This window comes from Colossoma macropomum, unplaced genomic scaffold (assembly GCF_904425465.1).
Source record: "Colossoma macropomum unplaced genomic scaffold, Colossoma_macropomum, whole genome shotgun sequence".
NCBI classification, from domain to species: Eukaryota; Metazoa; Chordata; class Actinopteri; order Characiformes; family Serrasalmidae; genus Colossoma; species Colossoma macropomum.
In genome coordinates this window covers 30966472-31097069 of record NW_023494798.1, presented here as the reverse complement: position 1 = coordinate 31097069, position 130598 = coordinate 30966472, and the positions used below count along the sequence as shown (strand labels likewise).

The 130598-nt window shown below is 39.2% G+C and overlaps 2 protein-coding genes across 3 annotated transcripts; one reads left to right on the top strand and one right to left on the bottom strand.

The window, feature by feature from the left end:
• Positions 1 to 26497: 26497 nt before the first annotated feature.
• Positions 26498 to 55144, top strand: wt1b (WT1 transcription factor b). 2 transcript variants are annotated; one of them, XM_036585335.1, is made up of 9 exons: positions 26498 to 27477; positions 30716 to 30826; positions 34490 to 34580; positions 38860 to 38940; positions 44432 to 44540; positions 48980 to 49124; positions 51471 to 51560; positions 51754 to 51837; positions 54515 to 55144. In XM_036585335.1, the coding sequence occupies exons 1-9, from the start codon at positions 27102 to 27104 to the stop codon at positions 54634 to 54636; spliced, it is 1209 nt and encodes a 402-aa protein (XP_036441228.1). In that variant the 5' UTR covers positions 26498 to 27101; the 3' UTR covers positions 54637 to 55144. The 2 variants fall into 2 exon arrangements, with proteins under 2 accessions (XP_036441228.1, XP_036441227.1); XM_036585334.1 differs by having other exon boundaries at positions 51754 to 51846.
• A 1411-nt stretch (positions 55145 to 56555) lies between these two features.
• kifc3 (kinesin family member C3) lies at positions 56556 to 114675 on the bottom strand. Its single transcript, XM_036584904.1, is given in 23 exon segments — positions 56556 to 57572; positions 60275 to 60321; positions 60938 to 61064; positions 62854 to 63006; positions 64158 to 64387; positions 64867 to 64996; positions 65148 to 65271; positions 67245 to 67375; positions 68098 to 68202; positions 68298 to 68476; positions 69554 to 69665; positions 70515 to 70645; positions 71691 to 71838; positions 76353 to 76526; positions 78572 to 78853; positions 80498 to 80629; positions 81672 to 81737; positions 82919 to 83058; positions 85193 to 85409; positions 90345 to 90407; positions 90409 to 90488; positions 93951 to 94068; positions 114124 to 114675. Coding segments are annotated over 23 exon segments (3186 nt in total). The 5' UTR covers positions 114412 to 114675; the 3' UTR covers positions 56556 to 57563.
• Between the last annotated feature and the right edge of the window lie 15923 nt (positions 114676 to 130598).

Below are 130598 nucleotides of genomic sequence, written 5' to 3'. Positions count from 1 at the left end.
TAACATGCTTTATTTTTTAAGATCATATGTCTTCTTACTAAAGTCTGCACTGCAATTTTTAGTTGCAATCAATAATCAACAACTGATGAACATTTTTTATGTACCTGTTGCTTTTATACATGCAATTTTTAACTTTTCTAGATGATCCTATGCCAGTGCATTCATTGCAATGTGCTGTTCCATTATCGCATACTGTTGTCACATGGCAACAAAATACTAAGTAGCCCTCAAAAATGTTTTTTTCAATTTTTAAAAACATTTTTATGAATTACGTCATTTTCAGTAAGAATGATCATGAAAACAATGTTCCTGTATATTTCATTATTCACATAGTAAACAGTTAATTGAAAAGTAAAATTCTATGTTCAGAAAGGGCTTTTATGGAGGGTGGTCATACAGTTTTTGACCGTGTCCACTGTAGGTGTGTACCTTCCCCTAACCTCCACACTTACAGAGGGTTCCCACCATCCACAAACCCACCTCCCTCCCCTCCCAGCTCTTCAGGACTTGTCTCAAATGTCAGTCAGGTCAGTGAACTCATCAGAACGCTCCTCGCCTCAGTGAGCTGTGTGTAGACACTGTGAACCGGACCAAGAGGAGGATGCTAGATCAACACTTAGTACACTGGCGGTAATGTAAACATAATAATAACAATAACATTACACATCTAAAAGTATCCAGACAGCCCTTCTAATTAGTGAATTCACTTCTTTAAGGTCACCCATTGCTTATACAGGCATTCAACTGCACACACACAGCTATATTCATAGTACAGGACTGACCAATAGAATGCTGCAAATGAGCCTAAGGTCTCCATGCTTAATGCCAAGTGTGGGCTATCAAGCCTCCCAGCATTGTTCTGTGGGGCAGTGGAGCTGCGTTCTCTGGAGTGACGGAGCTCCATCCAATACCTATGGGATGAGTTGATCCAGAACTGATTATCCAACATCAGTACCTGACCTCACTAATGCTCAATCAAATCCTCACAGCAATGGTCCAACATCTAGTGTAAAGCCTTCCCAGAAGAGTAGAGGCTGTTACTGCAGCAACGTACTGCTATTGATGCCCTTCCTTTCAAAAGAAACACAGGATGAGCAGGTGTCTACCAACTTTTGGACTTTCAAGAAGAAGAACAAATTAATCGCCACGACCACCAACAACAACAGTAATAATGCTAACAACGCAGGGCTGAAATTATTAACCGCAGTTAATCACATGCTTTTGTGTATTTAATTGTGATTGCCTTTGTCTTATTTGCTCCAATTTGGCCCTATAATCAAGTGGCCAATAGTAACATACAGTGTGTGAGCAGACGGGCTTCAGGGTGAAACTACGGATGGTTTGCAAGGGTCAAACCAGGAAAATGTATTAAAAAATGAATGCCGTTAATCATTTATGGTGTTCATGCATCACTAACGCATTAACTTTGCCACCACTATAATGATAGTAATAATCATTCACAACCCAATTTCCAAATTGGGACGCTGTGAAAAATGTAAATAAAAACAAAATGCAATGATGTGCAAAACATTTAAACCCTTTATTTCACTGAAAATGCTTAAAGACAGGATATCAAATGTTGAAACTATATGAAAAATATAAGCGCATATTGAATTTGATGCCAACAACACATTCCAAAAAAAGCTGGGACAGGGGGCAACAAATGGCTAGTAAAGTTGTGTAATGTTTAAAAAAACAACAGGTGGTTAATTGGCAACAGGTCAGTAACATGATTGGGTATAAAAGAGCATCTCAGAGAGGCTGAGTCTTTCAGAAGTAAAGATGAGGTGGGGTTCACCACTCTGTGAAAGACTGCACAAGCAAATAGTGCAACAATTCAAGAATAACGTTTATCAACATAAAATAGCAAAAAACTTTTGCTTTTCATCATCTATGGTAGATAATGACATTAAAAGATTCAGAGAATCTGGAGAAATCTCTGTATGTAAGGGACAAGGCTGAAAACCAGTATTTGCTGGCTGTGATCTTTGGGCCCTCAGGCAGCACTGCATTAAAAACAGACATGATTCTGTAGTGGAAATCACTGCATGGAAAAACTTCTGAAAAACACTGTCTGTGAACACAGTTCATCACTGCATCCACAAATGCAAGTTAAAACTCTAAAACGCAAGCAAGGAACCAAATATAAACAGGATCCAGGAATTCTGCCACCTTCTCTGGGCCTGAGCTCATTTGAAATGGACTGAGGTGTAGTGTAAAAGTGTCCTGTGGTCCGACGAATCAACATTTGAAATTCTTTTGGAAATCATGGACACTGTGTCCTCCGAGCTGAAGACCACTCAGCTTGTTATCAGTGCACAGTTCAAAAGCCAGTATTCATGATGGTATAGGGGGGCATTAGTGCACATGGCATGGGTGACCTGCACATCTGTGAAGGCACCGTTAATGCTGAATAATATATACAAGTTTTGGCAACATATGCTGCCATCCAGACAACGTCTTTTTCAGGGAAGGCCTTGATTATTTCAGCAAGATTATTTCACCTTGATTATTTCAGCAATGTCAAACCACATTCTGCATGTATTACAACAGCATGGCTCCGTACTAAAAGAGTCCAGGTGCTAAACTGACCTGCCTGCAGTCCAGACCTGTCACCACTGAAAACATATGGCACATTATAAAATGAAAAATGCAGCAAAGGAGACCCCAAACTGATGAGCAGCTGAAATCCTATGTTACGCAAACATGGGAAAACATTTCACTTTCAAAACTACAGCAGTGTCTCATCAGTTCCCAGACGCTTACGGAGTGTTGTTAAAAGAAGAGGTGATGAAACACAGTGGTAAGCATGCCCCTGTCCCAACCTTTTTGGAATGTGTTGTTGGCATCAAATTCAAAATGGACATTTATAAAAAAAAAAAAAACAATAAAATTTCTCAGTTTCAACATTCGATATGTTGTCTTTGTACTATTTTCAATATAATATATGGTTTAAATGATTTGCACAGCATTGAATTCTGTTTTTGTTTACATTTTGCACAGCATTCCAACTTTTTTGGAAATGGGGTTGTATTTGATACTGCATCTCAAGGTACTTCACAAAAGTGTGCTGACCAAGCAGTGGAAGAACATCAAAAAGCCAAAAAAAAGGCAAAAACTACTGAAGTGAACGTCTAATTTTTGGAAATTTTGAACTCTTTGCTGCATAAAAGCAGAAAGCCTGTTAGACACTCTGTAATGAATGAAAGTGATAAACCGTATCTAATGCTTTAAAAATTAATCGTCACAAAATTGTTTCCACATTAGTAATTTCTGACCAACCCTGAGGCTTCCTTGGAAGTGAACTGGAGGTGTTGTAGAAGATCAATTGAATGGGTGTTGCGTGTATGTGAGGCACAGAGGGTGAGCAAACGTTACTGTAATAATTTTATGGGTGTGGTGTGTCAGCTGAACTGCTGAAGTTTTCCTGGAATGTTACCGGTTCCCAACAGTTTGTCTATTAAAAACTCTCTGACAACTCTACTATTGCTTCACTAGACAGTGAAGTGACAACAATGTCTTCTCATGAACTTCCCTTTTAAGTGCAGTCACAACTGGATTTTTACGTGATTTATTGTCCCACGCTTGCATCAGGAAGGGGAATGTCTTAGGACAGTAAGTGAACAAGAAACATGGGGTTTTGAAACTGGAGGTCAAAAAATGTTTAAAGGTTACAGAGAAAATGAGACTTAACAACCACCTGGAAGGCCTGGTAGACACCAAAACTGTCCCCATCAGATAAACAGCACTTAAAGCTTTCATCTTTGAAAGAGAGGAGAAAATCAAGCTCCACTCTGAATGCTTTAGGTCCACCATGGGTCCGAAATACTATGTGGTCAAGAAGCGAAAGACAAAAACGAAGAAAAATTGCAGGTCAAGCAAAGGAGCTGCGGGTGTTCTCAGGACAATGGACTGACCACCCCAGAGTCCAGACCTTAAACATCCCTGAATGTGTTCATTACTTGGATGGTGAGAAGCAGAAAATGCCAAACCAACTTCTAAGACTGAACTTTGGAGATGTGGAAAAATATCCCTGCAGATTACTTCGAACTGCAAGTGAGTCTCCTGAAAAGAAGGGAAGCTGTAATAAAGGCAAAGAGTGGAGATATTAAATACTGAAAATTTGACATTATATTTGACATGATATTTTTCAGCTGTAGGGCCTCACAGCAGTTCCCCGGCCAGGTGACCAGGGTCCTTTCTGTGTGGAGTTTGCATGTTCCCCTGTGTGTCGGATTCCCCCCACAATGTATGTGATTGTATATCATGTTTGCAATGGACTGGCAGCCTGTCCAGCATGTTTTCTGCCTTCCCCCAATGACCGCTGGGATAGGCTTCAGTACCCCCTGTGACCTTGAGGGATAAGTGGCTTAGATAATGTGACTGTGTGTTTGAAGTTTCTCTGTAAACCTCATATCTCCAAAATGGTAACTTTACAGGAGAAGGAAAAAACCTACATTACTTTTAATGTAAGTCAATGGAACCAGAATTCTTTCCAAGTCTTTCTGGGCCGTTTCTTTTGGTCCATTCATCATGAAATTTACACACAGTGTAAAGGACAACAGGCATTTTCAAATTATGTCAAAACCTGAAAAACAAAATCGAGATGCAAGGTTTTCTTCTGACAGCAGCGATATATAATATATATTTGTTTATTTTATTTTATGCTCATGCTGAAAATTGAATAACTTGTGCTTTCTGGGTCTCCAGTAACTGGAGTATGTGTGAATACGGCCAGTGTCATGTCAAAACCTTATAACTCCAGTTTTTGTTTTGCATTCACTGCCTTTCACATTCAACATTTCATGATGAATAAACCAAAAGAAATGATCCCAAAATACATGAAATAAAATGTCATGTTCAATGTCAAAATGTCATGTCAATGTTCCTTCTTTCTCTTGAAAAGTTCCTGTTTCTGAGTTTTTGTTATGACAGCAACATAAATTTGAAGTAAACATGTAGAGATATTTAAGGGATTCAAAAGATACTTCAGTGATTCAAAGGGGCTCAAGCAAAATTTTTTCTTGAATGTAAACCTGAGACAACCTCTATTCTAACAAAAAACATGCTCATTTCTCAGTGTCCAGTGGATATGGTGAAAATGTTTTACTGTAACTCAGCTGACCTTAAACCTTTTGACCGCTCAGTGGATTGACTCACTTTCACCTGCTCTTGCACACAGACACACTGTTTACCACAAGGAGACAGGACATTTATTTCACACAGAAGACAAACCACAAGGACAGAACACACCCCACCCACACTGTTCACACAACTACAGCAGTGGCTAGTTTTGTACTAAGGTTAATAGGCTAATGTATAAGTAAGCTTACTAACTAGCTAACAAGCTAAGCTTCTATCCCAAGACTCAGCATTGTGCAAACTACGTGCTATGGTGTCAGGTATTCTCTAAAATCCTTACTTAGGTGGTTTTTGACACTGTAAACATATTGTTATCTGTGATAAAAACTGGTTTCACATTGATTTATCAGTCTACTCAGGCTTTAGCAGGAACTTCAGTGTTTACAAAGAAGTATACATACTGTTATCTGTGAAAATGGACAACAGTGTGGACAAAATTCAGACATTTCACCAGTTGAAAAAAATGAATAGGAAAGCTTGTAGCTAAAATGAGCCAATTGGTGTTGTTGTGGTGTTGGTTGTGGAGATACACATGTAAAATAGCTGGAACAACCTGACAAATCACACTTTTTGTGCATTATTTTGAGCCAAGTGATAGGCTTTTTTTTTACCAGTGATTTCATAGGTTTTCAAAATGTTAATGATATTTTCACTTTCAGGTTTATAGCTCTTGCCCCATTCAAAGTAATACTGGCCTGGTCTTGTTAGACTGGACTTAATGCTGCATTCGACTGATGCTTGTAACTGGGAATTTCCAACCTTAGACTAGAAAAAAACAAAGAAAATGTCTCCTCAACTGGGAATTCTTACTCAGAAAGTCAGGATGGTTGCTGCATTCAACTTGGCTCAGAAGTGGGAAGTGTGGAATTGATCATGTTCAAGCTCCAAATTGAGAAAAACATGGCTGATTCCATAGTGGAAGTGCTGTTAGCAACAGGCTAGCCAACTAAAGTTAGTGATATGAGTGATAACTCATATATGTTCATGATGTATTTACCTTCTCAACACAGTGAACGTTACAGATTTGGCCATCTATCAGAGTTGGGTTTGAGTTACAGCACTTAGTAATGTATTCAAAATACATTATTAGTACATATTGATAGGGCGCATGGAGAACTCTACTGTTGTAATTTCTATTTATTTTTCTTCAGCTAACTGTTCTGTTAATATATTTCATGAAATATTTGCATATCATTTCAAAGTCAACTCAGGCTTTAGCAGAGCTCAGTAACACTGAGATTAATAACTGATCACCACATTGATTTATCAGTCTACTCAGGCTTTAGCAGAGCTCACTAACACTGAGATCAATAACTGATCATCACATTGATTTATCAGTCTACTCAGGCATTAGCAGAGCTCAGTAACACTGAGATTAATAACTGATCACATTGATTTATCAGTCTACTCAGGCTTTAGCAGAGCTCAGTAACACTGAGATCAATAACTGATCATCACATTGATTTATCAGTCTACTCAGGCTTTAGCAGAGCTCAGTAACACTGAGATTAATAACTGATCACATTGATTTATCAGTCTACTCAGGCTTTAGCAGAGCTCAGTAACACTGAGATTAATAACTGATCACCACATTGATTTATCAGTCTACTCAGGCTTTAGCAGAGCTCAGTAACACTGAGATTAATAACTGATCACATTGATTTATCAGTCTACTCAGGCTTTAGCAGAGCTCAGTAACACTGAGATTAATAACTGATCACTTTGATTTATCAGTCTACTCAGGCTTTAGCAGAGTTCAGTAACACTGAGATTAATAACTGATCACCACATTGATTTATCAGTCTACTTAGGCTTTAGCAGAGTTCAGTAACACTGAGATTAATAACTGATCACATTGATTTATCAGTCTACTCAGGCTTTAGCAGAGTTCAGTAACACTGAGATTAATAACTGATCACTTTGATTTATCAGTCTACTCAGGCTTTAGCAGAGCTCAGTAACACTGAGATTAATAACCGATCACACTGATTTATCAGTCTACTCAGGCTTTAGCAGAGCTCAGTAACACTGAGATTAATAACTGATCACATTGATTTATCAGTCTACTCAGGCTTTAGCAGAGCTCAGTAACACTGAGATCAATAATTAATCATCACATTAATTTATCAGTCTACTCAGGCTTTAGCAGAGCTCAGTAACACTGAGATTAATAACTGATCATCACATTGATTTATCAGTCTACTCAGGCTTTAGCAGAGCTCAGTAACACTGAGATTAATAACTGATCACATTGATTTATCAGTCTACTCAGGCTTTAGCAGAGCTCAGTAACACTGAGATCAATAACTGATCATCACATTGATTTATCAGTCTACTCAGGCTTTAGCAGAGCTCAGTAACACTGAGATTAATAACTGATCATCACATTGATTTATCAGTCTACTCAGGCTTTAGCAGAGCTCAGTAACACTGAGATCAATAATTAATCATCACATTAATTTATCAGTCTACTCAGGCTTTAGCAGAGCTCACTAACACTGAGATTAATAACTGATCACATTGATTTATCAGTCTACTCAGGCTTTAGCAGGAACCTCAGTGTTTGTAAAGAAACTATTAATTAAGGTTCTTTCTAGAGGTTGTCTATCGAGCATGTTTGCTACACACTGCACTGATTTTAAGTAGTTAATAAACAAGCACTGATGCATTGACTCTTTTGAAGATTGTATGTTTTCTTTTACATTTAGTGGGTAAGTGTGCTAGAAGTATTTTCCTTAAAAAAAGGTAACTGTATTCAACTGAACATGGCTGAACCACCACTTTAAGCTTTTTGATGTGGTGGATGTGTCTCCTATCTAAAGACACTGGGGTGTAAACAGGCACTTACGTCGTTTTTGAACTAAAACAGTGCACTGAAGCCTCCTGACTGCTGGCAGGTTTTTTGGCCCTCATCGTAGCGAGATGAGTGAGAACATAAGAGAAAAGTTCTCAAGAGCGTGTCACGGGAAGTGCTTGTGATTTGTGGTCCTGCTCCGAGTCTTCTCATCTGTTGCCATGGAGATTCTGCATAGTGATTTTATCTGGGAGGAGATGCAGTATCTTTTGTCAGACGGGCCCTGGCTAGTCTCAGTCTTCCTCATAATTGAACTCTCCCTATGAATCACATCAGGGCAAAGCAAACACACTTAGGGGCCAAAAGTGATGGTAGACAGTAGGAAACTGTAAGGTTGAAATTCCAAACATACAACACAAAGTGTCCGTCCAACATTCTGCTTTTACAAACGTCAAGTTTGGAGTGATTTTTGGAGTATGTTAAGTGTATACCATTGTCTTATAAACTTAAGTGTCTCTTTGATTTACAAAGCGCCAAGACATTAATTTCTCCATCCAGTATCTTAAAAGACACGTCTGGAATGTTTCTATGAACTTCTTCTGATCGTAATATCAGATGTTACCAGAACTGTACATGCACAATATGAATTAAACCCACCCTCACACTTCATAAAGGATGGTTCTTCAAGGGTTCTTTAGTAAAGAAAATGGTTCTACATAGAACCATAAATACTCAAAGCACCCTTTGCATGATTAAAGCGTCCTTTGCTACATAAAAGAGTGATTGCATCCTGAAAGAGTTCTTCAGATTGATGGAGAATGTGCTGTAGATGGTTCTATATATAGACATGGTAAGTTTGAACTTTGTATATATCTTAACGATTTAATTATCATCATCATCATCATCACTTTTATTCATATAGCCTTTCCCATGCTCAAAGACGCTTTACAATCAAAGAACATGAACACATTAAACAATTAACAGCAAAAGGACAATACAGGTGAGACATTCAAGTATAAACAAAACAACAACAACACAGCAAAAACAAGTAAGTCTTTGACAGAGGTTTAAATGAAGACAGAGAGGTTGCGTCCCGAATAGACTGGGGGAGAGTATTTCATAAATTGGGAGCTACTACACTAAATGATCGACCACCCATAGAGTCAATTTAAACCTTGGAACATGAAGAAGACCTAAATTATGCAATCTTAAAGTATGGGATTATGCAGAAATTTAAAAAACATTGAAATTCTGCAATGAAAGAATATAGCAATAGCAACAAAAACACAAAAAATAAGCTTTGCATAATTTTATGGAGCATCCCTGATATCTAGATTACAGTTACACCATTGCTTATGGTTAATCTCAATAAACAGCCTTGTTTAGCTTCTAACATTTACATCTTTCTACTTTAGACTTACTGCACGCTACTTGGACCATACTCAGTGTGGCCTAAGGATCTTAATTTGTAAGTTCTTCATCAGCTGTTTTTGGAAAAGTAATATTTTATCTATTAAGAAATCCAAATCCTCAAAATAATACACCAGAAATTTGATTTAATGCCACCAAGATGATTTCATATGCATTTTACCCAGTCTCCAATACGTAATTTGTGTTCCCTTAAAATGTTTTTTGGTCCTGTACCAAGGTACCTTATTTCTGCCACCGATCAGCTGAATTAGACCATGATATTCCATCATCAGCAAGTATATTTCTTTTAAATGATTTTTCCTCACTTAATCTCTCAGCTCAGCAGAAATGACTGTTGCTTTGTACTCTGCTGCATAAAATTGCTGGTCACTCAGTGAAATCCTACACACTCCCTTTTGAGATAGCAGTGGATTCTATCTGCGCTTGATATTATTTGATTGGAACTTTTGTTTGCTCGTATACATGACACTCAGTTGAGAAATACTGATGTCTGGAAGAGAGCGCTGTAATCTGTTGAATCTGTTCTAAGCTCTTGCTAGCCTTTTTTTAAATAAACAATAAACAAAAACACCCACCTATTTACCCACATGTACATTTGTGTGTTTTTAGCCTTTTGTTCTATGTATTTGTGTATTTTTCTTTTGTGTACTGTCCTTAGTGTAAGGGCTGGATCAAGGGTGAAAGATTCATAGTTTTTATATTGAAATCACAATTTAATAGAGTGCAATTTTCAAATCACAAGAACCGCATTTTTTTAAATTATAGCCACGTTATCATTAATATTACCTTAGGTTGTAAATGTGGAAGTTTAATCTAATAGCACAGAGTTTGTGAACTGCCGTAGATGAGTCACACGAGTCAGAGGCAACAAAAGCTCCATGTGTTGTGACATCACGACCACAACTTACTGTCAGCCTGGCGCAGCACATTCAAGAGTCAAGCCTCAAGTTTAAAAAAAAAGTGGATATTCTGGTCTTCTTGGCCAAAACAAACAAACAAACAAAACAAAACAAAACAAAACAAAACAAAACAAAACAAAACACAAAAACAGGCCTGAACCTTAATTTATAGAAAATAATTGCATATTAAAGTCGCAATATTAGTCCAAATAATCACAAGGAGATATTTTCCCCAAATTGTTCTTCAGAGGCATTGAATTCTTTAGACGTCTGGTTCCCATCACCACCACTGAACAATTCTGACTCGCTATGTTTCTCTATAACGGGAGACACTTATCCTTCTGGTCTACCTCAGCAGTCATTGTGTGAAAGGCAGGAAACACCCTGGACAGGTCGCCAGGCCTTCACAGGGCAGACAATAAAACAATTGTTTGCCAAAAAAACCCCAAATAGCACCCTTGATTCAAATGTAGCCAGTCATGTTTGGTGCCTGAAGTTTGCTTCTTTAGTTTTGCACTGGAGCTAAAGACTAATGTAACTAATAAGGAATGGAGTTTATGACCAATTAGCATTGTGCAAACTGCCTAAATCACCACACACTTGATTCAAATCAGGTTAAGCGATCTCTAACAGACTTGCTTATGTGGTTTCTGACACTGTATCAAATATTGTACCTGTAAAAATGAACAAAAGTAGGTTGCATAACTTCAGCTAGCCTGAATTCTGTCTGTCCTTTTGTACGTTTTGATAAATAACAGCATGTAGTGAAGGAAAAAATGTGTAAATTAGATTATTTGCCGAACTACCACTTTAAGTAAGAATGCAGGAAAGACGCTGTAGTGTGTGTTGTGACTTTGTGTACGTGTATGTGCATAAAGATGATAGAGCATTATCACACGAGGAAAGAGGAGTGATTTGTAGACTGAACTCCAGCCAAGGCGACTGCAGTGTCTCACAGCAACAAAAGAAGCGTTTTTGTTCCTCCTTGGATATTTCTGTCCAGCCTTTATCTGCGCTTTGATACCCGGTGCTTTTTGAAGTGTGGACAGAAATGATTGGGAGCTGGACTTTTATCAGTGCTTTGACTGGCCTTACCATTCTTCTGCATGGATGTGCGTGTTTGTGCTGAGATGGCAGAGAACGGATGAAGGAAAATCGCAGGAACTGTGAGACGTGATTTTTTTTTAACCACCATTTAATTTTAAAGCGTTTATCTCTGGACTGGAAGCGATGTGTAATAGCTCACATAGAGGTCATGGTCAGGAAAACAGTGACCGTGCTATGTTTCATACATACACACTGAGTCCTGAGTGTCTTTGTCAGTCAGAGTGGCCTGTTGTGCTGAGACATCATAAGTCATGAGAACGCCTTGTAACTCTATTTTTTCACTTATTTTAGTTTCTTTACACAGTTTAATATTAATATAATTAATATCTTATTAATATAATAATATCTGCCTTGTGCGAACATTTTGAAATGATAAGTGGGCCATTATAATTTTTTTTATATAAATCTGTATATAAAATGTTTAGAGATTTTACTGATAATGGTTAATGTGAGTTTGTGTGGCACTTGATGTGAGTGGGTTGTCATGAAATGGTTCAGAAACTTACAGATTTTCTTAACAACAGTAGTGAAAGGATCACAATGTGTACAACACAATCACCGCAATCTTTTGCTATCCAGAACGACCAGATGTAATGTAGTAAGTTGTGAAGTCATTAGTAGTGAATCAGAAGTTTTCTTTGGGTTTTATTTCTGTTTTGTCTTTGTGTTCTTTTCTGCCATGAATTGATAAAAAAAAGACATCTTAGACTAACAGCTCAGGCATCAGTCAGCATATTGGTAACCACTTTATGTAATAGCTTTCTGTGAGGAACCTCCCAGTAGGGCTGAAAGATTGTTTTTAGATTGAAATCACAATTTTAGAGAGTGCAATTTTCAAATCGCAAGAGCTTCTTTTTTTAAATTATAGCCTACGTAATCAAAAACATTGCCTGTAGTTGATTTATCAGAGGAAACCAAATCTCCATGTGTTGTGACATCACAACCACAACTTACTGGCAGTCTGGCGCACTACATTCAGGGATCAGGCCTCAAGCTAGAAAAAAAGGGATATTCTGGTCTTTTTGGCCAAAACAGCTTGAATGTTTATTTATTAGTATTATTAATAGAAAATAATCACATCCTAAAATAGCAGAATTAGTCCAAAATATCACAATTAGATATTGCATTAAATTCTTCTGACATCACCACCACTGTGAACATTTCTGACTCTGTAAGCTTCTTTAAAAGAAGCACTTCTACGGAGCTCTGCTGGTGACATCCTGTTTAAATAAAAATAATGCACGACTTAAGCGAGGGAATGAGATAATTAAGTCATGGCCATGACTTAGTAAGGCACGGGAAAGAGATCATGCCTTAATAAGCTGTGGTCAAGACTTAACTATCTCATTCACACGCCTTACTAAGTCATGGCCACGCATTAGGATCTTGCTCCCATGCCTTTTTAAGTCATGCCCGTGTAACGACCATTCGGTCATCAAACAGTCGGACACAAGGGCTCGCTCTGCACTCTGTTTATTCTGGAACAGATTTTATAGTGTATTAATCCTCTCTTGCCTTAGACGGCTGCAGACCTCACATGCTGAGCATATAAAAATGAAACAAGAAGAAACGATAAGTTCTTATAATGCAACCTTGCTGCCAAGGGAGAGTGTTAGCTAACTAGCTATTTCGCTACCATGGCTCAGTTAGCTGAAGCACATGTCTGAGCAATAACTCGACAATAATAGCATTTATAATCAAAACTACACTCTGAGAAAATTATCACATGCTCATATAATGTGTTAGAACAATGTTTTAATTTTTATAACTCGATATGAACTGAATTGAATTATATGTTCATGAGAAACCACAGCAGCTACACACCGGCCATCTCAGAGCTCTCGCTCGTCTGATGGAGGTACGGCAGCAACAGAGGGACACAGTCTGCAGTGACGTCACAGCAAGAAAATAAAAGCTCCCTAAAAATAATTATAACCTTTTTTAGAAAAATATAAATAACCTTTTACAATTGTTCTGAACCTTTTTACAAAAATGGAGTCATTTTGGTGAAACTCAATATTTTATCAACTGTTTAATTTCAACTCCGTTACACCCGCGACATTGAAAAAATTCAATTCAGTTCAGTGAAATTCCCAGAACAATTAAGTTACACTCTTGTTTTAAATTCAAAATTGAACAAAAAGTCGACTAAAAAGTCAGATCAGCACAAGCTCGTTCAAACAGTCACTTTAACTACTAGAGGTGAAGAAAACAAGCATTCTTTAAGTCGTTATTGTTAGAATTAATACTATAATCTTTTTATTTTAATGAAATCCTAAGCAGGTAACCGTTAACTTGGTGTGAACCGACTGTGGCCTAGTACTGCTAACCTCACTCAACTCGTTGTCAGTTAGCAAGTCGGTCCGAGCAGCTAACGTTAGCCAGTAGCTATCCTAGCATTATTCTGTAACGAGGCAGGTTAAGATTACCGGTAAATTGCTGTTGATTTGTTTGTGTGTTTAGGTGAGGTTGAATGACATGACGGCGAACGAATCTCAAATAACGAGGGGAAAGACAGCTGACAAGCCGTCTTCCCTAAGTAAGCGCTCATGTAGCTAATAGCTAACGGTAGCTAACTAGCGCTAGCTTGCGTCTGTTTTCATGTGACTGTATGTTTCTGCGATTATGGCCTCTCGGTATAGCGCCACCTTATTTTATATAAGACCTTATTTCATAGACGAATAGTAGCCAACAACCTAGATAGCAACCTACATATTTAACTCCAAGTGTTTGGCTAACATTCCCACAACAGCCTGCTGTAAGAGTGGGGCTGTAATCCAAATGGCTCCCCTACTCTGTGTGTAGTGAACCATGTAGGTTGTGAAATAATGGCTTTTTCGCTGATTAAGCGAATGGCTTATTTCATGATCTACATACTAATCCTTTATTCAGTTCAGAATAGCTTTATTAGCTGTTACTGGGTGAAGTACAGTAGTGCCAAAGCATTCTAACAGTAGTAATTAGGGTTTCCACCCATCCAAGATTTTCCTGGATTTCCAGGTTTTTGGTTGCCTGTCAGAAAAAAAATCCAATTTGTGTCCAGGAATCCAAGCATTTTCATGTGGTAGGATTTCTTAATATGTTTTAATGGGTCTTTTCATCCAGTCAAACCATTAGTATACAAAGAGTAGGTTATAGTTCAAATCAACGTAGGGACATTAGTTTGCAAAAGGTGCACTATTGGTGAAATGTTTAAGCAATAGATAGCACTTCAGCAGGTGAACTGACATCTGTCTACCAAAGACTGCATCGTGAGCATAGCCACTCATCCACTGAATTTAGTGAAAAATCAAGCCACTGATTGAGTGTCCAAGAATTTTAAAGGGCTTTTTATACATGCCCCTTTCAATTGCCAGGCTGCGAGTCTGTACTTGGTCAGGATTTGTCTCTGCTTTGTATCTCTGACAGTCAGGAGATACTCTTCCAATTCATACTCTGTTTTTAGGGCCCGATAAAATTCTAGCTTCAGCCTTTTTTCCCCAGTGTTCCAGATAATCACTGTTTTTGATGATGTGATTAAGGTTTAGTTTGGGCTTTGCATTGGTTGGTGTTTTCCTTTGGACTTCTAGGATCTTTCAGTTACATCAATCAGAGGAAACAAAAGCTCTATGTGTTGTGACATCACACCCACAACTTACTGGCAGTCTGGTACATTCAGGAAAAAAAAAGAAGTGGATATTCTGGTCTTTCTGGCAAAATAATAATAATAAAAAAAAATAAATAAAATAAAAGAGGCCTGAACCTTAATTTATAGAAAATAATCACATCTTAAAATGGCAGAATTAGTCCAAAAAAGCGCAATTAGATGTTTTCCCCAAATTGTTCTTTCAGAAGCATTAAATTCTTCAGACGTCTGGTTCCTATCACCACCACTGTGAACATTTCTGACTCTGTAGTTTTCTTTAGGACGATTCTAGTTTACTTTGAGTTTTAGCTTTTTTCCCCCCAGTGTTCAAGATAATCACTGTTTTTGACAATGTGATTAAGGTTTAGTTTCATGCATTGGTTGGTGTTTTCTTTTGGACTTTTAGGATCTTTCTGCAGGATTCAGCATGCAGGGCTTCTGTTGGATGCTTGTCCCATCTAGTGTAGCTGTGCTCCTGTGAGTGGACCCAACACCTCACTCCCATACAGCGCAGTGGACTGGATCACACTATCAGACACTTTACACCAGATTGAGATTTCCTCCTGAGTGTGCACAGCACTCTGAGAGTTTTTTCCTTTAGTACATTCACTGCTGTACTGAAACTCCCAGATGCAGTAACAGTGAAACCGAGGTAAGTGTACTGCATCGTGTGCTTCAGGGTGGTGCTGCCCAGAGTAAGCTGATACCTGTGCTCCTGACATCTGGGCTTTTTCTGGAAGATCTTAACTTTTGTCTTTTTTATGTTTACTGCCATGTTTATAGGCTATATAGGGGTAGTGAGCCATGTGAGATTCAGCCTGGGTGTCTTATTTAATTAAATGGAAATTCTACTGATTTTTCTAAATTCGAATAATTCCATCATTGCGATGTAAACAAAGTCATTCAGAGTGGTTTGATATGAAATCGTCTGTTGTAGCATAATTTCCAGACTCTGACAATGGTGGTGATAGGAAACAGTGGTCGCCATGTCTACAACACAAATATAGCCATTTTATTTACTATCCAAAGCTACTAGTGAACCTACACTTGTCTTTTGAGTTTGAGCAAAGGCCAAAAATTGATCACAAAAGTGTCGCAAAACAGTGTCTCAGACATCAGGCAGTGTATTCATAACCATTTTATATAATGTCTTTCTGTGAGGGAGCTTTTAGAGGTGGACGTCTGGTTCCAATCACCACCGCTGTGAACAATTCTGACTCTGTAAGTTTCTCTAGAACGGAGAGTTTCACACCAAACCATTCTGAATGACTCTGTTTACATCTTAACCATTTAATTATGTGAACTTTTCAAAAAGTGGTGGAGTTCTCCTTTAAGCCAGGCATACACTGTGCAGTTTTAGAAACCCTGTTCTTACAGGGACAGTGGCTGCAGATATATATAATATCACTATATAACACAATTGCAGACACAAGCTGTCTGCACACGTTTACCTCAAACAGAATGCTCTATCAAGACGCCCCCCAGTAGCTGATAATGATTCAAATCAGCTGGCTCCACTCACTGATAAGAGACAGCACTCCAAATGGCTCTTCACTCAGTAGCACTGCCATCAACTAATTAATAAAAATACATTGTGTTTGTTTTTAAACTAATTTAAATAAATGTGAAACTATCAAGATGCAGCACTTAGAGTAAAACAAAAACATTGCACTTGTTAGATTTTGCTGTGAATAATATATCAGATAAATATAAATAAATATAAATATAATTAATAAATTAGCTGTTGAATAGTTTCACTGGGTGCATTTTGACTGAAGATGCTCTGCATGTGACTGACTGTACTGAGTGAGAGTGAGGTGAGACATGATGCGAGTGTGAGCATGTTTTATTTAAGCGATAGAACATGAGAGAGAGTGTGTTATCGCAAAATAACATCACGACTGTGATTTGGTCGCAGGCACGTGCCGAAGGCGCTTCTCAACCAATCAGCTTGCGTGGCTGGAACTAACTGTTGTATAATACAATACAGTATTCTTTTCTGAACGTAACGTGTATTTCATCAGTACTTGTACACTGACCAACTGCATGTTTCATCACAAAGAGAAAAATTGATGCAAAATTAGTCCTGTTTAAATAGATTTAGTGCAACACATTCATTCATTTATTCATCATCTTTAACCGCTTAATCCAGCTAGTTTCGCGGTTAGTGCAACACAGTATACGCTATTTAAATATGAAAAAACACCACTGTATTCACAGTTTTTTGATATAGTTTTTTAAATGCGGCAATGCTGGTTCTTTTTCCTTTGTTCCAACTGATTAGAAAAAAAATGTGACATATCTTGCATGCTGAAAATTTCTTAAAGTATTGCAATAGTATAGTTTTGCTATAGTACCCACTTCTGCTGTAGACAGCCACGTCCTGCAACATATTGTAAAAAATAATAGCCAGGTCAGTTTAAAATTATGAGCTATTATACAACAGTTAGTTCCGGCCATGCAAGCTGATGGGTTGAGAAGCATTTTCACGAACACTGTATCACTCCGCTGAGACGCCATTGCTAAGCAACGACTTTGACTGCTGTAGGAGACGCTCAAGCCATTTGAACGTTTTTACTTCTTACTTTGCCACAAACAGAAAATGGATACTTTTAAGATCACATTTGACCGACAGCTGATTTGGTCAGACTCTGAGGATGAGACTACACTAAATTCCCAAACTGCCATCACCACTGAGCAGCTTTTCAGTCGGCAGCTGTGACAGAAGAACAGCTAAACAACCTGGAATCAGCCAGAAATTAACTGAATACCATTCGCCAGACTAAATGGGCTGTAAGATGCTTTACAGACTGGCTGGAACAAAACAACATTAATACTGATCTGGCAAAAGTTGACAAAACTGAGCTAAACTTGATATTGTGGCAGTTTTATGGCTCAGTCTGATTTGGTCAGACTCTGAAGATCAGACTACACTTTGGCGAATGGTATTGGGTTAATTTCTGGCTGATTCCAGGTTGTTTAGCTGTTCTTCTGTCACAGCTGCCAACTGAAAAGCAACTTAGTGGTGATGACAGTTTGGGAATTTAGTGTAAGGAGCTGGAGAACGAACTGCCGGCTGTGTAGCGAGTGAGCAGAGTTCGTTACTCTGACGTAGCAACAAGCTGCTTGTTAAGGAACTATAATTTGGCGAAAGGAACTGCGAACATTAAAACATATTAAACGCCGCGTTCACAGCCCAGTTTATTGATTTCTTACTTTATTTATTTAACTGTTGTATAAAAACAATAGAACACTTGAGGTTGTGTGTTATCGTGAATAACATCACAGCTGTGATGACACAGATAACACACGATAACACACAATAACACACAACGTCGAGCGTTCTATTGCTTAAATAATTACGACTTTGCAGCTTTTTTTTTAGGTATCTTAGCTTGAGAACACTGGTCTATTCTGTCTGAGTTGAGCTGACTCATAAAATCTTGAATTTAATTGCCTTATCATTTTAAGTTGACCTGACTTTTAATTTTCTAAGGTGTAGTGGAATTAAATATGTAGACTCTTGGACGAAGTGTCTTCTTATGTACAGTACAGTCAGTGTTTGTTTACCTATTTTAACAAACATTGATTATACTGAGTGTGTTAAGTATATCTGTATGTGATTGTCTACAATAGAAAACTTAATTCATACTCTATAAACAAATGCATCTGACATTGGTCAGCATTTAGTTACATAGTATTTTTGTTGCCTTGTCAAGTCACGGAAAACATGTCTGGTACAGTTTATTAACTTTGATGATACCACTGGGAGCCATTATGTTTGAGTGCGTGTTATTTAGAGACATGCGAGTGGACGTTCTCCGGGTTTCTTCTTGCTCCTTCGGGATGGCCAGTGCCTCTCTGCTGCTGTGATTGACTTACAAAAAGGGAACTAAGGGCCTCTGAGTCCTTGAAAATGTACTCTGTGTGACCCTGCTTGAGTTGTGGGGGAGAAGTTTACTCAGCAGGGACTGGCCTTCCACTTACCTTCATGGCTGTGTTTTCATTTGCATTTATTTGTATTCTGTATTCTGCATTTACGTGAGCATCAGTTTCAATCAGTTTTCATAAACTACTAATATTAATATAGTAGTAGTAGTAAGTAGTAGTAGCTAAACAACCCGGAATCAGCCAGAAATGAACCCAATACCATTCACCAAACAAAATGGGCTGTAAGATGCTTTACAGACTGGCTGGAACAAAACAACATTAATATTGGCAAAACTGAGCTAAACTTGATATTGTGGCAGTTTTATGGCTCAGTCCGAACTTCAAAAGGTGAGGCTTACAGCAGACTGAGCAGCGAGTGAGCGGAGTTCGTTACTCTGACGTAGCAACAAGCTGCTTGTTAAGGAACTATAATTTGGCGGAAGGAACTGCTAATATTAAAACATATTAAACGCCGCGTTCACAGCCCAGTTTATTGATTTATTACTTTATTTATTTAACTGTTGTATTAAAGCAGTAGAACACTCGAGGTCGTGTGTTATCGCCAATAACATCACGGCTGTGATGATCTACGGCGACCAAATCACAGCCGTGATGTTATTTCGCGATAACACACTCCCTCTCGTGTTCTATTGCTTAAATATGACAGATTCTTCACCTGGCTGCAAAAGTTATTTTGATGCTTTGATCATTTTGATAAATCTGATTTTGCTTAGGTTTTATTGGAAATGTTTTTACCTCTCTTTTCATTCAGATTTATGATATGAAAATGTCTGCAACAGTTAGTTCCAGTGACACAATCTGATTGAGAAGCTTTCCACCCATGTTGTTATTTTGGTAGCAGCATCTTTTTTGCGCTAACTGTATTATTTCACTGAACACTGGTTGCTAAGTATTTACGCTAATCGTTACTAATTTTCAATTTCAGATCACACGAAAACAGAAAATGGATACATTGGATAACTTCTAGAAGATGATTCTTGACCTGTAGCCTGTCTGGTCAGATTCTGAAGAAGCGTATGACAGCAGGCTTTCGTCAGATATGACTAAACAAACTGAAATTAGCCAGAAGTGGAAACAAGATAAGCTTTGAAATGCTGTACAGACTGACTGGGTCAAAATGCATTCAGGTTAATCTGGCAGATTTTTTAAAATCTTGAGCTTAAACTGATTGTGACAGTTTATGGCATTCATAATGTAAAAGGCTGCTACTTTTTGGTCTAAGGAATTGAAGGAATTTGATACACTCTCCTTTGCTTCTTTTTCTTCTTATTATTACAATTATTTGCATTATTTTATTTTGCAGAGCTGTTGTGTGAAAACAATAGAACACTCAAAATTATGATGTTATGCATTATACAACAGTAGGTCCGGCCACGCAAGCTGATTGATTGAGAAGCGTTTTAACCATGCTGTTATTTCGCCATAACATCGCGTTTTTTTCACAAACACTGTATCACTCCACTGAGACACTGTTGCTAAGCAATGACTTTGACAGCTGTAGGAGACGCTCAAGCCATTTGAACGTTTTTACTTCTTACTTTGCCACAAACAGAAAATGGATACTTTTAAGATCAGATTTGACCGACAGCCAATCTGGTCAGACTCTGAAGATGAGACGTCACTAAATTCCCAAACTGTTATCACCACTGAGCAGCTTTTCAGTCGGCAGCTGTGACAGAAGAACAGCTAGTCAAGTCAAGTCAAGTCAAATTTATTTGTATAGCGCTTTTTACAACTGATGTTGTCACAAAGCAGCTTCACAGAAATACATTAAGGACAAAGTTTTAACATGAAATGTAAATCCTCCAGGTGAGCAAGCCAGGGGCGACAGTGGCAAGGAAAAACTCCCTCAGAGCTGGGGAAGAAACCTTGGGAGGAACCAAGGCTCACAAGGGGGGACCCATCCTCCTCTGGTCAAACTACCTACAAAATTATTATACTACTAATATTAATAGTAGTAGTAGTAAGTAGTAGTACCTAAACAACCTGGAATCAGCCAGAAATGAACCCAATACCATTCACCAAACTAAATGGGCTGTAAGATGCTTTACAGACTGGCTGGAACAAAACAACATTAATATTGATCTGGCAAACATTGACATTGGCAAAACTGAGCTAAACTTGATATTGTGGCAGTTTTATGGCTCAGTCCGAACTTCAAAAGGTGAGGCTTACAGCAGACTGAGCAGCGAGTGAGTGGAGTTCGTTACTCTGAAGTAGCAACAAGCTGCTTGTTAAGGAACTATAATTTGGCGGAAGGAACTGCTAATATTAAAACATATTAAACGCCGCGTTCACAGCCCAGTTTATTGATTTATTACTTTATTTATTTAACTGTTGTATTAAAGCAGTAGAACACTCGAGGTCGTGTGTTATCGCGAATAACATCACGGCTGTGATGATCTATGGCGACCAAATCACAGCCGTGATGTTATTTCGTGATAACACACTCCCTCTCGTGTTCTATTGCTTAAATATGACAGATTCTTCACCTGGCTGCAAAAGTTATTTTGATGCTTTGATCATTTTGATAAATCTGATTTTGCTTAGGTTTTTCATTGGAAATGTTTTTACCTCTCTTTTTATTCAGATTTATGATATGAAAATGTCTACAACAGTTAGTTCCAGTGACACAATCTGATTGAGAAGCTTTCCACCCATGTTGTTATTTTGGTAGCAGCATCTTTTTTGCGCTAACTGTATTATTTCACTGAACACTGGTTGCTAAGTATTTACGCTAATCGTTACTAATTTTCTATTTCAGATCACACGAAAACAGAAAATGGATACATTGGATAACTTCTAGAAGATGATTCTTGACCTGTAGCCTGTCTGGTCAGATTCTGAAGAAGCGTATGACAGCAGGCTTTCGTCAGATATGACTAAACAAACTGAAATTAGCCAGAAGTGGAAACAAGATAAGCTTTGAAATGCTGTACAGACTGACTGGGTCAAAATGCATTCAGGTTAATCTGGCAGATTTTTTAAAATCTTGAGCTTAAACTGATTGTGACAGTTTATGGCATTCATAATGTAAAAGGCTGCTACTTTTTGGTCTAAGGAATTGAAGGAATTTGATACACTCTCCTTTGCTTCTTTTTCTTCTTATTATTACAATTATTTGCATTATTTTATTTTGCAGAGCTGTTGTGTGAAAACAATAGAACACTCAAAATTATGATGTTATGCGTTATACAACAGTAGGTCCGGCCACGCAAGCTGATTGGTTGAGAAGCGTTCTAACCGTGAGGTTATTTCGCCATAACATCACAGTTTTTTCACAAACACTGTATCACTCCGCTGAGACGCCATTGCTAAGCAACGACTTTGACGGCTGTAGGAGACGCTCAAGCCATTTGAACGTTTTTACTTCTTACTTTGCCACAAACAGAAAATGGACACTTTTGAGATCACATTTGACCGACAGCCAATTTGGTCAGACTCTGAAGATGAGACTGGAATCAGCCAGAAATGAACCCAATACCATTCGCCAAACAAAATGGGCTGTAAGATGCTTTACAGACTGGCTGGAACAAAACAACATTAATACTGATCTGGTAAAAATTTACAAAACTGAGCTAAACTTGATATTGTGGCAGTTTTATGGCTCAATCCGATTTGGTTAGACTCTGAAGATCAGATTACACGTTTGGCGAATGGTATTGGGTTCATTTCTGGCTGATTCCAGGTTGTTTAGCTGTTCTTCTGTCACAGCTGCCGACTGAAAAGCTGCTCAGTGGTGATGACAGTTTGGGAATTTAGTGTAAGGAGCTGGAGAACGAACTGCCGGCTGTGCAGTGAGTGAGCGGAGTTTGTTACTCTGACGCAGCAACAAGCTGCTTGTTAAGGAACTATAATTTGGTGAAGGAACTGTGAACATTAAAACATATTAAACGCCGCGTTCACAGCCCAGTTTATTGATTTCTCACTTTATTTATTTAACTGTTGTATAAAAACAATAGAACACTCGAGGTCGTGTGTTATCATGAATAGCATCATGGCTGTGATGATCTACTGAGACCAAATCACAGCTGTGATGTTATTTCACGATAACACGCTCCCTCTCGTGTTCTATTGCTTGATGTACACATGACCTAGAGTGTTCTGTTGCTCAAATATTATACATTAACTAGGGTTGCGATTATTATCAATATGAAATAAATTTAAAGGCAAAATTGTGTTGATGTAATATGTTTTATTCATGTGGATATAAAGTAAATTCAAGGCATGGCTTTTTCACTGTAGTCTAACCACAAAGAGGGAAACAGTGTCAAGCTGACTGACTGGAAGTTGAAATCTAGTTACACTGTTGGCACATTCTGCCTGACATGCTATTAGTCAAAGCTTCTCCAGAGTAAGGAATTCCCCCGCTGTTCTTCTGTTATAATCCAGATGATGCAACGGGCGAAGACTCAGCCTCTTCTGGACTCTCTCTGACGTCCCCATCCCCCTCACCCTCTGGCCCTGAAGAGTTGAGCTAGGGGTCAGTGGCACTCTGCCTTGATGTTCCCAGACAGGCATTCCAGATGTGTACTGACGGAGAGGTGAGGGTGCGATCCATCTCACCAAAACCACAGACTAAACCTTAGACGTCCCGGGCCCACCTTTCTGTACGGGTCTGGACGTAGCGGTCAGAGAATCAGCACTGGACTAATTGAGCTATATCCCAAATAATTGGTTCCAGCAGCACAGACTACAGTTGAGCTGAAAGATTTAGAGGCAGCATAAGCGAGAGAGGATAGAAATTTGGGTGGACTGCTGTGTAAAGTTTAATTCAAAGAGAACGTGATTATTGGAGAACTGGGACAACATACATGAGTTTCTGTTGCATGCTGGGAGTGTAAAAGTTGTCATTGCATTGTTATGCATCAGTCCAAATCAGACAATTCAGCTGCATCAATTTTACATACATACATACATCATCTAAACCGCTTATCCTTCTGGGTCGCGGTGGGGCGCTGGAGCCTATCCCAGCTGTCATTGGGCGGAAGGCAGGATACACCCTGGACAGGTCGCCAGTCCATCGCAGGGCAGACATACACAGTCACACACACACTCACACCTAGGGGCAATTTTAGCACGTCCAATTGGCCTGGCTGCATGTCTTTGGACTGTGGGAGGAAACCGGAGTACCCGGAGGAAACCCATGCAGACACGGGGAGAACAGGCAAACTCCACACAGAAACGACCCTGGTCGCCCGGCCGGGAATCGAACCCAGGCCATTCTTGCTGTGAGGCGACAGCGCTACCCACTGCGCCACCGGCTGCATCGATTTTAGAATATTATAATCAGTTGTAGTTGGTTGTAATAATGTTCAATAATGTATGTGCTATTTTTCGGCATAGTTAAAGGCTCACGCTATTTCCAAATGTAAAAATATATTTTGAAAAAGCTTTTAAAGCTCTTTTAGCTGTTTTTATTGTCTGTATTCAGCTACTGTGTAAATAGCTCCCTCGGACACATTTACATATTCAGTGCATATTTAAAAATACTTTAGAATATTACCACAGTAATCACATCTAATTGAATCGTATTGAACGTTTGAGGTTTCATGATGCATTAAAACGTTTCCTAAAGAACTGTAATCAAACAGCGGTCAGGGATTTACACCCCAATGGCCTATAGAATAAATAAATGAATTCCAGCCTGCCCACTTAAACATTCTCGAAGTTGTCGCTGAATGCTTGGAATTATTTTTGTCTATCAGAATTAGATTTATGGAATTGTCATCTACATTTTATACCAATATGACATTGCTAGTGCTATCATTGGTTGTGGCTCACTGCACGGTCAGAATGCGGATACCCTGTGTGTACTTCAGTTTCTCATAGTGGTCACTGCGGTTGTGGCTAACTTAAAGCACACTGATCCTTGTGGTTATTTCCAGACGTTTCCCAGAACAAGCAGGTGAGGATGTGTTTGGCCATCAGTAAATTTCTTGCACTCTTAAGCAAAAACCCAGAGACTGATACACTTTTTCTTTTCTATCTTTGTGAATGTTTAAATACTTGCACTGGATTTATGGTATTTTTCCCCATTGTCAGTGATAGCGATGACTAACTTTTTAAACCCCCCCCCTCACACTTCATTGCCTCAGCTTGGTGAAGGCGGGTGGCTCATTTTACTGACAGATGACACCTGGAGGAAGCTGTGAAAATAAAGATACCAGAACAACACATTGTGAAGTGGAAAGGTATTACTGAATTTTTTTTACAAATACTTACCATATGGAAAGAGGAAGAACGTCTTCTGTCTCTAGGAAAGCCATAAACTAATGGCATGAAAAATTTAACCATTGTAAGCAATAAAAAACTGGCCATTTGTAAGCAGTGATTAGCAGTAATTGATGATAACTGATAAGCACATCAACTAAAAGCAGCAATTGATAATAATACAGTAACTGTACGTGCTCTCCTGTAAGTCTTTAATCATTTATTCACGATTTGTAAACATTTTGGTAGCACAGTTAAAACTTCTGGATTGTTTCCATCAGAGGTCTCCAATCCTCTGGATCTTGCATATTGTAGCTTTGAATGACAGTAGTTTACTTTTAAACTGTGGATATGTTAATGTTTACTTCTTAATCCACAAGTTTGTTACCACACTGAGTTTGGGTGACATTTCTGCACTCCTCATCATTTCTTCTCACTGCACTAACGTGTCCATGTCAAAGACCAGCTTAGTAAACTGCAGCTTCTGAATGGTTCAATAGAATTTAGGGTGTGAGTTCTGATTTCGGATCTACCCGCAAGTTCAAAGACCCACAACCATGTAGCTGATGATCAAAAATACTTTCTCTTGATAGTTAATGATGCTTTTGATTGTTCTTTTTGAAATTGGACTTTTTATATAACTTGGGAGTGTCCTTCCAGTCATTTCTAATCCATTCAAAATCCATGACTTGCGAGTTTAAGAAAAACAAATCAGGAGAAATCGCCCACATAGTGGTTTTCAGAAGAAAGGAGAAGTGAAAGAAGAGAGATCAGAATGTTACTGTTATAATTATTGGGTCATCATGCAGAATCTGATAGATTTCAGAGATGTGATCAATAGAATCAGTGCATTCTTTTATTAAAAGGCCTCCCTTTTCTTTTACTTTCATTCTTATCTCTCAGTCAGGTAAGAGATGCAGCACTGTGAAGGGAGCGTAACCCAAAATTTTATCTGTCAAAATTTTATCTGAGCCAAAATAAATTGTACTAAACATTAAAAATAATTAACTGAAGTTAAACAGCGATGCTTGGGGTATTTTTACTTTAGGCTGTAATATAATTAACATCAATAAAGACATATTACTTAAGATGATTATGCAATTAATACTAGAGCTTCTAGAGAGGCTTCCACTAACATACTAGAAATTACAGCATGAATAAATAATATTTGGATGTAGCATTCGTTTTTTACTTTGTTTTTAAGTGTAGTAGTGAAAAAAAAAAACATGACCATGCAAAATCATACAAGCACACACCCACACACACAAACACACACACTTACACATTCATCAAGATATTAGTCAGAACACAGAAAGTGCTGTCCTGGGAGATGACTAAAGCTAATGAAGCGCTCATCATTTCTTCCCAACTTTAGCCTAACTCCTCCTCCAGCCATGCTGAGGATGTTTTAGATCGGATGGACACAGACGAGCTCCAGATGCACTCAGAAAGGAGAGGGTTTACTCCTGCCTTGCATGCCTTCACTCCTAGTTCATTCTATGGACCAGTGGACCAGTCCATCCTCACTGCATGCGCATGTCAAGCCGGATCAAGAAGAACTGTCTCTGCCTATAACTCTAAACTACTGACTATGTAGGAATTTCTCCTGCTTTTGGTTCACCAAGGTTCCTAACTTTTTTCGTAGAGACACTTTTCAGCGGCTGTATTTTTAGCCGTTAGTTAGTCTTTTTCGTCCTTTATTTTTACTGTCGTTGATTTCTGGCCATAACAGTCTGTTTGCTGTTTTTTCCATAGGAGCATTTCTCCTGTATTTCTGTTTATAGAAGTCTTTTTTCTTATAATTTTGGCCGCTGGAGTCTTTATACCGTATTTCTAACCGTAGGAACCTTTCGCCTTTTTTGTGTAAGAAGCCGTTGTTGCTTGTTAGCTGTAGTTTTGGTGTTCGTGGCTGTTGCTCCTGAGCCACTCTTCTTCCTCAATGCTGACAGAGTCGTGTGGGCTGATGGGATCGGACGTGCGAGATTTGAGCGCCATGCTGCCCGCTGTGCCCACTATCCCAGGGGCCAACAGCACTGGGGCTCCACAGTGGGGGCCGATTATGGACTTTCACTCTGGAGCCTTGCCCTCACACTCCTTCATCAAGCAGGAGCCGGGCTGGGGGGCGCCAGAAGTCCACAACGACCCGCACTGCGGCCTGGGGGCCTTCACCGTCCACTTCTCCGGCCAGTTGACAGGGGCAGGCGGCTGCAGGCACGGAGCCTTCCCAGAGGCACCGAACACCCAGGGCAGAGCGTTCCCCAGCGGACCTTACCTGTCCGGCTGTGCTGACAACACTCCGGCTCCACGGAACCAGGGTGAGTGACTCTTCTCTGCTTTCTGTGAACTCAGTTAAGGTCAGCACATTTTCACAGATCAGTTTCAATAAGTGCATGAAGACTTAGTGTACTTGTGGTCAGGTGTTTACAGTGGGATGCCGTAATTCTAAATTCTCCATGTGTTTCAGATATGAGTGGGAAGGTGTGCCAGCCAACCTTAACAATATATGCAATATTGTCCTGGAACTATTAATGCATCACTCAAATTATTTACCTCTCACACAACCTCAGGGAATAAGAATATAAATTAGGGACCTGATTATATCAGTGGCTTAAAGGTTTCCCCTGTATTCTGTAAAGTAAGATGCTTTAAAAGGTCACATAGGCCTGATTTCCTGGGTATAGATTAAGTGGGCAATGTTTCAGTGCCAGTGGTGATTCACCATTAGAAATACTAGTCTAAAACTAGGCTGAATACACATGAAACCAACCTATGGCGTCTTTATCGTTAGCGTAGTGCATAATAGAGCATTAATACTATTCAGGAACCTCCGCCTTATATGATGTACTATTATCTCTGAAGTTAAATGCTTCATTTGATGTATTTACCTCTGGCACAGAGGACATAAGCTAGATTACATCAATAGTGTTTGTTCTGGAAAAGCTATTCTGCTGTATATTAAAGTAGGTGCTGAAAAGATTACGTAGTGCCTTTAAGGTCAGATGTTTACAGTGGGATGTTGCAATGCTAAAATCTCCCTGTGCTTCAGATATACTGGAAAAGGGTTTCAGCATAGTGCTTTGTGGAACACAGGGACAACTAACTATTTAAGAACATTAACCTTGTATGATATAATTACGATTATGAACCTTATATGATGCCGCATATTATCCTTTACCACTTAATGCATTTACTTCTTTTTAAGAAGATACCATTGAGAAAAGACCCCTCTTCCATAGTATATTTAATTAGAGGCTAAAAATATCACACAAATATCACGTAATAGTATTATAATATTAATAATAATATTAGTGTTTTGCTAATTTTGGTGTTTAAAAGTGAATAAATTACCATGTTTTGCTAAGTTTAAATAAATATATATTTGAAAAGAATATTGGTTTAATATTGGTTTCACAGCAGCCACATTTAGTGTAACTAACGCGGTGGCTTGTTGATATGCGTTGTGGATATTTTTGGGGGTTGAGACGTCTTTTATGCTGATTGCATGTACAGTGTATTGCTCTTTATGATAAATATAAAATATAACAAAATATAAAATGTAGTATTTTTAAATAGTGTTTTATTCAGTTTTGTGTGTGTACTTATGTAACACTGAGCATGAGTGAATAACCCACAGCAAGTGGGAACAGACTGTCTCCTTTGAACCTGAGATTGCAGCATCAAACCAAAATTACTGTGCTCTGAATTTGACCTCACTTAAATCAGAATTTTCCTGACTTGCTCCAGCTCAGGAACTTGCACAAAGATCTGCGCGTTTTGTTATTGCGTTCTAGTTCCCAGATATTTCATTTGTGATTTTAAATGAAGAACAAAGTCAAAATGACAAAATTGCTGATTAATAGTTTGAGTTTATTGGTCTCGAGTGGCTGTCCCACAGGATGTTGGGTTCAATTTCCCATCACAAAGATAGACGATAAGCAGATTAAGAACCATATATCTGATGTTTATTGTTTTTTTGAGAACTGCAATGAAAATACTTTTTGCAAGGAGGGTGGCTTCGGCTGTCTTTAGGTGGGTTACCACAGGTTTGAGTTGTAAAAACGGACACTGCAGAGGATTGTGAACCGCAGTGGATGTGCATACAGTCAGGACGCAAGTTTTAAAGGACCTATATTATGGAAAATAAAATTTGCTCACTTAATTTTAAGTAAAAGTGTTTCAGCCTAGACTGATTTTTAGCAAAACACAAAGCAGCCAATCAGAACAGAGCTATTTACATATAGTCACTGTCCAATGAAAAACATCTTTTTTTGCAGTTTTTACTTTTCTGCATCATTTGAGCTCAGCTGTGAAATGTGAAAATTTCGTGATGATTGGACCAATAGAAATGCTCAGAAATTGCTTAGAATAAAATCTCTTTCCATTAACTTACATTGAAAGTGAAGAACGTTTTTGCCCTCTTCTGTAAAGCTACTATTTAGGAGATACTTGTTTTTCTTCGGACAGAGATGATATATCATATATGTCATAGTAACAAAGCAGCCTGTTTAATTCTAAGGGATAAAGAGAGGTTGGAAAACAGTCATGTTAAAAAAGATTATGACTGTTCTTGGTACATAAACCATATAAACATCATGATACAAAAACCCCAACTTTTAACACCATCATTCAGAAGTAATACAGTATGAAATAGGAAGATCAAGAGGCAGATCATGGGGGCAGCACGTTTTGGGTTGCAGATGCAGAAATCAGATATTTTCTGTTCTTACACAAACTGGAGTTGCCTCAAAGTCAACATGAATGGGAAATCGTAACGTGTTTTCCTCCTGTACTGTGGCGTATTTCTAAGCGAATCACAGTATTGGGGGGTGGGGGGTGGTCTCTAAACTAGCAGAGTATTTTCTTTTAATGATAAATGGGGAGGTGGGGGTGAAACATGATATTATTGCTTAACATTATTGGCGCCTGCTGGTGCGCAGTGATGTAGTCAAACATCAGACACTGTTTTAGAGGCCACAGTCACTACATATTAATGGAAGACTATGAGAAAGAATTTTAAATGATGTGATGAATCATGTTTGATATGACCAAGATCATGAATTCAAGTAAATTGATCAATTTTCAGGTTGACTTTAATGATGGATTGTTTCAATTTAACATCCAGTTTAGAGATGTTTAACTATACAGTCGCCCTGTTGTACTGCAAGTACATCTGTGTTATGAAGCACTCTGGTGCTGGCTGCTGTGGTGGAATTAGGATTTTGGTAACTTATTTTTTATTACCCTTAAATCTGTTTTTGCGAGTGCGTGTGAAAAAAGCCAACTTTCCACAGGAAATTCACTGTCAGGGTTCAGTGCTCTTAGAAATGTGTAATATCTATAACACGCACAGGATTCGAAAGTTTAAGAAATGTACTGGAATAAAACAACTAAGCAGATAACACATCTCTCTCTCTCTCTCTCTCTCTCTCTCTCTCTCTCTCTCTCTCTCTCTCTCTCCCTCTTCCATCGCTCCCTCTCTATTCCATTTCTCAACATGTCTCTCGAACCCTTTCCTCTCTGTTTCCTCACTATCTCGTTCTCTCTCTCCTGCAGGTTTCGATGGTGCCCCAAATTATGGACACACTCCCGCTCACCACTCTCCACCTTTCCCGTGTTCGCACCCTTTCAAACACGAGGACGCTGTGTCTCCACAAAGCACCATGGGTAAGCACACAGGGGCGTGGAAAACATTCAGATCATTCTAAACAGTCATCTGTTTTATTTTTACAAGACTATAATTGTCAGTAGTTTGGCATTTTGTGAGCACATGGTGAGGATGAGTGTGAATGAGTGTGTTTAGGGTTAATTTATTAGCAGAAAGAGTTTGACATCTCAGAGATCCACTGAGAAACCAAAGCCATTTACCTCCAAGTCAGACTAAGGGTGTCAAACTGTGAGTGCTGTAAATGAAGAAGTATTCGCTCTCCAGCCAGCTGCTTTTCTCTCTCCCTTTCATCCATTTCCACTACATTTACTATCCACCAAGAACGAGAGAGAGTGTAAGAGTGCGAGAATGTGCAGGCTTGTGTTTTGTAATTTACTAAATGAGCTCAACTTACTAACTTACCTGCTATAAAGGTATTGTTTCATTAATGACTATCGCCAAAGACAGCAATATTACAATATTTGTCGTTATCGTGATAAACGTCTTCACAATATGCCATAACGTGCTTTTCTGAGTGTATTGTGGATATCGTCAGTACATATTTCGTTACAAAGAGAGCATACAGTTGAAATTAAATAATGGATATGGGCTCAAATTGCAGACTTTCAGCTTTAATCTGAGGATATTTACACCCGAAACAGGTGAACAGTGTAGGAATTACAACCATTTTCATACATAGCCCACCATTTTTAGGGGCTTAAAAATAATTGAGCTGAGCTGATTCACGACCAGGTGCATGTTATTCCCTCATTATTTCCCTTCCAAGTAAGCAGATAAAAAAAGGTCTAGAGTTGATTTCAAATATGGCATTTGCAGTTTGAATCTGTTGCTGTTAACTCTCAATATGAAGTCCAAAGCCATCATTAGGCTGGAAAATCAAAACAAACCCATTAGAGAGACAGCAAAAACAGGTATGTCTGACCAGCTATCTTGTACATTCTTCAAAAGAACGAATGCACCGGTCAGCTCAGAAACATGAAGGCCCAGAGGACGAAGGAAAACAACTGAGAATTCTTTTCCTGGTGAAGAGAAACACTTCACAGCAGTTGGCCAAATCAAGAGCACCTTCCAGGGGGTCTCATTGACTCTGACAAAGTCAACAATCAGTGAAGTAAAAACCAGAGTAAATACAGAGGGTTTACCACAAGACATAAACCAAAATTAGGGTGACCAAATTACAGTTTGCCAAAAAAAATAAAAAAACTAAAAAAGTCTGCACAGTTCTGGAACAACGTCTTTTGGACAGAAGAGACAAAGATCAGCTTGTACCAGAATGATTGGAAGAGAAGAGAAGAGTCTGGAAAAGGGAAGGAGCTGCTCAGGATCCCGAGCATACCACCTCATCTGATGTAGTGTTATGGCATTGGCATGTATTGCTGCCAGTGGAACTGGTTCCCTCGTATTTGTTGATGATATGATTGCTAACAAAAACAGCAGGGTGAATTTTGAAGTGTATACAGCTATGCAGTTTGCTTCATCTGTGCTTTTCAGTGCAAATGCACAATGACCTGAATCATATTGCGAGACTTTTGTAAGGCAAAGAAGAGGAATGTTATGCAATGGCCAAGTCAATCACCTAACCTCAGTCTAATCAAGCATGTATTCAACTTACTGAAGGCAAAACTGAGATCAAAACAAGCAAGAACTGAAGACAGCTGCAGTAAAGGTCTGGGAGAGCATCACCAAGGAAACTCAGTGTCTTGTGATGTCTGTGGTTTCAGCACTTCAGACAAGTTCTCTGGCAGTACTGCTCTGGCTGTATTGACCTCCAAAGGGGCCTGGTGTTCGTATAGCAGCAGTGAATGTCTGAAAAGGAGGCAATGCTAATGTAACCAGTGTAGGAGCTCTGGCTATAAATAAACACATGAAAGAAAGGCATGATATGGAGTCAGTCAGGAGACTGTAATAATATATTTTGTGGTTTTACTGTTTGTGGTAGGTGAGTTAGCCAGTGTGCTAACTGCAATGTTAGCTTAATGGCTAATCGCTGCTGCACACAAGCCAGTGTGCAGCACTTTTATCGCAAATACATAGTTATGTGATATAATTATGTTCACGTTTTTGTTTCTACTATTTATGGTTAAGAGTTAGTTGGCTTGCTAAATGCACCAAAATGCCTCAGCCACACCCATTTCACAAGATGACATGAACTGCAAACGTCTGGGGTTTAGAGTTTTAAGCAAAGGACCAGTTACTCTTTCAGTCCGAAATGGAGCGACTTTAAGTGTAAATGACCATGGCTCCTCCACAGTGACGTGCAGTTTCGAATGTTCTGCTTATTCATGTCCATATCTGCGATTTTAAATATCCTTTGTTCCAAATGTTCCTTGACTTTACTGCACAAATTTGGACAAAATTTTTTTAAGTCTGTCAAACCATATGGCTAAAAAGTGAGTTTTTCTTGTCCTAAATTTAGTTGTTGGATATGAATGGGTAAACATTGCCAGGGGAGTCACACTGAGCCCCCACAGTCATGCTGGAGTCCTGTCAGAATTTTCGCCGCAGCAAGACGGGGCGAGTACTTCAGGGGCTGAGAGAGCATGGGGCTGTTTGGATAACTGCAGCGGAGGAGAAGGCCACGCTCCACTATCTGCTCCCTAAAGAACAATCCGTTAGTCCTCCCATGAAATGCTTTGTTTCACAAGTAATCAGGAAAATAGGAGTAGGAGATGAAGGAAGTGTGATAGCGTCCTCTTTACTATAATCTCAACGAATCTATGTGAAAGCACTAAATATCGAGGTACTGTTTGCATTCATGTTGTGCGTAGAAGCACAGAGAGATGGTTAGAGGTTTCGTGTGCGTGATGTCAGGCAGTCAACCTGTCAGTTTTCATCCAAAATGGTTGCATGTTTTTACAGGAGTATAAAAGCATCACTGCTGAGATAACGACTATAAGCAAAAATAAGCCGTGATTCGGTGATTTATGTAGAAGTGTCAGCAACTGTAGATGTTGGATCAGATTGAATAAACAGATTTAAGCAACTGTTTTGCAGTTTTCTAAATTTGTTCCTGAAAATAATGGGAGCAGTAAATGAAAAGTTTTTTATTGCATCCCTAAATTGCAGGCATGTGCTGCGTGGGAGGTTGGAGCTCAGAATTATGACATTTTTGACCTCCACGTTTGAGCTACGAAGTGGGGAAAAGACACAGATGCCTCGGTGAAAGCGAGTATTGTTAGCAACAAGCTAGTCAGCTCATTTTAGTGATATGAGTGATAACTTTGTTTATGATGTATTTACCTTCTCAAAACAGTGAGCTCTGTGCTCAGTATTACAGATGTAACCAGCCACTGTTTCTATGTTGAGTGGTCTAAAGCAAATCTCTTTTAAAGTGAGAGAAGTGGTTCTTTATTACTATTGACTCTGCAAGCAAACATGTTGATTTGATTACATACACTGAACTCTGAGTTGAGAACACTATGCTGAGTAGGGATTCCTAGCTGAGGGGGCATTTTCATTGTTTCTCCTAGTTGGAATTTTGAGTTATGACAATGTGTGGTTACAAACTCTGCAGGAATGCAGCAATATTATTAAGATATTAGTTTTCGGTAATTAATGTGACTCTAGGGTGTGTGCTGTGAGTCATAAGAGTGACAAGTTCAAGTGTGGCCCACATTTGAACCCTTAGAGTGTAAGTGGTCATTTTTGTTGTTTTTGTGCAGGTGAGCAGCAGTACCCGGCTCCGCCTCCTATCTACGGTTGCCACACCCCCACAGACGGACAGACTCTGCTTTTGCGAAACGCCTACAACAGGTACAGCAGTGTTTCTTTTCTGGGAAGAGGTGTGTCCAGAACAGTTGTAGGGGCAGGGGAGGAAGGAAGCAAGTGGTTCATAGAACCTGCACGTGGTGTGGAGTAGTATATTGTAGAAAAACTTACAAAATCAGTATTTCTCCCAGTGGTAGTGATAGTAACCAGATGTTAAAGCATTTTATTCCTTTAAAAGTTGCCTCGCATAAAGGTTTTTTTTGAATAAAACAGTTACAAAAACACTGCCTATTGCCCTTGATATTGTTTTATGTAGGTTTTTTTTGGATTTTTTGGATTTTTTCCCTAATTTTCTCCCCAATTTAGTCATTTCCAATACCACCCACTAGTTAGGACTCCCTCAATCACACGATACCACCAGCGCTAGGAGGGTGAAGGCAAGCACAGGCTTCCTCCGAGACATGTGAAGCGCCACCGCATCATTTCAAACTGCCGCTAACGGAACATTATTGGACAGCTGAATGCGCTTGGAGGAAAGCGCCAGCCGGCAGATCTGTTACGTCAGCTAACAGACGCCTGCACTGACTTGTATCCCATTTGAGTGATGGGGGGAGAGGGAGGGCCATCCTACCCACCCAGAGAGAGCGAGGCCAATTGTGCTGTCTTGGACTCCCGGCCACGGACGACTGTAGCATCACCAGGGATCGAACTCGCAATCTCCTGATGATGGGGCCAACGCTGAGATGGTTGTGCCACTCGGGAGCCCTTTTTTATGTGGTTTTGAGACAAATTTTTGGCCTAAAGTGTTTGTTCAAAATACGTTTATGGCGGAGAGGATTAACCACCATCAACAACATTATACAGAAAAACTTAGAAGTCACATGTAGGTTCATGTCGGCATGTTTCGCTGCAATGCGCCATTTCACGTCAAACCATTTGAACGAATTTGTTTAAATCTTAATGATTCAATTATGTAGCAATTTTGAAAAATTGGTGAAATTCTCCTTTAATCTGATTATTGGTTTACTAATTGTTATTTAAATTCACAGTGTGGTTTAGTGATTCTTTTGGTGACCGCTTTGCTTCTCTGTGTTTGAAAATGACATGCATAGTCTTAAACCTTTATTGACCGGCGCAGTTAAAGAACTAACAACATAAACACAGATCAAGAGTCGGCTTGTGACGGCCAGTCTAGTTTCTGTGTGGCTCATAGAAATCCAGCATAAAGTCTGCGGGGAGCCATGCTGTCTGTGCAAAGGTTAAGAGCAGCACAGCAGCCCTAAGCAGGCCAAAATACACTCAGCATGATCTACAGTCCGTTTCCTCCCAATTCCTCTTCCCTGCTTGGCCTTCCCCAGAGACGAGGAAAAGAGTTTCGGAGAAAGAAAGAAGGAGAGGACAGAAGTGGAGGCCTACGGAGGGAGATTACAGGGATTAGATGAGAGTAGGAAAGTCAGAACAAGAAGGAAAGAGGGCAGGTTAGTATGGTAGGGTAAAAAAACAGATGATGTTGGGAGGTCAGCGTGACTCTTAAAGAGAAGAAGAAAACGGAAAGTTACAGAAAGGACAGGCTGGAAAAGTAGTAAACAGAACGTCAAGCCAGTTGGCATTTTTCATCATTAGTAGTGCAGCAATGAGACTGCATTCCTCGAATAGTGTTCTCATGCTGTTTGGCGAAAGGGGAGATCATGGAGAACCCAAAATAAAGGAACTTGGGTTGATAAGGGTGGATGACGCCTCCTCACCATGTCCCCCTCCTCACCACACACACACTCATACAGCCTGTTACTGCACTTTGTTCAGCCAGTGGCCCACAGAGCTGCACTCCACTGCGATAAAGTCACGTTCCAAATGAGCTAAAAGGGAGATTCCAGCTCATTTTCATCCACATGTTAACCTTGAGCGTACTCAGTGATTAGGAAGCATGTGCTCTCCTGGGAAAAATGTCTACTGACTTTCAAAATACCAGCGTAATGGAAATGCACTTACTCCCTACTCATGAAATTCTTTGAAGATAAAAAATTACAGAGAAACATTAACAGTTCATGCATAGTCCTTTGTGAACTACTGCTAATTTGACTCTTCTGGTTGGGGAATATTCATCATTTCTTACTCCATGTGTGGATTTGCCTGTTAGGTTATTGTAGGAAATGTTGCTAAAAAATCAGTTTAACCCAGTTTTTCTTTTACCCATGTTCCCAATGTAGTCGATCAGGCAAGACCTGTTGGAGGTCTGAAGTTTGCTTTTTGAAGCACAACAAGGTTAATGTAGCTAACAAGTAATGGACGCGTATACCCAGTCAATGAAGTGCTATAACCTGTTCAGATCACTCCGCTCAGCAGAGCCGGTTACTGAAAAGTCCTTTGATCACTTACATCTCCTAAAGTGTGGAATAGCATTCCAGAGAATTTTAGGACTACAAGCTTAATAGATATATTTAAATTCAAAGATAAAAACATATACTGAATGGATATACTGGATGTACGGGGTTCTGTTTTTCTCTTATTGTTTGCAATTAGACTTTTGTTTAAGACCATAGTGTTTTATTTTTGCAGTGTTTTGTTTACACTTGGAAAATTTTTAACTAATATAAAACATTTCTATTTAAATACAAATTGTATTATTATTGTTATTATTATTATTATTATTATTATTATGATGTAAATGGGGAAGTGGTGTGTCCAGAACAGTTGTAGGGGCAGGGGTGACAGGAAGCAAGTGGTTCACAGAACCTGCACGATTACATCGTTATGATGTAAACATCAGTCATTCAGAGCGGTTTGGTGTGGAGTAGTATATTGTAGAAAAACCTACAAAATCAGAATTTCTCCCAGTGGCAGAGATATAAACCAGATGTTAAAGCATTTTATTCCTTTAAAAGCTGCCTTGCAGAAAGGTTATTAATGAAACGGTTACAAATACACTGCCTTTCGCCTTTAAAATCGTTTTACATAGTTTTGAGATAACAGTTCAGCCTAAGGTGTATTTTCAAAACACATTCATGAAGGAGAGGATCTACCACTTTTTTTAACCATCACCAACATTAGGCATAAAAACACAGAAGTTACGTCGAACCATTTGAACCACTTTGTTTAAATCTTAATGATTTAATTATACAGCAATTTTGAAAAATTGGTGAAATTCCCCTTTAATGTAATTATTTGTTTACTGATTGTCAATTAAATTAAAACCACTATGTTGTTTAGTGATTCTTTTGGTGACCGCTTCGCTTCTCTTTGAAAATGACACGCATAGTCTTCCCTGGAATGAAAATTCTCTGGAATTATTATTATTATTATTATGTAAATGAACAACAGTGTGTCACATAGAGCATTAGCACTTCACCTGTATCTAAGGGTAAGAGGAAAAACTGTAAAATTGCAGTCTGATGATTTAATGCCATATGACGCTGTTTTAAAGCATCTGTTCTTGGGCTCCTCTAGAACTCAGATAGAGATATGAGGGCGTAAGAGCTCCAGAGCTACAAAAGGGAAATGAGTCAACAAAATATCTGCCCATTTAGCAATCAGCTGGGGACTTGTGTGGCATTTGAAAGCACAGTACTCACTGTTTCACGTTTGTGCAGCCTGGCTTATTAGCAAGTTCAGCACAGATTAAGCACTTCACACTCAGTATTTATACACTGTCTTCCCCTCCACCCCTCGCTGTGTTGTGATATCACAGGATTACAGCACTGTACCAGGCACTATGGAGCTCCACAGCTATAGAGCTCCTGGGCCTCGCTGAGGTGCCTCACTGTTTCATAATGACTCTTTTGTGGTCAGTAATCGTTTAGCAGAATAGAAACAAACACCAACTTCAGCTTTTTTGTTGCTAAACTTCTGGCTGACATTTTAAAGCTGCTGGATGACTCACAGTCCCATTTGCTGGCACTCAGTACTCTAACTGAGGAAACCAAATATGTTGTCAGTGCAGTTTAGTAGCTGATAAAAATAGTCATGACTGAAATGTAGAGACTGAACAACATCCCTTCCACTTATACTGGTGCAATTTGGCTGATGCCAAGTTTTTAATCTTGTTTTTAATATGATTTTAAAGGTTCAGGAATGACTCTGTATGTTGTTTGAAATTCTTTTTATATATATTTTCTATCTGCAGTTGTCTGATTGTGTTCTTGAACGTCTTGAAAGGCGTTTATAAATAAAATACTATTATGAATGTCACAAAGTATTACAGGGATTAGTTCATAATGTTCTTTTTCTCCTCCTTTCTTCCTCCTTCACTTGAAGCACTGCTGTTACTTTCCCCCCTGCTGTCTCTTTCTCTTACGCAGTGTTTTTGTTTTCTCTTCTCCTCTGGCAGTGATAATTTGTACCAAATGACATCCCAGTTGGAATGTGTGACCTGGAACCCAGTCAACTCTCTGGCCTCCACCATCAAGAGGTATGAATCAGTCCGGGTGAGGCTTAAGAAGTGGTCATTTTCTCCACAGTCCATCCAGTAAAGCTCCATGTAAAGGTTTTCTTTAGTGCTGTTGTTTCGTTGTGCTTCTTTTTTTAATCCGTCATCTCTGTCTGTTTGGATTATAGAAACATACAACCTTTTAAATGTCCAAAACGTATACAATGTAGATTTAAATATGTATATAATCTCTCAAATTAGACACTGAAAGGCATTTTTAGAACTTTTATTCAATATTTCAAGCATTTAGGGAACAAGAGGATTACTGTTACTGATTACTTATAAGTTACTGTATGAAAAATAATATACTGCAATTATTATATTATTAACTCATTACAATATTATTGTCAGTTGCAAGAGACAACCTGGATATTAATATTATTAAATGGTAATTATTTATGTTAGACAACTTTCTCATTTTAAAATCCTCTACAAATCACTTCACCAATCTGGACACATCAAAAATTTCTACTTCTGCTTCTACTTCTGCTTCTACATCTTATTAGCTTCCCACAAATCATTCGAAATCTGTTAAGACACAGACAAACATATCAGAAAGATTTTCTGCATTTACGTACAAACAAATTAATGTTATTAAATATAACGATTCCAAACTTTTAAATGAAAGTGTACATGCAGGCACTGTCCACTCAGGATGTAATGATCTGACCTGGCTTGAAAGGGGTTATTCTGTGGTGGCTGACGGAGTGCTACAGATAGCCTCTTGTCTGGGTTATCTTCAAAGAACCGTCCTCAGTTTCACATCAACACACAGCTGCACAGGAGTGTTAGAAAGGGCAGTGATAAAATGATCATCAAAAAAGGCCTCGTTACTTCCGTATCTCAGAAGCAGCAAAAGTCAACGGCAGATCAGTCTGAGACCTGACCTCTTAAACTCCAGGAGTCAGTATGTGGGTTTACACTTCAATCCCTCACTCTTATATCAGTATCATATTACTTTTGACATAGACTAAGTTGTGGTGGACTACTATAGTGAAGAGACATGGGCCGAACCCAGTTACCGTGCAAATACAAATAACCAGTTTTGTGAGAGGAGAAGTTTCCTGTCCTCTGTCTGAGAGTGGAGAGATGCGTTTTTCATCTGTTTGGTCCACTGCAGTTGGGGATGCTTCCTGTAACATGTTCCCTTTATAGAGCACTGGCCTTGACCGTAGAAAAACAGAGCGACACAGGGTAATAAGACAGAACAATTTACACTCTCGAAAATAAAGGTACTAAACTGTCACTGGGGCAGTTCTCCTCTTGTCATTGGGATGGAACCGTCAAGGGTACTTCTCAGTACCTTTAGTCAGGGAACATAACTGAACCATAATCCATTGAAATTATGTTTTCTAAGCTGTGTTGACTCCACACCCCCTCGTCTCATCTTATTTTACTGTTCTGTTTTGAAACTTTAGGTTATGAAAAGGTACAAATACGAACTTTTCACCTGGAAAAACTTATTTAAGGTGCACAATTGGACCTTAAAACCACTGTTGTACCTTTGAGGTACACTTACATTGTTTATAACTTGATGAATGAGAAATGTACCTGCACAGCACCTTTATTTCTAACAGTGTACTGGATGTATTTACTTAAAATTATGGTTAATTACAAAACATAATTGTTATCTGTTATTTGTTGTGAGCTTGTTACAGCTTGTTGTTTCGGCCAGATGCTTAAAAATAACGATTAAGACAGCATACATACCATTTTAGTTTAAATTTTGGTGCACACAGTGGATATGTATTAATTTTTAGGCATGTTATGATCAACAAGAAGAGAAAATAATCAGCTCACTTTAAATTGCATTTGTTTAAATGTGATTTTCTACATATTGTTGGCTTTAACTGAAGACAGAATTGGCTCTGGCTCAAATCAACAAACAGACACAGCCCTTTGATGATGTTCTTGCCCCTATTAGAGGTTCTGTTAGTTGTTTAAGTACGATCCATGACGTATCTCAATAAATACATTTTCTTTCGCTATTAATGTTTATGCCTTATACTGGGGAGGGGTGGGTGAAATCCTGCCCCCCTCACCCTTAAATTACAACAGAGAAACAGAAAGAGCCACAGAGGGAATCTGTCCGCAGAAGTACGTGTGTGCGTGTGTGTGTGTGTGTGTGTGTGTGTGTGTGTGTGTAGTGGAAGCCATGAGATGTGGATCAAAGCACATCAAGCTCAAAGCTAGATCAAGCTCTGACAGGGATCTTTTAGGTCATGGATTCTTGTAGATTCTCTGGGTACTTCTGTGGCTTCCACTGTTTGCACAAATCTAAACGTGATAGACGAATAGATAAAAACTGTAGAAAGAAACTTTATTAATTCTGATGCAAATTGCAGGAGAAATAAATCAGCAAAAAAACCCCATAAATGTACACATATACATACAACTTTAGACATTTACAGAATTTAGAGGACTTAGAGTAGATTTTAACAACACAGGGTGAGTTTACTCTTCAGTGCTTGAATGATATTTGAAGAGTTTCATTCCAAAATGCTGTATACCTGTTTGTAACAAAAAGTATGTCTGCATTTATATTTGTCTAACAAAGCTGGGATCACTAATAATATAGCATTGATATTTATTTTATGTGTGAAGCCCACCGCCAACAATGAAGAAAAAGAAAAAGATAACTCATCAAAGAATCGTAGCGGTGCTGGCAGATATGTCCTTAAAAACATTTTTGGCATTGGACAGATGTTTAGGTTTGACCAATATTTTAAATGTTTGATGGCGTGTTTAGGGTACTCCAGAAAAGCGAGACATTTAGTTGATGCTGGAGTACATCCCCTTAAATATCTATTTTTTGTTCATATTACTGCTTTTATAATCTACATATTATAGATGTTTAAATATCTGCATCCATATCAGCACATACAGCACTGTGCAAAAGTTTTAGGCACATAAACATGTTGCTTAAAACCATTTACATTGGCGGTTAGAGTGTTTTCGCTTGTAAAAACACAAAGTCATTAGAATAAATGCAAATAAACATTAATACAGTAACAACAAATTTCTACTTTTGAAAGAAAGTAGTGGATATCCTGTTTGGTTTGCTTCCAGATATCTGCTGGATGTCCCCAGCCATCACATGAATTTGTTAAAGTCCATCAGCAGCACACTTGATTTAACATTGGTTTAAGATTGATTAGCCAGATTAGGTTTTGGATGATTACAGGTTATACTGGGCAGCCATGCGGAGAGGTTCAAAAATGGTTTATTAAAAACATGCCATGCATAAAATCACTAAATATTGTAATCATATTATTTTTACAGGGTGATTTAAAAAGATTCATCTGATTTCAAAATGATTTATTTCTCTTGTAAATCGTTACAGAACAATGCAGTAAACTGTAAATGGTTTAAATGAGCATAAAGTTTATTATGTAATTTTTACACATGCTCAGTATGAACCTCCTCCAGCTGTACGGACAGCATCAACACCATAGTCAAATTCATCCCATACTGCATTGAGCATGTCGGGTGTCGCTGTACTCACGGCTCTTTCAGTGCGATTTCGGAGATCATCCAGTGTTGTGGAACCAACTACGAACGCTCTGAGCTGTTGGAGCTTCACTGCCCACGAAAATCACTCTGCACAGTTATGACGGATTCACTCTTATTGAAGTGGAGAACGCAGAACGCTTTCTGCTCAGGGGTCTCATCTCCCCACAGACTGAAGGAGGCCATCTTCCACTGACCGTCAGAAACTCCATGATCCCCTCTTTCAATTGGTATGTGATTGGTTCCTTGGCGCCTCACGGTTGTAAAAATATGGCGCTTTGAAATCGGATGAATCTTTTTGAATCCTGTATTTATTATATTCTTAGTGTTTTTCTGTGTTAATGAACTCTTACTGACCAGAAAAAAAGATTTTCAAATCTCATTGTATCAGGTGCCTAAATCTTGTGCCCTTTACTGTATGTACTGGAAAAATATCAGGTATCAGCACTGGCCCACAATTCCCATTTCGATGCATCCCCTAACAGATGAAGATAGTCACTCTAACTTACACTGTGGTGAAACGAACAGGGAGTAGGGGTGGAATTTTTGCTCAGTCATGCAGTTCAGTTTAGATAAAGTATCTAATTCTGGGTGTGGTGGAATGCACAGTGTGTGTATCAGAAGGAGAGAAGGCTGAGTTGGCTGATGAGCAGGGTGGATTGTGGGGTGTGGCTGTAGCAGTGTGAGAAAGAGGTGAGTGTGTGTGTGTGTGTGTGTTTCATTGCTGTGAAACGTGGCGTTGGGTGGGCGGTGTGGGATGGAAGACAGAATATTTATGCCAGTCCTGATAATCGCCATGGTTATAGCCTCTTCACCCCCGTTGCCATGAGCACGTGGTGTTTGTGTGCTGGCTGTGAGGACGGATGGATGGAGTGAGGGATGAGCGCTCCAGAGCTGTCTGATTGCACAGTCTGAGATGTTAAGCTAACAGGACAAAAGAGGCTTTATGGAGCCTTAACAGTTCATCAGGTGCTGCCCACACATCCACACTGACCCTGACCTTCAGCTTTCCCCACTGCCTCCCCATTCACACGCTCAGTGGTCTAAGTGCTACAGATGGATCCAGGCATTACCCAAGGGGACTGGCAATGGATTATGAGCTCAGTTACAGCAGTCAGTTCATTTTCAGAAAACGTCTCTGTTTTACATGATGTGCGCAATAAGAGACACTGTTAGAAATAAAGATTCTGTTCAGGTACAGCTGTGTTTTTAAGGTCCAGTTGTGCACATTAAATAAGTTTTTCCAGGTGAAAAGTAAATGTTTGTACATTTTCATAACCGAATGTTTTAAAACAGAACAATAAAATAAAAGCCTGGAGACGAGACGGGGTGTGGAGTCAGTACAGCTTAGAACATATCATTTCAATGGATTATGGTACAGTTGTGTTTCCTGACTCAAGGTATTGAGATGTACTATTGAGGGTCCCACCCCAGTGACAGTCTCATACCTTTTTTCTGAGAGTGTTGGTGACTGCTTTTAACCCCTTATTCGGTAATTTGGTAATCGGTCATATGCTACATGAAGCACCATTATTTTTGAGAGTGTGGTTTGAAAAATCTAATTTAATTTTCCTCAAATTTTATCCAACAGCCAAGACATTTCTTTAATTTTCCACTGCAGCTACAAGATCGGAGGCTTATGTACACCGGTTAGCTTTCTGTATAAGCTTCCATTACTTGTTAGCTACATCAGCCTTGTAGCTTCAGTGCAAAGTTAAAGAAGCAACTTCAGACAAAAAACATGTCTTGGCTAATGGACATTTGGACTACATTTGGGGCAAGGGGGACACTAAACTAATTGCTGAGCTACTTCTTTATGAGCACATTCAGCACAGAGTGATCTGAAGGGTAATGGTCAGACTCATGAGGTCTCATGTGGCGGTTTTTGAGAGTAAAGGGTTCAGAGTGACCCTGTGGAGTTAACAGACCCCTTCTCTCTGTTTTCTCTGTTGACGTTATCCAGTCCCAGCACGGGGTTTGAGAGCGAACCTTCTCCGGCCGCTGCGCCCGTAGTCTACAGCTGCAGTGCCCAGTACCACATACATACACACGGCATGTTCAGAGGAATTCAGGTGGGTGCCTGCAAACCACACACACACAAATAAGCATGTGTTTAGTAAGAAAGTAAGTATGTACATGTAAGAGTAATTTAGTTCTGATGACACAGTCTGATCGGTTGAAAAGCATCTACCCTTGTTGTTATTTGTGGTAACAGCATCGTTTTTTCACGATAAACTGTATAATTCTGCTGAGCACCACGTAATGACTTGCTCTTCACTGCAGCTAACCATTAAAGTTTCTACTTTATTGCATATAAAAAAACAGAAAATTGACACATTAGATGAATCTGTAAGATAATACTTGTCCCCCAGGCCATTTGGTCAGATTATCAAGAAGAGTCTTGACAGCAGGCCAAGCTGTGATGGCAGAACAACTGAACAAGCTAAAATTAGCCAGAAACAAACAGAACACAATTCAGTAAACAAGCTGCTTTACAGACTGACTGGAACAAAATGGTTTTCAGGTTAATCTGGCAAATATTAAAAAAGCTGAGCTGAACCTGATATTGCAACATTTTCATAGCTTTATTCGTAACTTAAAAGGCTGGTCCTTTTTTGGCTGAATTAATTGCCATTGTTAAAGCACATTTGGTACAATGTATGCTTCTTTCCTTTTTTCTTTATTTTGCAGAGGAGGAGAACACTCAAGGTTGTGTATTATTTTAAATAAAATCACAGCAGTGCTGATTTTCTACAACTACACACAGAGCAAAATGAAATACTGACCCTTGTTACTAAAACTCAAAGAAAAATGCTGTATGAGAAGCTCGGCTCTAGCTTTATATACCACACCTGAAGTACGAATCCTTGATGTGATCTTAGACTCTGTGCTTGTTTTGTCCTGCATGTAAATACAGTCACTAAAGTAGCTTTTTATCATTTGAGAATATTGCAATTGCTTTTCTCTCTCAGAGCGACGCAGAGAAACATGTTCATGCATTTGTTACAAGCAGAGTTGATCACTGTAATGATCTTCTTACTGGACTTCCTAAGAAAACAATACATCCTTAATAACAACATGCATCAGCACACATCCTAACAAAAAAACAAAACCGAGACATCACGTCAATCCCATTTTAAAAGAACTGCACTGGCTGCTTGTATCTTTTAGGATAGATTTTAAAGCTCCAAATGACCTTAAGGCTCCGCTTGCCTCAAAGAATGGCTGTCTGTTTATGCTCCAGCAGGTGATCTTAGATCTGCAGATACTGGCCTTCTACAGATACCTTCCGTAAAATAAAGAAAATGTGTAGAGGCATCTTTCTGTTATTATGCTTTTTAATTTTTTTTATTTGATCTGTGTTTTTGACTCATAAGATTTTAAATGAATACTCGGTTTCCTCTGTTACTGTTTAGCTTTACCACCTGCCTGCCCGAATCACAGCCACGTTATTCAAGGAAGTATAATCTATATATTTATTAGGTATCAATATGTAATACGTCCTATGTGTTATATAAACTTAAGTACTTAAATATGAATATAATTTTTTGACGATTTTTATTTTTCTACATAATTTCAACACACCAGCTGTTCTTTACATTGTGTGAAAATCTCATAATGAATGGACCAATAGAAATGCTCTAAAATCACTTCGAATAAAATTTCTTTACATTAATTTACATTGAAAGGTAAGAGTGTTTTTGCCTTCTCCTGTAAAGTTACTATTTTGGAGACACTTGTTTTATGCGAGTATCTATGGGTATGTATTTTGTTGGTGCTGTAGATTATTGGTGCTGTTTTTCTCAGGTTTTACTAAAAAGGACAGTTTAGACATAAAAAGGCACAAAAACAAACATGCTATCATCATGTCCAGGTTCAGCTAAAGGTCACTAACTCCCCTCCCACCCAGAGAGCCTGCCAAATATTGTTGAAGCCAAGGCCAGCAAGCTCTTCTGAAGCGTGTAACTGAGAGCAGCAGCAGCTAGTGTTTGACTGGTCAAGCCTGACTAGTACTACATCACCGCCTGGCCCAATCCTGCCGGAGAGAAAAGCATTAGCTGGATACAAACACGGCGGTTATTAAAGGTCGCGGCCTGCCAGAGCAGTGGAGGTGTGCTGAACAGCCTCTGTCACAGACAGCAGAGATATTGCCTGTCCCTGACTCCATTAGCCATACAGATTGGGTTTCCATACACCGCCTCAGTCCCTGCTGATAAATCATTAAGACTTAATGAACATCTTTCAGCGTCTGAAAAAACAAAGATCCCCCTGAGAACCAATGTGTGCATTTCCACCACTTTCTATCTTTCTTCTCTGCTCTGCTCTCCTCTCGGGGCTTTTAAAAGCTGAGCTGACGTTTAACAGGCTTCGGGCTTTGAGTGTTAGGATGAACGAAGAATTGACAAACACAAAGGATGTTAATAAAAAGTCATTTTAGTAGTTAAAAGAAATCTACAACGTACAATTCCAGTCAAAAGTTTAGGCCCAGCTGATGTGTGTTTTTCATAATCCTGAAGACATTTTGATCTAAATGTTAGTGATTAAATGTTTTTAAGACATTTAATCAATTCCAATTCCGATATAACATTCTCCCAAACGTGTAGTTTTACTTAGCCAGTGTGATGTGAGCACACGTGGACCTTCTTCAAGCCTGTTGGAAACGCATCCAAATGGAAAGTACGAGGGAAATCCAACATTCCTTTTAGAGCATTATTTAGGAAGAAGCGGTCAATCACAGCTAACATCATTTAAAAGGCCTGTCACTATCCCTGTCTTTGAACAAGACACGGGCAGTTTTGCTTGATTCAATTCATGAATTTGGCTAATGCTGTTTGAAAAACCAGAAACAAGCCAGTAGAAACAGTTCAAAAAAGGCGGCCCCAGATTAAAATCTTCATGAATAAAATGTAAAGCTTACAGAGCTGTTCCTCAACTAAAATCGAGTCCGGTCTGTCTGGGTGAGGGTGAGTCTCTCTCTTATTCAGCACAGTTAGCTTTATTGATCATATTAATGTAATCAGATCTTCCAACACACTGCTTTCTAGACTTGCACTGCTCATATTCACGGTCGAAGTCACAGTCAGCTTTCGCAGGTAGCACACTGGAAAGGGACAGACACAGATTATCTACATAGAGATCATTTTTGTTTGAAATTAATTTAGTTCTGTTAGATCAGGAATCAGACAAAGCACTTTTTGTAAGTCGCTCTAGATAAGAGCGTCTGCTAAATGCTGTAAATGTAAATGTAAATAAATCTGCAATATGCGGTTCTGGAGCCACATGTGGTTCTTTTACTGCCCTGTTGTGGCTCCACAGCAGAATTAGATTTCCAGGTAAAAATAAAATAATCCTCCTTTACAGTAAAATAAAGCTCTGCTGATCGTTCAACACAGTTTAACACTAAATGGTCTTAAACTCTGGAGTGAATGTAGAACTGCTAATTCACCCTTTAACCCTGAAGGGTTGGCGTGCAGACTGCTGGTCACCATAGCAACGCAGACAACAATCTTGCCTAGCGAGTAGCTAATGAAAAGGCAAAGAGAAAGATTTAAGATGAACATCGATCATGAGATGAATGGACTTATTTGTGTTTATAAGCACTACAGCTGCTTTCCTGATATGTTTAATCTGCAACGAGAAATGGTCAAACACTAAAAAGTCAAGAAGATGAAGTCGGCTAGTCATTCAAATTTTTTCGTTCCACTTTTAACAGTGCAGCAGTTCCATCCTGGCGCCTCCGGCACCATTTAAAGTGGAATGGGAAAATTCAAACAAGAAGCTGGTGAATGAGAAGCGACTTCAGCCTCATAAAAAGTCGAACATTAAGAGACGTTTTACAAGAAACTATTCTATTTTTGAGGAAAAGTTTCCTGCCGGAGATGCGAGAAAAGCAGCTATAGCTGAGCTAAAGCTTAAAGCAGAGCAAAGTAACTCTGCATTTTCATTTATATAATATTTTTCGCCTACACTAGGACATCAGCACATACTGAGACATATTTACATCCAAGTTTTAAAATGGACATAAAGTGTTGTGGCTCCCAAGGTGGATTGATTTTTGTTGAAAGGACAAAATGGATCTTCTTAACATTTGGGTTGCGACTCGTGTGTTAGAGACATGTGTAGCGCAAGTAACAACATGCATAGTAACACCTTAAAAACATTAATAGGCATTTAAAACACCTAAATAAAAAGGACAACGATTTCCCAAAAGTGCAAACAGGGCATTCATTCATACAGTTAAACCTCAGATTTTGATGTTCACTGATCTTACTTTGTCTTCATCATCATTAGCATTAAACCTGTCAGCTTCATCATATTCATATTCATCAGATATAACGGCTCTCTTTTACCCTTTTGTTAATGTGTTATAACTGCTTTTTAATGATTAATGGAGTGTTTATAACCTAACTAATAACCATAACAAACTATTTTAAACCGTTCATAAAAGTCTTATTTTTAAGTGGTACCAAAAAATTAACTGATCTCTCCCATACTGTGTCCTGCTCTCTAGGATGTTCGTCGAATGCCCAGCATCACTCCCTCTATAGTGCGGTCAGAGAGCAACGACAAGCGTCCGTTCATGTGTTCATACCCGGGCTGCAGCAAGAGATACTTCAAACTGTCCCACCTACAGATGCACGGGAGGAAACACACAGGTAACACACAGAGACACAAGCCTGCTTTCTCTCACCTTTCTTCCTCTGCTGTGTTTTTATGGGTGTACCTGCTGGTCCAGGCCGCTGGCACAAGCGGTAGCTATTTCTTTGGACATATTTATCCAAACAGTTCTTTGTTCTGTTGCAAAAGAAGCTGCCAGAGCTAAAATATTGCTTAGAAGAGAGATGAAGCTATTTTGAGGAATTCATCTGGCAGCACTGTTTCGCAACCGTGATGTTTATACAGATCAGACACGCACACACAGGGTCACTCAGGGGCCGAACACACTGTAGTAACCATGGTCTCTCACCCAATTACTTAGGGCCACTCCCAGCTTGCCTATCCACAAAAAGCAGCACTAAGCATTAATCAAAGCTGATTCGTTTGTTCAGTTGTAGAAAAAATAAATGGTTTTAGGCTCTTTTTCAGGGATCTTTTAAATCTGTATTGTGTTCCTGCGCTTTACTGTGCATACATACATGGAATTTCCCCGTTGTGGGACTAATAAAGGATTATCTTATCTTATACAGTACATCAATAAAAGGCCAACATCAAACACCTTGAGACCAAAGTTATAATCATAAATCACAAACTGGTTAAACCAAACAAATCACATTCAGCCTCACACTAGAAAAATGAAAAACACCTCCTGAGCAACTTCATTAACAAAACTTTGTTCATCCTTAATTGTCTTTGTTTTTCTTTTTGCAGACTTGCTAACTAATTACAATTATAGAATATAGAATAATTCTTAAAAGTGTAATGGTGTGGGATGGCCAGTATGTTGCATCGTGCCCTTACGCATGGTTATGTTAAGTGTTACATGAATCAGACGTGAATTATAGGAATGAATGTGAGGTACTTATAAATCCAGATTAAAACAATTTTTCAGGCTATGCATATTTATATTATATGCGTACTTTATTGGATCTCTTTGTACTTTGTATTCTATCATTTGTAATTGTGCTGCTGTTTGTTTATTTATTTACTTAAACTGAATTTGAACTGTAATGTTTTAGCTTTCCAGTTTTGCTGATCTTCATGTGTAAAACATTTTGTAAATAAAGTGAAAAGTGTTATGTAAATAAAATTAATACCATGATATTATGTAACAAATAGCTGCGTAAGGTCAGGTTTGAGTGAGAGAAATATCCTCCTCTGGGTGAAATATATATGTCGCTGCCGTCGGAACAAAATCACGTAATTTAATTTTGCTGTTTTTCAGTTTTTTAAAAATCTGAAAATGCCTGTGACCCTTTATATTGTATGTAAATTTCATGATGAAACGACTAAAAGAAACGTCCCAAAATTACTCTGAAAAAAGTCTGGTTCCATTGACTTGCATTAAAAGTAAAGCATGTTTTTTCCTTCTCCTGTACATACATACATACATACTGATCAGGCATAACATTATGACCACCTCCTTGTTTCTACGCTCATTGTCCATTTTATCAGCTCCACTTACTATAGGAGCACTTTGTAGTTCTACAGTTACAGACTGTAGTCCATCTGTTTCTCTGCATACTTTGTTAGCCCCCTTTTACCCTGTTCTTCAGTGGTCAGGACCCCCATGGACCCTCACAGAGCAGGTACTATTTGGGTGGTGGATCATTCTCAGCACTGCAGTAACACTGACTGGTGGTGTGTTAGTGTGTGTTGTGCTGGTCTGAGTGGATCAGTCACAGCAGTGCTGCTGGACTCCATGGGGGTCCTGACCACTGAAGAACAGGGTAAAAGGGGGCTAACAAAGTATGCAGAGAAACAGATGGACTACAGTATATATACATATATATATATACATATATATATATATATATATATATATATACATATATATATACATATATATATATATATATATATATATATATATTAATATATACATACATACATACATACATACACACGCACACACAATGTATATAAGCAGAACACTGGAAAATCTGAAACACTGTGCTTTATATGAAGTATTAAAGTTAATGGAATAATAGTACAAAAACACATGATAGAAAACACAGAGACTCAGTAAATCTCAACATGTGTCCTGGGTAAATATGTTTTAGTCTGGACTTAAAAACATCTGTGATATTCTGTCCCTCACCATCAGAGTTTTCTGCTATACATTTCACTAAACATGAAACAGCGCCCCCGTGTGGAATTTCTGTGCTGAACTCTCGCCTTCTTCTCTAAACTACTGAGCTACTGTGGATTAAACCTAGTCTTGGACTAAACTGCAGGGCTAATGGCAAGCCCCCATTGTAAACTGTTTCTAGGCTTCGGCTTAATCTGAGTCTGGGAAACTGGCCTTTTTGTGTAGTTAATCTCTGTGTTTCGTGCCTGTGCAGGAGAGAAGCCCTACCAGTGTGATTTCACAGACTGCGGCCGCAGGTTCTCCAGATCAGACCAGCTGAAGAGACATCAGCGCAGACACACAGGTCAGACTGAACTGCCTCATTTACGCTCACTTCTCTGTTCTCTTACCACCTTTATCTTCACTCTCACTCTGTGCTCTGTGATGCAGCCGTCCTGACTTAGTCCATTATTCCGACTAAGCAGGCCAGTGTTTCCCATCCCTCACTGTCTGTCTCTCGAGCTCTGTCCATATCCTCCCCTTTTTTCCTCCTGTAGGAGTGAAACCCTTTCAGTGTGAGACGTGTCAGAGAAAGTTTTCACGCTCAGACCACCTTAAGACCCACACCCGGACTCATACAGGTAAAACAAGTGCGTAAACCCATTTTTCTTTCACGCTTCTCCAATTTGAGTCCAGTTTCAATAGTTTGTTCATATAGTTTAATACAAATCATCACAGTCATATTAAAACCTTGTATTACAGTGTCTGAACAGACAATGATGACTGGATCAATAGAAACGGTCCATTACTTAGAATACAGCCTTTTACATTAAAGGGGAATTCTGCTGATTTGTCAAAACCTCTGCACAATTCAGTCGTTTAGGTGTAAATAAAGTTATTACACGGTTTGATGTGAAATGGAGTTTTTAACTATAATCTGATAACTGCAGAAAATCAGATTTGGTCAGTAATTTGTTTGTGTTTTCATACACCTGAGTAACCAGATAATGGGGAATCTCCAGGTCTACATGAGTCAGACAGTAACTGGATTTCTGCTTTGCAACCAGCCAATAAACTCACAGAAGTAGACGTGACAAACGTAACGGAAAAGTCAAATATAATTTCAAAAAAAAGAAAAAAAAACAATGACATTGAGTCACTTTAGCAGAAAATATGAATATTCTTCATCTTCTAGATGGTGTATATTCAAATTCTTCATTTCATAAAGCATGTATTTGGTTTCAGCATCACTCCAAAAGTGTTTAGTTGCATCTCGCGGGTGCTGTGTCAGACGCTGCTTGCAGTTTCCGGGACAGCGCTCTGTTTTTTGCACATACGCAGACTGAGAGAAACGAAAGGCGTCAGAGTGAGGGTTTACATACACTGAAACACCCCAATACTGAGCTAAAATCCAGCTCTATTTCTAGACCCAAGATAAAATCGGAGTACGCTGTTTACATCACCACTCGAATATTCGGATAACTGCCGAAATCTGATAATGATGTCTACAATGCAAATATAACCATTTTATTTACAGTCCAAAACTAAATCTATTCAAATTCCTGTGTGGTACCTATAAGTCACATGTAATACTGGTAACGGTAAAAGAGTGGTAAATCTAAAAACCAAGTTTTCTTCAAGGTTGCACCGATACTGAATCAGTATCAATGCTGATACTAGCACTTAAACACAGTATCGGTATATAGGTAATGATATCGTTACCTGTGGCCAATACCACGAAGCGATTTCTGATGCTCGTTTGCTGATGCATGTATGTAGCCAGTAGATGGAACTTGTTCGGCAGTTTGAGTTAACAAGCAGCAGTAAAAATGTTCATGACAAAATCGCCAGCATTTAATGGAAAGTCAGTATTAGTGGGTGAAATGCCATTAGAAATTCTACCCAAGGTATTCGTGTCACTGATAGTGTCCACCTCCATCGGTCAGCTTCACGCAGAAGCAGGGTCTCACAGCCTTTTGCTTCAACCAAATCTGTGGCTCAGCTGCTTGTATGCCATTCATTCAAGCTTGGTATGTTTTATTAGTGACACAGAACACAGCTTTTACCAAAATAAAATATTTAAAAAGTGGAACTGTATAAATATCAGGACTTATAAGCTAGTTAGGTTATACAGAGTTAGTATTGGTGCATCACTCTCAGCTCCGGATACGATGTTACATAGCGGTTGAGAGGCTACGTAGCTATCGGAACTTCTGTAATATTACATGAAGGGCACGGAAGGTAGTGCGTAAAGTTTTAGGAAACCCTCAGATACTACGGCTGAATCACAAATGGCTTCCTGTTCCCACAGTGCACGGCGTAGGATTAGGAAACTATGGCTTCTGTGTACAAATAGTGCTCCGAGTGTTAGATAAGGAGTCGTGTAGCATAAGGCTAAAAAAATAGCTTTCTGTTTGACATATAATGCAGTATTTGGGTGTAGAAGCCATTATTTTCTGACCAACATAGTGCACTACATAGGCAATAGAGAGCAATTTGAAATCTAGCCTGTGAGATCATGAAACAAAACACAAAGTCTGCAACTTTTTGCTGAGCATTAGCTGGAATACAGAGAGTTGAGGTGCGCAAACATTTATATTTACGGCCTTTCGCAGACGCTCTTATCCAGAGCAACTTACAATTTGATCATTTTACACAGGTAGGTGAAGGTAGTATTAGGAGTCTTGCCCAAGGACTCTTATTGGGTATAGTGTAGGGTTCTTACCCAGGCAGGGATTGAACCCCAGTCTACAGCGTAGAAGCCAGAGGTGTTACCCACTACACTACACCAAGCACACAAGCAGCTAATCAGTAATGATTCACACCAGTGCACGCGTGACGACAGTGTGCAGTACCAAAATATTCTTTGGTACTGAAAGAACAAAAAATGTTAATATAAATACATTTCTATAAATACAGTTTCTCTGCTAAAAATTATTTCTCTCATCTTATAAGAGTAGCGTACTAGATAATCAGGGAGCTGAAAGGGCACGTCTGAATGTGGGGGCGTCTAAACTTGTGGTGCTACGGCTCTGCAGATGGATGCCACTGGCTTTCTTTGGGTATTTTCCCTTTAACACCCTGTAGCTCTCTCTCTCTCTCTCTCCGCCATGAATCGATTCTAAAAATACTTCCTTTTTGCAGAAATTGGGAAGTTGGTGGAATTCCTTTTTAACGTACATTTGCTCCTTCATTAGTTACCATGATAGAAATGCAAGGTTTTGTTATGACAGTGATAAAATACTTAATTATGATGAGCAGTTTTGAAACAGGATTTCTGAGTCTTAACACTTCTTTAATTCTCTTTTTCTTTCTCAGGTGAGAAGCCGTTTACCTGCCGCTGGCCGAGCTGTCAGAAGAAGTTCGCCCGTTCAGATGAGCTGGTCAGACACCACAGCATGCATCAGAGAAATGTTACTAAACTGCAGTCAACTTTCTGAACACATTAAGCAATCGTTCTGGAGTGGAGAATCATTCTGAATATGACGACAGCGGTGCTCATGAGTGAACACCCTAAGATTACAATTGTTAAATAACCTTGGAATATATGACACACACACACACACACACACACACACCACCAGAACAAACACACAAAAAAAACAAAAAGCACAAAACAATGAACCAGAAGGACTAATTCATGTATTTCAGGTCATCTCGTGTTGTAAATAACATCTACGCGCCTAATCTTCTCTCTCTTTGTACTGGCTATATCTGTAGTACATGACATCTGTGTCTAAGATGTGCTGGTTCACTTAAATCTTGTAAATATTTGATTTTTTTTATTATTATTTTATACAACATATATCTAACAAAGCTTCCAAAGATTTATTTTTGGAAAAAAATAAGTGCACTGTTTTATTTGTTTGTACATACTGTATGTTAATCTCTGACATATCATGGACTTTACTATCCGTGTTTGTATTAAAATGATTCATTTAAAATCAAGCACCTCCAAATTACTTAATGCCTTTTCTAAAACAGCCACACAAATAAAATGTGATTGATGTGAAAATGTGAAAATGGACTATAACACAGGAAAGTGCAATTCACAAAATGCTCAGTAGAGGCCAGTACAGCGCTGACAGATTTAACCATTTTAAGGGCCTGGAACAAAACTGGACACTGAGCAGCACGAAAGGCCAGAAGTGTCAAACCGAGTTCCTTCCAGGCCACCGCACTGCAGAGTTTAGCGTTCCTCCTTATTAAACGCACCTGATTCATTTCTTTAGCTAATTAGCAACATAATAATCATCCTTTGCAGTAAAATAACGCTTTGGAGTAAAACAAAGCTTTGCTGAGGGCCCCAACACAAAGTTCTAACACAGTTTTAACAATAAATGGTCTTAAATGCTGGAATAATGTATAACTATATAATAAATACCAAATTAGAACTGGTTCCCCTTTTGAGTCTTGGTTCCTCTCAAGGTTTCTTCCTCTTGCTTTTAGGGAGTTTTTCTTGTTACTGTTGCCATTGGTGACGCTCATGGGGGCTTGGACCCAGATTTTTCTGTATAGCTGCTTTGCAACAATGCCTGTTGTAAAAAAGCGCTATATAAATAAACTTTGATGACTTTGACTAAATTAATGAATAACTGGTCACTATAGCAATGCAGACAAATCTAGCCTAGCTAGTAGCTAATGAAATGGCAAAGAAGAGAAAGATTAAAGACAAACATTGAGAATTAGAGACCAATGGACAGACTCATATGCACTCCAGCTGGTTTCCTGATGTGTTTAATCTGCAATGAGAAACTGTCGACCACCAAAAAGTCAGAACGCTGAGAGACATTTTACGAGAAACCGCTGTGCTTTTTTGACAAAATGTATCCTGTTGGAGATGCAAGAAAAGCAGCTATGGTTGAGCCAAAGCTAAAAGCAGAGCAAAGTAAGTCTACATTTTCGTTTGTGTTATATTTTAAGCCTATACTAGGATATCAGCACATACTGAGACATATTTACAGCCAAGATCTTAAAATGTTACACCACTAAAATGGACATAAAATGCTGTGGCTCCCAATGTGGTTGGAGTTTTGTGAAACGGGACAAAATGGATCTCAACACTGGGTTCCTGACCCCTGGCCTGGGTCATGGAGGAAAAAGAGTAAAGAACTGTACTGCATCGTTATCCTAATAAAACTCTGCTGAGACGTCACTCGAATTAGTCTAAGTAACATTATGGCTCAGCAGTAAAGCCCAGGCTACAGATTAGAAGCACATTAACATTCATGAAATCTGAAAAAGGCATCTGTACTTTCCATTATGGGAGCAGATATATTTTACTTCATAACTCCAGGATATGTATGGCTTTGTCAAACATAACCCTGGTAAAACTTGAGAATAGTGAAAAGTAGATGGATCATGTTTATGGCATTTATTAAAAAGTGTACAAAACCAAAAATGCATACAAACCTACATCATCACGATTAGAAGCAAGCAGAAACCCAAGTCCAACGACAGTTCTCTCTCAGCGATGCACTTCAGATGAAGAGTTCAGCTGAAAACTTGCGTCCACCGAGGAAATTACACTGCTTGACTGTGGGCTAAAATTCAGAGCATTCCTATTTACAGCAACTGCAGAATAAGTTATGCGCTTGATGGGCCAGTTTCACTGTTTGTACACTGCTACACTGATTGTCGAACAGATGGAGCATGAGCAGACAGATCTGACACTACATCCACATGCTTGTATCAGGAAGACTTCGCCGCTTGGCCTTCGAGATGCCAAATATACACAAAAAAACACAATCTGCTACTGGAGCGGCCAAACTCGGCCTGTAGTATTGCTTATCGTCACTAGCACACAGAAACGTATTAAAGCTTAGCGCCTTTTGGAAGTACGAGTTTGTTGTTCTTGTGCTTAAAATAAAAGGACCTTGGTTGATGGAAAAAAAATGACACCATGAGCTCTGTCAAAAAATAATAAACATACAGACACGTACATTAAAAAAAATCAATACCAGTCATGTGATATTTTAAATGAGACTGGATAGTTGAACACCACAAATGGTAAGATCAGCCTGTGCTAAAGTGCATTTAACGTCAACAAACACTGCGAATGAAATGAGAAAAAGTCTTCACGTCCCTGAGCCAGCAGGTGCGGCCGAGAGGTCAGAGGGAGTGCAGATTCGTCAGTCATCAGCTGTTACTTCAAGTCAAGTTTTTCCACTAACAATTTCGTAAAGATACCGTGCATGACCCCGATGAGCCGGTTTGGTTCGTCTCCAGCCCTCGGGTCTGAAATAAAAGTCCTCTATTGGCGTACTCCTCAGAAGAGAGGGTTTCATTGGTGGATGGAGTTTAGGGGATGGTACTTGAAGGCAGCCTCTCAGCACCATGACTTTGTAGTAGTGTTATACAGTTATCTTCATTCGTCCTGAGGAGAAAGAGGAGAGATCCCAGTGAGAACTCAGGGAGAAAATTTATAGCACTACTGGAGCTGGATTAGTTTTACCAGATGATGTTGTGTGATGTAATGTATGGTGGTTGACTAGCCAATTGGTGGGGGATAAAGTATTGGTGTTATTTCACCAAATTTCCAAAAGACTGAAACATCCTAGCTTGTAAATAAACTTGACAGGCTCCACAATCAATGACCATCATGTGCCAGGCGGCTGTGTCTAGGTACAACTAACCCAGCTCGAGTAAGGCTTATGGTGCTAGTGTTCAAAAGTGTGAGCAGGAAATGTACACAGTGAAGATCCCATAATTCACAGAAAACTGAATCACTCAAATTCAGGTCACTGAATTTGGACAAGTACTCTGGCTGTCATGATTACTCCATTAAATTCAATATTTAAAAAATATTTTTTTGCCCTGGCAATTTGCACAATATTGCATACAATGTGCATTTTATTTGCTTCTTCTGTACAAAATAGAACCATTTGTATACATTTTTGCCATACAATGTTTCCTGATCTTTTAGGGAAGACTTTTAAAAGACTTCCTAGTTTGTCTTTTTATGGTAAAATACTTCAAATTATTCCAAAGACCCTGTATGGTTTGTTATTGTTCAGTTAAGTCCATTTTATTGTTTGTCCCTTGTCCATCAAAATAATGGACGATACTGGACTACTACTAAAATTGACAGTGACAGCCCAACTACATCCAAGGCTTTGTTCACACAGCAGGTAAAAGTGGCCCAAATCCGATCTTTTTCTCCATATGTGACACAGATGTGTATCTGTGTGTCAGTGTGAACAGATAAACACACTGAATCTGACACTTTCAGTTCCAATTTGAGACGCTTTCATATGTGGTACTGAAATCTGATACATATCTGATATGCGGCAAAGTGACTCAGTCTAAACAGCAAGATTGGAATTTATGCAACTTTTACGTCAATCCAACTCGACATTTGTCATAATTTTGTGCTGCTGAGATCTCAAACGGCCAAACATGGCCATAGGAGAACGAGGCTGCAGCGTCAAAGAACAGTTAAAAAGTCTGAAAGCAAAGTTTAAAGAATCCGAGGACACGAACCAAAGAAGTGGCCGCGCCCTTTTTATGGTGAGCTTGAACACATTCTGGGTGATGAGCCCAGCTGTCAGTCAGTGAAGCTTCATGATGGCTCCTGTGATGCTGGCGAAGATGAAGCTGAAAGCTTCGGGAGCGACTGACGTTCATTCATAGTCAGAATTGTTTACCTCTGGACGAGCCACGTGAAGCAACGAACACGTTCTTTTGCACATGCGGGTCAGTTTAGGAGCTGATCTCCTCAGACTGATGTCTCATACAGATCACATTTAAAAGATAAGCCAAGAAAAAAAAAAACAAAACAACAACAAAAAAAAACACGGATTTGGTGTGAAAATCAGATTTGGGCCATTTTTCCCTGCTGTGTGAACAAAGCCCAAGTAATTCACTTTGTACAAAGACTCCAAGCAGACTATCAGCATAAAGTCCCCAGTTTAGTTTAGTTAGTCACTACCTATTATGTTAGGATACAGTTATGAGGATGAAAGCTTGTATTTATGGATAAGTCAGGAGCAACGTCTCTACATGTGAAGGAGGAATGTGCACTCTGGTGTTGGTATAGATCCACAGTATGGTGATCAGCCCATACTTGTCACAAAAACAAAAATGGTTATCTGCACTTCACCACAGGACAGCCCAGCCATACAGAAGCAGGTGTGAGTGAATACACTCCAGTGTGTCTCTCTCTTTCACACTCACTCCCTCACACACTCACACACACACACACACATAATACAGTGAACTGTGCACAAACACAAAGCCACAGAAGACAGCAGCAGCGCCAACACATGGACAAAAAAAGAAATCAAAATACACATAAGACAATAAAAGGGGGTGCACAGTCGGAATATGAACATGATTATTTTTTATTTTGACCTGTATAATTATTTTGGAATCTGAGCCAGCAAAGTGCACACACTGCATCTGAATTAGAGGTGCACACCAGCCTGAAACAGGGGCCTGAACCCAACTGGTACCCTCACTTTTGGACAGTACACTATCATCTTATCTGCAGATGTCCAAATTGTGAACAAACTATCTGGTGTTGATTCTCAACAGCAACAGGCTTAGGATCAGGATCTTTGATCCGAGTTAGCATTAGGTTTAGGGTTGAGGTTGAGGTTAGGGCCAGGTTTAAGGTTAGGGAAAGTTTAGGTGAATTCAATAGATATTTTGTTGAATTTAAGTTAGTAACTATCTAACTGATATCTATCTAATTTCTAAGCTAGTAAATATCTACAAAGCATTATACCCAAACAAAGATGTTTCAACTGGCTCATCGTAACAACAAACAAAACAAACTTGATTCAGATGAAAATCACAACTGATGATCTGTGCACCCTTGACAAAAAACTGGACATGTTTAAAAATAAAAAGCAACAATAATTTCTCCTAAAGATCATCTTTGCTCGCTCTCTCTCTTCCTTATTCTTCCTCTCACACACACACACACACACACACACACACACACACACACCTTCCTAGTGTTAGAGGCAGCGTGTTAGATGGGCAGAAAGCGATCAGGTGACACGGGGGGCACCATGCCATGCTGAGCTTGTCCATGCCAATAGACCAATCAGATAAAACTAAAACCCCACCTACCTGCCCACTGTTCCCAACCAATGGGCTGCCTCTGTCTACCTGTCTGTCTGCAAACCAACCAATCAGAGGTCACAATACAGACGAGGTGCCAAAGCGCAGCAAAATAAAGAAGACTCAGATCCTGCCAATGGACTGAGCTTCTTTTTGAACACAACGTTCATACATGTAGGTTTAATTTATTTACCCATGCCTGGCTCACAAATGTGTTCTTTCATAGCAACTGTTGCTAGGTACGTAGCAACTCTAATCAAACACTGCAGTAATCTGAGTAATTTATGCATTTTCTCATAAGGTTGAATAAGATTTGCTGACGCTCTGTAAAGCTTGTCCATCTTAGCAACAGCTGATATAAAAGATAGCATTTGGGGGGCAAAGCATGAAAAGGTCAATTTAATGCTTATATGCTTAAAGTATATGCATTTAGCAAGTGCATGCAAGACCTTTATGAAGGCAAGGCAAAAGACCATTTATGTCCATTAAGTGCAGAAATATCCAACTGTTGTAAAACTGTAAAATGATCAGGTTGAATCAGTAACTAAAGCAGGAAATGTTTGTCTAGTGAATTTTGCATCCTGTACATCTGAAGGAGACAGCTGTAAATCTGTGTTTTTGATCTGATAGGCTTGTCTTTTGCAACTGGGGGTTGGATGTGTTTCTCCTCACCTGTAGCGAGCTGGCTTTGGGACCTCCTACGCGTGGTAGTGCTTTTGGAGCTGGAGGACAGAGTGGAGCCTGCACTGCTGGCTCTGGAGATGGGGAGGGGCACTGGGGTCACTGGAGGAGAGTCCAGCTTTGTGTGCATGAGATGAAGAGAGAGAGAGAGAGAGAGAGAGAGAGAGAGAGAGAGAGAGAGAGTGAGAGAGAGAGAGTGAGAGAGAGTGAGAGTATAAACAAATGACAAGTGCAACATAGACGGTACAATGAGAAGAGTGGATGATCATATTTATTCTAGCAGTGAACCACAGTGGTCAGATAGCTGGTAGCTGGTCTATAGGGAGCGACAGGCTGATTTAAGCCTATGTAACCACACACTGGTAAGTAATTAGCAATTAGACTTGCTCATGTGCTTCCTAACATATTTTTATCTATAAAAATAGAAAAAAGTGCATTAGCATAAAAATAAATAATTTTTAATAGGTAACACTATAACATAAATCTGTTATAGGATCACTACATAACACAATCTGTTATATAGATCACTTCATTAATCCCAGAGGGAAAGTCGTCTATTACAGCAACACAAAATACAGCAAAGAGCAAAACAAGAGCAAAGTATTGTCGTACGCTATTATACATATGCATAACTAAAATGGAAGAAGTACAAATTTATAATAAAATGTGCAGTACAAAAATAAGTAAGTTAAATCACATATACACCGATCAGGCATAACATTATGACACCTCCTTGTTTCTACGCTCATTGTCCATTTTATCAGCTCCACTTACTATATAGGTGCACTTTGTAGTTCTACAGTTACAGACTGTAGTCCATCTGTTTCTCTGCATACTTTGTTAGCCCCCTTTTACCCTGTTCTTCAGTGTTCAAGACCCCTATGGACCCTCACAGAGCAGGTACTATTTGGGTCGTGGATCATTCTCAGCACTGCAGTGACACTGACTATTTGGTGGCGGGTTAGTGTGTGTTGTGCTGGTCTGAGTGGACCAGACACAGCAGTGCTGCTGGAGAATAATCCACCACCCAAATAGTACCTGCTCTGTGGGGGTCCTGATCACTGAAGAACAGGGTAAAAGGGGGCTAACAAAGTGTGCAGAGAAACAGATGGACTTGTACACCTATATAGTAAGCCGTGCTGATAAAATGGACAATGAGCGTAGAAACAAGGAGGTGGTCATAATGTTATGCCTGATCGGTGTATATTATGCAGGTGACAATGCAGTGGTGCATGTCACGTCCAGCGAATGAACAGAGTGACTAAACACTGTAAACATAACATATGTTAATAGTTGTATATGCATGGGTGTATAAACAAAGTGGCAGTGCACAGTAAAAAGTAGAGATACATAATGTCCAGTTTAAGATAGTTGAGATTAGTTAACTTGACCCGGTTTGCTTAACTACTTTCTAAAGGCCTAAATGATTTCCACATATTTGCAGTTTGAGACAAGTGTGTGATAATTTAGGTGTGTGATTTGAATGATGTGAACTGCTTGCTTGTTCTAAGACTTAGACTTCTGACTGACTGTCTATATTACTTTCCATTTTCATGTCTTCATTAGACTGTAATCTGTTGCGGTCAGTAAATATACCCACTTCCAGCACTTCATGTTCATTTCTGGTTTAAGCCAAACCCACTTTTGGTTTGTAATTAAAAAAATAAAAAAGGTATTTGTATTTGTATTGGAATCAGTATCAAAAATACCCAAGCCTAGGTATAAGCTTCCTTTATGTGTTATCACAACGCAATATTAGCAAAAACTAAAGAAGCAAACTTCAGGCTCCAAACAGGTCTTGGATGACTGACTACATTTGGAGTAAGAGGAAAATTTAGCAAATCCGATTTTCCAACAAACTACCACTTTACAGGTGTTTCTGTGGTTGTGTGTGCATGGGTGTGTACCTCCACACTATCATGAGTAGGTGAGGAGGACGTTGAGGAATTCTCTGCATGTCTTCGTGAGGAAGAGGATGGACCAAGCTCGACAGTGCGAACACGCTGAGCAAACTTCAGAGAGCAGACGGACTCACTGATGTTACTGTCTAAAGGAGAGACCTGAGGGAGATGGAAACAGTTGTACAGTATAAAGAAAATGAAAAAGAAGTTACTTAACACTTCCACGTTTAACAGAATCTGCTTACCTACTTTCCACAAGCTTAAGTGCTTTCCACATATTTTCACAGTATTGCAGGCTACAGTATGTAACACTTAAAGTGCTTAAAGCACTCAATGTCCTTAATCTGGGCTTTTATACACGGTGCATGTTCTTGGCCGAATGTTCTGTGCTGTGTTCTTTCCTAATCAGTGCCATGACACGGCAAAAGACAATTTACTGTGAAGAATCGACATCAGCACGAAATTTCTCACTGTCATTAGTTTCGATAGCTTCTACTGACTCTAGTCTGGGTTAACGGCTACTAATTCTGGTTATGCTGCATGATTTTAAGACAGTTGCAGTCCCAATACTAGTGGTCACAAAGGACTTAATCATTAGCCAGATCAGCTGTATTAGATTAGGGAAAACAATGTGCAGAGCAGGGGGTCCCTGTGACTGAGAGAACAGGCACCACTAGCTGAAGTAGATGATTAAGATGCATCAAAACGTTATGACACATTGATCTGAAGGTGGTGATCCAAATGCACTGAATGCCAGAATTGATCATAATCAATTATAGTAACACTCAGTACAGCCTATCGTCCTTTTTAGAACAAAACCATGCATCTCCAAAATGATAACTTTGCAGGAGGGTCTTAACATTAAATGTAAGTTAATGTAATTAGATTTTATGTTTTAATCCTATAATTTTTTTAAATTAGATTTTGTCATTTCTATCAGCCATTTCCTAAGGAAAATTTCACATAAAGTAAAGAGTAGCTGGTGTTTTTTTAAATAAAGCCCCCCCAAAAAAAACAAAACAAAAATGGAGATACACTATTGTATCCGAACAAAGACAATGTGCTTATATTTTGGTCAAAATACAGTTCTCAGGCATTTTGGAGCATTGTCTATATTCCACTATTGGATAAACAGTTTCTCAGGTCACATTTGTGAATTCTGTATATATTAAAATCATACCAAAATAACAAATCATATCGTGATGAAATTTGAAATTTCATGACACACTGAATTGATTCCTGAGGAACCGTAATTGAACCCAATTGAGTTCAGAGACTTCGACTGTGAGGACACCTGCGTATTTACACACCTGCACAACCATGAGTGTTTTGCTGTCTCCGCTGAGCGAGTCCTGGAGCAGGTATGTGAGGCGAGAGTTGCGGAAGGGGACGTGCGAGTGCCGGGAGCGCAGAGCATTGATGACATCACCGAGAGCCGACAGGGACTTGTTGATGCACTGTGCCTCGCGCAGGCGGCTTCCTTCAGCACCCGATTTAGCAATTCTCTCAGAACCCGCCAAGTCCACCAGGTTCAGCTTACCTACAGAGACACACCCAAAAGAATGACTCATGAGCTGCGATTAAAGGTGCTTAATGAACAGTTTGTAAATGTTGAGCCACTCTGGGTGGATCAGAAGTGGTTAACAGAAAACGAAACAAAACAAGAAAATTAACCATCAGCTGTCAATGAACCAAAACGAAAAATGTTAAACCCTGATTTTGAAATCAGGTATCCAGAACTTAATTATGTTATTTCATACAGGTACTCGCATATTGTTGCTGTTGTGACAAAACCTCCTATCTCCGAAAAAGGGAACTTCACAGGAGAAGGAAAGAGCCTTCTTAACTTTAAATGAAAGTTAATAAAAAGTAAAAATATATTTTTTAAAAGTAATTTTAGACCAAAACAGACAACAAAAAAAACAGAGAAATAAGATTCTGGTTTTGACAGCGACAATTTATCACATAGGGAACATATGTGTGACGTCTTGACACCATATATTGTGTCTGTATCCCAACCTGAAGTTCGGTGTCCTGTGGAGGAGTTGAAGCCGGCGACAGTGACGATGAGGAGAGCGTGAGAACGTGAACTGTGTTCGTTCAGGTTGGTGCACGCTGTCGCCCGGTTCATGTGACCCAGTTCAAACACCTGCAAAGTAAAAAACAAAACAAAACAAAAAAAACAAATATTGGCAATTTATTCCATGATAAAGTACGTCCAGCAGTTTTGAGTAGAGTGACCATACTTAGCAGCAATGCTTTCCAACCAATTACACAGAATTAACTGTTGCTGGTTGTACCTTATTAATATCCTCCACGCTCTCCACTGTGAATTCAGTCAAACCCGGAACATACAGCTGACCACTTCCATCCGGACACATCTTAATGTCCAGCTTCTCGCTCGGGTTGTCTCCTAAAAGATTCCTGAGGGAAATCAAAGCAACACAGACATGTGTTGAGTGAGGTATGAACTAGACTTAACACAAGAAAGCAGCAGACCAGAGGATTAGGCGACAGTACAAAAAGTCAACAGAATAAATACATAAAATAGACTATAAGCTACACAAAACAGTGTACAATAAACTACATAGACAATAAGAGGACCAGGAAAATCTGAAAATGAAGTGGGAGGAACGTCGGAACAACTGCTTTGAGTGGATTTTCTGGGTGGCCTGTCTGAAATGTGTTTTCTAAACTCCTAGCAGTTAATTAAGTGGCTTCCTTCTGAATTATCCAGCACGGCATATTTCAGACAGAATTCAGTGGGGATTGTGTGCAAATGCACAAAACCCTCCAGCACTTCCAAAGGTTCCTCCCACCCTTTTTCTTTCTAGTTTAGGCTGAAGCGTCTCTTTAAGCACATGACAGTAGACAGTAAACAAAGTGGAGTTAAAGGAAAACAGCTATTTGTCCACAACAGCATTTTTTTGTGTATGTCATATTATAGGTACACACAGGTCATTAGCAGCAGATATATGAAAATATCTCTGTCTGCCTCCTCAAACCACAACAACTAGAAACAGGCCACATAATTCAGAGCATCATCCACCAGAAGACCATCCATAATTCCTCTCAAACAAAACAGTGAGCCAAACAGCTGTGCAAAGGTTATACAACACAGAGAGAGAGCGGGAGCGAGAGAGGGAGGGAGGGAGAGAGAGCGAGAGCGAGAGAGAGAGAGAGATATGATTTGGGACTATGAGTCCTGATTTGAGTGCGTACTGTGCGTGCTGTGTCACGTATGGTTTTAGTTGCAGTTACGTAAAAAGATTTGATTTAATATCATTCTGGCCATCTGCTGGGAATAAATGGAATATTTCTTAAACATCTCACATTCTAGCTCTTTCCCTGTTTCCTCCATATTTTCTTCCCCCTATCTATCTCTGATTCCCTCCCTTTCTCCATCATGCACCCTCCCACAGCTGTGGTAAGGGCACAATTACATAAGCAGACTAAGAGGGTATTTCACAAAACAGGATCTCTCTTTACAGGGTATTTACTGGTATATTTCTAATATATGAGCATTTACTGTGTTAAAGTACAACTTTGTAAACTCTGAATCACATTGTAATTAAGAATCTTGTAATTAAAACAAAACTCATGTCAATGTGCAGCTTAAAAACTTTCCAGTTTCTGAAATTTGAGTGAAGTAGGGAATATATTGGCTGATTTCACACTGATTAGAAAAACTCATCACATCAACTCCATTTAAAGTGTCACAGGATAAGAATCAGAAGAAAACATCAAGTGTTATGCAGACTACTTCAGTCAAAAGTCTGAGGTCTAAAGTCTGATTAAAGCTGCGCTATGTAAGTTTTGGGGATTTGGACCTCTCTGGTGGAAATGTGTAATTACACAAAGCGTGGAAGAAGGCTTTGTAACATGGGCTGAGCTTAGGACCCCTTCCCAAGCGGCTGAATTGCAAATGATTGTGTGCGTGTTAAAAGAGAATTCAAAACTTGGTGAAGGATGTGTCTTCTGAGGATGTGAGTGAAATATCTGTTATTGTCATCATATCTTCGTCAGTATAATTTTTATTTTTTGGGACCTAAACATCAAATTTTTCAAGTTCAAGTCATAATGGATAAAAAGTGAGCTTTACTACTTAATTTATCACGTTACATTCACTCTTTTGATCACTTGAGACTACAGATTTTTCACTTTGTAAATAAAAGAATTAAAATTCCATATAATCAAAAAGATAATTAAAATGGGTGCTCTTAGATGTTCACTCCAGGTAGAACTACACAACATTTCATCACTGTACACCATTCAGAACAAGTTCTGCAGCATTTTCTCCTGTAGGCACTTTTTCCCAGTAGTGCCAAGTCATGGAGTTTGTATCAAATGTACAGAAGAAGCACCGGTGTGTCAATGTTGCCTGTGTTTGCTCTTACCGCAGCGTCTCGTTGTAAATCTCCACCATGCTGACTGTGATGTTGTAGTCCCAGTCAGGCTTTTTCTCAGACACCTCAGAGAAGAGCAGGCGCAGGGCTCGCTGGTTAATGCCAGGGTCCTCAGGAATGCCCTGCAACAAGAATGAATGTTTTCAATAACATAAAACCAGTATAGTGGCAGACAAAGGCATTCATTCTATTATGCTATTCTAACTTGTGCTGCCTCACAAATTTACAATTAATTAACGAGAAGCTGAAAATAAAAAATGCTGTAGTCTATTTATTTTAGTGTATGTAGTGTATTTATTTTAGTGTATGTATTATTCCTGTTGAGATTTTTACTAATGGATATACCTTAATTTCCACCACATAATTCAAGTTCAACTTGAAATATGTGGTGGAAATTCTCTATATTTGTTATATTTAAGTATAAATTCTGCATTTTTATGCTGTAATAGTGCTTAAAAATAATTTCAGCACAATAAAACAAACAAACAAACAAACAAACAAACAGTCTCTTTCAGTTACTATGCTTCTAAACTCTGGAACTCAATTCCACCTTTTATTAGACAGGCAAGCTCAGTGCTCACTTTTAAGAAGCATTTAATAGCGTCTCTCTTTAACTCAGCATTTAATTAAAACTCTGCGTGTCGAGGTGTTTATCTTCTAATTTGATCTTTTTCATTTTCTTCTGATTCTAAATAGATACTAATGATTTCTTGTATAACTATGTTTTATCACCTGTCTGTAAAGCACTCTGAGCTGCCACCGGCATGAAAAGTGCTATATAAATAAAAATATTATTATTATTATTATTATTATTATTCAATTAGAAAGTATAAGGACATTATACCTCCATGGTGTAGGTCTTTCCTGAGCCTGTCTGACCATAAGCAAAGATGCACACGTTATAGCCATCTATGCAGGATGTGACCAGGGACTGCACTTCCTGAAACACCTGACCAATCAGAAGAGAGGAGACAGTTAGGCCACTTCACCTACTAGAAATACAAACACCAGCATGACCCGACATGATCTCGTGCTTTAACTGACCTCCTCCTGTGTGGCCTGAGGGGGGAAAACTTTGTCCAGTTCAAATGTCATGAGCTTGCCCTTATTGGAAAGGTAGAGCACAGCATCATCGTCTGGGTCAAAGGTCACCATGTTCTTGCTGTCAGACTCCGTTTCTTCCTGGCACATAGGACGAACCCGGCAGAACACCCGAATGTTTCCTGTGAAAATACAAGAATTGTGATTATCTATGCATTACGATGAGCCTGACCGCTGTTTGTAATGGCACTACATGTGTATCATATTTAAACAGTATCATGTTCAGCATTACAATTACAGAATGAATACAGAATAATAACCCCGTATTTATTCAGTTGTTTGACTAATTTATTTTCCATCTATTGTCTATTATGTCTCAATCTGCAGTGGATATGGGAAGCAGGCACTGTATGTTGAAGTTTGTCGACATCTGCTCATCCAGCATTTTTTCCAGAATCAAGGTATTAATAGTGAGTGTCTCCAACAGCCTCTACTCTCCTGGGAAGGTTTTACACCAGATGTTAGAAGATTGCTGTAAATGCAATCAAATCCTCACAACAGCAAAATGTTCCAACATCTGGTGTAAAGCCTCGGTTGTACTCTATTTGGTGGCAAATTTTCACCACCACATTGTTTGTGTGCCTCACCACCACAATATGCAATACCACTGCCATAAACCCGAAGGGGTATCTGTACCTTAGACTAGCTTAGTGAAACCAGCCTCAATGAACATAAAATATCAACCGCAGAATTTAGGCAATGCTTGTGTACCAGGAGTCATGAGGCATGGTGGTAAAGTGAACCATTTCTGCAATGCTTTTGTTTTTACACAGCAGTCTCAAGTCCGGAATGTGAAGTAGTGTTTTAAACATGCTCCTATCGCATTCACAACAAGTGGCAAAAAAAATCGATTCGCAATTTTGGGTCTTACACAAGACCACTACTCCTGCTTACACGTTGCCAGGATTAAAAGACTACACTGATTAACAGACCAGCAGAAAAGCCATGGTTTCTGCTTCTGGTTCCGAAAACGCTTTACTTACACTCTGTGTTCTTATGGGCAAATCAACCAACCAACCAACCAAAATAAATAAATAAAAGCGGTTATGATGGTGATGTGCCCATCAGTGCAGCCGGCATGTTACCATCACAGTGTCTCAGCTGCATCCCTGTTATACTCGAATGTTTTGGGCACCAACTGCCCTTACAAAACTAAAAGAATGAAAATCTTAGGTAGAGGAATTTGGTAGAGTGCATACCTTTCAGGCGCACCAGTTCATTGTGGCACTTTTTCCTCAGGTTCATCTCCCTCTTGTATTTGCGAAGCAGCTCCTGATTAGCACTGCTCACTTCTCCGATCACCTGGCAGATCTATATTAGTGCATACACAAAACACTCTTGTTTTTCATTCGCACGAACACACCCATCATTATGTCCCAAATGTGTGCATGTGGCTAAGGTTTGTTGCATAAACAGTAATGTCCACAAGTCTGAGACCACTAGTGAAAAATGCTTCCATTTTGCATTCCTTTGAATTTCACAAAAAACTTACAAATTATATTATCAGCATAACAATTTGAGTGAAAAGTACAATCTTTGACAGTGTGTACGTCAGCAAAAAAATTGTATAAAAGCCTTAACATAGTTGATGACACAAATTTGCTTAGATCTGAATAGCCACCTAAAAATTGTGCAGAAACTTGAATGTTTCTTCTTCATTTTACTTGCAGTAACTTCTTTGGTTTAATTTTTTCTAAAACTTTGCTTATTTCTTGGTTTAAATGAAAAAATTCAAAATTTTTAATGTGGTTCCAGACTTTTGGACCCTATGGTATATACTGCACAGTAGGTATCCAGGGCTGCAAAACATTTTTCATTAATTGCTCTTGTGATATTGGCCTTTGCAATACAGAAGGCTGCAGTATGTAACTAAGCCTTCTAACCAAATCACAATCACAATAATACACTGCAAGGCACATAGCAATCACAGTATGCAGCAATGTTATTACAATACTAGTATTTTGTTCGCCCTGCGATGGACTGGCGACCTGTCCAGGGTGTATCCTGCCATCTGCCCAATGACAGCTGGGATAGGCTACAGCACCCCACTGCGACCCAGAAGGATAAGCGGTTTAGATGATGTGTGTGTGTGTGTGTGTGTGTGTGTGTGTGTGTAGTATTTTGTTCATATTGTGCAGTGTGCATGTGTGTGTGCCTCACCTCCTGTTTGGCTTCAGCGATAGCCTTTTCCAGCATATAAGGAAAGTCCTGCACCTGTCTCTTCAGACAGTTATAGTCACAGGTGAGTGTCCTCAAAGCAGGCTGCAAGGTCAACAAGTTCATCCGCACACCTGCATGAAGAAAGAGGATTAGAGACACAGGGATGGGCGTGTTTATTTGATATATAAAGAAGGAACTACAAACTCATGTTAATATTCATTTACTTTAGTGGTTCTGATCCCTGGTCCTGGAGGCCCACTGCCCTGCACATTTTCCCTAATCCAAGTAATAAGTTCATTAATGACCCCTTACTGAATTCAGGTGCGTGTGTTAAAGAAGAGCAAGCACTACAATGTGCAGGACAGTGGGTCTCCATTCAATAAGGCATGTTTATCTTCATAAATAACATAATAACACATAATTATATAACTCTTATTAAGTTTGTAACTGATTACATGTCAGAGACTGCAGAAGAGAATGTGGGGACACACAACGCCCTAAATTATGCAAAATGATCACATTTAAATGGAGCTGTATTTAGAAATATTTCAAGGTTTAGCTTGTTCAGGTGTAAAAATTAGGGTCTGACTGATACAAAACTTTTGTGGCTGGCACTAATTTTAAGGGGCTAAATATTTCAATACACCTTAATATTAGCAAATATAAATGTACAGTTACATTACAGATTTTAAATGTATACTCCAATAGTTTTAGTTGAAGTATGCTTTACTGATACCTTAAACAATCTTAAATAATAAATACAGCAGCACTGGTTTCTGTTGATCACCTCTCATTTTTTCCATTAGTTCTCTTCACAAAAACACATTTTGTTTTTGAACATGTTATTCTCAAGCTAAAGGGTTTTTTTTTTTCAATTTACAAACATTTATTATTTCAACCATAATGGTGTTTTGTGTTTAGACCAATTCAGCTTGCATTGCATTATTATATTAGGTTCATCAGGCACAACTATTACAAAATTTTGCCCCATCATTGGGTGCGTTATATGTTGCATATTAACATTATTTCTGTCAAGAAAATACCAATAAAGCACAATTATAAATTAAATTACATGAGCCGCCTCTCTTAGTAGCTACATGCAGTAAATCTGTCTTAAACCTTCTCATGAAGTAACATTATAAAAACATACACTCGCACAGGTACATGCACACACACCTGCGAGGTTCTCGTGCACAGACTTCATTTCACTCTCGGCTCTGATGAAGGCTTCTTCTATCACTCTGTTCTTCTCCTCCTCCAGACTCTGCAGCTCTGCCTCCAGCTGGCCTTGAGCTCGCTCCATCTCACCCTCATACACCAGGATCTAACACACATACAAACACACAGATTAGCTCATACACGGCTTTCACAGAGCAGGATTTCTCCAGATAACTTGCGCCCAAAGTTGAGGCTGTCCAACTAGAGGAGAGCCAAGGGATATTCTGCTCACTTTCATCCGGCTGTACTGAGAAATCCTGGGGTCTGTCTCAAGAAGCAAGCTCAGCTTAGAGTTTCAGCTACACAAAGCCTAACAAATGGAACCGTGATTAACTCGATTCATGATGGTGGTTCAATTTCTCTGTTAAACCAGGGTTAGATTATAAAGCTGTGATCACTCCTTGTGCTTTAAAGCAAAACAACCCCCTCCAAAAAAAACCTATTGGCACTGCCATGTTAGAGTTTACTGGAGTTATAATTGCCTTTGTGGCATGATTTGATGACTTCTCTGCTAAAAAGGCAGTATTCTCCATGTGAATGACACCACAAACATCATAAAGAAAAGAAAAGAACACAGGGGTCCATCTGATTGGTCACAGACTCACCCTCATTGGTCCAAGAGCTGTTTATCTGAAACCCAAAAGAGCATGGCAGACATGTAGCCCGGCAGAAAATTATCCACCATCATAAGACAGAAAATTCAGGGTAAGATTGAACTAAGCTTAAATTGTAGCTGGCTAAGCAAGAAACCCTTCGTGAGACAGAGCCCTAGTCAATGAAATAAACTCCTGATCTCCAACAAAACCACTGCTGTTTATCATCTTTTTTCCATGTTCGCAATGACACAAACACACAGCCATTCAGGGATAAAAGCGTCAGTCACATCTCTCAGAGGCAAAATACTACTAATACTAATCTAAATCAACAACATGGACACAAACTGCAGTGTCACAAATGAGCATACAGTTTTAAAAATATTACTGTATTATATATTCATTTAAATGCACACAAAACGTAATCTTTACCACAGTAGAAAGAAACATCTTTGATCTTAAAGGAGCCAACAATCACATTAATCCAAAAAAGGCTCTATATCTGGGTGTGTCTGTGACCAGGATTTTGCTGGGGTACACTTGAGGGTTTAGGGGAGGTTATGCTTCTCATTTGCGTCCTCTAAAAAAACACGGGGGATACAATACTCTACAAATACCGGGGTTTCAAGGGTCAAAAATGCACATCACTCAAAAAGATCAGCAGCAGAGTCCAAAATTAAAACACACTAAGCTCCCAAATGCATATAGATGATTCATTTGGAAAGTGCAGCAAGCTTGGAATTTTTTTTTCTTGCATTTTTAAATTGCTGAGCTGCTGTTTTCCACTCAGAAACTGGCCCAAATCTGAACGGTTTATATTGCCTGCCAACAACTGCAGCTAAAACATGTTTTATGTAAAGGTAAAGGTGACAGATGAGGGATTAGCTCTTTGATGTTTCTTAGTAACACATTTTAGAGGGAGGTGGTGACTAATGTTTGTTTATTTGATGACAACACCTTTAGAGGGCAGCAGTGAGTAATGTTTGTGTATTTGATAACACCTTTAGAGGGCAGCAGTGAGTAATGTTTGTTTATTTGATAACGCCTTTAGAGGGCAGCAGTGAGTAATGTTTGTTTGTTTGATAACGCCTTTAGAGGGCAGCAGTGAGTAATGTTTGTGTATTTGCTGTTTGTTAACACACCTTTTAGGGAACACTGGTGAGCAATGTTTGACAACTAGGAAATAAGACAGCTAATTTGGTCATTTTAGGTTACATGCATGCGTTCGTAGATGAAAAAAAAGAAAATTTTAATTCTTAACTGCAATTATTTCTATGGCAATTAATAGTCAGCTAAATTTTTCTACCAGTCCTACCAGCAGCTTGTGGTTGCACAAAAGTTAATTTCGGATCCTGATCACAGGGTAAAAAGTTGATCATTTTTGATGATTTTCAAAAATTCGGCTACGTCACTATCTGGTTCAGAAGAACTATTCATGTGCTGGAACATGACTCTGGTCACATTTTTGACCTTTGACCCCAGCCAGGTGCAGAGTAATCTGGCCGACCTTGGAGAGCCTGCGGGTGACCTCCATGTTGGCTTTGCCTACAGCCTTGGAGAGCAGGCCGCAGAGCCGAGCCTGGTCCAAACTCAGCTGGAATGCAAGTAGAGAGAAAAAGAGAGAGGACGGTTAACCTGCACCCCACTCACTACACAGGGCAGGGCACCTACTGGGACAACCACACACACGCACACACCGCTAAATACTGGCTCCAGTATACAAAACCTTACTCAGGTAACCTAGGAAGCAAATGGGGAGAAGAGCTCTCACACAGTATTGAGAACAGGTAGAACCACATCACATAAAGGAGTAAAGAACACAGATACATGTCCAACTTAGTCCGAACCACAGACTGCTTACACACACACACAAAAAAAAAAATTCACAACAAAATATGCTGTTTCAACCAGGGTTATTATAGTTTTTAAATTTTGTAAATTATAGTTTTTAAAAAGTTTTTATTTCCTTTTTTTACTCTGTTAGTCTTTATTTAGTTTCAGTTTTAGTTTGTAGTATTATGATGAACGCTGTGATTGTAGGCATTTGATAAGAGTTTAACCAGCGCTCCAGCGCACTTCCCGCGTCTGCGTCTGCTGTAGAGAGCAGCCGCTCCACTCACTAAAATGTCCAAAAAACAGTCAGAAAGTGAAAAGTTAGGAGCAATGCTTTGTGGCATGGACTGCCTGATGTTTATCAGATCTTCTGCGCTGTAAGTGAGTGAGACTGTTTTACACGTAACAGTACAAACAAATAAAAACAAACAAAACACGACGGAGCTCCCAACCAGTGTTGGCTGTCTGCGGCGCCATCTTGGTTAAGACACATACTTTGCAGAATGTAAGGTTTACAGGTATGACTCTGTGTGTGTGCGCGCGTGTGTGTGTGTGTGTGTGTGTGTATATGAGTGAGTGATGGTAGGAATGCATGTTTTATTTTATTTTATTCACTACATGTTTTATCTGATACTGTGCACTGTGAGCTCCTGTAACCAAAACCAAATTCTTGTATGTGTAAGCATATCTGGCCAATTAGGCTTGATTCTGATTCTCATAAGAGTAGAATGAAATTAGCACAGCAATAGACTGAGCTCGGCTCATCTCCTGCTTTCCTTAAAGACGGCCAATCACAGAAGAGTTCAAAACTCTCATTCACATCCTGAAAAAATGAAAATAAAAGGTTTTTTTCTCAGTAATTCTATTTCGTTTTAGTTTGTTTTGAAGTGGTTTTTGAAAATGTTTTTATTACAGTTAACAAGCACATTTTTCCCGTTAGTTTTCTTTTTAATAATAGTAATAGGTAGTTAACTATAATAACCCTGGTCTCAACATGCTTGAGAGAAAATGATTAGTGTTCGGGTGCATTCTCACTAATTTTAATACTTGAGTATATGTAAGACTTAATGACTCAACACTCTGTTAATTGCAACAGACAACGAGCAACAGAGGGGAAAAAAGAAAACGTTTTAGTATTTAAAAAACCCAAGGGAAATTAGTTATTTTCAGTTATTGCATAATCGCCTGATCACAGTCATATGTTTACGTTGCAACAAACAGAGCGAAAAGGGTGCAGTTTTATTCACTGGGTTGTGGCAAATGCATGTAAAAGAAAGGAGAAAACATTCTAACTACTGAATGGTGCTATAACACCTTTGAATGTCAGTGTTGCATAATGTTTGTTTATTTGAAGTTTGTTAATAACCTTTAGAGGCCAGTGGCGAATAGTGTTTGCTTATTTGAGCTCAAGCTGTCTATCATCAGTATGAAGTATTCACAGATAGTTAATTATCAGCCACTTTAGACTTGTACTTTAATACTCTGATACAATTTAATTGTAAAGACAATGAAATTGCTCATTGACAGGCCTAGAGCTAACAGAGCTAACCGGTACAACTACTGGAAGGTGATGAGGGCTCGTCTTCAACACAAGATATGTTTTCTTCTCAGTGGACGATGTGCTAACGTTTGTTTGTCAGGCAAATCTTTTCATTATTTCTGGACCTAGCAAACATCAGCTAGTGTAGTTAGCCTAGTTATCTACCTTGGACTACCTAATCATGTCCTTAGTAATATGTCCTCGGCAACATGCTTATGTTTTGCAGTAGCACACTTGTGTTTCGTAGCAAAGTGTAATATAACATACATACTTACTTGCAAATGTGAACAAACCTCTTATATTTTATAGCCCTGATAAAGTCATTGTTCCAGTGAACTGTTATTCTATATATATAATGAAGTAATGCAGCACAACGAATACACCACTGGTCATTTCAATATTCGAACACTGACACCTGGAACAGTTAACAGAGTATTCGAGTACACATCCCTGGTACGGGTAATCTCGCAACACTACAGGAGATGCAAAAAGTCCTAACTTAGCACACACCTGACAAAAGCCACATACAGATATAAAACAATACAAATGAACCACAAAAAAAATTACAAAAACAACACAAACACAGCAAAAACAGCATCTTGAGAAATTCAAAGTTGAAACAAAACTCTCAAGCCATAAAGAGCAGATGTGTACCTGCTGGCGTAAGTGGCTGCTGGTCCTTTGGCTTTCATGCAGTTGCTGCTCCAGTTCTCGGAGGAGCTCCCTCTGGACCCCCAGCTGCTCCTGGAGAACCTGGTTACGAGCCTGAGCGTCCACCAGAGCCTGCTTACACTGAGCGGACTCCACCTCTACTGTCTTAGTTACATACTGCAGAGAGAAAGGAAGAAAGAAAGAAAAGAAAAAAGTAAGGAAGGATGTATGTAGGTAAGTCCACACAAATTAGATACACATAACCAACTGCAGCTGGGATAGGCTCCAGCACCCCACTGCGACCCAGAATGATAAGCGGTTTAGATTATGTATGTATGTATGTAATTCTAAACCACTTCAGATATTTACACAAATACACAACGCATAGTGAGGGTGCAACAATTTCAGCATAGTATTAAAAAGCTAAAAATATTTGTTTGAAACTATGGATACAAATTTTGGCAAATTCTCCAATATCCTTATTAGTCTGTGATTAGCTGTTAGCCGACAAGGCTTAAACCAAGGACACGATCCCATCAAAATATCAACTGAAAAAGTTCTAGTTCTAGTTCTAGAAAATGACTGGCTGAGCCACTTTCAAAGCTATTGTGAAAACACCTGATATACACAAACTTATGAGCGCACACGTTAATCAAGTTTAGTATTAAAACAATATTTTTTATTAAAAATATTAAAAAGCAGTGCTGATAGGGGGGAACAGGTGTGCATGTATATGAAGTAACAAGACAGAACGGTACTAAAACTATAATATGTTCATGATTAAATGACCAAAACCTATAAAGAGATTAAAGAATACATACAATACAAAAATATCGAACTGAACTTATATAAGCTTATAGTTACACCCCTACTGCAAAGAAGTCATTGCAAAGACATGACAAAGTGCAGGAGACAATAGTTCACAAGTGTTCACATTTTTTCTGTATAATCACCGAAAACCATGTTGCACAGAGCACAGAAAAAGAAATACAAACAGTAAAATCATCATCATCATCATCATCATCATCATCATCAACCCTTATTTTTATAGCACTTGTCATGCTGGAGGCAGCTCAAAGTGTTTTAGAGAGGGGTGACAAAGCTGAACAGTAACAGAAGAAATTATGAGTAATAATTTAAAATTATAGAAGACGATAATACAGATCAAATTAAAAGGATAAATAACGAGACGCAGAATTTTAATTTAACATTAGAGATACGTTTTTAAATGTTTCTTAAAAGTGAGCACTGAGCTTGACTGTAATAGAAGGTAGAACTGAGTCCCACAGTTTAGAAGCACAATAATGAAAGAGTCTCCATGTTTTCTGTATTGTACGTAAGGTATTTGCAGACGGTCAGTATCTGCAGATTTAAGATCACATGCTGGAACATAAAACAGACAGACGCTCTGTGATGTAAGCGGGTGCTAGATCATTTATAACCTTAAAAACTTGTAGCAGAACTTTAATATCTATATTGAAAGATACAGACAGTGGGTACAGTTCTTTCTAATGAGTAGTGATATGATCCCTCTGTTCTGTTTTTGTTAGGATCTGTGCTGTTGCATTTTATACAAGTTGTAGAGGATGGACTGTTTTCTCAGGTAGAGCATTACAGTAATTAACTTCGCTTCTAACAAATGCATGAACATTTTTCCTTGTATCGCTCTGAGATAGAAAAATTCTGACTTCAGAAATATTTCTCAAATGATAAAAAGCTTCTTTAGCGACTGCATTTACATGCAGGATAAAACAGAAGTCAGAGTCTAAGATCACACCCAGGTTTCGTACTTCAGGTTTGGTGTGTGAAGCTAAAAAGCCGAGCACCTCATAAAGCAGCTTGTTCTGAGTTTTAGTACCATGGATCAGTATTTCAGTTTTTTTATGATTTAGTTGTAGAAAATTTAGGGACATCCACTGAGAAGTAACTGACACACAGAGTCAACAGAGTCTTGATTATCAGAAGGAATGGGAATGTATAATTGTGTGTCATCAGCATAGCTATGAAAACTGATATTATGTTTCCTAATGACACCATTTAGAGTATCAAGAGGAAATCAAAGGACCTAAAACTGAACCTTGTGGAACTCCACAAGAAATGTTACATTTTTTTGATGAATGATTTCCCAGTGAAACCATGAGTCTATTAACTAAAGATGATTTAAACCAATCTAAAACAGAAAGTGCAAAGAAACATAATGAAACAAATGCTACATTGCTCACCTTGACCTGTGGAGGTGCTGCAGCCTGGCGGCTGAGGGCTTCTTCTACGTCTCTGAGCTGAGCGGTGAGCCGCTCCTCGCTCTCAGCCCTGCGCTGTAAGGCCCCTTCTAACTGCTGCTGGATCTCGTGCCTGCGCCGTGAGGCCTCCTCCAGCTGCTCCTGCAGCTGCGCCACCAGGACCGTCCGCTCCTGCACCTGCTGCTCCAGCATAGCCAGCCGCCGCTCATGCTCATGGCACTGTTCCTCACGGCGAGAGAGCTCCGTCCGGAAGACCTCCGCATCCTGACACACACAAACATACAGGAATGATGAATAAGACAGAGAAAGGCTCAGCAGAATGAGAATGAACAGGGAAGAACTAATTAATTTCACATCCCACACGCTACTGAATGTTTTAATGACTGACCTTGCACTGTGTCTATGTGTAAATATGTTTAAACCAGTGTATCTGTTATGTGTATATATTGTCCAGTGTTTCTTCCATCCATTAACAGTGAGTCTTATTTTTTTAAGATCAAGAGATCCCACCATAAGAAGTCTCATATCGCTGTTGTCAGAAGAAAACCTCTCCAAAATGGTAACTTTACAGGAGAAGGAAAAAACCTACTTTACTTTCAATGTAAGTCAATGGAACCAGACTTTTTTTCCCCCCAAGTCATTTTGGCCCGTTTCTTTTAGTTCATTTGTCATGAAATTTACACACAATGTAAAGGGCAGCAGCATTTTCAAATTATGTCAAAAACTGAAAAATGACAAAAATGGAGATACAAGGTTTTCCTCAGACAGCAACGATAAGTGCATTCTATATGGTTACCCAGTACTATACCACTGTAAGTTCAGACCACACAATTTGATTGGTTGAAAGTGTTTTAATCATTAGAGCCCGGCCAAAAAAGTTGCTAAAAATCCTGATAACTGATAATATTGGCAAATATCATTTTATATTTATATTTTATTTTGTATTCCAACAGCTTTTGTTAAACAGTGCTTTAATGACTATGTGCCAGTTTTCACTGGTCACACCTCTTTCGAATCACACGTCTTTCAAATACTGTAGCACTGGGGTATGTATGCAATTTTCGTTTCTGTCCAGTATTTTTCTTGTTTTTCAACAGTCCTTTCCATAAAAAGACAGTTTGTGTTATAACATATTATTCTAATGCTTAAGGTGAGGTTTGGATACATTATACAGCTACTGTTATTTAACTACAATGGTTTGTGTTCAGATACGCCTGCTCAGTCAGTATTGCTGCCAAATAGTTAAACCGGGGGTGACTCATGTAAGACTCCCCAGATTTAGTCTCTCATGTCAGCTGATCCACAGTTCGAATCCCGGTGATGCTGCGACCAAAAAAGTCGCTAATAAACCAATAATAAACCAATAAAACTGTGGGTTGTTGATGCTGATCACATGAGTTATGCAGGCAACCTGGCTGTGTGTAATGTGAAAGTGTTTGTCATGCCAGATGGCCAAGCAGGCCAAAGCTAATCAATGTCCTTAACTGACAGATGTAATACACACTACCGGGTAACACTGACATCATGCAGTGTTAGTAGTGGCATTATGGGAGAATCGAAATTCAGTACTTTTATGGTACAGAATTACTTGAAAAAATTCTGTCTAATGGAACCAACATCCTACTGCTCCCATGCGTACAATTTGAATGACAAACATCTTTCCAAATAGGAACTGTTTTTAATTTATTTTTATTTCATTTACCATAAAGATTTTTTAACCAACAGCACAGGTCGAACTACTGTTTATTTGTAGGTTAACAATTAATCAGTTAATCTTTTTCGCTAGTCAGCAACAATCCCTGAGGTCAAAGTGGACCGATATTTCAACAGTGAAGGCAGCAATAAGTGACTGAGTGCATGTGCACTCTCTGTAAGCACTTCTGGCTGTGCTGTGTGTGTATACTGTACCTGGCTGTGAGGGCAGGCAGAGCTGGAGCAGGTGGCTGGAGGCTCGTGGGCATTGCTGGCTCTCAGCTCCTGTTTGAGCCGCTGGTTCTCACTCTCCAGCCGCTCCAGCTGCTTTTCCAGGTCTGTCGCCCCCTACGTATAAACACAAACACAACTGTTTCATATAAAGTCAGGATGTGGGTTCATATATACAGGCGTGTACAAATGTTTGAACACTGTGACAAGTCAAATGACATGCTTTGTTGATTTTTGTAATAGTAACATCCTTTAAAGGAACAAACAAATATAGCATTTTTTTCTGCAACGTCTAGTGCACCATCCATTTGCTGAGTCTAACATATTGGGGGGGAAAAAAATAAAACAAAATATAAAATCTGCCACAACTTGCACAGACCACATTCTTTTGTTTTATTCACCCCCAAAACAGGTTAAATTCAGCAAATAAACTGTAACTGTTCATTAAAATGTGCATAAGCGTGCTCTATGTAGAGGATGTGTTAACTTACTTTCATTTAGAAAAATCAACAAACTATCGCCAGGGCACCATAAACTACAGCTTTTGTTTCAAATATTGAACTTTTATAATGCCTGAATGCTCTAAATAAACTTCAAATGTAAACATTAACATTCACATCAGGAACCTTTTCAGCCACTCTGTATTTCTGCTGTATTGAAAAAATATCAAATCGAGAATTGAGAATGTGAATCGAATTCACATTTTTGTGCACTGTTATCACCCCCCAGTAAAAAGAAGTCTCACTCTAATTATAACCCTAACCTTAATAGTTGTTAAAAAAGGGAAAAAAAAGAAATTGAAACCACTTTACAAACCCAGAACCACTTGTTGTATCGGTTTCCTCTCGTTTTCCTAAAGTCAGGACACTTCGTCACACACACCATAAAACCGAGATCTGGGCCATGTGGAGAAACTTTATCCTGGTGAAGGACTGCATTCCTCACGTATCAAAACTGGGTCAGTTTCTAAGACGTTCTATCCTGTCCTCAAACTAAACCAGGTCAGCAGGAACAGCAGCAGAGAACATTCCAGTTTCAGACTGCCAGTTTGTAGACAGTGTACTCAGAATGAGAGGAATACTGCTTCTAAGATCAAAACCTTTCTACAATCTCTGCAACTTTCTGTCTAGCTGGGACTGTTGCTCCCTGGCTCTCTCACCAGTTCAGAGCGCAGTCTCTCCACCTCCTGCGTCTGGTCCAACAATTTCTTCTCCAGCTCCTCAATCTGAGAAAAACAAGAACACTCATTAATCACCCTTTCAACAACCCCTATAGAATTCACTTTTAAGTAATTTAACTTTGTCACCATTGTCAGTACAAAAGTACCGGACATAAATGAAGACAAATATTAGAGTGAAATGAAAAACAGTTAAGTCTGTAGGCACAGTGCTCTCTTACACTGTCCAATATTATTCATCAATAGAAAACAGGGATCATGTTAAACTGAATAAAGTCATGGCTGTGATTTGGTAGCAGCAGATATTCACAGTGACACATCAGCTCGATTGTTCTATGGATTTCCTACAACAGTTTCGCAAAGAAAAGTAAAAAAAAAAAAGGAAAACACATGAAAGCTCAAATGCAATTTCAAATATAATGAATTAATTATTGGAAATTTCTTTGGCCAAAAAAGAAACGCAAACAATGCTAAAACTTAGCAACATATAATTTGGTTGTAAATAAATGACGTTTTTTGGTTTTCTAAATGAAAATAAGTCGACACATCCTCTAAAGAAAACACACTTCTGCGCATTTAAACCCATAATTACCGTTTATGTGATGAATTCAACATACTGAAACAAAAATAAACATAAAATGTGGCCTGTGAAAAAAAAATTGTGGCACATTTTATAATCCATGTCTTAATTATTTAAGTTTGTTCCCTGTTGAGAATGTGTTAATTTACTGTCATTTAAGAAATCAAAGCCTAACAAAGCAATTTCTACATTTTTAAGCTGTTAATATGTTTCTATTTTGCTTTTTTCTCCATTCAAACTTTCCCTACAGAGAATATATGTATATATATATAGCTTTAAAGGATTTAGCACTGCAGAGAAACAGAACATTTGGTTCTGTACAGTTGCAGATGCAGTAGAATGAATAAAACGCATACATTATAGCACAATATCCCAGTGCCACCTAAACGTTCTGCTGCTCCAAAATACAATAAACACTTCAAACTTTCATCTAATCTTAACATCTATCTAGTAACACTGATAATTTGTTAAGAAAAATCAGCCGATATTGATATGATTATGATTTCATTGTGCATCCCTACATAAACATATTAAAGCACTGTGTGTGCAAAAGAGTAGAGGCAGTAGTGCTATGACTATCTAACATAGTAGTTATGATGAAAATTCATAAACATTATAAGTAAATTCTGTAAACACTGTGCGTGTTTACCTGTGTGTGCAGCCCTGTGATGAGAGCGAGCTGTTGGGCCTCCTCTTCAAGCAGAGGGTGCTGTGGGTGAACTTTCCTCTCCCGAGCAGGTTCAGGATGATCCTGTAGACTCTGTGATCCTGCACTTGATCGCCTTACACCTGTAACACAGACATGTCCACTGCTGTCAAAATCTCAGTGCTCTCAGCAAGGTCATTTTAAATTATCAGCTCCTGGGAATTTTAATTGCTCTGTACTCAGCACAGGGGTCCGTTGTACCAACAGGTCATAACTAAGACAGTCTTAACTGGTAAACAGGTTGTAGCTAAGACAAATTTATAAAGAGGCTTCATACCCATTGCACTAACCAAAATTTGTGACTAGGCGCAACCAAGCCGGGTTTTAGCAGCCGATCTGAAAACATACTGTCGCTGTAAAAACAAGTATCTCCAAAATGGTAACTTTACAGGAGAGGTCAAAAACCTTCCTTACTATAAATGTAAGTAAATGTAAAGAGATTTTATTCCATGAATTTGAGAGCATTTCTGTTGGTCCATTCGTCACGAAATTCTCTCAGAGCGATAAGGGCAGCTACTGAAAGTGAATTGATGTAGAAAAGTTAAAATCGACAAAAATGGAGATACATGTTTTTCTGTGGGCAGTGATGATACACAAATACATTTGAGCTGAGTACTAGTTGGGCAGTCTGCGTTACTAAGCAAAACAGCTGGTTGCCAAATGTGTATCTACTGGTTGCATCAAAATAAAAGTCCATGTGAAAAACAATAACAGATGCCATGAATGAACGCTGGAACGCGGGAGGACAGCTTAAAGTAGAATATCGCTGTTGTCGGAAGAAAACCTCGTATCTCCAAAATGGTAACTTTACAGGAGAAGGAAAAAACCTACTTTACTTTCAATGTAAGTCAATGGAACCAGAATTTTTTCCAAGTCGTTTTATGTCATTTAATTTAGTCCATTCATCATGAAATTTACATACAATGTAAAGGGTAACATGTATTTTCAAATTATGTCAAAAATTGAAAAACATCAAAAATGGAGATACGAGGTTTTCTTCCGACAACAGCGATATGCAAAGGAAAACTGTAAAGACCTGATGAACAAGGATAGGAAGGACATATCAAACTCATAAAAACCCATCAGAGAGGCAGGGGGACATCTCCAAAGCAAAGAAAGACTAGCTAGCTATTCAAGATGCATAAAAGACAAGCAACAAGCATCTAGATTCTGTCCTGGAATCTAGATGGCGGAACAAACTTCCACTGGCTGTCTGAACAGCAGTCACTCGCTGTCTTCTTCATGAAGTATTTAAATGAATAATAATCTTGAACTTCAAATAAAAAATAAAAGCCTTGCACTACATTTGTGTGAGATCTTATTTCTGTTTTATGTAACTTTTAGCATAACGATACAGAACATCATACCGTTTAATATGAACCTCTGAATTCAATATGCACAGGTATTGAACAATGCATTCAACAGACCAGAATAAAGTACTCAGATTAATACTTATTATATTGCACAAATGTATGTACAACAAAAATAAAATGAGCAAGCTCACAATGAGGGCAGACTCTCTCTCCTCTGCACCTCAAGAGCTGGGAGGAAAAGCACACTCTTCATAAGTGTATATTAGCTCAGGGCTAACATATTAACTTGTGGCTAGCGCATTATTATAAAATATTTTGCTTTAATAATGCCGAATGCTCCATAAAACTGACAATGGAAACTAATATATCTAACATAAGGCATACATTTTCAGGCATATCTTATTTTTGCTGTATAGAAAAATCTATCAAATTGAGACACTACTGTATCATATTGGACTGAACTATGAATTTTTTATCGTTACACCCCTAATATTGTTCTGTCTGGGTATCTACACTGACTTGCTGCAAGAGTATTTTTAACTCAAACCTATTTGTACTAGCTAAGGATTCATTCTCTGAATGGACAAAAAAGCACATTTGTAAGTAGCTCTGGATTAAAGTTTCTGCTATGGCACCAATGCGGTGTACTCCGGTCTTAGTTTAAAATATATATATATATATATATATATACATACATATACATATATATATATATATATATATATATATATATATATATATATATATATATATATATATATATATATATGTATCAGTTTATAACCAACTAACTAACTAAATTAACACCCAGAAAGACTTAAGATCATGCATCAAGTCCTGTTAGTGGGATCTTATGGATCATAAACTCTAAATCAATTCTCTTTTTCCAGTTTCCCTCACTTACCTGTGCTGAAGTCAGCTTGGCTGAGCTGGTTCTCCTGCAGGCTGGGCGGTTCTAGAGGCTCCTGGTTGGTGTACTGATGCTCTAGGCTGATTTCTGGTTGGTCTTGTCTGGCTACGTGGTCTTGGTAGACCTCCTGCGTTTGCAGCTGCTGGAGAAGCAATCTTTTGGCGGCGTCTTCGCTACACAAACGAGCTTGGAACACTTTCTCTTGTAGTGCCTGCGAAAACATCAAGACTCACACGTTACATTACACACACCTATATACACGTTTTGTAGGAACAGAACTAAAAGCTACATTAGTAAAATACAACTATAAAAAGATTCCACTATATTCTAACACACAAAATACTAGTTTTGCGTGAATCCATAAAAAATGAAGAGAAGCCTGCAACTACCTCTCTAGCACTCGTTCTGGCTAACAAAAAGCCACACATACTACCAAAAATGCACCCCATTCATGCATGAACTCCAGCCAGTTTCTCTACTAGCAGAGAACAGCACTGTGGAAAATGGAGAACGTTCCTTTTTTACATTTGGCAACACAGTACAAAAGACAAAGGAGCTCACAGCTAAGCACAAAGATGGCAAATGAAAGGGGGAATTACGTAGGCAGATGTCCAGGAACAGGACCAAGTGACCTTCTGTACAGGTGAAATGGTGCAGACATGGCCAAGTAAAACACAGACAGAATGAAGAACGTGAGGAAGGTGATGGAAAAAGACAGAAGAGTTGTGAAGGGAGGGGAAAAAAGCAGAAGCAACAAGATCATGTGAAAACGTTCAAATATCGAAGATACTGAGAAACACAGTCTGGAAAAAGAACAACATTTTATTCTAATGTTTTTTTTAGGTTCATTATGATTACTCGATTAAACCTGATTAAAAAGAAAGTCGATTAAAATATATATTCTCAGTGAATCGGCAGTAATTAGTAGGGCAGTTTACTAGATAATAATGCACATTTTATATTCTCCTACTGCTCTCGCTTACAGTAGCAAACAGCCACTCATTTTTACATACAATTTTTGCCGGATTTAAATACAAAGAACATATAATGTGCTTCCTAGTTTATCATTTTTCAAAGAAAGTGCTTGTAAATCTTTGAAAAGCTATGCATGGTTTGTTAATACTCAGTCAAGGTCCTTTTGTATTGTTTGACGCTGATTACTCTAATAATCAAAACAACTGCTAATTGATAGTGACAGCCCTAATGACTTTTTCAAAGAGGCACTTTACAACCTTTATGAAAGACTAATAGCACAGCAGTGAAAGCCAATCAAGTTTTGTCCTTTTCAGGGCAAGTCCTAGACCTAATTCGCAAATACTAATTAAAAGTGCCAAAACATACTCACACAAGCCAGCTCTCTAATCTAGCTGCAGGAGTCGTTTTTGGCTCTTGGCTGGCTGGACAGCCAAGAGTCCAGTGTTCCAATGATTAATCCGATTTGGATTACACTCACAGTATAGGCATTGTGCTGGACTGTATAGCGTGTCGACACGCTACAGACCAGGTGTGCTCTGGCAACAAGTATGACCGTCCCAGGCCAAGGCTATTGTGTGCATTCAGAGAGTCAGTGCAAATTCAAAAGGAACAGGCCTCCCACTGAGAAAAGAACATAGCCTGCAAAACATGTGATCACCATCCAATCAGAGATGAGCCTGAAACAAGAAACACTGAAGAGACTGGAAACAATTGTCTGAGGAGAATCTACCTTTAAAGGGCCCATATTATGGAAAACTGAACATTCCTTGCTTTTTAAGATAAGTTCGATGTAACATGTAGACACTGTTTTGAACTATACCGTTCACTCCCAAGATCATATATGAAAGCTAAGCTGGAAAAAAAAAACCTGTTTTGAATTTTGTGATGTCACAAAAACAAACACAAACACATTCAGACTACAGCAGCTTAGCCCCGCCCACTCACACTGATTATAAGGAGCATTTCAGCCTGGGCTGCTTTCTGTACTTTTGCATATCAGTTGTAAAGACACAATAACAACAAAACATCCTGTTTAATTTCAATAGAAGAAAAGAGGTTGGAAAATGATCATCATGAATGTTTTGATAAATAAAAATATACTTTTGTCATAAGTGGACCTTAAGGGGAAATGTACGATATCGGCCCTGTAAATTCTCACGCTTGAGTTTTCCAAACACACACACTCTTTCTCTTTCTCTCTACCATTTTGCAATACTTTCATGTAAGCTTGTTCTAGTTTTTTTAGGTTTTGTTACGATTACTCGTTTTTATATACAGTTTTTGTATATAATTCAATATTATATTTATACATTTTTCTAATAAAGTGTTTGTAAATCTTTGAAAGGCTATGCATGGTTTATTGATATTCAGTCAAGTTTTTTTTATTTTTTTTTATTTATTGTTTGACTGATTTGAACTATACTCTTCACTCCCTAGTCCATACAGCCCATATATGGAAGCTAAGCTGGAAAAAACCTATTGTGAATTTTGTGACATCACAAAAACAAAACACACTCGGCCTACAGCAGTTTAGCCCTTCACATTAAAGTTGTAAGGAGAATTTCAGCCTGGGCTGCTTTTTGAACAAGGCAGAATGCAGGGCAGCCAATAAAAACTGAGGTCTTTTGCATATCAGTTGTAAAATGATCATCTTGAATGACTGTTTTTGATAAATAAAAATATATAAATGTCATAAGTGGACCTTATGGGGAAATGTAAGATTTTGGCCCTGTAAATTCTCTCACTTGAGTTCTCCAAACACACACTCTTTCTCTTTCTCTCTACTGTTTTGCAAAACGTTCAAGTAAGTCTAAAAACTGCATTGCTTTAATGGATATTATTTACCACTGTTGGAGCAATTAATACCTTGATTCATGCCAGGGGTGCAAAACTCCAGTCCTGGAGGGCCGGTGTCCAGCACAGTTTGGTGATTTACCTGCTCAACCAGGTAGGTTCAGTGGGTGTGTCTGAGTAGGGAAACCTTCAAACTATGCTGGACACCTGCTCTCCAGGAATGGGGCTGTGCACCCTTGATTTATGCAAATCACCTACAGAACCTCATATTGAGCAACATCACTTGCTCAATAAATGAAAATTTATTATTATTTAACTACAAATGTTTTATCATTGCAGGGAGATTCAAAAGAAATACTGAAAATATACCTGAATTAAACAGTAATATCCCAAAACTGAGTGTTAATTATTGCTTCAGCTGTATTCAAGGCTCAAAATCCTAAATAAGATGCTGATGCTGAAGGACTGTATGACTAGGCGCACTTCTGAGCCTTAGGCTTATGTCATTGTCTGCAAGTGCTACTTTTTTTACAGGCTCATCAAAACGTGACTGTAAATGTTTACCTTGCAAGCTTAAAGCAAAAAAGCAGCTCCTTTTAGTTATTAGTGACTAAGCACTGACGGCTGTAGGGACGGCTACAGCCACTGGAAAAAAATCTGCATTACACTGAAGCCACAGAAATCAAACTGACTACACAATAACTGCAACACAATGGTAAAACAGAGATTCAATCTTTGCTCACTAATTAACTAACAGTTGTCTAAAAGTCTTACTGTGATTGCTCTGCACTACTGTGGTCTCTGGCATTGATATGCAATCACAGTGTTTTCTAGTATAAATAAAATTTAAATTCACAACACGGACACAAAATTAAACCTCATGTTTTAGTGATAAATGTCAAACCAGTGTTTTGTTGCTATTATAGCACTGGTGCAGTCATATTGTTAGAAGAGGTCTTTATGAACAGCTCAAAGTAGGATGTGGGAATTGAGTTGAATGATACTGGAAAAACTACAATTCCTGGTACCGCCATGCATAACATTACACTTAAATGACCATCTAATAAACAAACTACCCTGTCACGCATTCACAAATCCAGTACAACAAGTTAGACAGAGAAGCCTGAGGCTAAAGCTGCAGTTTCATTTACAACACAGCTATGAGATCCTGGTGTCGAGTTAAAGGAAAAGTTTGGGTAAAAACAAAAAAACAAAAAAACTATTATCACCCAAATGTAGTAATGTAATTCAGCAGAGAGATGTCTGGTGTCTGATATTACCTTCTTTACTTTTACACTGGAGCTACAAGGATAACGTAACTAACATGTTATGAAATTGCATGTCTAAATCATCACACTAACCTCAAATAGTGTCAAGTTGTTAAACAGGAATTCTACAGATTTTCAGAATTCCTGCATAGTTAAATGGTTGTAAAGATGTAAACAAAGTCAATCAGAGTGCTCTGATGTGACAGAACTGACGGAATCACAGTGGTGGTGATCGCAACCAGATGTCTGAAAAGTCTAAAAGCTCCCTTTCAGAAAATTATTATTCAAAATGGTTATGAATACACTGTCTGATGCCTAAGCTGATGCCTAATGCCAAACCACTCTGAATAACTGTTAACATCTCAACGCTTTATTTGTGGAGAAATTATGAAGAATTGGTTTAAGTAATCTCAAATAGACTGTATGACATACTGTTATCTATAAGGCCTATTTATATAAAGTTATCTATGTCTGTACAGAGTGGTGTAATCAGGTACAGGTGATGACTGCCAAGTAAGCCGATGACAGTTCTTCAAAGGCGATAATCAAAAACTGCATAAGACCAATTAATATTTAAACGAATCAAATTTGAAACAGCTTGCTAAATATAAAATACGCACAATGTTTTATTCTCTTGTTTCTGTTAAAACAATAGATAATTTAGGTATTAATAAGCCATTTGGCTATGGTAAAGTGCATCTACAGCTGAATTCCAGATCGACTCCACTATAATGGAGGAAATCACAGTGGGTGCACGCATGAAATTTGTAACTAAAAACATTTGTGCATTTGTGAGATCCTGATTTCCTCTTTTCTGTGATGCAAACAAAAGCAATCTGAGCGCTGTCAGCTCATCCATGTGCAGAATACTTTTAGGGATGTAACTTTTTGTCCATTTTTAACCACAAAATTCAGATTATGACCAAACTGTCAATTTAAAGTCATGCTGAACAGCAAGCAAAGTGCAATACTAAAGCAAATTTCAGACACCAACCATGTCTTGACTGATGGACTGTATTTGCCGTAAGGAAAAAATAGTGCAAATGAGGTTTTTCACCAAACTACTCCTTTAAACTGACTTGATAAAAGAACAGGTAAAGGGGTTCTACCTGTATGAGCAGCTGCTGCTGTTCTGAGATAGGAGGATCAGAAAGATCAGGGGTCAAACAGGGGACGCTGGAGGACTGTGTTAGGCAACGTCAAGAAGGAGCTCTCCTCTTCACCATCGCTCATCAGGAAATCCACTGAACTTGCTGCAGAGATACACACACACACACACACACACACACACACACACACACACACACAAAATGAACTGTCGAGAGAAAAGTCTGCTGAATTTGGCAAAACACACATTTTATCCTGGTATCTCTGACAGGGCTGAACGTTGAGGGAAACTATATAATTTAATAAATGCAATTTTTCTGACCAATATTACGATAGTGATTTAAATGTGTATTTTCTGTAATTGAAGCTCCTGTATAACATGCAGCCATTGTAGTGCCGTAGCCCAGCATCACCTAAATATGCCATTAAATATTGGTTCACAATATTGGCCAAATCTATAGATACATGTATGTATACATACATATACACATATTTTTAAAAGCACAGTCAAGAATTTGATTCCAATATCATCCCTAATTTTTAAATTAAGCAATATTAGTCCAGCCCAAATGCATTTCTTATTTCATTAGCAGGTAATTTTACTTGTTTACAGCATTATTTCTCCAAACAAGGATAATTATCCACTAATGGAAAGAGATATATTCAGCAATATCCTACAACACTTACAATGACTTACAATGAGAATTTATGATGTGATTATTTTCTGTAATTGAAGCTCCTGTTATTTCACGAGCTTTGTATTATTAGGTTAAATTTCGCCACTTAAAACTTATTAAACCAACCTTTAATAATGCAGGATATAATTAAAACCACAACTGCTCTTTTCAAGTGGCGTAAACAAATAGAAATAAAAACAAACAAGTGCAAACAAATGCATTGTTATGGGGTTTTGATATGTGACACAGAAAATGCAGAAGAGCTGCATGGCCAAGAATGCATGATTTCACAAAACTGGTATCAGGAAATTCAAAAAACAAACCAACCCTCCCACTACAGCCAAACTCCCTGAGTGTCCTCTCTTTCCTCTAGCGGGTCCCTCTGTTACTCCTTCTTATTCTTTCGTTCTCTCTCTATTCCCACAACAACAAATTCAAGGTCCTTCAGGCTCCATGGAAACCAGCTCTGCATGATAAGCTGAAAGATAACAGCCTTGTGCGGGTAACACATTAACTTAACACAGCTACACATACGTCTAGATAAAAAAGTCTATATTTCTCAATCCACAGTCTTTTTATCAGGGAAAAACAAAACAATACTGTGTGACTATACACATGAACAATGCTTTTGCTTATCTTCCTGTGTAAAGTCTTCTTGATTTTGCAACTAAAATGATAAGAGCTACAAAAATAAAGATGATTGCTGATTTACTAGCAAGACTGATTTCAGCTCTGGGATATAACTAGCTGTAGTCACTGCTCAAAGGGGAATTCCACTGATTTTTCAATTTCTACATGATTAAATCTACATAATAAGACGTGAAATCAGTCAGCGTGTTAAATGTGAAACGCTCCGTTCTAGAGAAACTTACTGAGTCAGAAATGTTCACAGTGGTGGTGATAGGAACCAGACGTCTGAAGAGCTGAACACCTCTAAAAGCTCCATCACAAAGTTATTACATGAAGTGATTACAAATAATAAGACAGTGTTTTACAAAGCTTTGAGAAGATTTTGGTTTAAATTTTTTTTTTTTAACACATTAATGGCAGAGGGGTACATGCAGTGTCGTAAGGCAAAATAGTCCCCAAAGAAAAGATTTAGATTTACTTTCCAATTTTCAGCATTATATCCAAAACATCAAAAGACATAGGTTCACTGGTGGCTGTGGATAGTAATTTAAATGGCTATATTTGTGTTGTCAGCATTTGCAACCTCTGGTTCTTATCACCACCACCATTCAGAGATCTGTCTCTACATAATTTGGATGACACTTTATTCTGAGTGGTCCTTTTTAGATGAAACAAACACACAACAGACTCTCGGTAACGTCAAAAACAAAAACATACAAGGGTTAAGATTAGGTTCTGGGTTAAGGTTAACGTTAGGATTAGGATTAGGATTAGGGCCAGGTTTAGGGTTAGGATTAGGTTTTGGGTTGAGGTTAAGGTTAGGGTTAGGTGTTGGGTAAGGTTGGTAAGGTTAGGTTTTGCATAATGGGAGTAACATATTAACAACACATCTACTTAATGTAAGTAATGCATCAACAGAACATCTACAAGATGTTTACTTCAATGCATTCAGATGCTGCACTACTGCTATTTCACTAATATGTTGTTCATGTGTTTATTACTCATCTATAAAGGACAACACAAATGAAGTGTCACCATGATTTTAAGCAGTGCAGCATTTCACGTCAAACCATTCTGAACGACTTTGATTATATCTCAAAAATTGAATTTTGCATAAATTTTGAATATGGATAGAAATTCCCCTTTAAGGCTTGAAAGAATGTTACACACTGCATAAAACATCTCTCTCTCACACACACCAGCTAAGTGTGTTTTCCAACGACACAGCAGGTAAATCATCTCCCTGGCAGCTCTAAAAATGTGCTATGCAAAGCTGTCATCACAGCATCAGTGTCATCATTCAGCTGCACCAGCCAGTAGTTCTCTCTGCTTCCTGCTTTCTCAGCCTCTCTAGTCAATGCCGTTATGCAATATCTTTCATGTACATATCTGCTAATACTGACACAAACACTTATAACATCTTAAAACTGGGACTAGTTGTACCTGGATTAGCATTATATAGAAACATAATACGTATTTGTAGCGTTACAAATGCAGAAAAATAAATAAAATAACACTAAATGCAGCCATTTTTGTGCCGTAGCCCAGCGTCACCTAAATGTTATGCTCTTCCAGCGTGCAACAAATATGTCATAAAATACTGGTTTAAAACATTGGCCAAATCTTTACATACATGTATGTACATATACATATATTTAAAGAACACTGCCAACAATTTGAATCCAATATCACCCCTAAATTTTAAATTAAGCATTTTTAGTCAAGTTTAAATAAAGTTTAGCAGGTATTTTTTCTTGTTTACAATATTATTTCTTGAAACAAGGATAATTATCCATTAATGCAAAGAGATACATTCAACAATATCCTACAAAATGACTTGCAAAGAGAAATGTTATGCCTAGATATTGGCTAGATTTAAGATAATCTCACTTGGCAAGGCACCATTTTGCAGGGTTACCATTTTTCTCCCACAGCCGCGTTAATGTTTACGCGTCCCTGTTGTCACCGTGCGCAGCTCTGTAAAAGAATGCATTGATACACACAATAACCCACTGTTCAAACTGCCCTGTTTAAAGCTCCTGTCTCTAAGGAGCTTTACCCCTCTGTACCTGGAGCCAGTGCACATGCCTTTCTCCCCCCATTCAGTTCAGAATCCTGTTCTTCTTCTATCACGTTCTCTTCCTCTGTTCTTCTTTGCTGCCTTCTTGTCAACAGAGCCGGACAGACGCAAACAAACCCCTGCTCTGTCCCTCTCTCATTCACACACACATGCATGCACTCGCTGCCACCTGAAAAATGTCGCCACACTGGTTTAAGTGAAACCATGTGACCGGCGCTCACCATCCAATGAGTGGTCTTGGTAACAGAGCTGCTGCAGGCAGGGGGTGTGGCCGAGGTCCCAGGTCTTCCGTGTGCCGAACATGGCCGCCGGGCCGAGGAGACCACACCGCTGGACCGGCTATGCAAACACAAAGAAAAAGCAGTTAAAGCACTACTCAGCTGGAGTTTTACATTTTTGCCACTTTATTAGAAACACCGACCTTGTACTTTGGCCATTTTATTAGATACATCCATCACATAGTAATTGTTATTACAAAGGGCACCTAACTGTAGACTGTAGCCTCCTTCTACCCCCCTTGCTTACAGCTGGTGTACCAACTGTGACCATCTGCTGATGTACAATTTATGAAAGTCCAGTGATTCCCCACAGTCCTCAGAGCCCCAGAGATGGTCCCCTTTTTCCTCTATCCCCATGTGCTGCAAGTGGGGTTGGAGCAAAAATGTGGGCTGTCTGGGTCCTTTTGACAATCACTGCTCTAGTCTGTCAACAACGGTCAGCTTCTGACAGTGCTGGGCGATACTGATACTATTCGACATTATGATATTTTCTATATATTTTACAATATACCACAAGAGACGGCACTAATCTGATACATGTATTAGTATCGGGCAGATATTATTATTATTAGATAGGGAAAAAAGGTGAATGTGATCCAATCCTGACAAATATATCCTAAAACAGCACGCACTCACACACTCACTCTGTGTGATATGAGATTAGCTGTGTAGCTCTTCCTGTTGTGTAGCACAGCGGTATTAGTTTCAGCACGATGGACTACTTTTCAGTGATCATCTTAAGTGAAAAGTCAAGTGTTTCATTTAAGAACAGCTTAATTTTTCAAGATGTACTGGCTCAGGATCTTTATCAGCTGTCACTCAATATTGAAATAATATGCCATCTCTATACAGTACAGTTTCAGATGTTATATTAGCTTGAACGAATAACATTAATGAGACTATGCTTCCTAAGTGCTGCTCTATGCTAGAAGAATGTCTTACTAATCTGGTAAGTACATCATGATTGGAGTGTTTTGTTGTGTTCCTACACAGTATTGCAAATGTTAACCAGACAGAAATCACATTTCCAGAATGGGCGCTTACCAGTTATTCACTTACGTGTACTGAAGCGCCCAGCAAATAACACATTGTAGTTACCCAAGATTCTGTTATCAACACCGCTTTCTATTTTCTATAATTTTATTACATCGATTTCCACTCTCAGCCTGGCACTGTTGTGCCTGATACACTCGTCCCACCACCACAACCACAGTCAACGCTGTGCTGAGAACAGACCACCCAAATAATATCTGGTCAATAGTGGTCCCATTTTCCAATAATTGCCAAAGAGCATCTATATAATAGGTTTTTCTGATAAAATGGCCAGTGAGTGCAGCTACAAGGTTAGAATATGAACTGAAGCAACGCATTAACAACTCTTTTGCAAGTGACTACATTTCCCAAGTCTCATCTGCAGCCATGGTAACCGCAGATTATTCACAAATTCCAGGACACTGACCACAACCATGCTCTGACTAATCAGATTACTGAAGAACGACCACAGCTTTCACATGTAAAGTTTAAAATCCACTGACAACAAACAAACACGCTAGTCAACGTTACGGAAAGTGAACTTTGGTGACACTCTCAGGCTACACACGTTCAAACAGGTCATCTAAAATACAAACACAGAAAGATGGGGAGGTTTTAGTGCCTATGGTCCAGTCCTAATCTGCTTAGTGTAACTGACCAGAAGACACACTCTTTTCAGGATCAATACCATGCTGTGGAAGCCCATTTATAGTGTTGGGTTATCATAACACTCACTCAACGCCCCTTAACTGCCCCCCCACCTGCATGCAACAGTATCTTCTACAATCAGGTAGCATTAGCTGGCCACAGCAAAGGACAGCGCACAAGCTGATAGGTCAGTCAATGGGCTGACCTCTCCACTACTACAGTTGGAGGAAGCTAAAGCTGGTTATCTGCTGGACACTGCACTCTTTAAACCAGTTAGTCAACAAGTGTTTGTGCGTATAGGAGTTTTTACATATAAAAGAGGAAAAATTAAAAAAAGAAATCATAATAAGACAGTGTTGTATATATACACACACATCTAGCCCATGTATATGACCATGAGCTATTGATTAAATGCAATATAAATAACTGCGATTTACAGTTTGATTAACTTGATTTGTTTATTGCATGAAACTATTTAAATACAAGCGTAATCAGCTGATGAATAGTCTCGCTTCCTAGCTGTTTAGATGTAGTAGCTCCAAACTAACGGCAGATATTGTTTCTGCTTTTCGTGCAGGGTCTCAAACAAACAAACAAACAAACAAACAAACAAACATTACTCTGTCATCCTCTAAAGGCACCACAAACTTCAAATAAACACAACGCTACTCACTGCTGCCCTCTATAGGTTTATTAACAAACATTACTGGCATTTAAAGGCATAAGAGCTCTTCAAACTTTAGATTTTTTGTTTTCGCAAGACAAACAAAATCTCTGTAAAGATGTTTTCTGCTTCTTTTCATCTAAATGAATTTGCCACAACCCAACAGATGAACACAGGTAATTCACATTCTGTTACTTACCAAGTAAACATATGACTGTGAAAGCTAACAATGGTCAAAAATAATCACAGTCAGCTTAAATTTGTAATAACTGTGACAGGCCTAAGGAATCATAACATAAAAAGTACATTACCGCAGTACTTTTGAGCCATTTGCAGCACCATACACATGAAAAAGCAGACAGATACACAGAGACACAGTCATTTAGTACAGTTGTCAGTCCCATGGCTCCATCATCTTGGTCATGACCCCTGATCAAACTCCAGTAAAGCCATCCTGGGTCAGGCTAATCTCACCAGAACCTTCCCTCTGCTACTATAAACATCACATCAGATCTCACTGCTGCATCACCACCTTACTGTACTCTACCAGCACCACACATACAGAACTCAACAGGCTATTTATTGACTCACAAAGGACAGCAACACTCAAACACACCAACACACACCAGAAGTCCTCTCTTCTTGCGGCCCATGGTGTGACCATTGCGGTCGCGGCCTCTTTCCCGGTCCAGCCAGCGCTTCTGGAAAAGTGACCCCATCAAGCCCAACATCTTTGCCCACTCTATGCTAAACTACTGAGCAGCTAACGTTAGCACCAACTCTTCACCCCAGCTTCTATGCTACCCATTGCAGTAGACGAAAGTGGGAGGGAAAACTAAGGCAGAAGAGAGCATAGCTATCTGCTGACAGGTAAGAGTGCTGTGTCTTTTCCCCCCTCCCGCTGTGATTACCCATAATCCTTTAAGCCCGTCAGCAGATGGCCTCCTGCTCCCTCCCTCTCGTCCTCTGATGCAGGGACCAGACGTTCTAGGCCAAATGCAGAGGCAAACCCTCATCAATAACAACAGGCCCTTTTCTTAGATCTTCACGCGCTGCAAAACCAAACAGTGCCTCCTAATGAAATATTTTCAGTATTAAACAAAATAACTTTTAGTATTTTCATTCCTTTATGCATATGGGCTCGCACTACATTCAAACTGTACTCTACCTACAGGTAAATTGAACTGTGCATGCTAATTTGGCTCAGATGGGCAGAGACTAAGGATGTGCATTCAGACTGAATCTGATATTGAGAGTTCATGAACAGCTATCCAGTTATTAATAAAAAATGCAGACCAAAATTGGTAGTTTTTTAATGTTGGATAAGTAACTGAGGCTCTTTTGCCTCTTGGTAACTGGTACAACACTGGACTTGTCATACTTACACTAGATCCCATGTGTCAAACACAAGACCCGCGGGCCAAATCAGGCCCGTCACACAATCCTATCCAGCCCGCAAGTATTTTAATTTTCTATTAATATTAGCCCGTTTCACAATGCGCTGCACTACAGTACCCAGCATGCACTGCAACGTAATGGGCTCTGACTCTCCAACCACAACAAGAGTCTATGGGCCAGCAGTTACTCAATTCTACACAATTCCCCACCATTCATATCACCAAACGCACTGGCTGCATTTCAGCTGCAGTTCAATCAATATAAACACTAACATCAGCTCAGCAGCTCAGGAACTGAGCCCAAGTCTCAATGAACCTGCAGCAAAGAAAGGATGCCAGGGGTCTAAGTTCAAGCAAATAAGCAGGTTTAAAAGACCAAATACTGAATATTTCAAGTGCCCATGTAATATTTCAAGGTCTACTACAAGTGTCTGTATTTTATGATGAAGGTTTTATTTCACTAAAATGTGTGAGCTTGTGCTCCTACAAACAACCAACAATAATCCAATTTATATTTGTTTTAAACACAGTGAAATGACTGTTGGTCTATACTGAACTTAGTCAACAACACATCGAATTTTACAGTCTATATTCACTCATCTCACAGTTTCCAAGTCTCAAAATGCCTTTCAGAACATGCTAAATGAATTTAACATTGAAAAAATAATAATCAGATCTTAAGACTATTTTTCTGTGTTCAAACAAATAAACATTAGATGTCGAGACAGTGATAAAGATTTAACTACTGATCATAGCATAATTTTGGTAATGAGAATTGTGATACAACATTTGGTACTAGCCAATGTATTGTGATATATCCTACTGTCATGACCCTTTTCTTCGCTTCTTTCGCTTTTCTGAATATATTGTGGATATTATCAGTGCTTAAAGAATAGTGAACATAGTACTTGAAGAACATGTTCAATAAAAATCATTGTACCCAGAGTTTTTGAGGGCAGTTTGTAAATGATGAACCACTAGTGCACTGGTATCTGTAATAACCCAATTTACCCAGTTTTGGATGACAGACTTCCATTATCTGTTACCTACAGATGGACTGGCGACCCGTCCAGGGTGTATCCTGCCTTCCGCCCAATGACAGCTGGGATAGGCTCCAGCACCCCACCGCGACCCAGAAGGATAAGCGGTTTAGATGATGTATGTATGTATGTATGTATGTATGTATGTGAATTGTTGAATCGTATTTATTTTATTTATTTAGTTTTTCATACATACATACACACACACACACACACACACACACACACACACACATTATATATATATATATATATATATATTACTTTTAAGGCAAGTCAATGGAACCAGACTTTTTTCCAAGTAGTTTTAAGCCATTACTTTTGGTCCATTCATCATGAAATTTACATGCAATGTAAAGGTCAACAGGCCATTTCAAATTATGTCAAGAACTGAAAAACAACAAAAATGGAGATAGGAGGTTTTCTTCCGACAGTTTAAGGTATTACTATTTAAACAGCATTTTCAACTCCTTCTTAACCCACTGTGATTTGACTGGTGGACACTAGAGGGCCACAGCGCTCCCATGACTAAAAAATGACTTAATCAGGTTAATCATAGTAAGCACTGGATTAATTTTCCACAGGAGTGCTGCACATATACACCCCGACAGGCACACAAAAACTCCCTGTCCCCTGGATCGGTCTGTCTCGACAGCGTCAGGTTACTCTCATGAGACTAAAACACTATCAGGGTCTCAGTTTCAGCCCAGGGTTTGGCTGCTCCTTGGGGAGCTGAACACAACAGACTGTCCTGTGTACTGCTACCTGCTTACTGGCCAAATAAGATGCCATTCAAGTAACATTCATCAGTTATGTCATATGTCTAAGCTTGGTTTAGCATTTTTTTCTAACTATCTGAAGAAACAAAGCAGCAGGCAAATTCAAAAGGGTAGATTTAAGAAGAGAGATCAGGCAAAAATGCTGTGTTTGTGTCTCAGAAAGCAGAAAACATTATATTTTTCTTTCTATCTGAAAAAAGACATTAAGATGTCATGAAAAAAAGAAAATATGCGGGAAAAATGTCGTCTGATTGTCTTAGTAAGCACTTTCTGCAAAAATAACAATATTCAAGGTTTCTAAGAGAGATAATAGCCAAAAATGCTGTATGTTTGTCTCAGCAAGCAGATAACACAGCCTTTGCTTCCCTGCACCCCTCTCCTAATATCACACCAAGATATTTTCTGCCTTAACATCTGTACTGCACCCACAGGGTGTGAATCTCATTAGCCCACTTCTGTTATCTCTCTCTACAGAATCTCATCTTCAGCTTCAGCCTTGTTCTGCGCGCAGAGCGACTAAGGAGTTAAGCAGCTGCGCAAATTAAACACTGCTTTCATGGCCACATGATTTCATTGTTTGAGATCAATGATTATCAGCATATTTTGATATTAATAAAATAATGTATATATTTTGATGCATGTCTGTGAATATATATGAAGCTACATGTGTGTAATGATAACAGGCTGATTAATTTAAGCAGCATGAGTTTTTCAGGACAATCTGTACATTTTTCTGTTATGCACCACTGTGTTATACATCAGTGGAAACAGTGACCCAGACTTTAATAAACTGACTGAGCTACAGCTGACAAAGCATTTCATTACATCTGTCTACTGCATCAATTATGCATTAGCCACACACAGAGGTGTGTAGAGTAGAGGGCTGCAGTGCACAGGCATGAAACTAAAGCCATAACCGGATCCAAACCGTACCATGTAACAATATCTTTGTTTGATAAGCTGCATGTTGGATAACAAAGAGCATAATTAGAAGCATATTATAATAAAGCATACTTTGTTAGCCCCCTTTTACCCTGTTCTTCAGTGGTCAGGACCCCATGGACCCTCACAGAGCAGGTACTATTTGGTTGGTGGATCATTCTCAGCACTGCAGTAACACTGACGTGGTGGTGGTGTGTTAGTGCGTGTTGTGCTGGTACGAGTGGATCAGACACAGCAGTGCTGCTGGAGTTTTTAAACCATGTATCTCCAAAATGGTAACTTTACAGGAGAAGAAAAAAACCTACTTTACTTTTAATGTAATGTTTTTCCAAGTAGTTTAGAGCCATAACTTTTGGTCTATTCATCATGAAATGTACACACAATGTAAAGGTCAACAGGCCTTTTCAAATTATGTCAAAAACTGACTAAAATGGAGAGACAAGGTTTTCTTCCCACAGCAGCGATACACATGTTTGCCACATCACCCACCACTATGGACACCTGCCCAAGTGTAACCTACAGGTGGGAAATATTTTGACCTATTTAAAAAAAAAAACATTTAGCATTTTAATAATGGCAAAAGTAATGAAATTAAAATGAAATTAAAATCTCAAAATGAAAACAAAAATAAAAGGTGACGTAAAAACAGCACAGACACCATTTCGGTCAACAGACTTTCATCAGTGCTCCCCAAACACAAATACATAGAAGAACTCTAGTTACACCTGGACCCAATCATAAAGGTGTGGCCTTGTCCTACCAACCAATGACTGATAAGAAACAATAGGAACCTATAATTCATCACTTTTTACGTCATTTGTGCACCCTGGACGTGAGCACCATGTCTGTCAAATACAGAAAACCTTCTGATAATTTTTAACTTTGCAGCTTTTTTGGCTCTTTGTTTTGGTGTGGGAGTAATTTGTTCCATGTTTAGTTGTTTTTCTTCACAGCAGTCACTGCATTTAAGGTGCATTTTTATTAACCCATGTCTCTGGCAGAGAACAGCATCCACCGTCCTCTAATCAACAGTTATCCCTGCTGTGCTAAAGTTCCTTTTGCCATTGCTGCTACTTTAGAAACGATAAACTGATGTTGGACGAGCTGAATAAGCGAGAGGACAGATCTTTCACCAGCCCAACACGTCCCTCTCATCATATCTGGAGTGAGAGCGACTGATGTTACGTCAACCCAGTTTCATGAGAAAATGCATGAGAGTGCAAAGTTGTGCATGAAGAATCTTCCCGAACCAGATATTTTGCCTGGCTCGTGTAGAGCAGCCTAAACCAGACACAACATTAAAGAGGACAGAGTTCAAACGGAAAATAAATAGGAAAGTTCATAAGGGTTGAACATGGCATCTGTTTACAAGGCAAGTTCCACCCTTTAATAAGATGAGCCAATCAGCATGTTGGTTAAATCACAAGCGTGAGCAGCTCCCCTTGTTGTGGCGATATGCGCATACACAATAGTCAGAACAGGCTAAAAATGTGTTTGTGCGTTATCACAGCCAAATGGTACAGTATATCTATGCTGTTTGTGTCTGATTTTATCAGTGATTTCAAATATGCTTCTGAAACGTTAATGCGGCTTTTAGTGTCGGTTTAATAGGTCTCTCCCAATTCAAACAGACAGGAGTCTGGTCTTGCATGAGTGGTGAATAACTGCCTGGGCGTCACTGGCAAAATGGACACTGAGTACACAGATTTTCCTATAAGGACTTTGCCTATACCCGTACACCTGTACACCTGTACACCCGTACACCCGTACACCCTAACCCTGCAGTGAAATAGTAGTGTGCAATATCTTAAAATTTGCATGAAGCGGATTGCGTATCGTTAAAATGTCTAAATATCATGAGCGACATAATATTGCCCCCAACTCAAGCAGAAGAAAAGAAGGCTACCTTTGTGAAAACAACTTGAGTAAAAACACACAACCAGCAGCTCAAAAAATCTACTTAGGTTGACTGTTTTTATATGTACAGAACTGCTGTGGAACTAAGTACATGCAGCATCTATCAGCACAGGAACTGAAGATTATCCAGCTCTACTTTTCTACTTTTTTAATCTTTTGATCTAAAATTAAACGCTAAAGCTCCAAAGTGAGAAGTGTGAACAACAGCAAAGCAGACCAGTTGAAGCACAACAATAAAATTAACCCCCCCCCATACATATTTAAACATTAATAATGAAAAAGTAATGAAAAAGTAATGAAAAAACTCAGGAAAGTACGAAATTTACGTGTACCTGAGAAAATGTAACTTGTCACTTCACATCTGTGCCAAATATACACAGTCTAGCTGGACTTAACCACTAAATTGCATGCATCTTATTAATTTAACTGAATTACCATTTTATACATCATAAAGAAATAAAAGTTAAACTTCTCCATAATGCTAGTTCAGGTGGATGCAGTCCCAGCTTATACATTATTAAGCGTTAGGTATCTGCATCAGCTGCGAAGTCCTTATATGACAGTCTGTCCACTTGTCGACCATCCTGGCAACACCTCTCAGCACCAATCACCATTCCTATAAGACCAGGCTGCTGTCTCTCAGAATGGGAGAGACCTATAAACCCAAACTTAGAGCCAAATCAATGTGTTTAAACCATATTTGTAATCACTGGTAGATTTTTGCAGTGTTTTGCTCTTATAAAGCACAAAAAGTGTTTTTTTCTGGTTGATCTGGCAACAATATCTCCACAACTGAGGGGGCTTTTTCCCCCCGCTTGTGGCATTACTTGCATGCTAACTGGCTCTTTTTTATTGAAGGGCGGGACTTTCCCCATAAACAGAAGCCATGCTGAGCATTTTGATTTTTCATTTTACAGCAAGTGACCTGTCTCCTCCTTTATAATGTCTCCGTGGGCAGATATGTATTTGAAAAATATCAGATATGGGCATCGGCACAGAACTCTAGATATCAAATGTATTCCTTAAAAAAATGAAGAATCACAATATGGAGCAGGGATAACAGGAAAGCTTAAATAATTCTTATAAACTCAACAAACAGCATAGAACACATTTTAAATATCTGCACAAGTATTGGAACAGATTATCACTTCATTCATTACATCCTTTTCATAATAATAATAATAATAATAATGATGATAATAATAATAATAATAATATCATTATTGTCCAGAGAGTATATCATGATATAAATTTGAGTTCATATCATCCACCACTAGCAGTCTGTCACACATATGTGCCATAATGTATCCTGTGGTCAAGCAGGCTGTTGCTGTCTGCAGCAAACGGTCTGTCTGCAGTCGTTCTGCCTTTGTCTTACGCGCACACACGTGAAGAGATCATATAAAATATAAAACCATGGAAGCAGAGCCCCTTCTGTATGAAAAGCAGGCATGCATGTACAGTATGCCTATGAAACACTCAATTACAAAGTCTGCCCATCCCCCAATAATAAAAGGGTTAAGGTCTCCTTCCTTCCATCCATCCATCCTGCTGCTTTAATGTGGTGTTAAATCCCTCTTTTTCTTCCAGCCCAAACATCTGTCTGCATTGGCTACTGTAATGCACAGCCTGAGGCATGAACAGCAACATGCGCCCACACTGCCGTTACGATGGCTTATGCTTCAGTCTAGACGCTAAAAGATAAAAGGTATGTACTTGTATTTACAGACGTACACCTGTATTTGTTCAAGCACATCAGGCAATGTGCAATAAGGCTTTTGTCTTTGAGGTCATGAATCCATGCAGATTCTTGGGGTGCTCAGCTTCCAAAGCGCCCGCTAAATGAATAAATACAAAAACAGAGGATTTCCACCAAGCAAAGCAGCAATAAAAATCCTGCAAATTAGCTGAAACACGTCTACGTCTCTTTGTACTGACCTCTTTCCCTGCAGCCTCCTGAGTCTACTCATTCCGCCATCGCCATGGAGCTCGTTTATATAGAGTACAAATGCATTCTCTCTCTCTCTCTCTCTCTCGCTCCCTCGCTCTCTAAACGCCGTGTCGCACTGCCACCAGCCCCACCAGCTGCCCCCACTTCTTCTCCTTCTCGTTCATACGGGCGCTGCGCTCTCTCCCTCACTCACATATCCGTACAGACATAAACGCTATGCTCTCGCTCACTGTTCCTTAGTAACAGTGGAATTGGAGCCAGCATCCAGGCATCCCTCCTCCTCTTTCTCCCCTTTTTCCCCTCCTCTCCCCCACTTTCCCTCTGCTAGATGAGAATAAATATTTTATCCACAAATAAAACGTGCTCTTCACTCCTCCTCCAGAGCCGTTACTCCAAGTGTGTCACATGGTGTCCGACCCACTGCGTGAAATATTAAAGTGTAACATTACACGTATGCATGCGGCCGCCTGTGAATGAAACAGAGGCACCTGCCTCTGTACTACAGCAGTGTAAAGACTGCTGGACATGATCAATTCAGATGTTAACAGAAGCATACAAATACATCGCTGCTGTCGGAAGAAAACCTCGTATCTCTATGACATAACATTTTTCAGTTTTTGACATGTTTTGAAAATAGCTGTTGCCCTTTACGTTGTGTGTAAATTTCATGATGAATGGATCAAAAGAAACGGCCCAAAACGGCTTGGAAAAAAGTCTGGTTCCATTGACTTACATTAAAAGTAAAGTAGGTTTTTTTCTTGTCTTGTAAAGTTGTCATTTTGGAGATACAAGGTTCTCTTCCGACATACATTATAGGTGCTACCTTGCAAAACAGATACTATGCAACATTATTGCAACAATAAATTGATCAGGGGGCAAAAAAAACAAAAAAAAACAAAAAAAAACCCCCAGAAAACCCACCTGACCAATTATTGTCCACTATAAACATGCTGGTTACAAAATATACACTGCTGATTGGCTGCCTAAATGACCTGCCATATGTATGATTCATATCAGCACTTAAATTCTACATGGTGGTTTTTTTGATCATTATTATTATCATCATCATCATCATCATCATCATCATGATCATCGACACCCAAAAGTATTTGTAAAATTATAAAGCTCATTATAAAGCTTCGGCTCCTGAATACGGTGGAAACTCTTTGCACTCCTACTGTTTTTTTCTGAAATGGACACAGCTTACACAATATCAGTGTTTGTGCATTTTGATGAGCAGCAATTGTCATTTTTTATCACGTTTTGTTTTTTTTTTTTCTTTTTTTTGCATGTAAACTTTTGAACAACACAGTGAAATTCAGAAAAAGTCTGCATTCAAATTGCACTGGTGTCACTATATTCACTCCTTTTACTAACATACAGCTCAAAACAGGAAAAATGCTCTGCTTCTCGATTAGTCCTTGTTAAAGCTGACTATAAAAAAAACAAATAAAGAAACAATAGAGCTCAACAGGGGATCAAAGTGGTCAGATCCCCCCTGCAGTTTGCATTCAAAATGCAAGTTAATGAATCGGAGGTAGTGCACAAAACAGGTTGTACAGCATAACGTGTCACATAATCCCCAGTGAGTTATGACACTATGGTAACACAACAGAGTTGCAGTTTGTGTATTTTAAATCTTCATAGTTACATAATTTAGCAAATTGCTGCTGTCGGAACAAAATCTTGTATCTACAAAATGGTAACTTTACAGGAGAAGGAAAACTATTTACTTTTAATGTAAGTCAATGGAACCAGAATTTTAGTCTAAGTAATTTTGAGCAATTTCTTTTGGTCCATTCATCATGAAATTTACATACAAATGTAAAAGACAACAGGCCTTTTCAAATTGTAAAAAACTGAAAAAAAAAGACAACGGAGATACGAGGTTTTGATCTGACAGCAGCGAAATATAAAGCGTATTTTATTTGTTTTACCAAATTGCCAGCTTTTTAGTCCAATGTCAAATATTTCTCAATGGCAAAATGAATGGTGATTCAAAATGCTTTGAATGTAACTAGAAGATGGCATCGGACTGCACTTTCCTTCCCCATAAGGCTCTATAAATGTTTATATGATCCACATGGCCATTCCGACACACTGGGCATGAATGATGGCAATAGCAATGTAAGAGGTACCGCAGAAGGGAAAATTATTTGATTAATCAAATAACTGACTGATTATTCAATTATAGAAATAGTGTGTTTGATGCAGCCCTAACTAATAACGTATGCACAGCACTACAAAAACAGCCAAGCGCTTTCAAACGACAGAACTGCTCACTCAGATGGGTTGTATATGGGTTGTTCACTGTGTGTTCAATAGAGACCTGATACACCAACACCATTCTTCTCCACAGAGACTCTCTCTTTCTCCTCCCAGTGGGCCACTGCTCAGTAAATGGGTTACAAACACAAGCACCATCAAAGAGAAAGCAGCAATGCAGATGAGTCGTGGCTTACTTGTAAGCAAGAGTTGCCTGCAAGAGCAAAGTCAGAGAACTTTAAATGACCTGTCCCATTTAGATTCGGTCAAGGTCGGTAAAGCAAATTAAAAGCTTATGATCATAAACCTATAAAGAACATAGCTGGACATATATAAAGATAGGAGCTTTGGAACTCTCCCAAAATCAATAACCTTGGCAGAATCCTCACAGATTCTTGATAGCATGAAGAAAAAAAACAGAACAAGCATATTTTGGAGCTGTATCTGAACAATGATATCAGTATGGACAGATGCTTGCTTAAAAAAATAAATAAATAAATAAAAATCCAACGTACAAATATAAACACACACACACGCACACACACGCACACACAAATGTATTGATGTTCAGGTGATATTCATAATCTGTTTTATCCATTATATCTATTTTATTCATTAACTTTTATTCACAATATCTACTTTATTCATTACATTTATTCATAATCTTTTTTATTCATTATATTTTATTCATTATATCTATTTTATTCATTATATTTTATTCATTATATCTATTTTATACATTACATCTATTTTATTCATTAAATTTTATCCATAATATCTATTTTATTCATTATGTATTTTATTTACTTTTCTGCTTTTGTAACCCTACAGAAATAAACACTGTATACCTCTGTACTTCTAAACCAGGTGGATTTTTTCCCAGTTTCTAAATGTTATAAAATGTTCATGTACTTAGGTATCGGATGTAGGTATCGGCACACTTGTACATTATAAATATCGGCATCAGCCCACAGTTCCCGTATCAATGCATCCCTAGTGTCCTCAATGGTGAACAGCAGCAGGTGATTGTTAAATGACTGGGAAACCTGTATAACATCGAAAATGAAGTTACAATAACATTAGATCTCATGCACCAACCGTTCTTAAGAGATTTCCTCTTAAAACCCACTTGCGCAGTTTTTCACAACGATTCTGACATTGACCAATGTTTTCTTATCTGGGATTTGTTCTTAGGTTAAAAAAACATGTCATAAATCTGACAGACTTTTTCTTAGGACCTTCCTCAAGAACAAATTTAAGAAAAAACGTAGGAAGATATTAGTGAATGAGGCCCACTGTTATCCAGAACGCCTTGTGTTTCAAAAGCAGTGAGCATATCTCAAGTTAGACAAATTGACAAAATTGTTTGTGAACAGATGATGAGTGTCTTTATTAATAGTCATTTAAATGGTAAACGTCTTAAGCTTTGAAACTCTCCCAAAAATCTATAATCTCAGCAGAAAAGGCATTTAAAAAGTTTACTGTACTGCTGTTCAGAGGTTCAATGTTTTCAATAAAAAAAAAAGTTATCTTAAAAAAAGTAACATAAAACAGACAGTTCTGATCATAAAATCTGACTGCCTGAGCTGCGATTGAAGCCAGTGTAAAATACTCCAATGACCGCCTCACAACAAGTGATTTCTGTATTAATGCACCAATTCACTAAAATCACCGTGCTGTGAATGGACTGCTATGCTGTTCACATGGACCACCGAGCGTGCTGACAGAGGACATATGAATGTGGTTGCATTTAAAATGTGGAACTGACAACTTATTTTCTTAACAGCTAGAATAAAAGATAGCAGGCTAAACAGGCTAAAAGATAGCCAGCTGGCTAAACTGCTCCTCCATTAACCTTAAGTGTTACATTTTCTTGAAAGCTAAGCTGCAAAAACGGCTCATTTTGAATTTCTTGTTTCTGTGATGTCAAGAAAAAAAACAGTTCATTTGCATATGTCCGCCTATTTAGTCCACTGCAATTTAGCCCCACCCACTCATGCTGAAGCTAGGAAGAGCATTTCAGCCTGGACTGCTTTCCAAATGAGGCACAATACAGGGCAGTCAATCAGAACTGAGGTCATTTACATATCAGTTTTAAAGGCAGAGAAACAAAAACAGCCTGTTTAATTTTAAGGGGTAAAGAGAGGTTAGAAAATGATCATGTCAAAATGAATTAGGACATGAGTGGGGTCAGGCTAACTTTCTGGTAGGCCAAATCAAACATCCTCACGGGCCAACTTTGGCTTGCAGGCAATTCTTTGTGCAGCCCTGCTCTAAATGAATTACATTTCTTAGAGGAAAGATTTTTTTGTGTGTTTATTATTAACCATAAAAAATTATTCATTTAAAATGTGTGCATCTTATCATGTGCTGTATAAAAGCACAGTAACACACAGACTCAAGCGGTTTACTGCTTTAGTATATCAGTGATTCCAAAGCTCTGAACAGTAATGAGTGTGTATATCTGAGAGAAACTTATTGGGGATATAAAGCCGTAACATCAGGTGAAGAGGTAAAAGAAGGCCAACTGATTTGAGGTGAGTGAATGCCCTGAGAGGACGTGCACTCACAGGTAGGTGTGTGTGTGTGTGTGTGTGTGTGTGTGTGGTTCACAGAATGGGTCAGCAGCCAGAGAGAGGGTCTGCTGAATTAAAGAGGGATTAGAAAGGAGAGAGCAGAGCGCATCGCCTGTAGTGTTCAGATAAACTGTGCTGCTTATGTAACTGCTGATGCACTCATTCAGCACTGAAACACTGTTTACTGTCATCATGTAGCAGAAACATTTACCTTCCATAGAGAGAGAGAGAGAGAGAGAGAGAGAGAGAGAGAGAGAGAGAGAGAGAGAGAGAGAGAGAGAGAGAGAGAGCGCGCGAGAGCGAGAGAAATAGGAAATGACAAAGGGGAAGCTATATAAAAAAACGGAGCAAGAGATTGAAAGACAAAGGAGTGAGAGTGAGAGAGTGAGAAAGAGAAATGATGGACAAAGTGAGAGAGATATGGAGAAACAAATGAAAAGAAAGGGAAAGAGATAGGTTAAGAAAAAAGGGACAAACGAGAGAAAGAAGAGGTGAGAGATGCAAAAGAAAAAAGTAAGAAAGCGCAAGAAAGCACACAGAGAGAGAGAGAGAGAGAGAGAGAGAGAGACATTCAACGAAAAGACGAAACGAAAGAGGGGGCATATATACAAAAAGCGAGATTGAAAGATAAAGGAGTGAGAGAGTGAGACAAAAGGGACAGATATAAAAAGGAGATACACAAGAAGACAAAGAAAAAGCGTGAGAAAGGGAAATAATGAGAGAAGCTAGAGAGATCTGGAGAAACAAACAAAAAAGAAAAGGAGATGCAAAAGAAAAAAATTAAGACAAAAAAAAAGTAAGAAAGAGAAAGAGATACAAAAGTAAAGTCACTAAGAGGAAACAAAGCACAGAGAGACAGAGAGACAGAGAGAGAGAGAGAGAGAGTTAGAGAGAGAGAGAGAGATAGAGATAATCTCCATGCACACAGGCACCCACCCATCACAGAGCTGAGCTGATATGAATGAGTCAGTGATTTATTTCATCTCAGCAGTTAAAATTCCTCAACAGCTGATTATTTCGTGCGTCAGCAGCTTTACAAATGCCCTTCACTGCTCTATGAAGGACCACTCAGACAGCCAGACTGAGCCTTAAATAAGAACGACAAACACGTTCATTCAGCTAAATCAATAATGCAGCAGTCAAACGTTATGAAAGGACATAAATGAAACACTCTCATAACAGTGGGGACAACAGCAGCGTTGGGGATTTTAAGGATAAAATAAACCATAAACCATAAAAATGCCCATACAAAACAGGTGCTTGGCCTGCATAAAATGGGCAAAATATTAGTGTAAAGATTAAATTGCTACATATTGCAATTATGATGCGTCATATAATACAGTGTGTCTCAAACCTAAGGAAACAGCCATATAAAATGAAAAAGGTTTGGTGATCCAATCTCCAGTTTTAACATGAGAATGAATAAAGTTATGTTGACATGAAGAACACCACTGTTTTTCTGGTGCACTTCTCTACCTGTTTGATGTGTCACACACCTACCTTCCCATGCATAAAACTGAAGTTGAATCCAAGGTGGTGGCATTCAAGATGGTCGCCATGTTGGTGACACGGCCTCAGTTTTCCCCCACAGCTTGTGTCTAAAATCGGCTCACCAAAACGTTTTCATTTCATATGGCCATTTCCTTACAGCGTGTCTCAAAAGTACATTATAAACAAAAGTAGTTTTGGGGCACATCTATTATCATGTATTTTTATAATCATTAAATCTGTTGATGCATTATGGACACTGTGCTTTACCGAATGCAGAAGTACAGAGCTTCAGTTATAACTTATCAATCAATGCTTTTAGTCCAACTGCACTACTGCAAACCCCCATGGACCCTCACAGAGCAGGTACTATTTGGGTGGTGGATCATTCTCAGCACTGCAGTAACACTGACGTGGTGGTGGTGTGTTAGTGCGTGTTGCGCTGGTCTGAGTGGATCAGACACAGCAGTGCTGCTGGAGTTTTTAAACACCTCAGTGTCACTGCTGGACTGAGAATAGTCCACCAACCAAAAATATCCAGCCAACAGCGTCCTGTGGGCAGCGTCCTGTGTCCACTGATGAAGGACTAGAGGATGACCAACACAAACTGTGCAGCAGCAGATGAGCTGTCGTCTCTGACTATACATCTACAAGGTGGACTGACAAGGTAGGAGAGTCTAATAGAGTGGACAGTGAGTGGACACAGTGTTTAAAAACTCCAGCAGCACTGCTCTGTCTGCTGTTGTAGAACTGCAAAGTGCACCTATATAGTAAGTGGAGCTGATAAAATGGACAATGAGCGTAGAAACAAGGAGGTGGTCATAATGTTATGCCTGATTGGTGTATAATAATGCATCAAAACATCCACAGAATCTCTTCCAGAACTGTGATTGGTTAAACGACTCATTTGCTTAATTTAGTCCTTCACAACAGCCATCTACAGTATCAATACTGCAAAGAGCAAATGTCACAAAACATATTCTCTTTTTTTATTTTAGGAATAATTCTAAGAACAAGTAGCGTTCTTGAAAATATTACGTTCTTAAATGTATTTTAACTTTACGATAGCCTCACATTCATCTCCGGCTGTAAGAGCTGACAGGCGTCTACATTTATCAAACTCTGATGCTGCATCTTTTACTCTTGCCCATCATCATCATTTGCTTTCCATTGTCAGCCCACAATTATCGTATTTTTCAAGGAGGTTTATTTTTTTTTCTTGTTAGCTGTTACTTCCACTATCACCTGCAGTTCTTGTTCAGTTTTTTAAATGCTTGGTTTGATGTTTTTCCCCTATTTTGCTCCTCTGAGTGGATTAAACTAAATAACGAAAATATCAGGCTTAAGGAAGTAATTAAGATTATCTGAAAAGAATATCTGAGAACTTCAAGCCCCCCCCTCTGTTCTTACCCCAAATATCCCAAATAAGAAAACACTGGTGAATGTCAGAATCTTTGCGAAAAACTGAGTGAGTTTTAAGAAGAAATTTCTCTTAAGAATGGTTGGCGAATGAGGCTTATGAACTTCTTAATGTTTGTCTTAAGAATCTTCGCAAGTTTTTCTTAAGAAAGCTGTTGTGAATCTGGCCCCGGTACTACAGCACACTTGGGCCCAATCCCATTTCACCCCTTGCCCCTACCACTTAGCCCTCAGCCCTCTGTTTTGAAGTGTTAGGGCTCCATGGCCCTCCAAACAGAGGTTTTTCAGAGACTCTAAACAGAGTGTTATGAGAAAAAAAGAAAAACCGGCAAGATGGCTGAACAAGAGACCAAAGAAACCCACAAATTTGAGAATTTTCTCCGTTAAAAAATTACGATAACCACTGTATTATCTTAGTTTAATGTTTTTTCAATGTACTGTGGTCTGAAGCAGCAAAATGTAACTGCTGCACCTTTAAGGTGGAACGGGAAAATCAGAACAAGAAGCTGGCGAATATTGGACTTCAGCTTCAGATCAACAAAGAATTAGAGGTGCGCGATGATGCATAATTGTCTTATAGCCCCTCTTTGAAGGCATATGATTCTCTAAGTGTAACTAAAGCCCAGCAGTGAGGTGGCTGAACTTTTCCCTTCTCTGCTATCACTGAAGACTGGGCCGGGTCGCCTACAGAGCACCGCTAGTAGCTGTTAATGAAACAAGGTTTGTTTTTTGTTTTTTTTATTTGAGGGTCCCATTTCGCAGGGCAAGATTTCAACCACTACCCCTTGGAACTGAGTTAGGGTGACACTCGAAAACAAGGGGTAGAGGTAAAAAGAAGAAACAGGATTGGGTTTACAAAACTGAAATTATTCACATTGGCACACCGCAAAGTTTTACTGCCGCTTCATACGTTGCTACTATGCTAACATTAGCTTGACTACAGCACAAAAAACTACACTGGGTATAAAAAAAAAGTACAGAAGGTTACAAAATAAATTGTTTTGTAAATAACAACACTTTGAACATTTATTTTCATTAACAACATACTTTCAAATGTGCATAATTTGACAAAAACTGTGAGCTACAATTTTTCATTACGTTGAATGAGATTTTTAGCCAACATTTTGTTTAGTTTGTCCAACCAAGCAAAGGTAGCTAAAAAGAGGATGCATTGGTGGGCGGAGCCAGGATAGGCACAATTTAGGGTGATGAAATGCATTTAATCTGCTCTTTGTTTTTTCTACTCGGGTTTATGTTTAGTTAGTTAGAGCAACTCATTTAAATCAACAGTCAAATTCATATTGTGGAAAATGTAAAAGAACAGTTAGAATGATAGAAACTCTGTCTGTTACAGAAAACACTTAACTCTGTCAAACCTGCAAAAAAGGCCAAACATCTGCTGCATTTTTCTCATTTCTTTAAACTCATTAATACCACTCCATCCATCATTTAACTCTGCGTGCACACTTTTACTTCTTCTTTTACTTTCACTGTTTTTAAACGTGTTCCAGATCCTTATATCTTGACTATATGCCGATACAGAGTTTGTTCAGACATTTGATTTTTCGATTTTTTTACTGCGCACACTCACAATAAAGTAAGGAAAACTCTCAAAGGATCTACTTGAAAATCAAAAAACTCTCCATTAGTAAATAAACGACCCATATTACAGGTTTCCTTTCATGGTTTTCGTTTATTATTATGCTAAAAACAAGCAAAAACTACAAAAACGTTTCTACAACCTCACGGAATAATAAATATGCCTTGCTTAATATGTGCCTTGATCAACTGGTTTTCCTGCACTGCTTAATTGAAATATGCCTTGATTGGACCCAATACCGAATACAGTAACGTTTCTATGTATTTGTACCACAGTACAGCTAAACTGTTTATTTTTTGGCTCATTTATTTGAAAAAAAATGCTTATTTGTAAACACGGCTCAATCTTGATCAACTCTTTTGATCATTCTCATCGAACGGGACATCCTTGTCTCTCACCTGGACTCTCTTGCTGCGGCCAGGTGCGTTCCCCAGATGTTCTGTCCTGCCCGATTTCTTTCGGCCACTGGCTCCAGCCCTGCTGCCTGTATGACCACCATTCGGAGCTCCAGAGCTTCCAGGTAGGGAGTGTTTTGCTCTCCTCCTGTGGCTTGACAGAGGTGTCTCCTGCTTGGGCTTCTCAGCTTTCTCCACAGCCTCAGGCTCAGCCTCAGGGGCCTCCAGTGCTCTGGATCTTTTAAACAGGTTGTGGATGGACAGCAGTACGAGTGTGCACAACACATACATGGTCCCACCGGCTAGAACAAGGACTTCTGGTTGATTCGTGGGATTCTCAGTCACACTGAGAGTTCTCTGCAGGACATTCTAACTGTTCCTGCTGCAGCGCGAGCACAGGATAAGAACGCTATCTTCTGGTGCGGGTTACAGTCATCCGTGATATCAGTCTTGTGGCCAAAGATCCTTTACTGAAACACAAACCCGACACACTGGCGTCCCACGGAGATCGCTGTCTTACCGAGATCTTGGATGTCAATTATAAAATGAAAAGCATTGAAAAAAATCAGAGATTTGTTTACATTAGAAGCGTTTTTCTTCTAATAAAAAAGTAAAATGTTTACATCGTCAGTATTTGAAGCAAATGCAATCTATACTGTAAAGCAGCTCCTCAACAAGAAGTGCATAGTAAGATTCTTTCACTTTTAGATGTTAAGACAGAGGACAAACTTCACAAACTTTTTTCTAAAACAAAAAATTAAGCAAAGAAACAGGTGCCAAAACAAGCAAAAGTTCTTCAGTGTATTTACAGCAAATGTTCTTTTGCTCTGTATTGCAAAGCCACTCTTAGATATCCATCTCAAAGCAAAAAGCGGAGAAAGATGAAAAAAATCTCACTATTACGAAGGTTGGAAACGATGGAAAGTTGTCAGTGTTCAGTCAGAAGACTGTTCTAAAAAAATAAGCAAAAAAAATAAACAAACAAAAATGTCCTTCAGCGTATTTAAAGTGATACTTCTCTCCCTCAGTGATACAAAGCCGCTCTCCAGATTTCACAGATCTCCTTGCAGGTTAGACGTGTTGACCGTGAGCTGTCAGGCTGAGCTTTTCAGATGGATGAGAGCGAAGCGCGTCCTAATGCTCATTTAGACATTAGATAATCCACTGGCACTCTGATAAGCAAATGGGCCGAGTGCCCATGCGCATCGCTCTCGCTCGGAGAACGTGTGGCACGGCCAGTGTACACACCTTCGTCTTTTTATAGCTCAAGCTGGTCACCTTTCCCTCACCTCGGCACATACAGACACACCCCTGATAAAGGAGGGTATCACCACTTCTGTGGAAAAACAATAAACATTAAACTCTGCTCGAGTGAAGTCCAACGTTCTTCTTCGTCCACTCCCTTTTGGCACTCCATAGGACGCTGTTATGCGACCCATCTGAGATAATTCTCTGTCTATACTGCAGAAATCATAAAAATATAAACTTTTGCATCAAAACAACCCTATAAAGCCGTCCCATATTCCATAAAGTCTGTAAAAACAGCTAGAGGACAGTGGTAAAGTTCTCTGTCCTTGTCCAGACAGGCTGGAGACAGACAGTCTCGTCATATACGTCCACGGTAAAGCCAAGGCGCGCCATCGACATCGACCAAAACTCTCTTGCAGCCCATTTCTGCGCTGTGGATGAAGTCCTACGTCTCTCCACAGAGAGAAAAAGAGAGAATAAAAGTCTCCCCTCATTCATTCTCCTCCCCCTCCCTCTTTCTATTCCGTCCATCTGTCACTGTGATGCCGGAACAAGCAGCTGACTGTTTTTAATATCTGTATTTGTTTTGCAAAAGTTTGGACGCCCCAGTCAAATCACATGTGGAAAAAAAGCTAGAGAGAACAAACTCCTCAACAGAGAACACACGAATGCACATTTTAATGCACTTACTGTTTATCGGCTTAATTTAACATAATAATAATAATAATAATAATAATAATAATAATAATAATAAAACCTTAACTCAGCAAATAAATAGAAATAGTCCATTAAAATGTGAGGAAAAAAAGTTTAAATTTGTTCCCTGTTGAAGAGGTGTTCAAATATTTACATATGCCTGTACATTTGTATATTATGGCTGTAATGATACCCAAATTTCATCATAAGTTATGTATTGTGGTTTGTAAACATTCCTTTTGGCTTTATTTATTAACGTTTTGCCAAAACAGGACTGCAGTGTATTGTGAAAGCATAATCAAGCAGAAGCAAAAGAAGTTTATTAGAAGAAATAAGAAAAAGTGGAAACCATTCCAATTTATGTCAGTATGACAAATAATTTTTTTGAACTGAACTTCATTTCATTCACAGCACATACCATCTCGCAACTCATATAAAAAGAAAAGATTAAAAAAGAGCAAATATGAATGTGGCATAGCACCCAAATTTGCATCCAAACCATTGTGTACATGTATAAAATAAATAAATAAATAAATAAAGAGAGAGAAAAATCCTCACAACATCTGTTCAGAGAAATCCTCACGTCCAACACGTGCGACCCTGACTGTCAGTTGGTTGAGTGAGGCGGCCTCATTACAGCGTGGCTACGTGAAAGTATGCAGTAGTGCCATGGCAACCAGCACTGCAGCAACGCCACCCGATGGGAACTGACAGTGTCAATCAAAGCAGGAGAATTCTGATGGGTGGACACTGCTGTGGCCTTTATTGAACGTATAGAACTCTGCTCAGAAAACTCGAGGCGTAAACATCACTGTACAGAACTTTCTCACTGCATGCAGCCACAAAGGAAACCTTCTTCCACCTCATTACTCGCTTTAGGGGCCTCTTACAAACACAGTGAAGCCTGTATTTATGACAAAACAATAGCAGGTCAAGTGAAGTTTACACAAAGTCTAACGAGCGATAATTGTCTTAAAATTTACTGGTTTCATTTCCGTGGCAGTTGCTTATGAAAATCACAGATGTTTTTAATGTCAACAAACAAACTCCAATCAAATTCTAGAAATCTACTTTACTTCACATTATTTTTTATTTCAGGAAAAAACACTTTCCCATGCCTTTGACACTTCAGCGGTTTCTGCAGACTTTGCACTTCATTTTAATGACACACACACACACACATACACACACACACACACACACACGTGTATATTATATATATATATGCGCACACAAATATATGTTATATTATACATCAAATTTCTATTCTTATTAGCCTGTTTCATCCTGAGATGCACTACAGTCCCCAGCATGCACTGCAACAGTGTGCATTCCGACCCCCTTCCCCGAACAACAATCTATGGCCCAGCGGTTACACAAAAAGAAAAGATGTCTGGTGTCTAGTTCAAGCAAATAAGCAGTTTAAAAAACTACCGAAAACAAGTTATTTTTACTTAGAATTGGTTTGAATTAGTGTTCAGTGACTATTTTGCTGCTGCAGTTTTGCCATATTTTGAATAAACAATGGCCCGTTCGGGTCACGGCAAAATGTTAAATAAAAATAATATAAAAAAACAGCTGGCCCACAGATTTTCTGAGATTTTTAATGTGGCCCTTTTAGTGGTTGAGTTTGAAACCTCTGATCTTGGCTGCTTTTATTTGCACTTTAAACTTCAAATTGAATTTTGGCATGAAATGTATAATTATAAATAAACTTGCTTTACTTTAAAAACTAGAAAACAACATGATTCACTGCAATGATTCTGCTTTCAAGGACACATTAGTGAAGTTCTTTGTGGGTTGAAGAAACTAGATTAAAACAAGATGTTTACAGACACAATGTTTCCCAAAATACTGTTAATTTTCCCCCTTTCCATCTAATTATCTCATGGTGCACGCATGACAAACAGCAGAGCAATCTAAGCGTTTTCATGACCAAATCTGCCTCAAATAGTCCAGTCAATGTCAGCCTGGACCAAGTATTAATCATGATAGAGAGAGAGAGAGAGAGAGAGAGAGAGAGAGAGAGAGAGAGAGACATTAAGACTAACCAACTAAGACCACCTCAGTTAAGCAGCTTATAGTATAAACATTCAACCCTGCATTTTAGAGCACCGAGACAAAGGATTTGAGACGTGGTGACATCTAGTGCCTCATTCATTCATATAGGGGAGAGAGAGAGAGAGAGAGAGAGAGAGAGAGAGAGAGAGAGAGAGAGAGAGAGAGAAAAAGACGAATAAATGAAAAGACAGAAAGACAGATAGAGAGACAGCCAACAGTGATAGACAGAGACAGACAGAGATAAAGGCAAATAGATATAAGCTGACAGACAGACACAAAAAAGACAGATCAATATAGACAGATATACCAGCAGACAGAAAGACAGAGAGATATAAAGACAGACAGACAGCATGAACGTTTAAAGCCTCTCTATAGCTGATGGCAGTAAACTCGGCACAGCCGTCCCACAATGCTCTGTGTTATTTCAGGAGCAAATTACAGTGTAACAGAAAAGGGTGGGAAGCCCATAAATTACAGGGTAGATTTTAATTCAAGCATGTTGCAATACCACAGAGTCCCTACCAGGAGGAAAGGGAGGATCCGTTTCTGTGTCTGTGTGTGCGTCAGGGCCCAGATGAATGACAATATAGCATAATATCTCTCAAGCAGGATTATATACATTACAACATTAGTCCTGTCAAAAATCACATTCGCAGTTTTCCTCTTAACCCAAATGTAGTCAATCAGCCGAGACACGTTCGGTGTCTGAGGTTTGCTTCTGGACTAATGTAGCAGAAATAACGACTCAGAAACCACATGGGCAAGTCTATTAGAGATTACTTAACTCCACATGGTTTGGGACAAGTGTGTAATGACTTAGGCATGCAGTTAGCATGATGCTAATTGGTTGGATATAAGCTTCTGTTACTTGTTATTAACTACATTAGTTTCGCACTGGAGTTACAAGGCTAAAGAAGGAAACTTCAGACACCAAACATCCCATGGCTTTAACTTCACACTGCCTCAGCATGCAAAGCTAAGAACACCCTCAGTTTACTGCCGGTGCACACAGTGACCTCAAGGGTGACTCACAGTCTCCACGGAGACGGGACAGGAACAAGCATGTGGAGAGAAAAATGGTCATGTTGTGGCTGCTCAACATCTGCTTTACACATGTGCTTTTCTAAACCACTCAGTCCTCCAGCTACTGCTACCAGAGAGGAAACTCACAAGGAACAGAGCGAAAAACCAAACGCAGCCCTTACAGACCACGTCATTCACCAGCTCAGGCTGTCTGCTGGAGCAGGGTTAGGAAAACTGCTCGACTTCAAACGTATAAATAAACTGTTAAAAAACAAAAAAAACAAAACAAAAAAAACACCCAAATTGTCTCTTTATAAAAAATGTGAATATATATAGAGAGAGAACAGAAGAGAAAAGAGAAGAGAGAAGAGAAGAGAGAAAAGAGAAAAGGAAAAGAAAAGAGAAGGGAAGAGAAAAAAGAAAAAGAAGAGAAAAAAGAGAAAAGAGAAGAGAAGGGAAGAGAAAAAAGAAAAGAGAAGAGAGAAGAGAAAAGAGAAGAGAAGAAAAGAGAAGGGAAGAGAAAAGAACAGAGAAAAAGAGAAGAGAAAAAAGAACGGAAGAGAAAAGAAAAGACAAGAGAGAAGAAAAGAGAAGGGAAGAGAAAAGAAAAGAGATAAAAGAAGAGAAAAGAGAAGAGAAGAAGAGAAAAAAGAAGAGAAATGCATCCATGAAACAGTCATCTTAGCAAGTGCAGAAGAGGAGAGAAGAGCGCCATCTGCTGGCTCCACTCTGATGGTTCCATGTACTTCCATAATCTGCCACCAATCAGGACAAAATTCCGATTACACAACTTCTGGAAACTGTTCCTCGCAGTAAGCAGTCTGCTTAGAATAGACATGCAAGGGAGTACAGAGTCCAATATTAACAGTTCCAGTTTTTTCAACAAAGAGAAATATATCACTGCTGCTGGAACAAAACCTCGTCTCTCCATGTTTATCATTTTTCAGTTTTTGACATAATTTGAAAATGCATGCTGCTCTTTACATTGTGTGTAAATTTCATGAAGAATGGACCAAAAGAAACGGCCCAAAATGATCTGAAAAAACATCTGGTTACACTGACTTACATTAAAAATAAAGTATTTTTTTTATGTCTCTCATTTTGGAGATACAAAATGTTGTTCCGACAGCAGTGACACGTAATTTAGTGCACTGTCTCATATAAAAATAGCTATATCAATCTAGAGAAACCTAAAAAGCTGCAGCTGACAGTCTATTAGCCCAACGGCAGCAGACAAAAGTTTTTTCCAAAAAATACTTCAGATTATTTGACTGAGAAGCTTTTTTTTTTTTTACATGACCGATGTCTTCCAGTGCAGGATTTTCCACTTGTCTTCTTCTATTCCCGAGGCTATTCATCTGACTCACGGCAGTCCCGAAACTAGTTTGTGTAATTTCACATGAAAAGACAAGAAGAGCAGGAAGAACTGCTGGCCAACCCGCCTCCCAACACCAAACACACCACTGTTTATTTCACAGAGGCGGTTATATTTTACTCCACCCGGCTAACTTCTCCAACATCTGACTTGGAGATCTGAGACGTTTGATGACTTGCAGCCATAAACGTAGGTTAAATCTGTGTAGTCAAAAACCTTTAAGGCATTTCCATGAGTGTTTTTATGAGGGGGGTAGCAGAAACTAAGCAGGACATGCTGGGGACTCAAATTGGATGTGTTTTTGTATTTAGCGGCCATTAACTCTCTTTTACACACACACACACACACACACACACACACACACACGTTTGTCTTGCTATACATATGAGGACATCCATAGGTTTCTATTGATTTTTGTGTTACTGTTGCTAAATAATACTACACCTAAACCTAACCTTAACCTCAGTATCCAAAAGGCAATTTTCTGCTCTTTCAGTTTTCAAATAAAAGTAATTGTGGTGAAAACAACACATGCTCAAGTGAGTATGGCACTACAAGAACACACACACACACACACACACACACACACACACACAAGTTCTACAGCCATCCTAGGCTGGGAGTCCAAGAGAGCATAATTAACCCTCCTCTCCCTCCTGGTGGGTAGAATGGTCCTCCCTCCCCCTCCACTACTCAGTGTGATGCTCGTTAACGTGGGCATCTCTTAACTGACGTAACAGAATAAGCAATAAGTGTTCTCCTCCAAGCGTGTTGAGGCGTTCAATGACATTGTGTAAGAAGCCATTTGAAAGATGCAGTGGAGTTTCACGTGTCTCAGAGGAAGCATGTGCTAACCTTTACGCTTGCAGCTCAGCAGCACTGTGCTATAGGCGGAGACTTGGGCCCAGTCCCATTTCTTATTTTTACCCCTACCCCTTGTTTTCGAGTGTCACCTTGCACCTTGGAACTGAGTTACAAGGGGTAGTGGTTGAAATCTTCCCTATGAAATGGACCCTCAAATAAAAAGAGCATTACTTCATTAACAGCTACCAGCGCTGCTCTGTAGGCGACCCTGCCAGTCTGCAGTGACAGCAGAGGAGGGTAAAGTTCAGCTCCTCACTGCTGGGCTTTAGTTACATTTAGGGCATCATGCGCCTTCAAAGGTGGGTGGAGCAATTAGTTATTACTACCCACCCCTAATTCTTCAGGGATATGAAGCTGAAGTCAGATATTCGCCAGCTTCTTGTTAATTTTGCATCTTGGAGCAGCGGTTCTGGCCATTTAGGGTGAAATAGGAAATTTAGCCAGCTATCAACCGAGACATCAGCGTACTATTAGCGATTTTTTATGCTTGTTATAGAGAAAAGGACCATAATACATTGAAACGGCATTAAACTAAGATAATACAGTGGTTATCGTAATTTTTAACAGAGAAAATTCTCACATTTGTGGGTTTCTTCGGTCTCTTGTTCAGCCATCTTGCCGGTTTCTCTTCTTTCCCCTCTTGCCCCTCAAACACTCTGTTTGGAGGGCCATGTAGCCCTAACACTAGCCCTAACGCCCTACCGCCCTACCGCTCTCTCTCAACAAAAATCGGGACACCCTACCCTAGACGTGAACGCACAAAACGGAGACATAAGGGCTAAGCAGTAGGGGCGAGGGGTGAAATGGGACTGGGCCTTAGTTAGATGGAACCAGATACAACTAAATTAGTGAGAAAAGCGGATACAACTCACATTTTGCAGGCTGAAAATTCTCCACAAAGAGGCGTCACTAGCAGGGAAATAGCTTTTGATGCTTCATAACAGCTGTGCTTTGAATCAGACACTGTGTGTCCCTACTGAACAGTACATTAGGTAACTAGATTTGTCAAGTAACCAGATATGATGTGGCCAACATGACTATGAGTACTGGGCTTGACCAATCAGTGGACAGAAAACTGAGCATTTCAACAGAACAGTGTTTCACAGTCATGCGCCAGGATTTTCCTACAGAGTTTTTTTGTGTTTTACTGCTCTAAAACCCATTTTAACCTCATGAAAGACTTGGCAATTATCATTATTTATAATTCTAGGCTAGTACGTTTCCCTGTTCTGCTCCTGTATTTTCCCACACAATTTTTTTTTCCCCCACTCGAGACTCGATTCAACTCCGTGCCTCATTATTAAGCCCTTCATGGTAGTTAACTCGGGTGTGTTGAAGCAGGAAAACAGTAAAATGTGAAGTGCACGGGGTTGGGAAACACTGCAGTCTCCTGCTGCAAACTATTTCAGCCACTATTTACCCAGGAGCAGTTTAAGGCCGCTCAATGCGCCACGTTAAAAGCATTACTCCGCTGCCGATGGAAAAGTCTGTTCTGCTCTAAACCGACTGCACTGACTCTACGCAAAGTATTTTTAGCTACAACACGAACATCTCCGCTGGTTTTGGGTGGCACCCACTCTCAGCATGAAAGAGATTTAAACTTGAACTCACCCACTAAAGCCCTGTCCCTGTGCTCTGCAAAATTAAAGCTGTGGAGCGAGTCTAGCAGCTGCAGGTTTTCAGCGATCACTTCTTTTCGTCTTTCAGGAACAGCCCCTAAGGAAATGAAGAAAGATGTCTAGACAGAGTAAATTTACACAAACTGTGAGTGTTACAACTGCTCAGATACTAACGCTACATAAGACAAGGCGTAGCAAATACGAGGGACAACTCTACACTGAGTGTCAGAAAAGTACTGTGGAAAAACACACTATGGACAAAAGTATCGGGACACACCTCAATCACTGAATTCAGGTGTTTCATTCAATCCCATTGCCACAGGTGTATACAATCAAGCACCTAGCCATGCAGTCTGCCTCTATAAACATTTGTGAAAGAATGGGTTGTTCTAAAGAGCTCAATGAATTGGAGTGTGGTGCTGTAATAGGATGTCACCGTTGCAACAAGTCAGTTTGAAAATTTCTTCCCTTCTAGATATTCCACGATCAACTGTGAGTGATATTATTGAAAAGTGGAAGCGTTTAGGAACCACAGCAAAGCAGCCACGAAGCGTCTGAGCACGTAAAGTTACAGAGCAGGTCGCCGAGCGCTGAGGAGCATAGTGCATAAAAGTCGCCAATGTTCTGCTGACTCAATAACTGAGTTCAAACCTCCTCTGGCATCAACATCAGCACAAAAACTGTGCGCCAGGAGCTTCATGGCAGGGTTTCCACGGCTGAGCAGCTGCATGCAAGCCTTACATCACCAAGCACAATGCCAAGCGTCGGATGGAGTGGTGTAAAGCGCCGCCACCGGACTCTGGAGCAGTGGAAACGTATTCTGTGGAGTGACAAATGACATTTCTCTATCTGGCAGTCTGACTGATGAGTCTGGGTTTGGCGAAAGCCAGAAGAACATTACCTGCCTGACTGCACTGTGCCAGCTGTAAAGTGTGGTGGAGGAGGGATGATGCTATGGGGCTGTTTTTCAGCGGTTGGCCAAGAACCCTTAGTTCCAGTGAAGGGAAACCTTAATGCATCAGCATAGCAAGACATTTGGTGTAGAAGAACTTGACTGGCCTGCACAGAGCCCTGACCTCAACCTCACTGAACACCTCTGAGATGAACCAGAGCGGAGACTGTGAGCCAGGCCCTCTCGTCCAACATCAGTGTCTAACCTCACAAATGCTCTTCTGGATGAATGGACAAAAATTCCCATAGACAAGATCTTGTAGAAAGCTTCCCAGAAGAGTGGAAGCTGTTACAGCTGCAAAGGGGAACCAACTCCATATTAGTGCCTATGGATTAGAATGGGATGTCATAAAAGCTCCTGTAGGTGTAATGTGTAGGTGTCCCAATACTTTTGTCCATATAGTGTAAATGTATACGAAACAAACTGTTTGCCTATTGACCACCCCCGGACAGCGACGATATATACCATTTAGCTAACTGTGATACAGCCAGTTATCTAGGTGGGGTGACCATAGGTGGTTTCCTAGCTCAGTGTGTGCTCCTGTAATCCCGGTACCTGTTTCTCCTGCTTTACCACACCATCAGCACACTACCAAGGCCCAATCCCAGTTCTTCTTTTTACTCCTACCCCTTGTTTTTGAGTGTCACCCTAACCCTTTGGAACTGAGTTACAAGTTGTAGTAGTTGAAATCTTCCCTACGAAATGGGACCCTCAAATAAAGAAGAACATTACTTTTTTAACAGGCTACTAGTGCTGCTCTGTAGGCGACCCTGCCAGTCTGCAGAGGAGGGTAAAGTTCAGCTCCTCACTGCTGGGCTTTAGTTACATTTAGGGCAACATATGCCTTCAAGGAGGGGGGACAACTATTTATTATCACCCACCCCTAATTCTTCAGTGATATGAAGCTGAAGTCAGCTATTCACCAGCTTCTTGTTCGAAAGCAGTTACATTCTGGTGCTTCAGGCGTCAGAACTGCTGGACTATTTAAGGTGGAACGGGAAAGTTAGCCAGCTATCAACCGAGACATTAGCATGCTATTCGCAATTGTTTACGCTCGTTACGAAGAAAATGACCATAATACATTGAAGCAACATTAAACTAAGATAATACAGGGGTTATTGTAATTTTTTAATGGAGAAAATCCTCCTATTTGTGGGTTTCTTTGGTCTCTTGTTCAGCCATATTGCCAGTTTTCTTTTTATCCTCATATCACTCTGTTTAGAGTCTCTGAAAAACCTCTGTTTGGAGGGTCATGTTGCCCCAACACTTCGCCCTATCCCTCTATCTCAACAAAAACCCTACCCCTAGACGAGAACGTGTTAAACAGAGGGTTAAGGGCTAAGTGGTAGGGGCAAGGGGTGAAATGGGACAGGGCCCAAGTGCTTTATGAAGTTAAATTGGTGTGTTGAGAGCAAGGCAGCACTAAAACGTGCAGTGCAAGATAGGAGCTAATCAGCCAACAGTAATTGAAACCATGCATAGTCTCTGTCTAATCACAGATAATTGTGAGCACATGATGGCATTAAGAACTGCAGGCTGAGACGGTTTCTGATAACCTTAAAAGTAACATCAGTTAATAGTTCAGTGACATCAACTTTTACATTTACACTATGTTAAGCTGTAGGTTTCCACTCTCCCACCAGATAATCTGCCCTCATACAAACACCAAGTGTCCAAAAGTTTGTAGACACCTCCTCTTCCAATGTTTCTTCTGAAATAAAGGGTATTGGTAGGGAGTCTGTGCCCCCTTTGCTGCAATAACAGCCTCTACTCTTCTAGAAAGGTTTTACACTAGACTGCTGGAACATTGCTGTGAGGGTTTAATTGCATTCTGCCATGAGAGCATTATTATGGTCAGGTACTGATGTTGGATGATAAGTACTCGATCACGAATGCCACTCCAAGTCATTCTAAAGGTACTGGATGGAGCTCAAACACTCCAGAGAATGCAGTTCCACAATGCTGGGGGGCTTTTGTACCCCCCCATAGCCATGGAGACATTGGGCTTATGTGCAGCTGCTCCAGCGTGTCCATTGCTATTGGTCAATGCTTTTATATGAAGAGTATACACCAATCAGGCACTTTGTAGTTCTACAATTACAGACTGTAGTCCATCTGTTTCTCTGCATACTTTGTTAGCCCTTTGTTACCCTGTTCTTCAGTGGTCAGGACCTCCATAGACCCTCACAGAGCAGGTACTATTTGGGTGGAGGATCATTCTCAGCACTGCAGTAACACTGACGTGGTAGTGGTGTGTTAGTGTGTGTTGCGCTGGTACGAGTGGATCAGACACAGCAGTGCAGCTGGAGTTTTTAAGCACTGTGTCCACTCACTGTCCACTCTATTAGACACTCCTACCTTGTCAGTCCACCTTGTAGATGTAAAGTCAGAGACGATAGCTCATCTGCTGCTGCACAGTTTGTGTTGGTCATCCTCTAGTCCTTCATCAGTGGTCACAGGACGCTGCCCACAGGACGCTGTTGGCTGGATATTTTTGGTTGGTGGACTATTCCCAGTCCAGCAGTGACACTGAGGTGTTTAAAAACTCCAGCAGCACTGCTGTGTCTGATCCACTCAGACCAGCGCAACACACACAAAGGGTCCATGGGGGTCCTGACCACTGAAGAACAGGGTAAAAGGGGGCTAACAAAGTATGCAGAGAAACAGATGGACTACAGTCCGTAACTGTAGAACTACAAAGTCTGTCAGGCTATTAGGTGGTCAATACTGGACCAGATGCGAAGTTGTTTATTGCTCTGGACTCTCAGATTATTTAATGGCCACCTTCTCTCACTGGTATTTCATTCTGCATATTGGAGAAATTTACTTCAAGCACAATAATGAACTACATGAGGAAAAATCCTTCACATTTAGTTCCTAATTCCCTTGTTGCCATTAAATAATCTGAGAGTCCAGAGCAATAAACAACTTTGCATCTGGTCCAGTATTGACCACCTAATAGCCTGACAGACCAGCTTCTTTATCTCTTTGTCCCAAAGTATCCAGACAGCCCTTCCAATGAGTGAATTTAGGTCTTTAAGTTGCGCTTATTGCTGTCACAGGTGTTCAGTTGGGCACATGCAACTACACCGATCAGGCATAACATTATGACCACCTCCTTGTTTCTACGCTCATTGTCCATTTTATCAGCTCCACTTACTATATAGGTGCACTTTGTAGTTCTACAGTTACAGACTGTAGTCCATCTGTTTCTCTGCATACTTTGTTAGCCCCCTTTTACCCTGTTCTTCAGTGGTCAGGACCCCCATGGACCTTTGTGTGTTTAGTTTCATTCAGTTGTGTTGGTTCAGCTCCTGGACTGCTGTCCTGATGCTATTTAGCTTATTATTTCTGCCCAAAATGATCCCAAACAGTGAAGAATAGAGCCCATGCTAGAGTTTGACAGCAGTTCTAAAGGCAACCCAGAACTCAAGGAGTTTCTGGACCTGGTACTTCTTTTAAATCGGCTTTGAAAGCTACTTTTACTTCTATCTGCATGATTTATTTTATAGAAGAGGCTGGTTTAATGCTACTCTACTATTTTCTGGTGAAAATATTCACCCTGCCCTTCTCACCAGCCTAACAGATGTTGTTTTTGTGCATCACCTCCAGCTTTTTAACTGGTGTCTTCCTCAGTGGGAGAATCTGAAATGCAGCATGTTCACAACAGAGAAGTCGTTCTCACATTTAGTGAAGATTTTAGCCTTTAATCGATAACCGTGTGACTCGCCTATTACTTTTAGAGCCGGCTTCCTAGATCCAGATTAAGCTTAGACCCCAGACCTAGACTAAACAACCACTGTCACTGAGGCTTAATCAAAAACTGGGCAAATTGCATGTCCAGGAAACCCGCCCTTAAAATGACTGCGCTTTCAGTTCATCGCTCATCATCTCAGCTCTTCCTGCCTAGAAAGGCTTATAATTAACAGTGGAACAAACCTCTCAGCTGTTTGACGCCAACTTTAGTGGCGTCTGACCAACAAAACACCGTCCTAAGTAATCAAACTCGTGAGAAACGAGTTTAAATCTCACAGAAAACGTTGTTTTACTCAGAAACACCCGGCGTTTCACAGCCAAGAAAGTCAGTTAGTTAGCATGGTAAGGAATGCGCTTACGTTTCTTTGGCCAGCAAACTTTTCCTCCTCCGGTCTCTGGGTTAACTTCTTTAACGTCTTCGCTGCTTCGTAACGTTTCCAGCGGCGGCGGTGTCCTTTACAAGCGGACCGTAGCAGCTAAAGTCGCTTTATAAAACCTCCGTTTGGCTCCGGTTTCGCTCAGAAATGACAGAGTTTATCGGTTGAGGCGAGCCGAGGGGACGCAGCCCCGCTTAAAAAAATAATAAATGCCTCGCGAGCGCGTCATTTTTTCCCGCCCGTATTGCGACAAGGCCCGCCTCCTGCGCCAGGATTGGCTAGCAGCTCACATTCACAAGCTGTCCGCCAATCAGAAAAGGAGAAAGGAGAAAGTAATAGTTTTTTACTTGAAATAAAAAAAAACTGTTTAAAAAAAAATTAAAAAAAAACTGCGTAAAATAAAACAGAGCAAGATAAAAATAATAAAAATATAGCGTATAAATATAATGATTCCGATGCTCGTAATGTTATGCGGTTGCTATGGAGACGTAACGACTTATCGATCATCTAATTGGACGGAATCCTAATGAGCGTGGCGCAGGAGACGGGACTTGTACGGAATACGAATTTTTTTTAAGTAGATAAAACACAAAATATCATGGGAAAAATAAAAATGACCATAAAAGAAAGTAGAAAACAGCGGTTCCCATTCACATGAAGACTGCTTAAACGACGTAACGATTTCTCAACTGTCCGATTGGACGAGCCGCTTGCGAGTGGACACCACTAGCCAATCAAATCGCAGGAGGGCGGAGTTTGCCTCAATACGGGTGAGGAAACAGATGACACACAGCTGAGTGCACTTACAACAACGTACTTCAGGCTAACAGAGAGGAATTACACATCAACTCTTCCCTGGATCAAAATTTCTCACCGTCATCTTTCCCTCTTCTCTTTTTCTAAAAACTGAATCTAACAAACCTCTTAATTGCATTACAGCAGAACTCCTTCTGTAACACAGTGCTTATCTGCACAACTGTACAAATGCAACAGTTCATATCATGTAATATTCTGTATATAATGGTTATTATATGTCTGCTCAGACCTCCTCAAGCAACATATGTACAAATATTCACACATCTCTTTAGCTCATTTCACATTAGCTTTTTATTATTATTTATACTTTATTCCATTTATTCTATGTTTTATTTTATTTGTGCCTTAAATACATGTTACTAGTCTGTGTGGCTGTCTGGTCTGGTGAGTATGTCATACCTGTATGACTCACCAAGACCAATTTCTTGTATGTGTAACAGACTTGGCAAATTAAAGTGATTCTGACTCTGACTCTAAAACACACCATGCACACTAAATCCGAGCACTTTTATTTAAGTTGCGGATAGAAAGTCCTCGATTACAGACATTATTTCACACAATAATTACAGTAATTACAAAAGCTTGATAAACAACACAAGCAGGGTGGATTTTTTTTAAATCGTGTGTTATTTGAAGTAAGTGCAAACACCATTTCTCTGCCTTGAGGGATTATATACATTTATACAGAAATTCAGACAAAAATGGAAAAGCAATTTAGTGTCGAGTCACTCATGCAAACGCACACCTACAACATTCAAGAATACTTTACCATGCACTTCACAAGGTTATACTGATTTTTATTTTATTTATTTTGAGCAAACAGGCAAATTTGTTCTCAGATATTTGTCTCTAATTAATCAATGCATTTCCCCTTTTAAAACTGCCAACAGACTTTTTTCACACCTACAAATGGTGGAGCAACTCTGCCCACCGTCACTTACAGACAGGAGAAATGTTCTCAAAGTGCTTTCACTGTAATGCCCTTTACAAACCACATGTAACGTATCTAGAACAAATATTGGGTAAATGTAGGCCAAAGGGAACTACAAGGGCTTATGTCAAGACTGAGCTCACTAAATGTTAACACTGTACGCGTTAGCCTATAAGAATGGACACTAAGATTAATAATATTAATAAAAGCACACTAACTTGTACACAGACACAAATACATACAGACAGATTCAAATTAATGCAAATTATATTCTTTACATTGTGTCATTACTGTTCTGCTTTGTGGTATAACCAGGACCTTATAGGCCCAGTGCATAATAACAAAAATATTAGGCAATTTTTATTAGTCTATTATTAGTATGAGTATTATTATTATAATTATTATTAAGACCCATATAAAATACCTGGAAATAAAGCTTAGAACAAGCAACATTACCTGCCAGTAGAATAAAACAAGTAAAATAACTAGAAATAAGTTAATTAATCTTAAAACATTCTTACAACAACCTCAAAATGAGAAATATGAACTGTTTCTGCTACTCTGTAGAACATTTCTTAAAGTCAGACACTATCAGAGCGTTTCCTCTCTACTGAACTGAGTCGGCTCAGTATTGTTTCCCAGATTGCTGCCTTTTCTCGCTTCCGGTCTCTGGTCAGCTGGAGGGTGAGAGAAACAATGAAAAAAAAATCTCTGCACTTCCTCTCCTTTTCCTCTATGTGCTTCACTCAAACAGGAAGAT

What these genes read in the sequence shown, in the direction of transcription:
- wt1b (XM_036585334.1), top strand. Translation starts at nt 27,102, where the DNA reads ATGCTGACAGAGTCGTGTGGGCTGATGGGATCGGACGTGCGAGATTTG. An exon ending in GCACGGGAGGAAACACACAG is followed by an intron (nt 49,125 to 51,470) that starts GTAACACACAGA and finishes GTGCCTGTGCAG; the next exon opens with GAGAGAAGCCCTACCAGTGT. An exon ending in ACATCAGCGCAGACACACAG is followed by an intron (nt 51,561 to 51,753) that starts GTCAGACTGAAC and finishes TTCCTCCTGTAG; the next exon opens with GAGTGAAACCCTTTCAGTGT.